This window comes from Amia ocellicauda, chromosome 4 (genome assembly GCF_036373705.1).
Source record: "Amia ocellicauda isolate fAmiCal2 chromosome 4, fAmiCal2.hap1, whole genome shotgun sequence".
In the NCBI taxonomy this organism is placed as follows: Eukaryota; Metazoa; Chordata; class Actinopteri; order Amiiformes; family Amiidae; genus Amia; species Amia ocellicauda.
This window is the reverse complement of record NC_089853.1, coordinates 17,918,596-18,027,640: the sequence shown is the minus strand read 5'-3', so window position 1 is coordinate 18,027,640 and position 109,045 is coordinate 17,918,596. Positions and strand designations below refer to the sequence as shown.

General features: G+C 38.6%; 4 protein-coding genes and 1 long non-coding RNA gene across 16 annotated transcripts; 2 read left to right on the top strand and 3 right to left on the bottom strand.

The window, feature by feature from the left end:
* Positions 1–8,072: 8,072 nt before the first annotated feature.
* On the bottom strand, positions 8,073–13,282 carry ciao2a (cytosolic iron-sulfur assembly component 2A). The gene is made up of 5 exons (XM_066701174.1): positions 13,115–13,282; positions 11,879–12,043; positions 10,938–10,987; positions 10,515–10,560; positions 8,073–9,907 (listed from the first exon to the last, which is right to left on the bottom strand). The coding sequence occupies exons 1-5, from the start codon at positions 13,236–13,238 to the stop codon at positions 9,807–9,809; spliced, it is 486 nt and encodes a 161-aa protein (XP_066557271.1). The 5' UTR covers positions 13,239–13,282; the 3' UTR covers positions 8,073–9,806.
* A 9,008-nt stretch (positions 13,283–22,290) lies between these two features.
* On the bottom strand, positions 22,291–30,607 carry gal (galanin/GMAP prepropeptide). 2 transcript variants are annotated; one of them, XM_066702900.1, is made up of 7 exons: positions 30,384–30,607; positions 29,787–29,867; positions 26,916–26,970; positions 25,517–25,588; positions 23,444–23,530; positions 22,964–23,035; positions 22,291–22,630 (listed from the first exon to the last, which is right to left on the bottom strand). In XM_066702900.1, exons 2-7 carry the CDS (start codon positions 29,865–29,867, stop codon positions 22,569–22,571), a joined length of 429 nt encoding a protein of 142 aa, XP_066558997.1. In that variant the 5' UTR covers positions 30,384–30,607; the 3' UTR covers positions 22,291–22,568. The 2 variants fall into 2 exon arrangements, with proteins under 2 accessions (XP_066558997.1, XP_066558998.1); XM_066702901.1 differs by lacking the exon at positions 25,517–25,588 and having other exon boundaries at positions 30,384–30,600.
* A 26,325-nt stretch (positions 30,608–56,932) lies between these two features.
* On the top strand, positions 56,933–68,289 carry LOC136748872 (intraflagellar transport protein 88 homolog). Its single transcript, XM_066702899.1, has 21 exons — positions 56,933–56,984; positions 58,705–58,774; positions 59,266–59,356; positions 59,614–59,718; positions 60,136–60,238; positions 60,547–60,661; positions 60,803–61,025; positions 61,248–61,318; positions 61,432–61,518; positions 61,878–61,977; positions 62,687–62,773; positions 62,896–63,082; positions 63,393–63,501; positions 63,954–64,104; positions 64,306–64,421; positions 64,655–64,707; positions 65,116–65,181; positions 65,322–65,428; positions 65,767–65,827; positions 67,440–67,553; positions 68,016–68,289. Exons 1-21 carry the CDS (start codon positions 56,948–56,950, stop codon positions 68,135–68,137), a joined length of 2,175 nt encoding a protein of 724 aa, XP_066558996.1. The 5' UTR covers positions 56,933–56,947; the 3' UTR covers positions 68,138–68,289.
* A 10,915-nt stretch (positions 68,290–79,204) lies between these two features.
* ppp6r3 (protein phosphatase 6, regulatory subunit 3) lies at positions 79,205–98,119 on the bottom strand. 11 transcript variants are annotated; one of them, XM_066701168.1, is made up of 26 exons: positions 97,328–97,526; positions 94,104–94,283; positions 92,212–92,447; positions 91,604–91,790; positions 91,017–91,154; positions 90,518–90,583; positions 90,135–90,247; positions 89,741–89,854; positions 89,460–89,589; positions 88,727–88,879; positions 88,217–88,375; positions 88,065–88,129; positions 87,666–87,781; positions 87,022–87,107; positions 86,585–86,671; positions 86,199–86,296; positions 85,427–85,481; positions 84,995–85,125; positions 84,748–84,869; positions 84,081–84,264; positions 83,897–83,994; positions 83,352–83,544; positions 82,824–82,841; positions 81,421–81,543; positions 80,905–80,994; positions 79,205–80,505 (listed from the first exon to the last, which is right to left on the bottom strand). In XM_066701168.1, the coding sequence occupies exons 3-26, from the start codon at positions 92,436–92,438 to the stop codon at positions 80,454–80,456; spliced, it is 2,805 nt and encodes a 934-aa protein (XP_066557265.1). In that variant the 5' UTR covers positions 92,439–92,447; positions 94,104–94,283; positions 97,328–97,526; the 3' UTR covers positions 79,205–80,453. The 11 variants fall into 11 exon arrangements, with proteins under 11 accessions (XP_066557265.1, XP_066557267.1, XP_066557268.1 ...); XM_066701170.1 differs by having other exon boundaries at positions 86,199–86,278; XM_066701171.1 differs by having other exon boundaries at positions 86,199–86,245.
* A 1,271-nt stretch (positions 98,120–99,390) lies between these two features.
* LOC136748870 (uncharacterized) lies at positions 99,391–102,541 on the top strand. The gene is made up of 4 exons (XR_010816639.1): positions 99,391–99,726; positions 100,049–100,179; positions 100,273–100,422; positions 100,920–102,541. It is a non-coding gene; the product is annotated as an uncharacterized LOC136748870 (long non-coding RNA).
* Positions 102,542–109,045: the final 6,504 nt, after the last annotated feature.

Genomic DNA, 109,045 nt, shown 5'->3' with positions numbered 1-109,045 from the left:
AAACATTTCTGCAAACCCATGCACAGCAGACCATTCTGAGTTTAAATGGTTTTATTCAGTGATGCATATTTTCCACCAACTGTTCCGTCACAGAACCTCTTCATTGTGGGAAAACACGGAGCTCATAACAATCCTGCTTGGAGACTTTAACTACACAGCATTGAAGTGTGTGTATGTGACAGCAGCAGCCTAATGCTGGGTTAAGGTCTCCCCAACATCTTTACACACAATATGCAGTGTCTTTTTTTCAAGGTCACACCAGCAAAGCTACGGATATAATCTTCCTATCTTCTATGCAATCTTCTTCTTGTTTTTTTATCATCATTTTAATCTGTTCTATAGTTTGCAATGTGTCTGGCCCACTGCCTTTATAAAATACTTTTTTTTATTTTTTATCTCTGAACCATTTAATTTGTTTTCCTGCCACTTGTTATTCCAAACATAAATCTTTCTTTCTCTATCTGCATGCAGTGACCGGTTTCAGAGCCAAAGGTGTGCACTGGTAGTATGCATTGGTCAAATACTTGTCTCTTGTGTATGTACATTATATATATATATATATATATATATATATATATATATATATATATATATATATATATATGTGTGTGTGTATTTATGTATATGTATGTATGTGTATGTATGGCACATAGCATTTTAATTAATCTGAATTACATTTTAATTTGTTTTTGAGAGGTAATATGGAATTAACATATAGATTAGTCACAGGAGCACTACAGCTAGAATGCAACACTATATTGTTATATCAGGCTTAGGAGGCAGCTCTGCGTTTCATTGGCAGCTCCCACCCTTCAATATACAGCAGACTTCCTGCCAAGCTGAAAGGGTTCCTCAGTGAGTGCATTTCAGCCCATTGTCACTGTATGAGCAGTGTTTCACTGACCCAGAGCTGAGCTTTGGCAGCAGTGTCACCTCAGACCCTGCAGCAGAGCTGAGACATGATGATCACTATAAACATATGGCAAAGATAGCTGATAACTGAATCTTTTCAAATGTAATTAAGCTGCTCAGACAATATTAGATTAAACAATGGAGAGCAGTACATCAGTGGTGTTTGTTATACAATAACATAGGCTGAGTTTACCATCTGTTATTCTTGTAAACATAAAGCTTTCTGAAGTCATCTGGAAGCATGATCAAGGTAAATGAATCCATATGGAGTTAGTAAGGTTTACAACTTAAAAGCTAGTCTTCGTGATAAAACAAACTTTATTCCCGGATATGCCATAGAACTCAGCAGTTCAGTCTGTGGCCAGGAGACTATAAACACAAGCTAGAAATAAGACACGTTTTCTGTAAAAACACTATCATTATGTTGTAGCACCCTGGAAAATGTATTGTTTCAGATATTTTTTAGCCATTTTTATAGTTCATTGAAAACTTTATCTAAAATATACAATCTGTCTGCAGATATTGATCTCAATGTTGGACACAATGGCAGTTGGTCACCATAGCAGAACTGCAGCTGCACCACACCAGAGGTATACATAATTATTGTGTAAAAATGCAGCATTAATGATCAAAGAAATTGGTTATACAGCTAAAATGGAACAGTAATATTCCATATAAAATGAATCTGTATCAACATTGTATTGACAATTAACCAGATGAACATTCAAAGTTTTTACAGGAGTGGATGAAGTTCAGTACAAATAAGATAAATTCACACCAAATGAATCACCCAATACAATACCACTGCACAATGCAACGCCAAACCAAAATGTAATCAACACAGGGTGAAATCCAAATAATCTGCACACAAGGATCAAAGCAATATAGACCAAAATTAAATGTGCAAATTACCACTCCATTTCCACAACCCTTCACAAATAACTCAACAGGGCTCATCATGTACATGAGCTCAATCTGGTGATGTAACCCCTCTGTGAAATTAGTAGAGTAAATAAATGTCCCACATCGAAAGACCTGGCCTCTCGGCATAGCGGTTTTATCACTCTGGGTGGAGCTGTGTGGCACGGTTCACCTGCACAATGTACACTAGTAATCACAGTGGATTGCATTAGTACTCACCCGTCAAGGACTTTTACATAATGTTATTGTGTTACAACCTGGAATCAAAGTGGATTTAACTGGGAGTTGATTGACTGATCACAAAAAAGTCCAGAATATCAAACTAAAGAATAAAATCAAGAAATTGTTCTAAATTTATTACAAATATTAAACAGAAAATAATTTGTATTTTTGTTGTTTTGAAAACACACAATGTTGTTTCTGTTATTTTGAACCACGAGTTCTGCATTCTGTACCTTCTCGGCTAATTATAACCCATGCTGCAGGAAGAAAAAACAAATCCGCTTATTGCCTGGGCTGCTGTGGAGTGGAACTGACATTGTGTTGTGCATGATAAAGGTCAGGAGAAGTCAAAGTCAGAAGCATTGTTCGAAGCTTGTACCTCACTTGTGAACATGACATCACTGTTCAGGCATCTCCTTCAGGCATGCACTTATAATCAAGGCCTTAAAATACAGCAAATAGTCTTTCCCTCTCATGTTCTCTTAACTTATCAAGAAACGTGAGCCTTAAAGGCTCTCCCAATTTAATTAGATAGTTACTTTTTCTTACAGTATCCCCGCTTCAGCATTCTTGCACAAAAGTACAGTGCTGATGATGCCAAAAATAATTCCTTTGGCAGATTTAGGTATTGCAAAATACAGGAGAGAAAGTATGAAAAGCAAAAGTGGACGAGAACGTTTAATCCATTAACAAAAAGTATTCACAGATTTCTATTTAATTTTTCATTCTAAGTGGTATATTTACATTCACATAAACACACATAATTACAGTATAAAGTATAGTTATGTTTTGTTTAAGTTATTTAAATATCTATCCTAATGAGGAGTACTGTGCTTTACATTTGAATAGACCATGTTTCATCACATCATTATTGTAAAATAATTGCTTGATATGTCCTTCTTGTGCACTTTTAAAATGTAAACCCTTAGAGCTATAATAGGTTTAGCCACCAGACTCTGATTATAATAATTATAACCAAAGGGAAAGCATTTGAAAAAACCATCTGCCTATTTTTAGAAAATTATTTTATTGATATTCACATTCTTGTTATTGTAGTTATTATGTTATGAGGAATGCACAAGAGCTAAAGCATCGGAAATTCTTTTTTGAGACGTGTTCTTTCTGGTTGAGTGCAGATAGTACGTTTGGGATGTTGGGACGTTTTCGCTTGGAAAAAATAACAGGGTGCATCTGTGTCTACAGCTCTGTGAAAAGCTGTGAACATGTTCAGCCTCTAAAGGGGCAGAGCACTGCTTGCCTCACAGACAGGTTTCGATGCCTTATTTAGAGAGAGGAGATTTGAAGTGAGCGCTCCAGTATTAGTCACTCCTGAGGAGGGGATTCTGCATGGAGGTTTACTGCCCCCTACTGTGCAGGATTTTACAGACAGAGAGCAAAATAGACAATTCAGTTTAATGTATGTGTGTATTTTTATTTGTAGTAATCTATCTCTATAAACATACATATATTTCATTTATTTCTTTATCTCTTTAGAAGACTTTTGCAGACTTTTCTACCTACAAGATGCATGCCAGCTTGATGCATAAATTGGACTGGAATTAAATGATCAACTTTATTATCAAGTATCTGTCCAATTATTTTTTTAAATAATTTGATAAAATATCCAGCTTGATGTCTATTGTATTGACAGTGCTTAGACAGCATGCATAGAGATGGGCGGTGGGGTTAGAATTCAGACTTAATACGTGACTAAAAAAAAAATGTATCGTGTCAAGCCTACCAGTACCATTATCTTGCAGTCTCATACCATAAAAGAGCTGAACTGTTCAACCGCCACACTCTGAGACCTGCCATCAGTTCAGGCCTTTCCTTTAGATAACAGCCACAGTTCTGTTTGCCTCTGCCAATCAAACCTGCCACCTGCTAGCAGCCCCACACATATCACACATCACATACAAGCACAGGCTCTCAGCCACAACTGGGTAAACCTTCCTTTACAAATACCTTTCCCACAGTATGAAAGCCAAGGTATGCATTCTAAAGGCAGCTATTCTTAACAAAAGCTTATGGAAGAGAAATGAACATTCAATTCTCTGGCAACAGCTCTGGTGGACATTCCTGCAGTCAGCAGCCAATCCCACACTCCCTCAAAACTTGACATCTGTGGCATTTTAGAGTGGCCTTCAATTGTCCCCAGCACAGGGTGCATCTAATGATCATGCTGTTTTGGCAAAGGAGAAATGTTCACTAACAGGGATGTGAACACATTTGTGCACAAAATTTGAGATAAATAAGGTTTTTGTGTGTGTGGAAAATTGATGGTATCTTTTGTTTAAGCTCATGAAAAATTGAACCAACACTTTATATGTTGCCTTAATATTTTTGTTCAGTATATATATATATATATATATATATGTACCTACATATTTGTATTATTTTATTGGACTTTCATATTTTGTGGTTTCAATTACTCATGTTTCAAAATGAAATGGAAAGCCCTATTCCCACTTTGAATAACAACTCCTCTATTACTTTGTTTTTACCTTAACCTGGTGTCCTGGCATCGGGATAGTGCTCCGATAGGGTTTTTCTCAATATAAAGTGCAAGTAAATTATGTATAAATAGAAACAGAGCCTCTGTAGCTACCTGAAAACATAAGTATATGTAGCTCACTGCTGTTTACTTTAGCTCTAAGTACAAAAATACAAGATTTAATGAACCGCAGCACAGTCAATGAATAATACCTAAAATAAGAGTGCCTTTTTTGTTCTAGGTAACCTTGTTATGCTGTGCATGGCTGCAAGAAGGCATCATACACGTTAGTTTTGTTTCCAACACTCAGACATGAGAGTGGAAAGTCAGAAGGTCTGAAGAGGAGCACCAAAGGCGCTATAACCTAGGCCAGGGATATGGGGCTGCCAAGGTCCCCTTTGGGGTCCAAAGGCGAAGCCCTGCTGGGGATTTGTTATAGTCCTTTTACACAAATAATATGTTATCTTCTATGTTCAGTATTCTAATACTGCATGTATACATGTAATTATGGTATATTCATTTTCCTAGGATCTTCCGCAGTGTTGTTGTTGTTTTGAAGGGAGAGACAAAGCGGTTACTGTGTTGAGAACGAGTAATATGTGGAGACAATAAATTGTGTTAAACTATAGTCATCTCTTGTTGATTTAACAGGTGCTTGTAATGAAATAAGAACATAAGAACATAAGAAAGTGTACAAACGAGAGGAGGTCATTCGAGCCTTCGTGCTCTTGTGACAACTCTCTGTGAGAAGCGTCTCCTGTTTTGCCCAATTTCCATTTGTGTCCCCGGGTCCGTGTGTCCCTGCTGATCTGGAAAAGCTCCTCTGATTTGATGTGGTCGATACCTTTCATGCTTTTGAAGACTTGAATCAAGTCCCCATGTAGTCTCCTCTGTTCCAGGGTGAAAAGGTTCAGTTCCTCAGTCTCTCAGTAGGACATTCCCTTCAGACCTGGAATAAGTCTGGTTGCTCTCCTCTGAACTGCCTCTAGAGCAGCGATATCTTTCTTGAAGTGTGGAGCCCAGAACTGTCCACAGTATCCAGATGAGCTCTAACTAGTGCATTGTACAGTCTGAACATCACTGCCCTTGTTCTCAATTCTACACTTTTGACAATATACTCTAACATCCGATTTGCCTTTTTTATTGCTTCCCCACACTGTTTGGATGGAGAAAGTGAGGAGTCCACATAGACTCCTAGGTCTTTCTCATGTGTTACTTCATCTAGTTCTATTCCTCCCATAGTGTAATTATAGTGGACATTTTTGTTACCTGCATGTAATACCTTGTACTTGTCCACATTGAATTTCATCTGCCAGGTGTCAGCCCTGTGTGTAGCTGAAAGAGAACAGAGACTGAACTCTATTGTCAGTCACACTCTTTTGGATTCAGTTGAGAGTTGTTCAAGTTAGCTGTGCATACACTGGACAGTGTAATTACAATGAGCTGCAGTGCAAGGACAGTATTCCATTATTAAAAACAAAACTGTATTTGTGGAGCAGCACAGATCTGTGGAAATCAGTGCTACATGTACAAGACCAGTCACTCTGTAGGGAATACAGCATGCAGTCGTAGAGCGGCCGTGCTGCAGGGCCGCGTCTGTGAACACTACATAGTCAGTACAGTAGAGTGCAGTTTGCAGCACCCTTAACATCAAGGAACCCTTAAGGGGAAAACTGAGGAGAAACTTCACTTCACTGATTTGTACAGGTGGTCACAGGACTACACTACAATACTGAAACAGTGACATGCAGAAGAATAGAGACCAATAGCAGATGTTTGTAATCTGATTTACTGCAGTGTCAAACAGACCTGTGCTGGTGATAGAAATGTATAGGTTTTAAACAATGTATAGCTGAGGGAAGGGGACATCAAGTCAGACGTCAATCAGACACAACTCTCATGCAGCAGCACAACTTGGACAAACCAGAGCCAATCCTGGAAAAGAAATGTCAAATGTGTTTCCTCATGGATCTGTTCTCTATCTCCGTCTCCGGCACTACAAGCATCGTGTTTCGTCTTTGTTTTCCTCTTATACTTATTTATTAGAGTAAGCGGTTAACAGTGTATCATTAAATAAAAACACATCTTGTTGAGGATATTTTAATTCATGGGCTGCCTACGAAATAAAAGTGCCTAGCATCAGCCCCATTCTCCTCAGCCCCCCAATATCACCACAACGTTCTGAATATTTTCCATGAATATGCCCACCCACCCTCAGCTATAACACTTTATTCTCTTTAGATCTTACCTATTGGCAAGGGCCACAGACTCGCTCTTGTCAGCTCCCTCTGTTGTTTGGGCTGCTGTCTCCACGTCCTGTGATTGCGAAGCAAGAATACTGCGTTCCAACAACAGCCAGATTCTCATAAGGAAAAGAAAAGCTTATCCTCTCCGTGTTCATTTGTTACAAGTTCTTACAGCCTGTATATACGATTATGATTAGTATCAGTATAAATATATATCAAATGACCATAAAATGAAAACTACTGAAAAGAAACTCACAAAAATTGGTATGGTGGTAGATACCTATAGGAAGTGGATGTTATACCTCATATGGTATATTGGATTAAGTCATTAGACACTATTCAAACGTCATCTTCTCTAAAACCATTTATAGGACAGATGTGAAACTTGGTGCAATCAGTTATGTTATGACCTATATTCAGATTTGCTCAAAACAAGTCAATCAGTCACATGGTTTAGTAGCAATATTGGATTGATCAAAAATATGAAATGATCCGTTGAGCGCAGTGAAGTGAAATTTTGCACACGTGACCTTGGCTAGATCCTCTATCAAGTTTGTTCAAGGCTTGGCCCCCGGTGCTTGGCCCCTGGTGCTTGGCCCCCAGTCATTGCTGCTTGCTGCTGTAATTATTATTATTCTATTAAATGAACAAGATCACCAAAGTCCTTATTTTAGTTTTTGGCAAAGGCAACAAGCGTCTGCAATATGCAGTCTTTGGTCACGTTTCTGCAGTTCTGCACAGATCTCATCCCATTGGTAAGGTAGTAGCCAGAAAAACATTTTAACCAGATATAGTTATTTTACATATACCAATGAGAGTTTTCTAGGACAGGGAATTTGTTATTGTTTGTGATAGAAGTGTTTTATGTAGATCTTCCTTAATAGCAGCAGCTATGATTTCTTTGGTTGTAGGATCTAAACCCATTATCCCTGGATGAAAACCTAGTGAATATACTTGCTTCTCTATATTCACTGAATAAGAAAAATTGTAAATACAATTTTGTATTAATTCCCTTAGGTTTCAGCTCCAGAGCTGTCAATCAGGCGAGACACATTCTTACAGGCACCTGTCAGATTATATATCTAAATGCAGAATGCATGCAGAGTGCTGGAGCCAAGTATCACACACATTATATTAAACTGCATTTCACTCTTCAGGCCAGATTCACTCGAAAACAATGTAGTTTCACGGAGATGAGTAAAAGGCTACTTTACTCATAGGGTTTGTATCAATAATTGACAGGATTAAAATAATAAAGAGTCAAATCTGATACAGAATTCAAATTTTAAATAGTCTATTTAATCCAATTCAAGCAGGAGTAAACAAATAGCAATGTGCTTGTCCTGTGTAATAATCATACCATTGTTCAATTTAAGAGATACTCCTCATTCACTAATCACTTTGATACAAGGACTTGAATCCTCACTTTGTTAATTTGCCATTTTGTGTCAGGGGTGAATAATGTACATTGTTTCCCCTTGCTGTTGACATGTGGAAATGTAAGCGGCATCAAGATATAGGATGATAAGTTAGATTGCAATGCACTGAATGCAGAAACAAAATAAGACTTTTTAAAGTACTCAAACTTGAGACTTGAACCATTCAAGTAAATTATATTTATGCAAAACTATGTGATCAATGATGCAAAAGGTGTATTTCATGCCCAGAAACAATTTTACCTCCCCAGCATATTTTTTGAAAACCATTTAATACCCCCTTATGACCAGCTGACCCAGTAAGACCTTTGCTCCTCGATGCAGTTTCATAATGGACTTTGAGCTGCACAAGAGGAAAAACAGGACAAAGAACTGAATCAAAGTAAATCCTACATGAAATTGAATTAAAACCTGCAGTGAACAAAGGTGCCCTTTGATCAGATAATGAAATTATAATAGACAATTACCTACTACTTAAAAGTTGCACCATAAAAAATCATTTTATTTTATAGTTCCTTTGTTAATTTTTTTTTTTATAAATCAGTTGAATCTGAGGTTTTAAATAAAGAAATATAGAAAGAAATTAAAAATCCACATACATGGATTGAAGACTTTGAAATCAGTTTTTAACGGACTATGGAAAATCTACAATTTGAAGAAAAATAAATTAGTAATTAATGGCTTTGAGAAAGTATGACCATATATATATATATATACTGTAGTCAGTACTGAATTTTTAATATTTTTAGTCAAAAACATTGGCAAATACTGTCCTATGTAAAAACCTCACATTATGTTGTTTAGAATATGGCAATGTAAAGGAATAACATTTTTCTGTAGATTGGCAATAGGAGCATACTCAACAAATTAAATGACCAAATCTCCTATTTTCTAGATGGGTGACTGATCGAGAGAGAGGATGAAGGGAATTGATCATTTGTTTCCCCATTACCTGGCGCATTCCTCCTTAGGTTGTGCGCAAGGCAGCACAGTTTAAAGACAGACACAGACGTCACCACGGCATCAGCGGTGGTCAGGGTTAGGCCGTGGTGACGTCTGTGGCGAGTGCGCACTCACTGGGCTCCGCACAGCTGGAGCAGCACAACTCCATTCAGAGGAGGCTAAATGGGGGCTTCATAACCTTCCACAGGAAAGAGCAGCCAATGATTTGAGATTCACAACATTTTTTTTTTTTCCTAATATACCATTTACAGTTTGCCTCAAACAGCCCTGATCTTCTTCAGTGTAGATACTGTGGCGGGTGATCCTCTTTCTACTGCAGATACCTCAGAGCAGAAAAAAACACCTTAACACATGGAGTTGTGTGGTTGTTTGCAGCTACTTCCTTCTGACAGAGCAGAGCTGGAGAACAGCTGGTCTGAGGAGGAGCTCTGCGATCCTCAGCACCGTCCTGATCTCCACACCGAAAGCAGGCTGAAGGCACTCCAGTGTGAACCTTCTCCCACTTCTGATTGGTCTACTTAGTCACAAGATAATATGTATCCGTTAACTGAACATAATGAAAAAAATGTTATTTAAGAAGAGACTGGAGCATCTCCTGGTGTGTTCCAGCGCTCAGTCGTCAGGCTCCAGGACACATTGCTCCACGATCTCACGGAGGTTCGGGTTCTCCATCGCAGCCGCCACTCTCTCCTTGTCATTGATCTGCTTATTAACTGTCAGAGAGGAAAAGCATGGGTTCAGATCCCACTTGTACAGAAACATGTTCAGTATCATTCATTCAGTTAACCATTTACGATGTTTTTTTCAGCTTTAAAACAACCCTCTGCCTTTTCTTTTTCCAGTGTCAGACAACACTGTTGTCATCTTTGTGATGAGACATAGAACCAAGCTGCTGGTTCTCTGTGCTTATTAAAGTTCCCAGAACACTTTCTAAAAGAGTTGAGGTGCTAACTGGCCCATTCTGGCTAAAGATGAAGGTTGTCTCGGTCTGGGTTGCCACAAAATTATGTCAAACAAATGTCACGCTATGAGCAGTGTGGTGAGGCACTGGTGCAAAAAGACTGCCATGCTTCCTTCAGGTGGGTGGTACAATTTCAGTGGCAGAAGAGTAACAAGTGCTACAGAAGTGCAATAAATTATCATCATCATTATAATTATGATTATTATTCTCTTCATAACTGTTATTAACCCAGCTTTGGCTGTTAAGCCAGTCTTATTCTTCTCAACAGAGTTAAACAGATACTCATTTTATTTCCCTACTGTGTACCTTGTATGTTTTTACAGCAGACACTTTTGTGATTTTAACATTTGTCTACTTACTATCTTCCTCTGTGGAATGGGTTCCTTCAGAAATGTAAACCTCCAACTGAAAAATAAAGATGATAAAAATATCACTCAGCTGTAAGAAGCTGAAGATTTGAAAGAGCAGCAATCTCAGTTTCATGGAGTCGACTGTATTAAAATAGCCTGCACAGGAAGGCTGTTCTGCTACAAAGAGACGATGGTTTTCGATGGCAGTACTCCATATGCATTGAGAGTAATCAATAAAAATAATAAAAAATGTCTGCTTTCAGTTTTTGCCAACAGTTTTTAGGAGCAATAAATCATATGTCCTGAGCATACACCCAGACTTTCCCCCTGTTCCATCATTTTTTACCAAAAAAAAAAAAAAAAACTCTGAAAGAAATAAGTATTCATCTGGTTATCAGTCAGACCAATTCAGGTACACAACACACATCTTACCTTGTGCTTGAATGGCAAACATCTCTGAAGCTTTACTTGTAAACAAAGACCTGTTTAAAATAAATAAACAAACAAACAAACAAACAATAATTGTGAATACATTTGGGACCTGAAGCTAGTTAGTTCATGGGTCCAGTTTAAAACTGACCACAGAAAAACAAATTATTGAATTGTATTGTAATATGTACTGTAGCATTTCTGTGCATTAAAGAGGGAACAAACTAACTTATTATACATGGGTCATGGTGGGGGGGGGTCTATTGTTACATTGCCCTTATTCAACATGTAAAGTATCTCCAATTAGTAGAATATAAAATATTGTTTTAGTTTTCAATTATAATGAATACAATGCTTCTACACAACTCTGATCCTGAGATAAAAGCAGAGAAGATGCGGTACAGAAAGTAACAAAGAATGAAAACACTGGAAACACCAAAAAGAATATTCAATGGTGGACAAAACCATTAATAAGTTAATAATTTAGCTTATTCAGAATTAGAGGGAACATTAAATATGATATCTAATATGTCCCTTTTCCCAGTATCAGCTAAACAGAAAACAGAAGCAGGTAAAGATAAGATTACAAGATAAAATATTCTGGCAATGTTAATGTTAGTGTAGAGCACTGCTGGCAGCACCGAAACAAGCAGTGCACACTGGGGCTGTACAATTATCCTAATATAACACTCTTTATAACCCTTCCAAAGAATCAACCCTACCCTATCTCAACCCTTTTAAAAAATACACCCAATACAATTTTAAAATTACACTTTCATTAACTTAAATTAGCACTCAGTTTCTATGTGCCTCGTGACATCTTTTTTTCTTTTGGATAAACAACTTAGCACAAGCACAAGAGTTTTAGGATTATGGCCCAGTGTATGCACGCTCCCCCCACCACAAAAAGCACAAGGCAGGTATTCTGCGTTTGAAGCACATACCGATCAGCGTCGCCAGAGAGCAGTGGGGCACTGTGGGGCAGAACTTGATGATGATGAGGTATTCATCATCCCCTACCTCCTGGACCTCAACACATTTCTCTGACACCACGTCCAGCTCCTCCAGTGTGTTGGGCTTCTCAGGGTCCCGGATTGTGCGAATCACATCTGGAGCACACACAAGAAAAGACAAGAAACCCATGAGTGTGTGTATACATACATACATACACACACACACAAGAAAAGACAAGAAACCCATGAGTGTGTGTATACATACATACATACACACACACACAAGAAAAGACAAGAAACCCATGAGTGTGTGTATACATACATACATACACACACACACACACACAAGAAAAGACAAGAAACCCATGAGTGTGTGTATACATACATACATACACACACACACACACACAAGAAAATACAAGAAACCCATGAGTGTGTGTATACATACATACATACACACATACACACACAAGAAAAGACAAGAAACCCATGAGTGTGTATACATACATACATACATACATACATACACACACACACACACAGACTGTCCTAGATCTAATCTATATATGTAGATGGTCTGGTCAATTTTAATCCGACCCTCTAAAGCGTAATAGATAACATTAACAGTATGAAAAACTAAACGTGGCTGTATCTCACAGTAACTGGACAAAATGGCGTCTAAAACCTGTTCACAACAATCAAGATCTAACATCTGACCTAGAACTTGAACACACCGTGACCTACACACCGTGGGTCCCCTAAAACAAGTGCAGCCTCCTCTTTGGGCCATGTAGTATTACTATTAGTGTAACCACTTATTACATTACTGCACAACAGCATATCAGAGGTCAGGGCTGAGTCGTGGAGCTGGGGAGACGCATTTGGGGCCATCATTGGAGCACCGCTGCGGCCACAGAAGGTATGGTGCCCCGTAAGGGACAGTTCAATGCGGATGTAGAGACGGACACACTGAAGGTGATGGAAATGATCCACTGGTTAATGACAGCTGTCCAACACAGTGTGGTCTTAGTTTGAGTAGTACGCTTCTGTAATTGATATATATTAAAATGTAAATGTATCTATATGACACACATAGTTATAATGTAAAACCAAATAACAACATCTCTGTGTTGTATCTCCGCTCAAACACAACTAAACTTTGCTAGTCTTACATGTGGCTCTCTTGTTATAAAAACAGTTCTATCTTTATGATGGCCGAATAGTTACCATAAACTTCTAAAGCCTTGTCTTCCATCTTTGTGTCTCTCTTCGCATCCCCTCCTTTAGAGAGGCCGGAAAGCAGCAGAAGTTTGGCCACAGTGTGAGACACCAGGCCGGCCACCGCCTCCATCTTCACACAGCGCCATAGTGCGCCTGTTCACCTCGACGGGCTTCCGCGTCCTGCAGGTCAGGCCTGATGCGCCGATAGCAGAGACCCGAGCTGTGACTGCGTCCTCCCAGGCCGCACAATCAATCCGTGACTGTCTAACTCTTAAGATAGCAATATGCTCCCCTCTCAAATGCAATAAGGTCAATGTCAAAAGCATTTGTATATGCGTGTAGAAAATCAAACCAAAGACTTTCAAACGTATTCGCGCAGTGGAGTGTAAGAGTACAGGTACAGTCTGACCACATTAGTGCGGGAAATATAATGTTATTGCATTTAACTATACTGTCACGGTGTTTTGATAACGTGTCAATTTACAGCAGCTTTTAAAATATGCAGTTACCCTGATAGCTCCCACTGGGTTTTTAATTTCAAGGTTACTGTTCACACCATCTCCCACTTTGCGGCATAACAACCATGTCTGCAATTCTTACTCTGTCCACATGGTGGAGATAAACACCACAAAATTAGACGTATGCTCTTCATTCTCTTTGTGTGTTACATAGTTTACTTTCCCCCAAAGTTTACATACTAAAAGTAACACATTTGCCAGAACCACGTCAAATCTGCAATACACTAAAACATTTTCGGCTTTGAACTCAGATTGCAATTGTATAACACACGTTTTGGCAAAACACAATACACAATTCTCAAGATTTGTCACAATCTTCACAACTAAAATCTCTTATGTGCAAATTAAACGCATCACCCGCCATTCAGCAAGCTAAGCTCAGTTACCTATTGACCACATTCACTCTTCACTTGTGCAACGTGTCTAACATTGTAAGAGTTAACATCGTATCCTTGCCCTGGATAAAGGTGTCTGCTAAGAAATAAATAATACATAATAAGAGTTCACTTTGCAATCAGACCTTTAGTATGGATCCAAAGGCCACAAGTGAGGACTTGTGTGTGTGGAGAACAATGGAAGCAAACTTGATAGAGAGAGGTAGAGGAAGAGTGGTGCAAACACTATTAATCTGCAGACATTCCTTGATGGTCTATGAGATGCTCTGTTCCAACAAGGGCATAGGGAGCCAGGGCAGCCAGAGCAGCCCTGTTACATGGCCATTTGGGACAATGTCAGTTTCCACTGTGCTTCTCTGGTCTGTAGCTGGTTCAATGACAACCCAACATCCCCACATCTAATCCATTTCGTCCACCCTAATCACCTTTCCTTAACCTCATAGAAGAGTTTTTCTAAGCATGGCAGTGAAGGTCTATGACCAAAATCCTTTTGAATGGGAAAACCTTCTCCAGGCTATAGAGAAGGCTTGTGGGTTCATAGCTATGGAGTCCTGCCAGGCATGGATAAAGCATATCAGGGGGAATTTCCCCTGCTGCCTTCTGGATAGAAGATAACATGTTTTTGAAGAGAGTGCCTAATTTTGTCTGAGGCTTCTGAGGTTTAGCCAATATGGTGAGGCTTTTTTGTTTTGTGCTTATAGTTTATAGAGAAAATGGAGTATAATTTCAGGAAACGTGTGAACATGGTTGTAAAAAACTGCAATGTTTGTAGCCTGGTCTGGCCCAACCAATAGTTAGTCATCTGAATGCCCATTTGTAAGACAGCGAGCACATGTCCATCAATGAGCAGCTCAGTGCGTCACTTGCTCAGTTATGATCTGAAGGACAGCTTTCAACATGTCACTTATTGCACAATTTGTCATTCCTACTTTTGTACATGAATAATCACTGCAAGTATAAGAAACAATAGAAGCTAGTTTATAGTTTAAAAATTAACTTAATTTACTTTTTTAATCTGTAGATCAGTGATTTCCAACTATAGTCCTGCAGGCATCCAGTCTTCTAGTCTTAATCGAACACTCCTCTTATCTGCTCCACCTGTTTGTGTTTAAAGCTGTATACAATGATTAAATGAGGCAGTTGTAGCGACAACAAAAATTGTTATTTTAACGAATGGACCGTCACAGGAATTTAGGACTAGAACAAATAAAACTGGTGCTGCACTCTGATCTCTGGAAACCTGGTGCTGATGGAGACTTTATGCTTGTCAGGGATGTTCCTTTTCTGTTATTCCACAACACAACTAAACATAAGACACATATTGTATTCTAGTCTATTTCATTGGGTAAAATATCAACCTAAAGCTAGTTACTTTATTTGTTTTTATTTTTGGTATGACTTTATATCTCCAGAGTAACTACCAAACACTAAATTCTAATTCTGGAATATTCCAGGAATATAAGTTTGTGCAAGGTGGCATATATGTATAAATGAAGAAGGGAGATTGTGTGGAATAAGCAGGTTGGAAGGACTGTTTTTCTCACTTTATTTCCTGAGAAAATCACCAGCCCTCTAGTATTCACTTGATATTCCAGTTGTTACAAAGCTGTGAGATTAATACAAAGCTTATTTATTTCTATGCCTTTAATAAGCATTTCAAAATGTGCAGTAATACAATTCAATACAAATTCAAATTAAGCATTAATACAATAAAGCATGTAAAAATAACACCTAGATAATAAAAAACAGGTAACTCAAAACCCTTTACATACTGAAGATATCTGTAACATTTCTGATCGGTAATAAGACTTTAGCTTAGCCCCAAGTGCAAGCTCGGATACAGAGAAAACACAGCCAACAATACAAAGGGGACATCCAAGAGAAAGGGTTTAAAGACAATCCAGGGGTCAACAGATGGGGCAAACAGGCTGAAACAGGCAAGCCAGAGGGGTGGTCAAAAAGTGAGGACAGGAGAGCAGGAAAGTCAAATGCCAGCGGTAGTGCTTAGAAATGCAACAATGAATGAGACAAGACTAAGCAGAGATTGAAGGACAAACAGGGGTTTAAGTGCAGGGCAGAGTGGAGACACTGGAGCTGATGGGGAGAAGTAGAACCAATGAGTGTAGAGGGTTATTTAGACAAGTGCACATGGTATATAGGGATGTTAATGGCATGATTGCAGGGTTAGTATTCAGGGGATGATGACCTCTGGTGGTGAACAGGGGAACTGTGGCTGACAGGTGTGACAAAATCATTGCCGGCATCTAGATGCACAAGACAACTTATAGAAAACCTGAACATGATGCATTTAAAGAAGGTGAACTGATAAACATTTCAGTTTGATAGGAGAATTAAAACCTTTGGCTAGTTGATCCAGACAGACGCTGTCCTCTTTTTGCTTTTACTAAGCTTTCATTGTTGCCACCCTGTTCTTTTAGCTTTCCTCCCCAGCTGGAGTGAACTCGTCTCCTGGAGCCAAAGTTGATCACTGGAGGCTCCAGAGTCTCACTTACCAGAGTCTTGCAAGTCCTGCATCTAAGGGCTGAATTCAGGACTGAAACAATAAGGTTTTGTCTCGAGAAAATTGCACAGACTAAATCTGAATCAAGGTTTAAATCTGAAAGCTGAAGTCTCCACTCTCCTCCTACATCACAAACCTACAACGTGTGCCCTGGACCCTCTCCCTTCTCGTCTCCTCCAAGTGACCGCTCCTGAACTTCTCCCCTTCATCTCCTCCCTCCTCAACTCCTTCCTCCTCTCTGGCTGTTTCCCCTCTGCATTTAAACAAGCTGCTGTCATCCCACTGCTCAAGAAACCAACCTGTGACGCCACCTCTCCTCAGAACTACCGCCCCGTCTCCCTACTCCCCTTCCTCTCAAAGACTCTCGAGCGGGCGGTCCACTGTCAGCTCTCTAACTTTCTGTCCCAACACTCACTCCTTGATCCTCTGCAATCCGGCTTCCGCACAGCTCACTCCACTGAGACGGCTCTCCTGGCAGTCACTGACTCCCTCAGCTGTGCTCAAGTGGCCTCCCTCTCCTCAGTCCTCATCCTCCTTGACCTCTCCGCAGCATTTGACACTGTCAATCACTCCATCCTCCTCTCCTGCCTCGCTGAACTTGGAATCTCTGGGACTGCTCTCACCTGGTTCTCCTCCTACCTCAATGACCGGACCTACCAAGTGACATGGCGAGGTTCCTCATCTATTCCACAACCTCTCCTCACAAGCGTTCCCCAAGGCTCTGTCCTGGGCCCCCTCCTGTTCTCTCTCTACACTCGCTCCCTATGCCCCCTCATTGCATCCCATGGTTTCTCCTACCACTTCTACGCAGATAATGCCCAGATTTCTGACCCTCTCATCCCCTCTCGTATCTCTTCCTGCTTTTCTGCTATCTCCGCCTGGATGCACACACACCACCTCAAGCTCAACCTCTCCAAATCGGATCTCCTGTTTTTCCCCCACTCTTCCTCACCTTCTGCTGACCTCCCCATCTCGATCCCCTTGGAATCCACCACACTCTCTCCCTCTTCTTCTGCTAAAAATCTCGGAGTCACCCACGATCCTGCGCTCTCCTACACTCAGCACATCACCACGCTGACACGCACCTGTAGATTCTTCCTGAGCAACATACACTGAATCCATCCCTTCCTCACCGATTACTTGACTCAGCTGCTCGTCCAGTCACTGGTCCTCTCCCGCCTGGACTACTGCAACTCCCTCCTGACTGGCCTGCCTGCATCCACTACCCACCGCTCCAGCTCATCCAGAGCTCTGCGGCTCGTCTGGTGTCTCTCTGCCCCGATTCGCACACGCTACTCCACTGCTCCTCTCCCTCCACTGGCTCCCGATAGCGGCACGCATTCAGTTCAAGACATTGACCCTCACCTACCGCTGTCTCACCACACTGCACCAAGCTACCTTCAGACCCTCGTCTCCCCATACATCCCCTCCAGACCACTGTGCTCTTCCAGTGCCAGAAGACTCACTCTACCTCCTCTCCACTCCCCTTCCTCCAGAGTCGCTCCTTCTCATCCCTGCCCCCAAATGGTAGAATGACTTTCCCTGAAGTCAAAACAGTCCTTGACCTCATTCCAGCGCTTACTCAAGACACATCTTTTCAGACAGTACTTGTAATATTAGTCCTTTTAATCCCCGTTAGATAGCACTTCACAGTTTTTTATGCTTCTTGCGTTTTTGATTGTTTTCCTCCTTGCTCCCTTTCCCGTAGCCCTTGACTGTGACCCTACATCTTGACAGCACTTAGCTTTTACTGTCCAGGATGTATGACCTCACTTACTGTACTTGCCTGTGTAAATTGGAAGATGTAAAATGTATTATATTTTGAATTGCTATGTTTTATGTAAATTGAATTTGTAATGATTGATGCCTTTATTTAACTGTATTTTTGCACTTTGTTTTGCACTTATGTTGCAAGTCTGCCAAGAAATAATAATTAAAAAAAAATATATATATATATAATAATAATAATAATAAATCAATTTAATAAGAAATACGGATTTGTATTCCACGCAAAGCATGATATGACTGTCAAATGTGTTTTTATACAAGACAGACTCCCTTATTTGAAATTAAATAAAAGAGGTGATGTAAAGATCAATTGTAAATGACAGCATAGTGCATTGGACTGAAATCCTTCAAAGTTGATTTAAATGTTTTTAATTTCAGCTACATAATTTAAAGTATTTTATACTAATTATCAATCAATTTCACCAATTCCTAATTTTTAAATATGGTGAATTAAAAAGTGTCTTTAATATAGTATTGAAAATGTTACTATACATATGCACTTTGTTATAGGCTAATAAGTTTTTTAAGAAACTTAAGTACAACATGCTATCTGTCATGGTCCCAGCAGAAGCCTTTCCAAAGCCAAGGGTCTAAACCCAAGTGTGGGGCGAAATATAAAACAGATAGCATAGGAGGAAGAATAAACAGGTGATAGAGTAACAGGCAAACAAGTAAAACTGGGGAATCTGGAGTTCAAAATCATATTGCAGGCAAGGTTTTAGAGATCAGGTAACCAGGACAGAGGAGGAGATCACAGAACATAGGTCGGGAGGAGTAGTCAGGTCAGCATATAAAAATAAAAACAAGGCTTGGATTTGTTACTCAAGAGCAAACAAAACTTCGCATCTGAAGTAGAGTATCACGTGATATATATATATATATATAGTCAGGTTTGGAGAGGCAAGACAGCCACTGACTGCTGTGATAAACGGCAGCTAATCACTGCTGCTCGGTGCGGGAGAGAGATTGGAGGGTCTAGCCTGGCACTAGAACTCAGGGGATGATGACCTCTGGCGGCAAGTAGGGGAAGCATGGAGTGTAGACGTGACACTATAAATACAACTATGTAGTTCCTTCAACAGATTGGATGGCCACCTTGATTACCATGGGCAGGGAAGGGTGCATTTAATCAGGGCCTCCCCCAGCCTCTCAGGGTGTGCCACCCAGGCCTCATGTCATTCACCAAATGGGCTCCATGGAGGACGTGGAGCCAAAACCATGAAATCACACACTGCAATTCAGTCCCTGTCCTCAGGTATTCATACTACACACTGTGGAAATGAGTAAACTTCCCCCTATATGAAAGTTAGCTTTTGTATGTATGCTCAATTGTAAGGTATTTCAGCAATTACCTACATATGCACACACACCATCAGTAACATTCACAGTCCATCAGTTGTCTCCATCACCAGCTGATTACAAGCTTGATACGAATAGTTTCTTATTGTGAGTATGACAGTGTTCTGGCTTAATGATTAAAAAACAAAACACTTCAGGACTATATGGAAAGTGAACATCTATCAAAATGTACCAATATGACCAGTGACCAATTCCCTATATTAAGATTGCAAGCACACACCCACCATGAACTCTACCAAGGGATTTTTAAACTGTGCATAATGCAGTGAAGGTAAATCATTATTGTTTAATCCTTTCAAGACTTCTATGTCTTGCTCATTCAAATATGTATAAGAAAACAATTTTCTTTCAAAGCACCTCAATATTTCTAGTGAGTGAAACATTAAACATTAAACATTTAGTGCATTCAAATAGCAAACAAGCCACATTTGAAAATCTAATAATTTAGTTTTTTTATACGATATTTACAAGAGGAAGCAAATATATTTACATTGATACCATTACCCATTTTGAGGAAAGCAGCGACAAAGTGATCGGGAATGGGCATCCACCAGGCTGCTGTCATCAACGTCCTCTACCCTTACAGAACATGTATATCGAGTCTGTGTCCTACCCTTTTTTCTAATTCTGTTTATTGATTTTTGATCATTAAAATTAAGACATTTCACAATTGCTATACAGATTACAGAATATATTTGTGGGAGAGAGAAAAAAAAGACAAGATAGAGAAAAAAGGATGAGAAAACAGAAAGACAGAGGTTAAGAATAAGAAACAAAGAAATATAGCAGGTCTTCTAAAGGTGAAGTGTGGAGAGCATCAGTCAACCAAGTAGGGGATTATTAGGGCAGAGATGGGAACTGGAGGCAGTTAAAATAATGTTGCTGTGTTGTATAAAATTTCTCTGTGGAAACCTGGAGAGTTAATTAAATCTCTAATTTGAGGAAGTGTAGAACATCCATAATCCAACAGATAAAGTGGGTGGGGCAGCTTTTTTCCAGTTCAGTAAAATTAAACATCTAGCCAGGAGAGTTACAAATGCCACGGTGTCCGACTGCCCCGACACTGCTGTCGACCTGGACAAGGGTGTCTGCTAAGAAATAAATAATAATAATAATAATAATAATAATAATAATAATAATAATAATAATAATAATAATAAAATAATAAATGGAGACCAAAATGTCATCTAAATTGTGTCCAGATCCTGAGGGAGGACTTGACCAGTGTATTGGTGGTATATTGGGAGTCAACTGAAGAGGTGAGAGCATATATTAAGGCAGTCAGAGAGGTAGGGCCACAGGAAATTGTCTCCATGTGTAGCCACACTGGGACAGTTTGATGGGAGGGGATGTGCAGCCAGTGTAAAATATTACGGATGTTAGCTGCCCAGTAATATGTTTGAAAAATTGGCAATGCTAAACCTCCCAAAGGCTTTGACCTCAGTAAAAAGACTTTGCAAATGCGTGGAGCCTTTTTATTTCAAATAAAGGTTGAAATAATTTGGTTGAGTCATTAAAAAGTGATTTAGGAATAAAGACCGGAATACACTGAAGAAGATAAGAAAGTGTGGATTTTTTAATTTTATTTTATTGTAAGACTGAGCAGCTTTTCCTGCATTTTAAATAATTAATTTTCCCAATTAGCACCATAATGCTCCTTTCAGAATGATTCAGTCTTGCCTTGCTGTCGAAAGTTTACTATAGGGATTCACATCCACAGTTTTTGTTTTGTTTTTTGGGGAGTACATTTAACGGGCCGAGAGAGGTGGTTAACTTAACATGTCCATAGGCAGCCCGTAGGCAGCCCTGAACCCGCTATTGCAGCTGCCATAATGGCTAAAGGGATTGTGTGTACAGCTCTGCACCCTGGCTGGGTGCGCACCGCTATGGAGGCCCACAAGTGAGTGTATTCAGAACAGAGTCTGTGAGTGTTAAATTGCAGGCACATTTTATTCTTTTTGTGCACATGCTTACTCATTTCACATGAAAATAACAACACATGTAAGGTAGCCTGTGAATAATGTTGTAAAGGTTAATAAAATGTATGATGTTAGTGCACAATTGTGATAATTCCTTTGTTAAAATACAAAGTGTCACGGTAAGTAAAGCTCACTGTATTGCTACTGTATTCATAACATTGGGGTAGACTTCTGTGAGTGTTCCATGTGTCATTGTGAATGGTAACATTTTCCATAATGTGAATGTCAAAACTGTTATTTCTTATACCTCCCAATAACCAACTCAAGCTTGCTCTTGCAGTATGAGGAACCGCAAGGTTAGCAATGCCACATGTGCTTGAAAATCATCCTTGATAAGTGTATCAAGTGATAAAGAATACAAAATAATAATAAGTCCATCTCTCTGATAGACTATTATCCAAAATAGGACTGACCTGCTATAGTAGCATCACACATCAAAATTACATGTAAATTATTCATTCTTAAGGTAGAAATGATGCCTATTTTGCCTCATACTCTATTCCTTTAAAATAACTTGTATATATGTGTTTTTGTCAAGGCTAATCTGAGTACAGTATAGAACATTGCTTGGCTAGAAACAAAGCTAAAAGAATAATCAAACAAACACTGAAAACAAATGTGACCCAATGCAGTTACCTAGTTTTATTCAGTATGGCATTTGTTTTTCAAACCAACTAATAAATAAAAATAAATAAAACAAAACATTGTTATTGTATAGTATTAAAGACAGTAGTTAACAGGTAAAATATTTACTTCTGGGTGGCATTATGAGAGTAATATCAACAACAAAAAAGTTAAAACAAAATCAGCTTTACCACCAAGACTATCTGAGCTCACTCTAAAGCATTTTAAAGGTTATGGGATTCCACAATAGCAGCTATTTACACATTAACATGTTGGCTATGGTTGAGTTACTTCTTCTGATGTGAAGGAGGAAGGCAAATTGTCGAGAGCTCCCATTTCTGAAAGACAGCCAGGGGGGAAGAAAGTGGGATTCATAATATTATTAATACAATACATTGTTTAGTAAACTAGCCATAAGAATTTAGCCACCACATTTGAAATGCTCAGATGCAGGATGAGCACGCACTTTCACAATACTTCACATCCACAGTCAAGAGCTGCACTTTAAATTGCCACATGGCAAGAACATGATCATACAAACATCTGAAATATGTCTAAAACAAAGTCAGTTAAAAGAAATGTTAGGTATTTGTATGTTCATGCCATTCTGAACTGCACTGCAGTAATTGTTTATGTCAATTTCTCAAACATATAGAGTCAAACGAGCTTACCTCTCAGTCTCAGGTATGATAAGAAGTCAATGACAGTGCGTATTATGTTTTCATCTGCTAATCTTAAAGTATCTGCAAAATCAGAATAGTTTTTTGTGAGAATTTAAATGGGAAATCTGTGTACAAAAAATATGCATTAATGGTCTTGCAAATTCATCCTTCTCTCAGGGAAGACTGAGGTGTATTTGTTCCCAATGCTGGAGGCAATATGCCAAGTCCACCACAAGAGTAGATTACGTTGCATAATACTGATTAAATGAACAAATACGACATATCAGTGTGAACACTTTATAAGCAGAAAAAAACATGCAATTTATCTGTAAACAATTTTCATCATTAATATATTTATTATTGGATAAAGGACAATGATTAGTTAAAACAATTACCAAGTTATGGTGCATGTTTTTATTTCAATAGTTTGGTAATTACATTTGTGCATACCATAGAAAGGTATCATTTTATGTATTTTATTTGTTTCACCTGTTTTAATATCATCCTCCATCTGCAGATTCCGTTTCCCAGCAAGGCCGTGTTTGTCATTGAGGGATCTGTGATTGTCGACCGCATCTATCGAAAAACAAATAAGAAAAACCAGATAGCACAGCGTCTCCTAGCAGTACGTGCTGTGTGGTTTAACACAATACAGCACAGGATGAGCCTAATTATGAGCACATAACACTGCAGTAAAGCCAAGTCTTGAAAACCGTGATGCTGCTGTGCAATTACCAGGTGGCAGAATTCACTGTGTAATGTGCAGAACCTTGTAGTTGCAGACAAATTACAATCTGTTCAGCCCATTTTGACACTTAGCAGTAATATTTCCCCCTTGAAATCAATATGTATTCTCTATTAGGGAAAGTATTGCTTAAACACATTTATTGTTTTCACTCCATATTGGAAACAGTAACAAAGCACATACAGTTACTGCAAGGCATTTACAGATTTTAAATATGCTTTTACATATTCACTTTTACACCAAGATGATAATTAGGCTTACATATAATTAAAATATAGCTTCTTGTACAGGCTGAGATGGGGGAATAGGACTTTTCAATTTTTTAAGAAGAGGCAGCAGCCTAGTAATATATTAAATAGTTTGAGTTGAATAAAAGCTAATATAATTTGGTGTGATTATTGTTTAAAGGGACAAGGAGCCAGAAACAATGAAATGGAAGAAAAAAAAGTGCCACATTAACCACAAGCCACTCGATCCTGTACATGATTGCAGCTGGAGAAAGTCAGCTACAGGGCATTAAGGAGTAGCAAGTTGATATGATCTTGCAGTATAACATTTCCAATGCTCTGCTCTTGATTATACATTATGCTCTTGACCACACTGCCATAGAGCTTTTTTGCTTTAAAGTATACCAGCCAATTAAGCATTGCCCCTATATGCCGCAGAATGTTCTTATTGCACAAATATGATAAGACTCTCTCCCTGAGTGTGCACCTCACTGACAGTCACTTAATGGTTGGGCGCTATCAGAAATGAAAGACACCATGACGAGTCTTTTAGGTCACTCAGTACACTTGGTTTTGTTTGACTGCAGAACTACAGGAAATGTAGTCAGACTGAGAAAAGAGGCACTGGCTGAAAGGGGCAATGCTTCACTACAAGTCTATGCAGTGTCCCAATCTTTAACAATCTGCTTAGATCCTGGCAATATGGGATGCAGCCACTTTTCAGAAGTAATATTAGCTGGTACAGCCAGTTAGCATGGTAAAACATGGAACACCCTTGAAATACGGGACACAGAATAAGAAATGAATGAGAAATCCAAGTAAGAATTATTCCACCTAAATTGTGTCTTTCCAAATAAGCATACCCCTTAAAAAACACTAAAATTAAAAAGCAGTGCAGATACTAAATATGCACCTCCACACCCCCACCAAAAAAAACACACACACACATAAAATGTGAATAATGGAGAAGATTATGATTTTATCTTTTGATGTCATGATGTATGAAAACACCAAAAACAATCTGTCTATCCTTCTGGAGCCTTTGAGCTTCCATTAGTATTCTCTACAAGAAATGCCTTGAAGACTAATGGTGAGTAATGAGTTTGTATTTTACTACACATGTAAAGACAAGGACTTTGAATCGCATAAGCTACTGAGCAGTTTTAGAATGCTGACATTAGTTCAAAGGAAGTCTGGTAGACCTTTTGAGCTTAAAATACTTTTACGATGCATCAGTTTCATAATAATAGTTTGCTTTAAAATGTATTTTTGAATTATTGTATCTAGCTCACTCTGGGCAGCAGTGTGGAGTAAATGGTTAGGACTCTGGACTCCTGAGCAGAGTGTTAGGAGTTCAGTTCCTAGATTGCTCCAGGAAAAGTACAGCTGTATAAATGGGTCATTGTTTGTAAAATATATTTTGTAACACTTATAAGTTGCCCAGGATAAAGGCATCCGCTAAGAAATATAATAATTCTCCTGTCATCTCATCTGGCATATTAGCAACGTACATGAAATAATATGAACACAGAAGACACCTATAAGTGTAATGCCTCGGCTGATTTTTATAACCTGCAGAAACTATCTTACATGTACCAAGCGGTTCTTCTCTCCCCCTTGCACTGGGAGTATCCTTTATCTGTATAAGGTGTTCAATACGACCTGAAACAAAGGGATGATGGAATTTTACCTGGGCTTACACAAACCGGCACCTGACGTTGAGTGTACGCTCTATACTTATTATTTTATCAACTGTGAGGCAGGAAGGATGTCAGCTCACATGACATGGCTTTTTAGGTGTTAAGAGAGAGAACGTCCTTAAAGTCAGCATCATGTATATTCATTGTTGCATCCCGGTTAGAAATCACTCTGATCTTTGTTTGCGAATAGGACTGCCAAAAATAGAAGGCAAAATAATGTCTCTTCTATTTGGCTAAGTTGTGATGTGATAACAGCATGCAAGAAAAAGATATTAGTAAAACCCAGAAAATTGAAAAGAAGAACATGAGAGAAATTTGAACAATTATCATCTGGATATAATGCCAGTTGCCAGGAAATCACACTTTGAAAAGGACCAACAGAAAGGGCTGTGTGATGCATATAGCCTGCTTTTTGTGTCTCCAGTAATAGTTTACATTGAAGTGATAAGTGATTGTAAGCCTTGACTGGCAATCCATTGTTAAGAAAACATTAGAGAAAGGGAGAGCAGTGCACACATCTTTTACAGCTTGCTTTAACATTATGGTCCTGAATCTGGCAGTCTCCCCCAGATGTATTTTTCCAAATAGTTTTTCCAATCAGAATTTCATTGAAATAGAGGATTTCCTTTTCAATCCATACATCTTTCTATTAAAATATTTACTGCAGGTTACGTTACTAGAATTGGCATTTCAGGTTCAGTCTAAAAGTTCCATTAATTATTAATTCTGTTTGTTTGTTTTCCATTGAAAAAAATATTGAATGTGAATGCAGGATAAAATAAAACCAATTTTACTAATCCCTATGCTCAAATTCACATAAACAATGAATGATAACAGATTTAGTTAGGAATTCAAGGAATTCAAGAATTCAAGAAATTCACAGCAAGCATTAATCACCGACTGGGTCCCCCATTACACAAGAAAATCACTGTGTAGATCCCAGAATATTTTTACAAGCCTTTCAGATATTAAAACTGATACAGCGAATTAAAAAGTTCAACCAAAATGTTTAAAATTATTATAGTGTATAAGCAGCAAGGGCATAGACAGTTATCTACTTACTCTGATATTTTATTTATTTATTTTTGCCAATTATTTGGAGAATAAAACTAATATTGTTTTAATGAAGGAAGACAGGCTGGATATTTAAACTTATTTCTCCCTTTAGGAAGTAATGAAGACATTATATTACTTAATCTATTCTCAATTAAGGGAAAGGTTGGCCTGCTGCTGTGATATAAACAGATTTGGTGCAAGTAATTGTAATGAATGAAAATAGCTGTACTTACGGGGCCCTAGTAAATAGCCAGCACTGTTTAGAGTCCAGCCTCTCTTTTCTTTTGCCTGGAAAGGATAGAAAAATAACTAAATGTCATTTCAGAAACATTGCCAACACTCTGCAGGTTTCATAGCTGTCTTTTAATCATGGTTTACAAAATACCTCAAATGAACAGAAATTGTGACTGATTCATCCCAAGACAACTCTGAGGTTCACATGGAATACCCCAGTGATACAGTCCATAGAACTGGTACACATAATATTAAGATCCAACAAACAAGGCATAATATTCCACAAATGTATCAACAATGGGGTATATATAGTTTGCCTCTTATTCAGCAGGACTTCTTAGCAGATATACTAATTGAATATTTAACATTCTCTGCCAAGTGGGAATGATTTAGCATTATGCCAAGCGAACATGAATGCAATGCCACCCTGGCTCACACTGCTACTCTGCCACTTACTAACACACAACCAGCTGGGCATTACATACAATCATGCATTTGATCCCAGACATAAAACAGCTTTAGTTTCATTCAATTCCCCTCAAATAAACACCCAACTATAAGACAAATCTCAGTGAACAAAGATCAAATCTAGCTGTAGAATATGTATTCACCTTTACCACCTTTATACCTTTCCATCAAAAATATCACATGACTAGACTCAGTAAACAGATGCTTACAAATGTATAATATCAGCAGTGCTAGTTTTTATACAGTTTTTATAGTGCAGTGTCAGTGCTGATAAAGTCAGAGCAGTACAGTCTCAGTGTGGGTGCGTGGTTTTATTCACCACCGCAAATTGTTTGGTAAAGTGGAAGTACATCAACTGGTGCATGAATTAAAATCACACTTTGCTGAATAAATATGGCGACTAGTTCCAAGATTATATGTATTGTGGTGGCTCCTGAAGTGCATAGAGGAGAGCACAGCCCCAACATATTCCATAGCATAAGCAGCATCTAAAACAGTTAAACATAAGGCTAGAAATAAACTAAATACACTCCACTCTTTAGCAACATGCTTTATTTCAGTTCTCCTTAAAATTTAAATTGCAATTACAATATTTTAATAACACGTAATTATTGTCTTGAATATGTTTCTACTTGCCATTTCTCATGCGATTTGTGGTCTTTGTGTCCACTAATATGTTAAATTTGGTGTCCCAACAGTCTCACTGTTTCACAATTGGCAGACTGGTTTTCAACAATGTTTATGGTGAGTCTCACCAGCATTTTTTCTTGAGTTAACTGCAGTTCGCTGAATGCCACCTGATGACATTAATTACATTTCAGTGGCTCTAGAGGCTCACCGGTGGTGCATCTGGTGAATATAACGCCCTGTTGTTAAAGTCAGCGCTGTGAAGTGTAAGTGTTGTTAGTCAACACAGTAGAGTGTCAGTGTTGTTAGTCAACACAGTAAAGTGTAAGTGTTGTTAAAGTCAGTGTAGTAGAGTGTCAGCAGGGCCAGTGTCAGCTATAAGCAGACTAAACGGTTGCTTAGGGCCCGTCTAAGATCAGCGAACAACAATTTTTGTATCAGATTTATTGTAAATAATACTTAAAAAATAATAATATGGTTAAACTGAAATTGTTTTTTCTTTTCTTTTCTTTTTTCTTGAGGTAGGGGGGCCCTAAAATGTTTTTTCACTTAGGGCCCCAAATATGGTAGCACCAGCACCAACCTCATGTGCGTTTTGCTTGACTGGTCCCTGGCACAGTTTTAAAGAGAAGCTACTTACCTGGACTCCCTCATTAAAAGCCACTGGAGTCATCTGTCTTGCACATAAAGGACAGCCGCGTTTTTGAGTGAATTTAACTTTTGCGGTGCTGTAAACGGAAGCCATGTTAGATCTTTCCATACACGGCCGCTCGTATACTTATTTCTGACTGGTTCAGTGGGGAGAATGTTTCATTTTATTGCAGATCCCTTCATCTCTTATGGTGTGGGAGTAGCGCTAAATTAAGTCGCCTTTATCAAATGACTGAATTAAAATTCTTCAGTAACTATTAATTAAAAATCTTCTAATGTGTCGCGGATTTGTATAATCGGTTCATGTCGAAATGTAATTCGGCACACGTTACCTGTCACCGCAAATTCATTCCTACCTGGCAGTGCGGACACACGGGAATAACTATAATGTACAGATAAGTGGATATTAAAGCTAATGGCAAATCCCACGTCCTGCCACTTCAATTTACAAGTCAGGGATGCTGGTGAACTTCTTCCTTTGAATAGATTGTCGGGAACCTGTTTAATTGCTTTCCAAATGCTGCTCGAAACGCTTTTAATTTACTCACAAACGGGCCCTTCACCCTCCAAGGTATAATATTCATAATTACTACAAAATGGTACTGCACATGAGTACTATTATGAACTAAGAAACATTAAGAAAAAATATATTAGTATGATACACATTCCCCATCGTGCAAATTCCCTCTATTCGTTTGTATTGCAATTCATGTGAAGAATATGTCATGCAACAATTCGACAGGGAGAATATATATATATATATATATATATATATATATATATATATATATATATATATATATATATATATATATATATATATATGCTTGTGTGGTCGTGGTGTTATTTGCTATATTTAATTTATTTATCTTAGTAGCAGGCTGCACATTATTTAGTTTATGTCAGTCTCTTTGATGTCCATTCGTGCAATTATAAACTTACAAATCAAACCGACTGCTGTCTCGATACATTTATAAAGAATCGGCCTAAAAAACAGTGCAGCAAACTGCAAAAACAGCAAACCAACTACGTTGAATAAGAACTGAGAATAGTAAGAAGTAAAACTATATTTAAAATGAATTTAAAACACAAGGACAATATCAAGAGAAAGAAGAAATAAATACCGAAAGAACTAGTCCAAAGGTCTCGGACAGGGTAGCACACAGTATTAGGGAGACGCACAGTACACCGGCACACTTCTGCATCTGTAAGGACAGTAATACATATTTTAAAAAAGCACACTTCAATAATTATTCAATTAATTAGTTCTGAACAATATCCATAAAGGGTAAAACAACACAGAAAGTCAAAGCGCAGGTGGGTTAGCCTACTTCAAGAATGTTTTGTTTGTGTGAATCTTCATCCTTTAAGCTTAGGTGACCGTTTATAGACTTGCTTGTTATAACCTATGCTAAAACCGAATTTGTGGAAAACCAGTGATGAAAACACTTTCATGTTTTCAGGTAATTAAAGTTCTTCCGTGAATTTAGCATGCATATTGCGGCTTTAAGATAATTCATTAAATTGTAACGTGATTTAATTTCCATTTCTCCAAGTTATATGTCATGCTTCAGAAAATAAATAAATATTTTAACCAACTGCGTTAAAACACAAATCCCTGTAATTAAACCAATTACAACCCTGTGCATAGCCGAAACCCCACTGCCAGGTTTGCGCTTGTTGACTCCCTGTACAATTATTTATATTCACAGTTTGCTTACCTTGAATTGTTAAAAGAGGCTTCTTCCCAAAACAAAACAAAAAATGTATTGATTTTCTTTTCTTGTTCAGTTTCAGAAGAAACTAATAAAAATAGGAAACAGACGACGGTATTACAATATGTAATCTTGGGAGAAAACGTCCATTCTGCTCATGCACCAGATTGGTAGCAGAAGTTATTGGTGGCTTTTATTTATCTCTACCCCAGACTCCCCCTACCACCAAAAATAACTGATGTTCTCCTGCAGTTGAAACGTATACGTCACCCACTAATTTCTTCCTTTTCTCCTCCCATTTGTATCTGAGGATGATAAAAAAAAAAAAAAACAATTATACACTCTTGGAAGTCATTTGCCAGACAAAGATGGATGGCAGTCAATAGGCTAATTGCGTTGGTTAACATTTGCCTGCTGCCCTTACGGTAGCATAAAGTTTACGTGTTTCATAGGCTGCCTGACGTCATAAGGCACAATGGAACAGGGAAAGTAACTAACAGAATACATGGTACCTTCTCACTTTCTTTGAAAAAACAGTGGGCGGAAAAATAAATCAACAGTGCCTGTATTTAGAGTAATTATGTCAGCTATTTTTAGATTTATTGCAAGACACGCAATGAGGTATAATATTAACGAATTGCCTTAATATAAAAGTAGGACCACTGGACATAAATCGTGACACACATCCATATCCTTTTGGAAATTATACCATTTAAACAGGAAAAAAACACCAATAACAAATTGCCTGTCCACACATACACTCTGACACACAGCATCTTGAAATTAGATTTGAAGATCTGCAGAACACCTGAAAAACTAAACATTATAGGCCAAACTATATATATATATTCTTTGGTATAAACATTACCATGTCCTCAAATTAACTGGAATGGAAATACATTAAACTGTCATTCACGTTAAAATAAAACAATTATTCACGACAAAAATAATCACTTTATATAAACAATGTGTTGCGTTAGTAAAATATAGTAGTATTCGCAATAATACTTATTTTGACATCTAATTTACTCCAATGCCAGTCATCCTAAGTAAACCGTCGGTGATAAAACATGTATCTATAAAGGCATACACGCTATTAGAAGACAAATAAATTAAATATGAAGATACTTATATAATTACACAATTTAAACGTATAGAAGTAGCAATTTTCCGTAAGCATTGCTTTATAGCGATTTAACCCATCCACCAATCCAATTTATAAACATTCGTGTCGTTCATAAAAACAAAAGCATGTTTTGGGCTCATCCTGTTTTTACTGCTTTATGTGCACCATAGTTTGTGAAACGCGCATTAAGATAAGTCCATACAAAATAACTTTCATCTTTTTTGCAAGTTAGTTTTTCTACACAGTGGTTATTGCTGAGGTTATGTGGAAAATTCGATATTGGTAATGACAGAGGACAGGCCATTCCGGGACATTTAATTGATACTGAATGCAAATAAGTTTTGTTCATAAGTAAAACTGCACTGTCAACACATCGCAGGGCTTCCTGTCAAGACTTGCCAACCGATTCGCCAAGGCTATGTTTGGGCACCAACACGGACGTGCTTACGTCAGAATAATCATGTGGAAGACTTTCTTTCCCAGGGATATACAATGAATAAGCCGGGCATATCCAGATATGTAATGTCAGAGTCTTCTCTTGTTGTGCTTTTCTAAACGTACAGGGCTTTGCAAATAACATCGGGCATGTTCTGCTTGTATTGACGAATTGGTAAAGGGAGCACAACACGTGATATGTGGAAAAGCTGACATCTGTGTGTTGCCTCACTTCCACATACATACATGCATTAACAAGCTCAATGATAATGCGCTTGTCGTTTTTGTTCAATACGATCAGATTCTTTTTCTTCCACTGAGATAATTAAACCGCTTGTGGAAGCAGGGAGTACAAAAATAACTGCGAAGGTAACCCAACAGGAAAGCAGAAAACACGAGTTAAGCATAGAGGTTTAGATGGCCTTTGGGAATTTGGATTTTGTGCTTTGTAGGATTGAAAACGGGAGTTGCCCCTGCAGCGTTGTCCTCTCTTTCATCTCTGTCATTGGTGAGATGTGAGTTTAAGTTCTCACTGGCTCTCTATGTGTCTCTGCTCACTGTCCACCATCTCCACAAGCCACTGTGGAGGTGCTGAGTGGCCACTATGTCATTCTCTGAGTGGACTGTTCCTTTTCTGTCATAAGGCTGATGTTCATTTTGATATGGGCACCTTCAGGAGAGCTGTCACACAAAACTCTGGTAAACACATGTCCATGCAACAATATAGTATTACCCATTACGGGATTTATGTTAAGTGGATTACTATGATAATGTAATAAAACATTCGATATCAGGATGAAATATGACAACTCCTAAGTGTAGCATAGGGTAGTCTACCATTGGTATTGGCTAACCCAATACACTTTTGTTCCAGTATTAATAACCTCCAATAAACTCAAATGGAAGTTACATAGCTTGATCTGTTTCAATTGTGTTTGTTAAAATTGCATTAACGTCATGCAAATTGTATTATATTCATGTCCTTTAACACATGGAAGTATAAGTATTGTAAAAGCAGTTTATAATAATTTGATACCAAATTAGTTTATTAATGGGAACTTAACATTATATAAAACATTATTATTATTATTACCTGGTTTATTGCTTTTCACATATGCTCTGTTGTTTCATGGACAATTGATAATCCACACATATTAAAGATAGGTCTGAAGGAACAGGCCTACCAAGTTCATAGTTTGTTGAAGTTTTGTATTTGAAGAACAGAGGAGTGAATCCTTCATTCTATTCCACACAAGTACGTCCTTCCAGAATTGCATGACAGTGTGTCCAGCCGCACTTGTGGACTCATATCCATGTGGCGTCAGTGGCATAGTCAGGCTGGTACTCATGGTGAACGCATATATAACACCTGTTGTGGGTCATGTGTTCAAATGATCAATACTATCATCAATTGTGTCAGCATCCCTGCCTATCCTCTCATAAATACCAGTCAACACTCTGCAAAAACAGAGAAACTCAGACAAAACAATAACAATAATCACAATTTACTCTCAAGTGAATTTCTGCATACCTGCAACATATTTGTAGCCTCTTGTAGCAATCCAGATTCAGACCTTGTCCCACTATGGGTGGTGGGGCTTCAGGACGGAACTTCACATTAGAAGAGTCCAGTCTTATTACATTTATTTGCGACTCTGAAAATGTAGGTACATATTTCAATAATTTTCCAAGTAACAAACCGTTTTATACTGAACTAGTTTCACGTCAGCATTGGTCAACGATTCTGCAATACTCATGACCATGTTTTTAGAAAAAATCTATGACGACATCACCAGTGTCGTGTTAGTGGCTCCAGGTAAATAAGCATTTCAATATTATTGGAAACACATGGTTTAAATAAACATAAAAACAAAAAATTGTTTAAAATAATCAAATTACTTGAACGTGGTGACCTTCTGATGCTACGGTTTGAGGCTTTTAATAAGAACATAAGAAAGTTTACAAACAAGAGGGGGCCATTCGATCCATCGTGCTCGTTGGTGTCCATTAATAACCAAGTGATCCAAGGATCCTATCCAGTCTGTTTTTAAATGTTCCCAACCACATCGCTGGGGAGTTTGTCCCAGATTGTGACGACTCTCTGTGTAAAGAAGCATCTCCTGTTTTCTGTCTTTAATGCCTTGAAGCCTAATTTCCATTTGTGTCCCCGGGTGCGTGTGTCCCTGCTGATCTGGAAAAGCTCCTCTGGTTTGATGTGGTCAATGCCTTTCATGATTTTGAAGACCTGAATCAAGTCCCCATGTAATCTCCTCTGTTCCAGGGTGAAAAGGTTCAGGTCCCTCAGTCTCTCAGTAGGACATTCCCTTCAGACCTGGAATAAGTCTGGTTTCTCTCCTCTGAACTGCCTCTAGAGCAGCGATATCTTTCTTGAAGTGTGGAGCCCAGAACTGTCCACAGTATCCAGATGAGCTCTAACTAGTGCATTGTACAGTCTGAACATCACTGCCCTTGTTGTAAATTCTACACTTTTGACAATATACCCTAACATCCTGTTTGCCTTTTTTATTGCTTCCCCACACTGTTTGGATGGAGAAAGTGAGGAGTCCACGTAGACTCCTAGGTCTTTCTCATGCGTTACTTCATCTAGTTCTATTCCTCCCATAGTGCAATTATAGTGGACATTTTTGTTACCTGCATGTAATACCTTGCACTTGTCCACATTGAATTTCATCTGCCAGGTGTCGGCCCACAACTGAATATTATCTAAGTCCCTTTGAATAACCTGTGCTGCCGAGATTGTACCTGCTGAGCCACCTATTTTAGTATCATCTGCGAATTTGACAAGATTGCTATCTATCCCAGAGTCCAGATCGTTAATATAGATTAGAAAAAGCAAAGGCCCTAGTACTGATCCCTGTGGAACTCCACTAACAACCTCACTCCAGTTAGAAGCAACTCCTCTAATCGAAACCCTCTGTTTCCTATGCATCAACCAGTTCATAATCCATCTACTTACATTACCCTGAATGTCTACAGCTTCCAATTTGAGGATCAGTCTTTGGTGTGGAACCTTATCAAAAGCTTTTTGGAAATCTAAGTATCTTATATCATATGCTTTCATGTGATCTACAGCTAATATTATGAAGTCAGGGAAGTTATAAGGGAAAAGTGTCCCAGTCTACAAACACTCAAGGCAACTTTACTTTCCGCTGTTGAACGTTGTCGTTATTATTAACCAGTTTGGAGCATAGATGACAGATGAGTATCGTAATAAGTAGATATAAGGTTTAAAGCTTTCCATCTATTTTCATGATAGATCTACTATTGACTACTACCCCCTGTAACACACCACGGGGCACGGGAACAGGGGACCCAGTTGTGGTACGCGGTATAGGAGGTCAGACAGGCGTGGGTCAGATACCGGCAGGACAGGGCAATCAAGGCCAAGGCAAAGATGTGGTCGTGGTCACAGGCAAGGGTAGGGCGATCAGGCAAACACAGTCAAGAGGAAAGTCCAAAGTCTTGGTCGGGAAGTCAGGCAAGGAATCGAGGGAACAAGGCAATAATAAGATACGGGGAGCAATGCTCGGAGATGTAGTACAGACTCACAAAACGTCGCAACTGCTGGGAGTTAGTGAGGGGTTTATAAGTGGAACAGAAAACCAGGTTGGGAGGTGCAGGGCGAATGGGAGAAGAGGGTGATTGTGGAAGTGCACATAGGTTTCAAGAATGTGATTGAATGATTGAATGAAGGGAACTGGGAGAGGTGACTGGGAAAGAAGTATAATGGAGAATCTAGTGGAGAGTTGGGGATGTGTTTAGAACTGTGACACCCCCACGCAAATTGTTGCATGCATTGTCTATATAATAAGTTAATACATGTTTATTAAATGGTCAATATGGTTAAACATTAAGTACGCTGTTGCTACAGTTGAGAAGTAAATGCACATCAAATAATTGTATCAATACGGGATTTACATACCATATTACAAATGTAGAGACATGCTAAGGTTTAAGAGATATTCTATAAGAAACACACCCTCCACTTTCTGTGGGGATTCTGATCGGGACTTAATTGAACAAATGGCTAATTACCAAAAGGTGGTTATAAAAAGGAACTGGCTCATTCAGAAGAGGAGGACAAATCTGGAGTCAGCAGTTTGTTACGGGGGAGAGAAAGAAGGTGCCGAGGGTTCCTGCACAGCGGAGCCAGAAGACCTCAGTCCCTGGAGGAAGCCAAGCACAAGAGGGGTTATGAGACGCTACCTGTGACGGTCTGTTCCTTTAATTCTTGAGATAAGGGAATTGGGTCCCTCCCGCTCCTCCTTGATTTCATATTCCCATATGGACCAATTCCTGATTAATTGTGCTGCTTAGTTTAACCAGGTATTGACACAATAACACCAACTCTACCCAGTATATTTTATAACATGTAATTAGACTTGTCATATTTGTAAATATATGTGAATGTTTCATTGGGGTTTTAAGTCTGTGAGAAGGATGGGACGTGGTTGATTCCAACAATATGTGTATTTGAGGACTAATTGTGTCCAGGTTATTTTGTTTGAATTTGAAGAAACTGGTGTGAATTGTTTTTTTTCTTAAGGTTGTATTTTGTTTAGTGTGGTTTCTTTTATTGATGGTTATTAGCTTGGATTTTTCTTATTCCAGTATAATTTCTTGTTTGTTTTGTTATTGGTATCGATGTTTAGGTATTTGTTGATTCTATTCTGTTTGGGTTGGGTGGTTAGCATGGCTAAAATGCCATTGGGGGTTCTATTCTAAAATCTCCCCATGATTTCCCTTCTTTCCCTCAGTCTGTCTGAATTGAACATTGTGTGTTTTTAGGAATATAAAACTGACTCTGAGAAAGGCCCCTTTGAAATTGACTCCACAACACTCTGGCTAATTAGAAATGTATTACCAGACCTCCTTGGGATAATAAAGGTGGTGGCAGCTTGGGACTGCCTGACCTGTCTTTTGGTTATTCCAATTAGTGGTGGGTGCGGTTTATTACACTTTTAAAATCCATGTTCTTTCATTTGAACACAATAAGTATATTTTTCTATCTTACCAGTTGTTATCACAGCCCTTAAAACAATATGTATACTTTAACATTCACAATTATACAAAGAGGCAGATCTCATTATCTTGTGTATTAATTCATTTAACACCTTTTCCGATTTCCATGTATCCATGTTGGGGTTACACTGTAAAACAGATACACATGTAATACAGGCATCATTTTTAAAGGCAAGTTTAATATATAGATTTATATATCACACAAAGGGTCATATTTCCAATTTGTTTTCAATTTCAGTCAGCTAAATACAGTTTGGATCAATCCTGTGTGTGCATAGATGCATAAATATTTTGAATGTGGGAGGGAATGTACATGCAAAGCCAAAATCCATAGAGGATATTATAAGAGGATAAAACATATATAAATAACTGGCATGTTAGAGTTGTAATATCTATAGCAGTTCTATAGATTTAGTTAAATTTGTTAAATTTTCCAGGTTAAAAAATATACAATTCAAATTGCAAACATCAACCCAGTCCTGTTGACCTGCACATTTATGCCAGTGTTAATATTTAGCACAGCCTTTGAAACTGAATCCCACACATTTTGGAAATGCCTAATACAGGTAAGAGCACCCATGTCCTGAAACTGGGCAAATCCAAAACAATTGTGTTGATACCAGTCAAATTGAGGTAAAGACGTTAATGGAGATGATTTAGCCACTCTGGCCTCGGAACTCGGGGATATTCTTGTGCATGATATAAGGAATATTTTTTTTTTCAAAATGTCCATGTCCCTGAGGCCCCTCCCCACTAAATAAACCAGTGTTTTTTCTCTTAGACATTATTCATTCGATTAACTGCAAATGTCTGATTGAAAAAAGGCGTAAAGATTTTGGATTGGCAACTTCAAATACAAGCTTTAAGTAAAGCCATGTAATTTATAAGAGTAAATGGTACTGAGGAGGGTCTAGGTGTCTTTAGCAACATCAATTATCAGGTTTATATGAATTCAAAAGTAGGCAATATTAGACATAATATAAAGTGTTAATTTTTAATCTTGACCTCCTGGACGGTTGTTGGCCTAGATGACCGCCTGTATAGCCTATGCCTGGAGCCAGCCCTGGGTTACACCAATCAGCCATAACATTATGACCACCTGCCTTATATTGTGTAGGTCTCCCTTTTGCCGTCAAAACCGACCTGACCCGTCGAGACATGGACTCCACTAGACCTCTGAAGGTGTGCTGTGGTATCTGGGACCAAGACGTTAGCAGCAGATCCTTTAAGTCCTGTAAGATGCGAGGTGGGGCCTCCATGGATCGGACTTGTTTGTCCAGCACATCCCACAGATGCTCAATTGGATTGAGATCTGGGGCATTTGGAGGCCAAGTCAACACCTTGAACTCGTGATTCATCAGACCAGGCCACCTTCTTCCATTGCTCCGTGGTCCAGTTCTGATGCTCATGTGCCCATTGTAAGTGCTTTCGGCAGTGGACAGGGGTCAGCATGGGCAACCTGACTGGTCTGCGGCTACGCAGCCCCATACGCAACAAACTGCGATGCACTGTGTGTTCTGACACCTTTCTATCAGAACCAGCATTCACTTTTTCAGCAATTTGAGCTACAGTAGCTCGTCTTTTGAATTGGACCACACGGGCCAGCCTTTGCTCCCCACGTGCATCAATGAGCCTTGGCCGTCCATGACCCTGTCGCCAGTTCACCGCTTTTCCTTCCTTGGATCACTTTTGATAGGTACTGACCACTGCAGACCGGGAACACCCCACAAGAGCTGCAGTTTTGGAGATGCTCTGACCCAGTCGTCTAGTCATCACAATTTGGCCCTTGTCAGAGTCGCTCAGATCCTTATGCTTGCCCATTTTTCGTGCTTCTAACACATCAACTTTGAAGACAAAATGTTCAAATGATGTATATACACACACAGATAATGATACCAAAACTTACTGAACTCCTCAACATACAAATACACAAGCAGCTGAGCTTCGGTTATGACAGTGGGAAGGGATATGTTTTAGGAGAGGACGACATAAGCAAGATTATTGATCACATTTCTAATAAACAAATTTCTCTGGTAGGAAATCAATTTAAAGAGACACTGAAACATGTAATAGTCTTCTGTAAATCTTTTGGCAATGAATAATGTATAATAATAAAGTATATTAATCTGCCTGGTGTCGACTACCCTAACTATTGGATTACAACTGCTAATGGATGCTAACCTTCCTGAGAGTTGTGCTTCATGTTCACAAACTGCAATGGTGAATGTCTCGACCTAGATTATGAATGGCTTATTTGTTTAATGCCCAGCTGTATAAATGGGTACAAATATAAGTCGCCCTGAATAAGAGCATCAGCTAAATGACAAAAATAATAATAATAATAATAATAATAATAATAATAATATGCCACCCTTCTGACCTGAATGTTTTTTAAAGATGATATCTACTTTGTGTGCCAGATTGTGTGAGATAATGAAGTACAATAATGTCTGTCTGTTCCTGATTAGATAACCATGTTAACTCTGGCTGGGCTGCCATTTTCATTACCATCAGCCAAATGTTATTTACTGTGTCTTTCTGCAATTAAAAGCAATACTGGAGAAAAACAGACAAGAAGCTGTCAAAGAGGAGAACAGTCAAAAGCAAATCCATTTCTTCTCTGAAAGTCTTTATTTTCTGCCTAGTTTAAAAGGTCTAATTACAGCTTTTATATTCCCACCACAGGTTGGATTTACATGAAGGACATTAAAAGGCAGATGACTCCCTGTACATCCTGCTGCCAAATTCATATTATTACTGGCAGAATCAAATTTTGAGAAAGTCAGTTACTTTTTAAACCCTGCAGGTCTTAGAGCCAACAAGTTGTGTGAGTGAGTGAGACTGCATGCACTGTGAGATATTTCTAGTATTTCTGGCCTCCCTAACTTGGTGAAACCAGAATTCTTTGGGTCCATCCTCCCCCAAGACTCCAAGACTTTGTCATTTTGACCTGTAGGATGCTTTTAGGGGGGCTGGAACAGCTAAGCCATTTGTCATGACATAAGAAAATCTCTATATCAATGAGGTTCAGTGTTGTGTAGTATTTTACCGAAGTCGATAATCTGTTTCTTGTGAGCAGAGTATCGGTCTGTCCCATGTCATGTCATCCTGTAATCATAGTGACTCAACCTCTTGGGTGTCCTTTGTATTCTCTGGTTCTCTCCAGACTCTCAATCTCCCACCAAGCATTTAAGAAAAAGGGGGGCTACATTTTACTGCTTTTAAAGTAATCATCACATGTGCATCCTTCAAAGAAAATAGGCCACTGATTGCAAAATGTGAACAATTAGATGTGAAAGTAAGTGAAGATAAGTCAGGAAAAAAGCCATTGGAGAATGGAAGTATTAAGCTATTGTAAACTGTTAAAGCCAGGAAAGTTAAAGCCAGAAAAAGCTTACATTTCAGCATGGGGATACGTTTCTTTTCCCCTCTGAATACAAGAGCAGAACAGTAGGATACAGTACAGTAATCATGAGAGATGTGACCATTTTGTCCGAATCCCAGTAGGTATCAGTATTTATTCTTTGAATGGACCACATTAGAGTGATCCATTTTCTTTGAAACAGTATTACACAACTGATTACCATTTAAAAAGCAGCTCTCTGATGACCTAAAAAATAAGTAAACAGGCACCAAAGCCATGTGATAAGATTATAGCTTAGCCTATGGTCTAAGCCCATGGAACCTGTGATAAAGTGTCTTTAGTTTTTATTACAACTATTGTATAAAGATTACAAACAAATGTGTGGAGATAGGACATGTATTAAGTTCACTTTGTGTATGATTATAGGATGCAAATATACACACAAAATGGAGGTAGTCATGGAAAGATTTTTTGTCCTATTGGAGCATTATGATGTGCCTAGTAAGTGCTCAAGCTCCCTGAAGGGACAATCTGTGTCTGCAGGGTGAGTTGCCATTCACATAAGTGTCGAATGCCTCGTTTTTGACAATAGTAATTGAACTAACTCGCCATTACAATAAATCTGAAGAAAGCCTTGCTACAGTATCAATATCTGAATTCTATCATTTCTCAAAGAAAGGCTTACTAGTGTTTGCATTGGATGAGCCCTTCAGTAAATGATTGGTTTATACTAGCTTATGACTCCTCGTTTCATAGGCACACAACACTTCAGTCAGCATCAGAAGCCATTGTAGCACTTCTCACATCTTAAAATGTGACAAACATTTCTGAATGATAACTGCAATCTTGGAAGGATGCTGTTCTGCCGCAAATAATTCCAGTGAAGTTCATTATGGAAAATATGCCTTACACTGACAGCCAATTGCAATTGTCACTGTCACTACAAGAACAGGGATGGACAATAATCCTGCCAGTTCATGTGAGACTATGTTGGATTTGGTTTTGTGGCTTGGATTTGAAGGCTTGTTGCAGTGAGACCATCCAGAGATTGCCTACTCAGTGAAAACCAGACAGGCCATCAGGACACAGTTCTGAACAGTGAGAAATACCATCCATGCCCTGATGTCTGGTGGTCTTCTGGATGATGTTGAAGCATCGAAACTTGAAAAGGTACAAACTTAAGCCTTTAGTTGAATAATATAGAGGCAGACAATGTCACCTCCAAGTACATTGTACAACTAAAACCGTAGGCAAACTTCAGAAGCACAGCCCAATGCATATCAGGTGCAAAGTACAAATGGGTCAATTGCAGTGATGTATAGTACAAAAGTACAAGGCACAAACAATTAGAAAATGCAAATTAGTTATCCTGTCACATTATGCATCGTGCGCTAATTGACAATTCAAGTTTTCAGGGGTTGAAGTGCTGTGGTTAAACGAGAGAAGCCAGATGCAGTTCATTAAGGTATTCGGATTGCACATTGGATTTTGCAAGTCAGTCTCAGTCCTCTTACTGAAAACTTATACCGACTGTAGAGAAACCCAAGAGGAGTTTATGGGACTAGTTGGTTCATTTTATATATGAAATCACACTTTCATCAATGATGACTATTCCAAAAGCTTGTTTTTATTCGGTTGTGAATATACAATATTAAATGTTAGCTCCAGTCCCTTCAACCAGTGATTCCCTGTCACTAAGGTCTCACATGTGTAAAACACTACAAAGTATAGTTTTCAAGGTTGCATTTTAAAATACATGAATGACAATATTGCATTTAATTCAATGAATAACATTGAAGCTTAGCCTATTTCATTAACACTTTATTTCAGAAAAAAGCAAAGCTTCTTTATTTTGATTATGGGGATACCATTATGCATGAACATGAGGAAGCCCTAGGATTACACTTGATTTGATTATGGGATGGTAAAAGTAAGTATAAATAGGCATTATTGCACATGCATTATTGCACATGCATAGGCACATGCTACCAATATTTAGCAACATTACAATAAGGACAACATAGTTTGTCATACTTTCCTTATGAACATAAATATAACCACACATCTGAGCATTGCAATTTAAAAAACCTACCCCATTTGATTACACTGCAACGTACATCTGTCACCATCATAATGCTCAAAAGTTATAGAGCTGCTGAATATAAAAATGTATTGACTAAGCAGGAGCACTACAGATGTTGAGTAACACTTTGTGTCTGACCAGTATAGGTTAGCTGTGGGTATTTATTTAATATTTTTAAGTAGAGATTCACACATGTGAAAACTACATTCTGGGTTTGTTGCCCTACTGTTAATCTGTATGTTATTTTTAATAAGAAGCAATATCGTTTTAAGTTAAGATTAGTCATTTCACCATTAAGTTTCATCAGTGTAACCTGATTGAAAGCATTCATTCCTTTATCTGTTGTACAAGTCTGGTACAAGTTTGGTACAAGTCTTACAAGAAAGCCTGCTTTCAGTGGAACAATTCTTACATATGTTCATTTGAGAATTCATACAAGATGTAGCAATAATTTTTAACAGCCTACAAATTTGTTTGATTGTCAAAGAAATTTGATAATTATTGGATAGTTTCTGATTAACACTATATATAATAAATCTGCAAATACAATTCTAGCAAATGTAAAATAATCCCTAACTTGGCACTTTCCTTTGGTTGTGTACATGTTTAATTTAATAGCATGTAAATCAGGTTATGCCTATATATAATTGAGTAAGAATACCTTCACTGAGCAATCTGTTTTTTGTCAAAGCAGATATTTAATTAATTAATCTGGACAGTAAATGATATTAGTTGTTTGTTTTTTTACTTTCTATGGTAGGCCTTGAAATGGGGGGAGAGAAAAATAAAATAATGAAAAAGGTCAAAGTCTGATACATGGCATCCTTTAGTCATCATCTAGTAAAATGGACTCCATAAAAAAAAAATCCAGGATATTGCAAAATCAATAAGGTCTGACCTTCTTGCTAGTAACTGGTCTCATTTAACGCTGATGTTTTTAGACTTCTGAGGAATATTTTACACTAAAAGGCAGCAGTTAGTTAAGTAACTCATGTAGAGTATAAATAAAAATATTATACACCGATCAGCCATAACGTTATGACCACCTGCCTAATACTGTGTAGGTCCCACTTTTGCCGCCAAAACAGCCCTGACCCGTCGTGGCATGGACTCCACTAGACCTCTGAAGGTGTGCTGTGGTATCTGGCACCAAGATGTTAGCAGCAGATCCTTTAAGTCCTGTAAGATGCGAGGTGGGGCCTCCATGGATCGGACTTGTTTGTCCAGCACATCCCACAGATGCTCGATTGGATTGAGATCTGGGGAATTTGGAGGCTAAATCAACACCTTGAACTCGTGATTCATCAGACCGGGCCACCTTCTTCCATTGCTTTGTGGTCCAGTTCTGATGCTCACTTGCCCATTGTAGGCACTTTCGACAGTAGACGGGTCAGCATGGGCACCCTGACTGGTCTGCGGCTACGCAGCCCCATACGCAACAAACTGCGATGCACTGTGTATTCTGACACCTTTCTATCAGAACCAGCATTCACTTTTTCAGCAATTTGAGCTACAGTAGCTCGTCTGTTGGATCGGACCACACGGGCCAGCCTTCGCTCCCCACGTGCATTAATGAGCCTTGGCCGCCCATGACCCTGTCACCGGTTCACCGCTTTTCCTTCCTTGGACCACTTTTGATAGGCACTGACCACTGCAGACCGGGAACACCCCACAAGAGCTGCAGTTTTGGAGATGCTCTGACCCAGTCGTCTAGCCATCACAATTTGGCCCTTGTCAAAGTCGCTCAGATCCTTACGCTTGCCCATTTTTCCTGCTTCTAACACATCAACTTTGAGGGCAAAATGTTCACTTGCTGCCTAATATATCCCACCCACTGACAGGTGCCATGATAACGAGATTATCAGTGTTATTCACTTCACCTGTCAGTGGTCATAATGTTACGGCTGATCAGTGTATGCAGTGAGTAAAGTTCTTGGAGGATATCAAGCCAAAAACACAGTGCAACAATAAGCAGTAAATGAATGTCAAATTATTTCACAGGTGACAACAAAAATAAAAACAAACCTGTTTTAACTGTCATAATGGCACTTGAAAATGTATATGGTACATACGGCTGCTGTCCATCATTTGGTCTCTTGATGTTGGATTTTCACCTGAAGGAAGGAAGGAAGGTGGGAGATTTCTAATCCTTTGCCAAGGCATGTCTAAAACCTTCGGAGACTACAGGGATCTAATGCTTTTTATGAAACTTAAAAAAAAAAAAAAAAAAAAAAAAAAAAAAAAGATTGCTGTACAGTTAGTCTGCCCCCAAAAGTGTTTCTCCCCTCAGGAGTTTTTCCTAATTGATTACTGATTCAGGAGGCAATGTAGATCATTTATTAATGGACATAGGGAATTTTGTGACGGGGGATACAGTGTCAGAGTTAGATCAACCATAGGATATAAAGTGATAAACAGTGGTCTTTTTCAGTCTAAAAGCAAGGACTTCCACAGCAATTTTCTCTCTATGGTATATCCAGAGGCCATTAGTCTTATTTTGTAGTGTTTCACCCGTGTATTACTTTGAAATTGCATGTACAGAAAGACAAATGTGCATGACTTACGGTAAACGGCAGAGAAATGTCACATCCCTGGTTTGTGCTGGCAGTATCATCACAGGGATGGAAAAACTGACATTGGACAATGGTTTGAGTTTTATCCTTCAGGATTCACTAATTATACATTTTACAACATGGACATGGAAGATGGTGTACGATTTCACAGATGAAGACTCTGATGTTCTATTTGTATTCAATATTTGATCAGTTACACAAGATGTATAATTTATTTTAGTAGAAATGTCCTTCATGTCCAGTGAAATAATGAGACTGATTGAACTTTGCTCAAGTACACACCTGTAGCTATTAAATCCTTGTTTCAGCATTAATCATGTCCTGCGTCTGCACTCCAAGACATCTCTCCAGATAATACAACACTAAGTATTTAGTCACCGTTATTAGTACGTGCAAATTACTTTTGATTAGCCACTTCAATGCACCTTATAATGGAACTTTAAAAGGCCTATTTATGCTGGAACACAGTATTAGCAATTTCAGCACATTACAATGTGACACTGTAATTATGGGTTATTTTGAAATGTAGGGGATAATAACCTCCCCTTTGTAGTGACACTTCTACTTTGTGATCTGACACTTTAATATCAGCATTATAAATTCAGTACATTTTCTTTACATTTGGGGTTTTGGCAGTGTCTGTGAAAGCACAACACTGTAGTTTTTGGCTGTCTAAAGTGCGTCAAACTCATCTCACACTGACTCTGGGGTATTCAGATTGTGTCTTAAGGAGCTTTTTGTAGAGAAACAAACCTAGTAGTTCCCCCCCCTCCCCCTGAATATGTCTCAGGATAAAATACTTAAGTACTTAAAAATCTGAAACAGCGACAAATTCACATCAGTTTTACGAAGCTTAATTGCATCTCGTCCATGACATTTAAATGGATTTCTTTCTTTCACAGTAATACCATTTGCCTCTGTAGTCCTTAGTAAATTCACTTGGGTCTCCAGAGTCCTCCATTTAATCCGTAGTATGTGCAATTGTGAATGACATACAATACACAAGTAAAAGCATACATCAAAAGAACAGAAACAGTCTCCTTCAAATACAACAGATACTGTAGTAATTTGGTGCACAAAGCAGATGAAACCTACTTTTCCAGTAATGGACAGGTTGTGGTCAAGCAACAGTCCTGACACCTGCCCTATACATGAGACTATTAGCACTCTTTTTTTGCAGCAGTAATGGTAGATGATTGGTATGAATGATGGGAAAGGTAGTAACATTTTTCTGAAATCTTTGAGTTTCTAAAGGATGAAAGTGGATTTGCTGGCTTGTTGCCAGGACGTACTTCGAAAAAGTGGCACTTGATGGCAATTAAGAAGTGAATGTGAAATTCTGGCTATATTTAAAGGGAATCAGGAGACTGTCATTGTCTTTAAAGACATGCTTAGCAAAAGACAAGGAAAGATAAGCAGTTGTATTTAGCCTTCTGCACAGGCCTGAGACACAAACTAGGCAAATGTGTATTTCACTTCAATTGTTATTCCTAATTTTGAAATAGACTGATATTTTGCAGTTGAAATATGTCTTCAGGTAATAGTCATCAGGTCTGATCTTGGGTATGCAGTGTTTTGTGGGAAGACAGTTTGTCATGTGCTGTTTAAATGTCTCTTCTTGCAGGTCCAACTGTACATTTGTAATCAAGGGGCTGACAGTTTATGCTTTTAAATTGATGGAGCTTAAACTGAATATTTTTCTGAATATAAGTGTAAAATATAAAAACCCAATATTTAACGAAGGTCAAGGCAGAATGAGCATCTTATTTTATGAACGGCTATAATGATGGGTGCTTGTTGGTAATGTTACAGCAATAAATAAATATATACAAATCCTGAGTAGTTAAGGAAAAATATGTTATGTTTACTTTATAAAAAGGGAAAGGAAATAGCATCGGTGGGAAATATTTTCCAGAAACAGCTTCTGCAAACATCAGACTCATTTTATATTGTGTAACTTTCCAAAGCTGTGTTATCGCACTCCTGGTATTGAAATGGAGATATGGTCCGTTGCACTGAAGTATTAATCAAATGACACGATTAAAATAAAGCAGAAAAGAGTCTTATTAACTCTTCAGTCTTCATTTGAGGCAGGGGATTGGGGATCTTGTGCAGTTTTTCTAGGATTTTAATAATTACTAAGCTGTTCTATAATAATTAGGTAAACTACCATTTCAGGTGTATAAATCAAAATGTGTCATTTTATATTGTTGAAGGGGGAGGGGAAGTTACTCAAGTCAATGATGAAATGCTGTTTTATGTTTCTAATTCAAAATTATAATTTTCAAATAAATGCTTTTCTTGAGGGGCACAGATGTTGGGGTTTAAAGAACACAACTGAGCACACACATGTAGTCCAGATAATGCTTTCCCAATTTAATTAACAGTTAAATTGATGGAAGGTTTGTGTCTTACAATTTCCTCGTAATTTGATGGTCTAGAAACTTTAAATATCAATTGCTAACATAGTGCTCTTAGAAAATGCAACATTTAAGTTGGTAGGCAATTCCAATACAGGTACTCAAGTACAAAGCTGAATAAAGTGCATAGCATGAAATAATCCATATTCAATCCATGATTATTAACCTGCCTTTTTTGACACTTGCACATGTAGCTCACTCCATACAAATAGTTGTCATTCCAATAGGTATTTGCATTAAATCAAAGCACAAAGAAGGAGGGGTTTGTTTTCATGTTTAAACTCTGCACAGAGTTGCAAATGAAACTTATTTATCCTGTGAAGAAGCTTCTTATATTAAGATAATACCATCTGGTACTCGGCCTATGTGAAATAATAAGGTTAATTGACAACAGTCAGCATTTACAGTGATTAGTCATAGTCTACTAATGTCATCAGAAAGGCCGATAATTATTGAGCATCATGTCTGTTTAAAATCACACTGCTTTCTTTTGGAAAATCAGCTCCCCACAGAATTCTTATTTGCTCCTAGTAAGTAAGGTTTGATTGTAAAACCTCTGTTAATATGCTTTAAACAGAATTATTCCTTTCTAAAACATAAACTAATTTAATGATATTGTAACTCGGTGGAATTTTGTCATTGTCGTTATTCACACAGATACAATAGCTTTTTAGTTCCCCTATAAAACTAGTAATCCTGCATCGCAAGATTTCAGGAGTCCCAGTTTTCCCTATTTTGTTTCCAATGCTAAACTCAGTCTGTGTCTCTGTGCCCATATTCACAAAACATCTCAGAAGTACTCCTAGGAATCATGCTAAAACGTAGTTTGGGAGTAAAAGTACTCCTCCCTCAGAGTAGGAGTTAGGAGTTAGCTTTAAAGCCTTGTACAGCTACTTTTAGCTTGGAGTAGAAATTGTCCACAGGTGGTAGGGGTACATTCATGAAGGGTTTTACACCGAATTCACTATTTCAGAAGCTTTTGTGGTATTGAATTAAATACTAATTGTTAAAATAACCCGCAAAATGAATGAAAAATTATCCACTCATACAAAGCATATTCATAATAAACTGCATGGTGACGAATGCATGCTAACTATTATTCATGGTAGAAAAATTGTCCGATATAGAATTGGTGTAATGTAAAACACTTGATGAATATAGGCTAGTCTGTTGAATATCAGTGCAACTGATATTTGTCACGCAGTGGTGGGGAAATCAATAAACTTTCGAACGATCTGGGTTGCTGTTAGTGCCATTATGGTCTGATGGGAAATTCTACTTATTGAAGGCTGTGATGATGGTCTCAAATAATCACTGCAACATTGTTGCATTTTTCCTGTTGCCAGACACCACAACATTGTCACCACCTTAATCTCTGCTGACAGTGACACATTTCTGACAGTGGTGGAAGTTACTGCATTTCTGACTGAAACAAAGTTCCATTTCTGTCCAATCTATATTGTCGCAATAACTCTTCCTCATCATAGTGCTGTAACACTTCTTTCCTTTCATGGAAGGTGTATCAACATCTTCTTATTGCTGCCATCTCCCAACTACTAACTAGTTTAGGGGACCTTGTGAGGTCTCCTAAATATTGGTTGAGTTAGGAGTACTTTTAATTCTAAACAATCTTTATGAATAACTTTTACTCCTAAGAGTAAAAATAAGACCACATTTATGAAACTCTTAGATATTTCCGGCACTTAGGAACGATTTCTCACTCTCACATGCTTTATGAATATGGGCCCTGGACTCAAACCAAGCAGTGAGGATCCTTGGATCACTTAGTTATTAATGGACACCAAACAAGCATGATGGGTCGAATGGCCTCCTCTCGTTTGTAAACTTTCTTATGTTCTTATGTTCTAAGAGGAATTGAATAGCTTCAGATTCATGCCTTTTCCTCTCCTCCCCCCAGTTAAGTGCTCACGACAGCATTCAAACAGAGACGGACAGAGCAGAATTTGGTGCCAAAGTGATAAATCACTTCTCTGGATTCAAATTGCTGATTGCACTGTCTCTATTTTACTTGATCCTCCCACCCGTATCTAATGTAATTCCTCAATTTTTTTTATTGTTTTGTGGCATGTTTTACTGTAGACTCATGGAACTCCCCCAAACCTGGGAAGCAAGAATAGCATTCAGTCTCGGTAGCTGTTATGAGGATACGGCATGGGTCACAGACTACAGGAGGTGTTGTGCCATTCTGGGAGAACTGAACTGAACTGAACACAGCACAAGATAGAAATGATTGTCAAATACAAAAGGCCCTGAAACAAACACACACCTGCTCTGTAAATGCCAGACACCAGCTAATTAAATTGAAAGTTCTACACAGACTTAAGTACTCCAACTTAACATTACACACAATCTACCCTTCAGTCTCTTCCTTGTGTGATACATGTAAAAGTGCTGAGGGTACTCTGTTTCACCAGCTTTGGACATGCTCTAGGCTTTTTGAATATATATATACACTCACCTAAAGGATTATTAGGAACACCTGTTCAATTTCTCATTAATGCAATTATCTAACCAACCAATCACATGGCAGTTGCTTCAATGCATTTAGGGGTGTGGTCCTGGTCAAGACAATCTCCTGAACTCCAAACTGATGTCTGAATGGGAAAGAAAGGTGATTTAAGCAATTTTGAGCGTGGCATGGTTGTTGGTGCCAGACGGGCCGGTCTGAGTATTTCACAATCTGCTCAGTTACTGGGATTTTCACGCACAACCATTTCTAGGGTTTACAAAGAATGGTGTGAAAAGGGAAAAACATCCAGTATGCGGCAGTCCTGTGGGCGAAAATGCCTTGTTGATGCTAGAGGTCAGAGGAGAATGGGCCGACTGATTCAAGCTGATAGAAGAGCAACTTTGACTGAAATAACCACTCGTTACAACCGAGGTATGCAGCAAAGCATTTGTGAAGCCACAACACGTTCAACCTTGAGGCGGATGGGCTACAACAGCAGAAGACCCCACCGGGTACCACTCATCTCCACTACAAATAGGAAAAAGAGGCTACAATTTGCACAAGCTCACCAAAATTGGACAGTTGAAGACTGGAAAAATGTTGCCTGGTCTGATGAGTCTCGATTTCTGTTGAGACATTTCAGATGGTAGAGTCAGAATTTGGCGTAAACAGAATGAGAACATGGATCCATCATGCCTTGTTACCACTGTGCAGGCTGGTGGTGGTGGTGTAATGGTGTGGGGGATGTTTTCTTGGCACACTTTAGGCCCCTTAGTGCCAATTGGGCATCGTTTAAATGCCACGGCCTACCTGAGCATTGTTTCTGACCATGTCCATCCCTTTATGACCACCATGTACCCATCCTCTGATGGCTACTTCCAGCAGGATAATGCACCATGTCACAAAGGTCGAATCATTTCAAATTGGTTTCTTGAACATGACAATGAGTTCACTGTACTAAACTGCCCCCCACAGTCACCAGATCTCAACCCAATAGAGCATCTTTGGGATGTGGTGGAACGGGAGCTTTGTGCCCTGGATGTGCATCCCACAAATCTCCATCAACTGCAAGATGCTATCCTATGAATATGGGCCAACATTTCTAAAGAATGCTTTCAGCACCTTGTTGAATCAATGCCACGTAGAATTAAGGCAGTTCTGAAGGCGAAAGGGGGTCAAACACAGTATTAGTATGGTGTTCCTAATAATCCTTTAGGTGAGTGTATATATCAGCAATCCCAGTCCATTGTCCATTGAGAAGGGTTGATTCCAGTGCTGTTGTCTCCTGACCAGTTCCCCTTGAGGACACCCCTGTCATCTTCAGTTTATTTGATGAGATACACATGAAAACAAAAAGAAAATTATTTCAAATCTAAAAAAAGTCCCATGTAAATATCAATGACACCTTTTCAAAATTCAGAACTGCCCCAATCCGAACAATAGAGTAAATTATTCAGAGGATGAAGTTGGGTAGGGGGACCAAATCTCGATCTGGATTAAATTAAGACTTCATGGGGATACTTCTGGGGATGAAATGGGTCATCAATAGTGGGACTGTAATTTGTAGTAAGCAAGGTATGGACCTAAACCCCTCCCCACGTGAAGTGCTTGTGGAGTGTAGAAAATGCTCCATATATATACAGTGTACATTACAGGAGTAAAAAGGTGAAAGTCAAGATTGGACTATCTTCTTACCATAGCACACACCACTCTGCAGACTTACACTCGGTCCCAACGGTTCAGATCGTCTTTTTGTTGGTTTCTCCTGTGAAGACTTAGCTGCAGCAAATTCAGACAAATCTAAAGTATCCCTTCTTCAAACTACATTAAAAAAGGAAGAAAGATGCTGGAAGCATAAAACCTCATCACTCATACCTTATGTCATGTCCTTTAAGAATTACACTCACATTCACATCTCCTTTGTCTTCTGTTCTCTCTATGGCCTTGGATGAAAATGTTTTTCTAAAAATCAGCTACACAGAACTACTGCAGCTGGCCTCTCTGGAGCAATACACAAAGCTTAAATTCATATATGGGTCACACAATCTTGCTGCAACAATGGTGCAAAAATAATATATTTGGCATTTAGACAGGGCACTGTCCCGCATCAGTAGCAAGAACCAAAAAGGTGCTAAATAGGACCCAAAAGAACCTTTATTTTTTAGAGTGTAGAATAAAACTGTTCTCTACCATATTTGTCAATGAAGTGTGATACTGTTATTTTACTGATGCATTGTATAGTGTGTGTGTATAGATTATATTAATGTGTGTATAATGCTGCAAATCCGCTTGGATAAAGGGGTAGGGCAAATGACTGATAATTATAACAATTATAACAGAGAAAGACAATTTCAATTGTGTAACCTATTCTCCTCCCAGGAAATGGATAGTCTGCACAGAAAGACACAAGGGGCTTTATCCCCAAAAGAGACCACTGTGGCAACAAACCTGTTCCCAGATGTGTCTGTGCCACAACCTGCCCCTTCAACAGTCTCTTCCCAACCAGTGCCATCAACGTCAGGACTGACTGTGTCTACTGCCATGGAGACACCAGCATCCCTCCCCAGCAAATCCCACAAAGAAGAAAAGCCAAGACACCAGGTGAAAATACAGCAGGGAAGATTGTGACTGAACAGGCAGATCAGTCTGCAAAAAGGACCAATATGCTGGAAACCCTCATAGAAACTAAGGAATGGCGACAGCAAAAGAGGGAAGAAAGCTGTCAGAAAGCCGAGCAGAGGGATAGGAAATGAGAATGCAGGGAAACTGTACTGCTAAAAGAAATTAAAGCTGTTTCTGCTAAACAGGTCAGAATTATTGAACTGTTGGCAAAGAACGTGGAAAAGCAGGATGTTATGTATTTTTATTGGCTGGGGAGGATTGTTATTTCTCTTTCTAACTCTAACTTTCTAAATTTGTCATACTTTGGTCCATGAATAAAACAATAATATTATAATGTCTTATAATTATAATGTCTGTTTTATTTATCACACAACTCTTTACAATGATTATACACAGAGAGCAGGGGATTATGTACTCTCCTACTGTACAGTCAATAAAGATGCAGCAATTGCATTTCTCTGTAATTCCATCCTGATCATGTTCCTGAGGCAGGTCCGTGATGTCATCGAGGTCCAGGTTTTCCATATTCTCCATGCAGATATTATGGTGGATGCAGCAGGTCTTGACTGCATTGCTTATATTCTTGATTGTGGACATTTGTTCAGTCTTCAGAAACCATTTTTCAGGAACCCAAAAGCTCTTTATAGTGCCATTCGAATGGATGACAACTTTCAATTGTACAGGTGTTGTAACTGTGATAAATGGCCATTGTCACGGAAGGTTGTCATCATGTATTGGGAAAGTAAGTGAGCTGCATCTCTGATTATGTCTAGGTTTGGTAAAATGGACTGTGGAATGTAGCACTGGGACTCATGAGTACTTTCCTATTGATAGAGGAAGTTTTGATAGTAATGACTTCACAACTGTAAATTATTTTAAACTTTTAATTGTTTTATGAACCCAAGACAATGATTATACTAAAGTAATGTACTACTAATAAGAAGCCAAATAATACATACTAATATGCAGGGTTCAAGTTATTGGGGGTCATTAGCATGTCCAGCACAACTGATAACATGAATGTAATGAGCCGAGGACCCAAAGACATCGGACCTCTCTATGCTGTTTGTGTTAAATGTAAACATTATCAGTATAAAGCCCATTCCTGACTACAATTAAACATTTTGTGTCTATTGGATTTTCGACCCTGCATGTTGTATTACTACTTGGATGTGCATTGTTATAATACACTCACCTAAAGGATTATTAGGAACACCTGTTCAATTTCTCACTAATGCAATTATCTAACCAACCAATCACATGGCAGTTGCTTCAATGCATTTAGGGGTGTGGTCCTGGTCAAGACAATCTCCTGAACTCCAAACTGAATGTCTGAATGGGAAAGAAAGGTGATTTAAGCAATTTTGAGCGTGGCATGGTTGTTGGTGCCAGACGGGCCGGTCTGAGTATTTCACAATCTGCTCAGTTACTGGGATTTTCACGCACAACCATTTCTAGGGTTTACAGAGAATGGTGTGAAAAGGGAAAAACATCCAGTATGCGGCAGTCCTGTGGGCGAAAATGCCTTGTTGACGCTAGAGGTCAGAGGAGAATGGGCCGACTGATTCAAGCTGATAGAAGAGCAACTTTGACTGAAATAACCACTCGTTACAACCGAGGTATGCAGCAAAGCATTTGTGAAGCCACAACACGTACAACCTTGAGGCGGATGGGCTACAACAGCAGAAGACCCCACCGGGTACCACTCATCTCCACTACAAATAGGAAAAAGAGGCTACAATTTGCACAAGCTCACCAAAATTGGACAGTTGAAGACTGGAAAAATGTTGCCTGGTCTGATGAGTCTCGATTTCTGTTGAGACATTCAGATGGTAGAGTCAGAATTTGGCGTAAACAGAATGAGAACATGGATCCCTCATGCCTTGTTACCACTGTGCAGGCTGGTGGTGGTGGTGTAATGGTGTGGGGGATGTTTTCTTGGCACACTTTAGGCCCCTTAGTGCCAATTGGGCATCGTTTAAATGCCACGGCCTACCTGAGCATTGTTTCTGACCATGTCCATCCCTTTATGACCACCATGTACCCATCCTCTGATGGCTACTTCCAGCAGGATAATGCACCATGTCACAAAGGTCGAATCATTTCAAATTGGTTTCTTGAACATGACAATGAGTTCACTGTACTAAACTGGCCCCCACAGTCACCAGATCTCAACCCAATAGAGCATCTTTGGGATGTGGTGGAACGGGAGCTTCGTGCCCTGGATGTGCATCCCACAAATCTCCATCAACTGCAAGATGCTATCCTATCAATATGGGCCAACATTTCTAAAGAATGCTTTCAGCACCTTGTTGAATCAATGCCACGTAGAATTAAGGCAGTTCTGAAGGCGAAAGGGGGTCAAACACAGTATTAGTATGGTGTTCCTAATAATCCTTTAGGTGAGTGTATAATGAAGTTGTCTTCAATCAGGTCTGCTTCTCTGAAGTAAGTGTATGTTGGTTTGTTTTGGATATTCTCATTTCAGAATTTATTGTGTAATGACCTGCATTTAGAATGTCTTATGTGTTATGTTGGATTGGCATAAAATATGAGTGCATTGATGTGTTGTGTTACCATATTTTGAAGATTGCCCTGGAGGTGCAGGGTTCAGAATTCATTGAGCAATGTTATAATGCAGGCTGAGCTCACAGTAACATAATCATGTGTTTTATTATTATCACCTTCCCTATACTCTTGCCCTAAACTTAACCTCACAGGAAGGTCCCTAAACCCAACCAGACTGAGAAAGAAAATATCAAAAAGCCAGGGAGGAAAAAAAAAAGAAAAAGAAAAAACCCTACAACCCGCAAAATAATAATAATAAAAAACTAAAACCCGCAGAACATTACGACAAAAAACGCTGGGTTTGTGGAAGGCGTTCTTCTATCGGATGCCTGTGACGTCACGCAGAACGCAGACGGAAGCGCCGAACGCCACGCGACAATTGGTCTGAGGATCCGGAGACTCCAGAGAATCTGAATCACAGTATTGCGTTTGTCTTGGACATCTCATGGCAAAAATGATGGAGCATGTTCAATTAGCGGTGGCGGAGGAGCAGGATTTGTATTATGGATACAATGACTGCAATCCGACGTCTGACCCTAAAGTAGGTTATGTGAGGTTCTTCATATGTGTTCCTACTGCGATTCTTGTTTAGTTTAATCTCGAATCTAACATGGAAGCCGAAGTGTCATAAGAAATAGTCTATGTTTGTGTATCGAAGTGAGGGGAAAGTGCTTTTGCATATGTGTATATATCAGCGTTAACCACATGAATGTGTTGGGTAGGATCTGGAAAATGACACCGGTTTTCAACAGGCAGTTAAAACAAGTCATGGAAGTGCATTTGAAACACAGTATTGATTGTTAAATAATATATTATATTTTCTCTTTATTTCTCTTTCATTATTTGTTTAAAAAAGACATTTCGCTTGGAGATGAACACATTTAGCTCAGGATCAGATCCTTATCCATTCTGAAATGCTCATATTATGATATTTCTGCATTCTGTGTCATGCAACTTCATTTCAACTCATTTTCCAGATGGAAACACCTGGCACTGCTGTAGGTGCACGGCCCGTGGGGACAACCCTTGGAGTGAGTAACGCCAATATAATCACTGAGACTGAACTTCAAATGTCACTTGTTTGGTGCGAACGAGGCACTAGATTCAGCCCATTGCGATAATGCAGCTTTTAAAAACAGTGTGTAATGTAGTCGGTGAAGATATTGATTCCTAAGACGTTATTATCAATTCTAACCTAAAGCAGGTATATCAACAACTGTTTACAGAGAAAAGGGAAACTGGCCTTAACGATTCCAGGGCCGTCGCCTCTTTGGTCATTAAACTGTGGATCTGCAGAAATGAAAGATGGTTAAAATAATTTGCAAGTTTAAAAGTAAGGTATATCAAATATTTTAGATAATTATTTTAGAAAAGTTTGATGTAGAAAGACAGGGGTAGTTTCACAGTGAAACTATACATTTTTCACTCAAATATAGTTGCTTTTATAGTGCTTGTATTAGCACACGTGAAATTGTATTCCTCTGAGAATATTCACTTTGTGTAATGTATACATCTTAAACAATATATAGTACTAGACAGAATATTCTTAATGTCAGTGTTTTTTTGTTAAATAAGAATAGTAGTGATAATAATATATTAATGAACGAATGACCCTGAGAATGTGCTGTAATAACCAGTTATGTAAAATAGAACTTGATGTATCCCATTCTTGTATTTACGCTTACTAAGGAAATCCATGTAGTTTGAATCACCAATGGGATTAGAGGTGAACATTATTGTGATGGCCTTTGCATTCATGAATAAATAACACGAATTTAATAACACATAGTTTACAAATATGGGACCTTGTGTCAGAGCATTCCTTCCTTTCTGTATTTCCCTGGGAAGGACGGAGTTTTGCGACCAATGACTGCAGGGAGAGCGGCTGGCTATTCCTCCAGAGGTAAGATTTTCTAAATGTATTTTCAATGCATAATTTAGCTACATTTCTGAATAAAATGAAATACATAATAATAATATTTTCATTCAATACATGACTTTCACCAGTTTTACATAACTTAACACTGATTGTAAATTTAGGTGTAATGTTTATAATCAATCTGGTGGACATACATCCGGCACGCATTTCACACTGACTTTTAATTGGGGGAAAATCCCACTCTATTTTGTTAACGTTCTATTGAAACAACGGAAATTGGACCATTGTAAATTGCGAACTATCTGTGATTTTTTTCACTGGAAATTAGATGTAAGGAATTTGTTTAGTGGATTCTCATTTATATGTATAACAATCTATATATATATATATATATATATATATATATATATATATATATATATATATTTATATATATTTATATATATATACACTCACCTAAAGGATTATTAGGAACACCTATTCAATTTCTCATTAATGCAATTATCTAACCAACCAATCACATGGCAGTTGCTTCAATGCATTTAGGGGCGTGGTCCTGGTCAAGACAATCTCCTGAACTCCAAACTGAATGTCTGAATGGGAAAGAAAGGTGATTTAAGCAATTTTGAGCGTGGCATGGTTGTTGGTGCCAGACGGGCCGGTCTGAGTATTTCACAATCTGCTCAGTTACTGGGATTTTCACGCACAACCATTTCTAGGGTTTACAAAGAATGGTGTGAAAAGGGAAAAACATCCAGTATGCGGCAGTCCTGTGGGCGAAAATGCCTTGTTGATGCTAGAGGTCAGAGGAGAATGGGCCGACTGATTCAAGCTGATAGAAGAGCAACTTTGACTGAAATAACCACTCGTTACAACCGAGGTATGCAGCAAAGCATTTGTGAAGCCACAACACGTACAACCTTGAGGCGGATGGGCTACAACAGCAGAAGACCCCACCGGGTACCACTCATCTCCACTACAAATAGGAAAAAGAGGCTACAATTTGCACAAGCTCACCAAAATTGGACAGTTGAAGACTGGAAAAATGTTGCCTGGTCTGATGAGTCTTGATTTCTGTTGAGACATTCAGATGGTAGAGTCAGAATTTGGCATAAACAGAATGAGAACATGGATCCATCATGCCTTGTTACCACTGTGCATGCTGGTGGTGGTGGTGTAATGGTGTGGGGGATGTTTTCTTGGCACACTTTAGGCCCCTTAGTGCCAATTGGGCATCGTTTAAATGCCACGGCCTACCTGAGCATTGTTTCTGACCATGTCCATCCCTTTATGACCACCATGTACCCATCCTCTGATGGATACTTCCAGCAGGATAATGCACCATGTCACAAAGGTCGAATCATTTCAAATTGGTTTCTTGAACATGACAATGAGTTCACTGTACTAAACTGGCCCCCACAGTCACCAGATCTCAACCCAATAGAGCATCTTTGGGATGTGGTGGAACGGGAGCTTCGTGCCCAGGATGTGCATCCCACAAATCTCCATCAACTGCAAGATGCTATCCTATCAATATGGGCCAACATTTCTAAAGAATGCTTTCAGCACCTTGTTGAATCAATGCCACGTAGAATTAAGGCAGTTCTGAAGGCGAAAGGGGGTCAAACACAGTATTAGTATGGTGTTCCTAATAATCCTTTAGGTGAGTGTATATATATATATATATATATATATATATATATATATATAATATATCAATTGTTATTGTTTCTTCTGCTTGTAGGTTCTACATTTGGTCCACTGGGTCAGTCCAAAGGACCTGCACCCCCATTAGAGACCAGAAATGAATACACGTAAGTCTTACGGCTACTTTTATTGTAGCCATGAAATGCACACGCGTTTTAGGGTATTATTCGTTTGTCAAAGATTTTATGTGCTGGAACTCAGATGCTTGTGTCTCTAAATTACACCAGGGGTTTGACAGTCCGTTCCTGCCGGGACAAAGTGTCTCATGATTTTCCCTTCAGCTGGACCTCTCAATAACTTCATGTAGTTATCAAGTAAACAAAGTGTATAATGTTGTTTTTTTTATGTATTTTAGAGTTGAATGTTTTAAATAGTCTTTTGCTTCAAGTTGTCATTACCTATAACATTAGTTGCAGTCTGTAGAGAAGTATGAAATATATCCAGCTCATTGGCCCAGTTTAATGACTCTTATGTGCTATGTGGGACAAAAGGCAGAAGTCACTATGGCCCTCTGGGTATTGTTTAAGTCCCCTGGTTTAGACCAGTCAAGTTATTGAATGGCTACCAGATCTAACTTGTATTTATCTGCTCTTTTCAGTCCCAAAGAAAAGATCAAGAGGCTGGAAAAGGAAATCAATGCCTTGATTGAGGAAAGCTGCATGGCTCACAGCCACGGGGATCATCAGCTGGTAAATCATCAGCATTGTCCCACCTCTCTCCAAACTCACTGATGAATTGTTGGTTTTAGTTTTGCATAGGGTTTGGTCAATTGTAAACGTTCATTAAGAAGCATCTGTCAACTGAAATATAATTGGAGAATGGGCTCAGAGGACATCCTAAAATCCTCTGTTCTTTGCTCCATTTGAAAATTCAATCAGAGAACACCTCCAACGCACCAGGGTTGTTCACTCTGATTAACATGTCTTGTCATGTTTTCTCAATATAGTCTCTAGAAAAGGCTAAAGAAGCTGGGAGGAAAGAGAGAGCACTGGCAAGACACCGGGAGCAGACTGGATCGTCAAAAGATGTCAATCTGGACTTGACGTATTCTGTGAGTCTTGATGTGGAGAGATGTGATGTGGAATTGAATTTAGCCGCTATTGAAGGCTCATCGTTTCTTGGTCGCTTTTGTTGTTATGATTAGTGATATCTGTATCTTTTTATCGTGGTCTGTATGCCTTAGTCTGATGCCTTTCGCAGTGTCATTATGGATCCACAATTCCTAAAAATGAATTTTAACTCCCTCCCCATACAGTCCTTCCTACTCTTGTTCACCTTCCTCATTAAAACTAACAGGCAACTAATCACCCAGTCTATACGCTAGTTCAGATGTCATGTCTCTCTTGCCTCCGTTAAGTACAGTTATCCATTCTTCGCAGTATTTCAGGTAGAGTTCAGAGAAACCCCATTACGAGGTACCGTTGTAAAGCTCAACACTGCTGATAATTATTCTGTTCTTTTTTTTCAGTTCTTGTTGAATTTGGCAATCCAGTATTCAAATAACGGCATGTATACAGAGGCTCTGAATACATACAAAGTGATTGTGGAGAGCAAAACATTCCAAAATGTCGGTAAGTAGAGTAAGCAAAGTCAAGATGGGAAATTCCAAACTCATGTAGCTGAATATGTTTAATCTGCCCATTTGCCAGTGCGCCTGTGTGTGAAACCTGGTCTTTCAATGCATAATGTTACAGAAACTGTGGATGATGCAACGAATTAAGGAAAGACTTATGCTTGGAATAACAAGAAAAGATACACAAAACTGATGTGTACCCCCAATATTCTGGGTTTTCACACTTCAAGTCCATAATGTTTGTTTAACTAGTCATTTTGTATGTAAATATGTGTTTATTTCATTGTTTTAAATCCTCTTTTACAGGGAGGATAAAAGTGAACATGGCCGACATATTCTTCAAACAGAAGAATTATCCCAAAGCACTAAAATTCTACCGCATGGCTGTGGATCACGTTTCTCACCACAACAAGGAAATGCGGTAAGAGTATTTTTTTTCCTAGGTTTTTTCCTTCAAATTTTTACTGAAGCATGTTTATTACCTTGACGTGATTCAAGTTTTTATTTTATTTCTGTAATTATGTTCATTATTGTTTTGTGTTTTCTTTTTACCTCCAAACAGTATGAGAATCATGGAGAACATCTCCGTCGTTTTGATCAAATTGGGAAAGTATACTGAAGCAATCACTTCAATGGAGGACATCATGATGGAGAGGCCAGACATAAAGACGGCATCCAATCTGATTGTCTGCTCCTATGGTGTGGGAGATTCTGAAAGAATGAAGAAAGCTTTCCAGGAACTTGTCTGTGTTCCTCTCGGTATTGACGAGTACTTGCCACCTAATGTGAGTACATAGTGTAAGAACGGCTGGGCGGGGGGGTGAGGCAATCGTGCAGCAGTGCTTGGGGAATAAAGAAAGCAGGCTGCATGAGTTTACAAATGTTGTGCACAGCCAGAAAGCAATATTAGGTTACCGTAATGATTGTCATACATTCAGTAGTTGAAACTTGCAAACCTAAGCTGGACAGTGTTTTAGTAAAATCTAACTTTCAATTTTTTTTTGCAGGATGACCCAAACGCAAAGCTCGTGTTTGAGGTCATTCAGAACGACCAGCTTCGCCAAATGGAAAGAGAGAGGTGAATATTGTTTTTCTGACAGGAACATTTAGTGCTGGGAGGAAATTGCTCCAGCTGATTGTAAGTACGAATGGTAGTTGTTTTAAACTTGTTTTCATGTCCCTCCACCACAGAAAGGCTCTGGCAGAGAAATACATCATGGCTTCTGCCAAGCTCATTGCCCCAGTGATTGAACTGTCCTCCGCAGCAGGATTTGACTGGTGAGTATCTTCACAGACTTCTTTCAAGCTGAGTAGGGTAAGCAAATTACCTATAACCACTAGTTTCATGAGGAATGGCTCTCAGGAATGTACCTGTATACTTATTTGACTTTCACAGGCTATTCAAATACATGAAGCCCTCAGGAAAATGTTACACTTCAACCTTTGTAGAGATCAAGCATAAACTTGGCAGACACCAAAGTTGAATGTCTTTTAAAAACTTGATCTGTATTTTGCTTGGAGTTTCCAATGTACACAGATACTTTGATACCCAGAATAATTTGGGAGGCATTAAAGGATTGCTTTCTTAAAAAATGCTGAACGACTGCATTGAATGACATGCCTTTTGGTTGTTGCAGGTGTGTAGAAGTGTTGAAAAGCTCCCAGTATGCAGAGCTGGCAAATGACCTGGAAATGAGCAAAGCTGTTGCATCCTTGAGGCATAAGGATTTCACTCAGGTATACATGTGGCCTACAATGTAGGAGAATGGATATTGCGCCGTAATGTTCCACTCGTGATCGCAATTGTCTTTGTATTTTGTTAATGCAATTTTGGTGTTTATTGGTTTGAAATCTGTCCAGTAGTTTTGCATTGATTGCTCTTCAGTTTCACTCATATTTCACATTAGGTTTAGGTTTTAGGCTTACTTGGCTAACTTAATTTTTTTTACCTATTCTACCCTCATTTTACAAATCATGGCAAACAATATATAATTATATTTAATGTGATGTTTCAATGTGATTTCGTTCACTTTTTGTCACCTCATACCCCAGTTATGACTTTGCCTTTGGCTGTCTTCCTCAGTATTCAAACTCAGATTGTGTTATCATCTGCTGTGCACATACAGCCAGGCGTTCATATTAAGAGTTATAGGGCTGTTTATAACATATGTGGCTCTGAGCAGATTTGGACCTATTTAAAAATGTGTGCGTCCAATCCCACATTCCTCTTAATATTGAACGTATTTGTTGTAACTTTTTATGTTCTGTTTAACTTAACTGTTAAGATTTCAGTATAACCATCTTCTGTAAGACACAGACATCGTTCTGTATCAATGGTAAATTGAGTGGTTGTGAAATACACTGAATAATAAATGCCAGGTGTAGGTACCTGTTTTACAAAGTCATGAAACCCTTGTAAGTCTTTCTTTTGCTCTTTCATCTGCAGGCCGTGGAGATGCTCAAGGTGTTTGCGAAGAAAGACAGCCGGGTGAAAAGTGAGGCTGCCAGCAATCTGTCCGCTCTTTATTTCCTGGTGAGTGCTTGCACAATCATTGCCCCAGCTTTACTTATTCACTCACTTTAAGTAATTGTTTGTGACAATTTGTGTCTTTTTATCTTCATTCTTCCCTGCAACACTGGTTTTCACTGAAACAGGATAAAGACTATGGCCAAGCAGAGAGATATGCAGACTTGGCCAGGTCTGCAGACAGATACAATCCAGCTGCCCTGGTCAGCAAGGGGAACACGCTGTTTGCAAAGAGTGACTACAAGAAGGCAGCAGGGTTTTACAAGGAAGCTCTGAGGAATGACTCCTCCTGCACTGAGGCTCTCTACAACTTAGGTCAGTCATTTGCCAGGCCGTGTACACAACTACACCTGCATTGCTCTGTTCATAACTACCAGACCGACTGACTTCCCAGGGGAAAACTCTACAAACTACAGCAATTATGTTTGTTATGGTACTTTTGAGCATTTTACGGATTACAGAGAAAATCACTAAATTCACCCTTCTACAGTTCTGATCTTAATGGCAGTCCACAAGTGGCACATTGAGGTGTAAATGAAGGCCTTACAGGTAATTTGCAAGAATTCCACATCCAATACACATGCCAAGGGTGCCACTGATACAGTGTGCTGTATGCTTGTCACAGGCCTGACCTACAAGAAGCTGAGCTTGCTGGAGGAGGCCCTCGGCTGCTTCCTGAAACTCCACACCATCCTGAGGACCAGCGCCCAGGTCATGTACCAGCTGGCCAACCTGTATCCTCGCTGACAATGTGTATACAGACTCCATTGCAGTCGCAAGCAGCCTAACAATGGCAGGATGTTTTTATTTGTTACATTGCACAAAACAGTTAATTGACGCCATTATAATAAAATGCTAACTGCCTCCACTTTCGAGATATTTACCTTGGGGATCAAGATGTCTTCAGACATTCATCGCAAGCAGCAGAATCTTAACATGAGCTCTGCTTACTGACACATGTGGTGCTAGTTCAGCAGATAATGTAATGTAAGGGAGGACTTTTCTACAGTAAAATCCTGCCACATGTGTCAGTGAAACAGGTTAAAGATGTACAGTAAGAGTTCATGATCATGCCTGTAAGAATTTCAGCGCAGTATCAGACTTTGAAACCATATTTTGTGCATTGGGGAAATCGAATCCTGATAAAGAAGGTTTGAATCATAGTTTCCTTAATGAGGACATGCAGGTATGAGATGCAGGGGGATCCACACCAGGCTATAGAGTGGCTCATGCGGCTGATCAGCCAGGTGCCCACTGACTCGCAGGTTCTGGCCAAGCTGGGTGAGCTGCACGATGATGAAGGAGACAAGTCCCAGGCCTTCCAGTACTACTACGAGGTAGGGTCCTCTGCGGCTTGTTCTGTTGGGTCAGGAATGACCTGGAATACAGATGGGGTGGGACACTGGCAATTAATCTGGATTCTTCACCTCACTAAAACTGAAAAAGAAAGTGATCCGAGTCTATTATCTTCTTAAGTATAGAGTTAAGTGTTGAAATGTGCTTTGATAGTGTAACTGACATGTTATTATTTGATCCAGTCCTTCAGATATTTCCCCTCAAACATCGATGTGATCAAGTGGCTGGGAGGCTACTACATCAGTACACAGGCCTGGGAAAAAGGAATTCAGTACCTGGAAAGAGCTGCCCTTATTCAGTAAGTATTCATTTTTCCCCAGAGGCGTTGATCTCACTAGCCATTTGAGTGTCTTGATCATTCATACAATTAGTTACTATTACACTCTCAGCTGGATTCACTGATCATTGTTCTCGAAATTCAATGTAAAAGTGCAAACTCCTTCTAGAAAACAAAAAGCAAATTCCTCAGAGTGACATGGGCAGTGGTCTGAATCCCCACCAGCATGGCTGATTGTCCACGTTGCTTTTTAGGCCGACTCAGGTGAAATGGAGATTGATGGTGGCCAGCTGCTACAGGAGAAGCGGTAAGAGTTCGTTCATTTTATGGATTTCATTACATCAGTTGTTATGTATACACAGGACATTATTACACTGATTTTCACTAGTGAAAGGCATAAATACTTCATATCATGAACAGATGTAATTTAAGCTCAAGTCTTAATTCTCCTATTATTTTAGTTGTCTGTGTGCTTAAACGTTAGTTGTGGGAGGACCAAGGACTCCTTTCCCATAGTTTCCATGTGGAAATGGCAATTGAAGGCATTTTTCCTTTATTGCAGAAAATCAGAGATGCATAAGTTTTTTTTTCTGCATCAACTGGAGTGTTTTCTGTGACCAAAATAAGTAGTGAATTTCATATGAATCATTTATTAAAGCAAAGCTGTGTGTGTGTGTGTGTATGTGTGACCGTTGATTTTCCTAATTCTTTACAGGGAACTACCAGAAGGCACTGGAGACCTACAAAGACATTCATCGCAAATTTCCTGACAATGTCAAATGTAAAGTATACCTCTTGAATTCCATACTACAGACATACTGATTGCTGGTCTAGCTCAGACATTATGAGAATACTGATCCCTGGAATTCCTAGAGCTCTTGTAACGATCCTGTGGATATATATCTCTGGGTTTCTGTGCAGGTCTGCAGTTCCTGGTTCGCTTCTGCTCCGCTCTGGGTTTGAAGGAGGGTCAGGACTATGCAACCCAGTTGAAGAAAGTAGAGAAGATGAAGGAGAGAAGAGAGCAGGTCAGACAGCAAGCTTGTGCATTTCCTCTTACTGCTAAACACTTTGGTCTTGGCCCATCATCCTCCTGTCCTCCCTGTTCATCAGTGATCTCATGTTGAGTTCTGCCAGCACTACAGGACTGCATTCACTTGAACTGCAGTCAAAAGTCATCACTCCCTTCATTTGAAAGTGATCATAGGATTAATTTACTGGAATAATCTTTGTTTATTAAAGTATATGTATTTGTTGTATACTGAATCAGCCCAGGGAAGTACATTTTTTCAATTCTGTTAGTCTAGGCCCATTGTAGAAGACCCCCTGTGATATTCATAGTCTCTGCACTTGTTTTTGGTCACAGCGTGTGAAGTCTGGCAGGCAGGGCAGTGTCCGTGGGCGCAGAGAGGGCAGTGCCAGCAGTGGTGAGTAATTACATTTTCTAATCGTAACTTAAAGCATTTCTAGATTTTCTTTAGCTATGTCAGATATCTGCTGTCAAAGTTGGATCTAGTTCCAGTGGTACTGGAGATGCTTCTACCCTGAAACAAACTGAAGCTCATCTAGATCAGCAGGGATACAAGGACCTGGATACACAAGTGGAGATTGGGCTTCAAGGCATTCAAGACAGAAAACAGGAGACACTTCTTCACACAGAGAGGCGTCACAATCTAGAACAAACTCCCCTAGACCCCTAATTTAGACAAAGGACCCTGTCTTAAAGGGTACTTATCATCTTTTCATCCCAAACTAATCTGTGACATTTCATTTCTAGGGAAGCAGATGGAGAGAGCAAATCAGTTACGTAGCTAAAATCCACGATGGGTCGAATGGCCTCCTCTCGTTTGTAAACTTTCTAAAATGATTCCAATTTTTATATTTCAATATATGCCATTTTGTAAGATGTATTTGTTTACCCTGTTTGTGGCTTCATGTCTCTTAAAACTGTACACATTCATGTTCCTGTGCCAGAATTGTGTATATTGCATATTACTATCCACTCATTGAGGTAGAATGGTTATTCAGTTACTTAAATCCACTGTATCATCACCAAGTTTGCTCAGTGATCCTGTGGAAGTGATTCAGTGTCCTTCACATGATTGTGGAAACTGGATTACTGGTCCAAGGGGGAAAAAAAAGGACTACTGAGATTAAACCCTATGCATGAGAAAAGATGAACATTCAAGGTAGCTAGCAAGGCTAAAAAAAGTGTTTCTCTGAAAGATTGGTATTGAAATCTAAGGTTATACAACACCTTGGCACAACCACGGTCAGCTTCAGCTTGCAGGGGCCTTTTTTGGCCATATACCATTTTCTCATTTGTATCGTCATTTTCTTGGAGCTCTCAGAAACCCTATATATTATACAGATTCGGTTTGCGTTTACCAACAATACCCAGTATAGTATATAAAGTAGCCAATTCATTTTACTCTGTCTGCAGTCTTTCCTGAGAGTAGACACAGCCCTGTCCTGGAGCAGGTCAGAGGTATGTACACGGTGTATTGTGGAACCAGGGAGGATTTAATGTAGAGTCCAGGGATGTGAAAGGAATACCAATCAGCAGTTAGAACCTAATTGAACTCTTCTAATTAGGATCAGAACTATGTGGTTGTCCCCACTCCTACCCCCATGCACATTCACAAGAAGCTGACTTGAAGATCAACAGCTCGGTAGTCTGTCACATGTCGATTGCTTAACAATTTCACTCTCTACAAAATATATAAAATGCATCCACATGAGTTTGTTTTTAGTGTCCTGAGATCTGTGATCTTATATACCCGCTATAGAGAGACAGGGCCTCAGTGGAATTTTTTTAAGTGTGACCACATCTTCTTGTAATTGTGCAATTTTACTAAGCACATCCAGATGGCAATGTAAACGCACGCACGCAGTGTTATAGCCCTTTCCATCTCCAAAAATGTCAAATGCTATTCAGTGATTCATGAAGCACATATTACTATAATAATAATAATAATAATAATAATAATAATAATAATAGTTGAAACCTTGATCTCTTGTGTCATTGTGTTCTCTCAGACAGTGGGCACTGCAGCTGTGGCACCAGTGCCAAGAGAGAGCGGTTGAGTGCCATGCTGAAGTCCCTGCCAGGTGCCAGCGAACCGTACGAGGCCAGCAGCAACAAAGACATAGGCAAGTGTCTCCAAGTTCTCTTAAATGTTTCCATTCCTTGAGAATGATTTATATTTGGGTTTCTGCAGAATAAGGTCAATATTTTCCCACTGTCAGTGCCACCATTTTAGGATCACTACTACCTGAGAGACAGAAAATCTTTCATAAGCAACCGTATTCCAGCACAGTTTGCATCACACACTGACCTCTGTGGAGTCTGTACTGTGCTTACGGGAATGACAAGTTGTGCCTGCTTCTCACAATAAGAATGGTTTTAATTCTTGCCCTTGTTTATTATTTGCAACAAAATGAACTTTGAAGTATTAAAATGTATTTTGACAACATTTTAAAGAGTTTTTTTTTAAGTATCCAAATGGATCATTTATTTTTTCTAATGTTAAATAAAGGTGTAAAGAATACGAAAGTTATGTATTTCAATTCAAGTGCAGTTCCTAACGGGATCTGGATCTTTTTTTCATCTAGATGCCTCGTACATCGATCCCCTTGGACCACAGATGGAAAGACCAAAGACGGCTGCCAAAAAATGGGCTGAGGAAAACTATTTTGCCAATGAAGAGCTGGGACGTGACCTTCTGCCTGAATAAACTATCCTTGCCATTCAGGAGCTGCTGTTCACTCAGCTCTTGTAAACATATACAGATTGTAGACCCTGAAGACCCTGTAGACTCTCCTAGCCTTTGTTTCTAGTTTTGAAGTTTCAAACAATGTTATCTTGCTATTATTAACTATATTCATATTTTTTAATGTATCACCACCATTATCCATGCAACTGTAAAATACATGCAATTTTTTATTCAATGCAGTAGCTCTTTAATGACTAAAACAGATTGTAGATTTTATATCAGTTTTGTCCTATAATACTTAAACTGCCATCTTAAACCCCATTCACACTGAAACAATTGCCGGCAACGAGTCTGTGTGAATGTAGCCGGAATATGATTGCCGGCAAATTCAGCGTCAAGTCCTTGCGTGTCGACGCACCAATCCTGTCAGGGGCGCATTTTTGCGACCACAACACCTTTGACAAGGAACTTGTGACCGTAACGAGAAACGCAGCGAGTTGTTAGAAATGGCGGAGGTTGAAAATAATATAGTCGCAGCAATTCTGAGTGTTACTGATGAACCAACAGATTGGCGTATGTAATGCTAACTATTGTCACACATGTCATAAGTTATGTAGCCTACCAATAAATCATACAAAATATATTATCTCTATACAGGCAAGTGTTACCACTCACACTGGGTTTGTTTCAAACGAACTCGGTTCGGTTCGTTTGCTGTGAAACAATGTATCATTGTGCTCGATGATCACTGTCTTGTGTACAAACTGCTCAGTTCGTAACTCGGGCTCGTTTTCGTGATTCACTCCGTGTTTTCTCAGGACTCCGATCATATTGCAATAATCAAGTGAGCTCGGTTGCTTTTGTATTAATAAAACACCGGGTATTTACATTTTACATGATTAATGCATATAATAAATGACAGCATAACACGTCTAATAACAAATACATAAGACTACATTGTATTGTTTACTGTATATTTCCTATACACGTGTGTAAATTTGATTTTGTAAATTGCATTATGCTTTGAACTGTACTGTAGTTTTGCACTATAATAATAAAGACGGCAATACTACATGTAGTCTAACACATTTGGCTACTTCTAATACAACCAAATAATACAGGGTGCGTTCACGTCGTGCAGGATGTGCGCAGATCTGACCAGCAGAGCGATTCATTTTCATAATGTATGACAACAGTGTGAATAGTGACGCATCATCTGTCTATTTAAACACTGTATGCAGTTATACAGACACAACAATACGCTACTATATCTGTGAATATTATAATCCGCGTTGCGCTGCCGAATGGAGATTGTTTTGCCTATATAAAAATATACAATAACACAGTAGTGTGACGTCTCCTAAATATCCATCTCGCAGTATTTTACTGATCTGCTTCTTTAAAGGGGAAATGATCGTCCACAGTGCCGGTCCGGCTCTGCTCTCCGGATCCACGGGCTTCTGTAGCGTCTGGTCCCCGTGGCCACAGCGCTCTTGCCGGCAGTCTCTGTTTCTGTGTGAATGGGTTCTTGCCAGCAATTTTCCGGCATTCAAACCCAGTGTGAATGAGGTGTGTGGGGGGCAACAGGAAAAAAACAGGCAGACATTCCCGGCAATTTGCGGCTTTTAAGGCACAAATTATTTGTTACAGGATTACAGGATTTCCCAATATTAATTTAAAATACACCATTCCAAATTGTGACTACCAAATTGATTTGATTAATATAAGCATGTTGTAGCGGTTTCTTGGATTGTGTTGTGGATGGACGGCATGTCCAGGACCACAGACAGCACCGGGAAACAGTGCGCAGAGTCAGGACCATGGACAGCTCAGGGGACAATCCCACAGTGCAGCAGAGTGGAGCCACCCGGCTGCAGGGCAATCAGGTGCTCTAATCAGCCTGGCCTGTTTTTAGCCGCACCTTGTGCTGTCTTGGACAGGAGACAGTGGACAGGGGACAGGACTGAGAAAAGGACTTGATCACCCGCCGATGAACAAGAATTGGAACTGAGCAACTTCTGCATGAGGAACCGACCTTGAAACAAAGCCCTGACTAAACTGACTTCGAGACTGAAGATTCCCAGTGTTTGGAAGCTTTCTAATGTCTAACTCCAAACCAATACATATGTTGAAATAGAAACATTATCGGGCATTACAGGATGTTGCGCATTTGTCGTGCCATAATGAAATACAATACGCACGTCATTAAATAATGCAAGCTTTTATTTTTGTTTGATCCCTGCTGAATTGCCACAATTAAGTATAATATTAATGCTTTATATTGCTTAATGCAGTGCGCTATGGAAGTATATAGAGGAATTAATTTAAATGTAAATTGCAAAATGGAACATCATTATGCAATCCCACAATTGCACAATGATGTTCCATTTATGCACGCATTATATGGGAGAAAATGAAAATGCAATAATCCCATTTCCATTTCCATATACTACTACGCAGACAAATGCATGTCATACCTCTTGTGGCGTTTTGCAGGCAAAATGTAAATGCAATGGTAAAGGCTATTGCAAATACAGTTGCTATCGACCAATAGCAGCTCTTCAGTCCTGTGGGCATGTTCAGAGGTTCAGAGGTCAAAAGTTAGAGGTCAGTAGAGCATAATCATGTATTTGCAATAGCGTTCCATTTTGTATTTACATTTTAATTAAGTCCTCTATATGCTTCCATAGCATTTAATTGTGGCAATTCATCAGGGATAAAACAATAATAAAAGCTTGCATTGCTTAACAACGTGCGTATTGTATTTCATTAAGTCAAGATAAATGTGCAACATCCTGTAATGGTATGCATTGGTTTGTATTTTGACACAAGAAAGCTTCCATACCAGTGGTTGTCTTGACTTTTAAGCCAATAAAGACACAGACTCAATTACCTTTTGGACATTATACCTCTCGTTGTCGTGGGTTGTTGTTTTTCTTTTTTTGGTCTGTATTGACTTGTGATCGAAGGCATAATGAGATCAAAGCGTATTATAGTAACATGAGTATGTTGCGGTTTGTTTCGTAATTGTGAAACAGTATAAAAATAAAACTTGTTTTCTATTTAGTTTCAATCTGATAGCCAGTAAGGACACTACATTGATTGTGATAGTAGGATTGTCATCTCTGGGGTGTTTTTATATTCAAAATTGGCAACGAACAAACTGAGTGTGACAGAATAAGTATAATGTAAATGTTTACCAGTATTTCTACAGGGGAACAAATGAACTGCTTACAGTAAGTTGTGGTACCATTGCATTGTCCTAAAAATAGTTAAAACCCCATCCCCAGTCAACACAGTCAAGATAATTTTCCTTTTTTTTTAAACACCTTTGTACAAAACTGCAGAAAATGCTAATAGAATTAATTTTAATTTAAATTCAATAGACATTGAGGTTATGTGGTTCCCAGTAGTGTCACTGGAGTGTTAGCAACTCTCTGGGTTGGTTTCACAGACTCAAATTAGCATGGACTGGAGCATGAATTTGAGGTCGAGTAGTCCTAGACTAATGTAATGCTAGTGGAGGTCTGTGGAACCAGCCACACGTCAGTCTGATTGGGGTCTTGGGGGTCGTGGGTGTGAACAGTTCTCCCTTCGTTCAACCATTGTTTTCGTAATGAGACTAATGGGAGCCTGGAAAACAGGTGACAAATACATTATTTCATCCCCAGTAGCTCAGTCTTGTAAGACAAGCTAATTGTTAACCTGTTTTATCGATCTGTGATCTCAGTTTCAGCCTGCTTGGCCTAAAGTTCTGAATGTTTATTACATGGAGGCTGGCAACCCTCCACATACCAGTCTGCTGTACAGTCACCATGCCAGGGTTGGGCCACAGCTGCCTCTTCCCTCCACCTGGGCCCCAGGGCAGGTCAGTTCCACTGCACTGTCTGTTCCATGCTAAGGAAGTCAGTTTTAATTGGCCATTGTTTGAACCTGGATTCCTCTGTTGTCTGGATGTGTAAGAGGAGAGGCTGGGTGTTTGGGTTGTTAACGATGTGCACTAATGGGAGGTGGAGCAGTGGGTCACTCACGGGTGAGACACAATGCAGCGTTTCTTGTTCTGCAGCTGCGAGAACACCTGGCTGGGCACACAGTCAAACACACACTCCTGCCAGGAGACATAAGACATGCCCAGGCCAGCGTATTGTCATTTACCAGATCGAACTGAATTCCAACAAGCTTCAGGCATTTTGTTACCAAAATAATTTCAATATAATTCACAGAAGCTGCAGTGCAACATCTGAACATACACATTGTAAAAGTGTTGCATTATTCTCCTTTCTTAGGTTTTCAAAAAACCTGTTATAAAGAGGTCTGAAAGTCCAGAATCTTGACTATCAAGATAGAAAATTGTGAAAAGAAAAAAAGATTTTAGCATTGCAACACTACCAAATTATAGTGTTGTTAAAAAAAAAAAAAAAAAAAACAAGAACGTAGCAATCTGGCACAAGAACGCATAAACAAAAATGAAGGAAAACAAGCACAAGAGACAGGTATTGTAATATTATTTGTTTATGCTTTGTTTTTATTGCTGTACATTAGTTTCTTGCATACCACCTAAAGTAACTGTTTAAATGTGTAGCTAATACAGATAGCTGGCTGGCTGTATGGGTTTTTTTCTTGTTACTTTAACTGGACAGTCCAAGTTCACCACCGGATAGTGTTTAATTTAAACATGCTGGCTGTGTATTAGCATCTGTAGCGAGTTTATCTTTGAATAGGATCTGCAAGAGGTTTGTTCAACTTTTGCCTCAGTATAAATCTCGGCTATTACACTGCTAGTTCTGCAGTGTCAATTATCAAGTTAGCTAATTAGCTAGTAAGTTAAAATCAGCAAATGGAATTTGGCAATTGTAACTTGTTCTAGATAGACTTATTTAAACCTGCAAAGTGTGTAATAAATATCAGTCAGGACTTGGGACCTACTAAACATGTCATTGTGAAAAATGGGATCGGGAAATGCAGGTCTACTTGATTATTTCACAGAATAATTAATGTAGGCTAATGAGCAGGTAGATTATTACTGTAATGTGAGAACTACAGATAGACCTAGTTATGCAAACAATTGTGTATAACTGGGTAGGTGAAAAACATGTATAATTCACAACTACACAACATCCATGAAGTTCTAAAGCATGTATAACCTCCATATAGTGCCATCTAGTGGCCAAATGTCATAATGCAATTGTGCTGTTCCAGTTGTTAGGATGATGTTGCTGCTAACAGGTCCCTCTTAAGTCTTTACCTATATATTTGTTCATTGTATGTTTCTTCGTACATATATGTGCTAATAAAATGTTTACAAGACAGTAGGCTTAAGCCTATGTTAATTTGATGTGCTAAGTGGGCTACAGTGAAGGAGGCCCCCCCAAATCAAATCCTGCTACATAATTCCATGATTACTCAATGGGAAGAGAAGACATTTGAATAACTAGAATAATATTTACTCTGAAGGAAGAGGTTATATTCATGTTTTGTTTTTGTTTTGCTTTTGTCTCTGGATCAGATATAGGTTGTGGCGGTATTGTGTTGGGGTTTGAAGACTTCACTGACACATACATTGTTTGGAAATACCTCCAAAATAAATAGTGAATGCTTTAAAGGACATTTGTAATTAATGAACATAATAACATAATGAACAATAACCATCAGCCTGAGGAGGCAGAAATTAAATGAAAAGTCAGCAATGGGGAGAAAGCAGATGGAAGTCACATCTGATCATTCATAGGGTTTGAGATAAATAAATCAGTGTTCTTCCCAGAAGGCTGTCAATGGACAGAGGTTATATACTCTTTGGCCTGGGCATTGATGTGTTCTTTAACAGTGTTGACAGTCTTCTCCTTGTTGACAATGGTCAAAGTGATGGAAATGCTTTCCCCGATTGTTGGAAGTTTGAGGATTATCATAGTAACTTCTACACTCCACTTTCAAAGCAGTTAAGTGATGCATGGCAGCAATGTAATCCCCTTTACTCAGAGTAAATCGGAGGATATCCAGGAAAATATATACATATTTAATGTACCACTATACTTGTACCTTTGCACAATGTACATTGACAGTGTAACTTAAATACTACATTATGTTTGGCCTTCAGTTCGGTTTCTGAATTGGAGTTACCTTGCACCTTGCTTGGCGAAGGATTTGAGAAGGCCAAGGAGATAAAAATAAAAATCATAGAAAAGAAACTTACTCCGGGCGAGTGCTGAATATCGTGTCATGGGATCTGGAAAAGGAAAGGAACAATGGGAATTAGCATTTTAAAAGCTGAACTTGTGCGTGTTACACATATTTGGAGGGTATATGAAGTTTCAGGTTTCTGATATGAAACCTGAAATTAGGTCTCGGGTGTAATAAGCAGCAAATCGTAAGACTTTGATTGCGTGTATAATGTGTCATTATTGTATTACCCTAAATCTGTATTCTGCTCAGGTGTGAAGGGTTCTAAAATAACGAGTCTGTGCGATGCCTGTAAACTGAATAAAGCCACAAACTAAATTCTGCTGAAACTCGTGACTCTTGAAATGTCATCTGCAAACAGGAAGCAACTGGAAGAGATTATGGCCACAGTTTCTAATGTGCATCACAAAGACTCTGCTTATTCATGGTCTGTCTACATACAATTGCATTGACTGCATTTGTCAAATCAATTGATACTACCAGCAGAGGAAGGGGGTTACCACAATGGTGATTCACATGAAATAAACAGAAACACAAACTAAATAGAAATGGTTCCTGTGTTTAAAGTGGCAAAATGGATATTGATATAGATTTAAATGAGTCAACGCCTCTGGGAATGTTCAGGAAGACCCTTGCAAAGCATTGATTTGTACGATTGCTTGCAGTTACACTGGCCAAAGCTCGCTCTGCTTTTACCTTTTGGAACCTTGGAAGTACTGGTGATATTCTCTGCCAATTCCACACGGACGCCCTTCGTGCAGATCAAAGAGCTGATCCGGCTGTCATCCACAGCACGGCTGACCTCGTGGTTGTTCTTCAGAATGACTTCATGTAAGATGTAGATGGAAAATATTCGTATTTGAGAGGCAAAAGTACGCATGTAAAGATAGTAGAGGAAGCAAAATAAAGCACAAAAATCTGTGTTCAGAAAGACGAATGCCAAAATAATAACACACATTGACACTATTTTTACATCACAAAATAATTAGAATAATCAACAGAATACTCAATTACCAAAATAGTCATCAATGACTTTACACTCAACCCCATTGTTGCTGTGCAGAGATATTGACTGTAAAGTAGGGGGCAAAAAAGGACCCTGGTTCAAGTGCTATTTTTAATGAATGACCATAACACATTCATTTTGTATCCAATTTTCACCCACTTTGTCTTAAAACTTGTCATTTGACTAGTACTTCAAGATATTTGCCAGATACAAAAAATAAGTTAATTGTTCATAAAAATCATAAATTCCATAATTTAAAATTATGCTATTCATTTGTCTTGAATGAAAGGTGGTAGTGTTGTTATATAGTGTCTTATCATGATCAACAATGCAGAAACGTATTCTGTAGTTTGTATGCTTTTATTTGAACGGTCCATATCCTTGCAGCTCTTATAATGGGAAGGGCCACACTTCTGCATGCATTTTGTGGAACAAATTCTCAAAACTTTTCTGCATAGGCTAGATTCTTTCAAATGCACATTATTTCTTATGTCATTTTATACCCCTCTATAAGACCTTCTACAAATTTCAAGTCGAGTGGTATTTCAACATAACATTCTCACATCAGAAAATTCATAGTCTTTAATGAAGGAAATTGTGAAATTTCAAAAAACATGTTCTTGTGAAAAGGAGTGTAGTAGGACATACCTGTATTCCTTATGTCTATTAAAAACTTGCATGTCTAAGAAATTGAAACTAGGCAAAAATGGGGAATGGAGTGTAAAGAGCTCAACTTCAGACATTTTCCCTGAACAGGCTACAATATATAGACTGCTTTCACCAACAGCTTAGAAATCCTGCAGCAGTGCGAGGATCAGGGCAAGAGGGACAGAAGCAGAAAACAACACGACCGTGATATTGTGAAATGTAGTGGCACCATTAAGAATCTTTTTATGAATATACAGGCTGGATGTGAAAAGCAAGTTCCATTAAATTAGTTTATATACAGACTGTCTGGTTACTTTGGTCTACATTTACCACAGCATGATTATCTGGGAATGTGGAGAGCACTATAGGAAACAATGCTTTTAAAACTGCTCCCCTGCAGCCTGTCCAAAGCTGTAATCTGTCTGTGCAAACCGTCTCAGTCTGCACTTTACTTTGGCATTGATCTTCTTGACAGCAGCCTGTTCATTATCCAGTAGTGTTGTGTCTGAAAATGTAACTGCACAAGTTATTAGCACCATCTTCTGGGTGTTTACAGTTAGTGTACTCTGTTCAACATGTAAAGAGACATTGCCATTAAAAAAAATATATAAAAATAAATAAATAAAATAAATTTGTTAATGGGACATCAAACTAAAGATTTCTTATTTTTCATATTCAGCTCCTTTACTGAAATGATTCTTTAGGCCTGAAGAATTGAGTTGTTCACTGGATTATTGTACACCTATATCACCAGTGCCACTGTTAAAAATTATACATTTTCTAAGGAGTATTTATGAAGGGTTTTTTAGAACTAATGAGATTGCATAATCTAAATTGGGTTTTTAGCAGCATTAAGTATCCAAATTAACATCCATAATACACTCACCTAAAGGATTATTAGGAACACCTGTTCAATTTCTCATTAATGCAATTATCTAACCAACCAATCACATGGCAGTTGCTTCAATGCATTTAGGGGTGTGGTCCTGGTCAAGACAATCTCCTGAACTCCAAACTGAATGTCTGAATGGGAAAGAAAGGTGATTTAAGCAATTTTGAGCGTGGCATGGTTGTTGGTGCCAGACGGGCCGGTCTGAGTATTTCACAATCTGCTCAGTTACTGGGATTTTCACGCACAACCATTTCTAGGGTTTACAAAGAATGGTGTGAAAAGGGAAAAACATCCAGTATGCGGCAGTCCTGTGGGCGAAAATGCCTTGTTGATGCTAGAGGTCAGAGGAGAATGGGCCGACTGATTCAAGCTGATAGAAGAGCAACTTTGACTGAAATAACCACTCGTTACAACCGAGGTATGCAGCAAAGCATTTGTGAAGCCACAACACGTACAACCTTGAGGCGGATGGGCTACAACAGCAGAAGACCCCACCGGGTACCACTCATCTCCACTACAAATAGGAAAAAGAGGCTACAATTTGCACAAGCTCACCAAAATTGGACAGTTGAAGACTGGAAAAATGTTGCCTGGTCTGATGAGTCTCGATTTCTGTTGAGACATTCAGATGGTAGAGTCAGAATTTGGCGTAAACAGAATGAGAACATGGATCCTTCATGCCTTGTTACCACTGTGCAGGCTGGTGGTGGTGGTGTAATGGTGTGAGGGATGTTTTCTTGGCACACTTTAGGCCCCTTAGTGCCAATTGGGCATCGTTTAAATGCCACGGCCTACCTGAGCATTGTTTCTGACCATGTCCATCCCTTTATGACCACCATGTACCCATCCTCTGATGGCTACTTCCAGCAGGATAATGCACCATGTCACAAAGGTCGAATCATTTCAAATTGGTTTCTTGAACATGACAATGAGTTCACTGTACTAAACTGGCCCCCACAGTCACCAGATCTCAACCCAATAGAGCATCTTTGGGATGTGGTGGAACGGGAGCTTCGTGCCCAGGATGTGCATCCCACAAATCTCCATCAACTGCAAGATGCTATCCTATCAATATGGGCCAACATTTCTAAAGAATGCTTTCAGCACCTTGTTGAATCAATGCCACATAGAACTAAGGCAGTTCTGAAGGCGAAAGGGGGTCAAACACAGTATTAGTATGGTGTTCCTAATAATCCTTTAGGTGAGTCTAACCAATGTATAATAAAACAGTTTTCCAATAACTGCCAATTGGAAGATACACATGTGAACAGCACCCTCTAGAGGTCACAGACAAAAACAGCTCAACCAGCTTTGGTGTATTATGACAGCAAGTGCCAAACTTGAGCTGAGGATCTCTAATTAAATAAGTAGCAGTAAAACTTACAGGACAATTTTAGTCTTTCCCCAATCATAAAGCCCAACAATTGTGTGGCAAAGGTCTCCAGTCACACAACAGGACTGGGTCATTTTAATCAACCAGACAGAGTTCGCGAACTAATACAAATATTTGTTCATATGCAATTCAAATAGTAACCATTTGTACATAAACGTGTAGTTTCCACACAGAAGTTTCCTTCAGGGAAATCTTAAGATGCATCAGTGGCTGTAAAATTAGCCTCCCATGCTGAAACCAAGTATTCAAATACCTGCGAGTCCAGTGCTGCAGCTGCAGCTCGTTGCCATGCCAGCTGCTATCTGGTCCAGGCAGGAGGGAGTGATGCAGCCGTGTGCATTTCTAGTCACCACCACAATTGCCAGTGGGGCAGCAGTGAGGGACTGGCCCAGAGTGCGAGTCACGGCATCACACAACACAGATCGATCGCACAGCTCTCGGGAGGCTGCGCACATCACAATCAAGCCTTCAGTGTGAAGAAATACTGGGCAGAGAAGCAGAAGATTCTCCTTACCCCACAAGAGCACAGTAACATCCTTTCAGAGAAGCTCTTTAGCTAACCAAACATTTGTTGGTATAGCATCTCTTTAAAAATCAATATGCAAACTACCTCCATCACATTGAGATTATCTAGATCAATCTCAATGTTTATATATACACACACACCTATCTATATGAATAGTTAAGCATATGATGCAGTTAGTGTAAAAAGGATTAAGGTATTGGCAATCAAAAGTATGGTTTGGAAATTCACGTTGCATTTCCTTTACAATAGCAGCTTAACAGCAAATACACTATATAAAATGTACATATAGAATTAAGTTAACATTGGTGGTTTTCAGCCAATGCCTGAATCTCCACACCATCTCAATGTGTGTTCAAAAGCTTTCTTAAATTTAGCTACATCCTGTGCTTCAGGTAACTTCAAATTCAAATCAAATTAAAACAGAGACCAAGCAGATATTCTTCCAGCAGTGTTCAGATATTGTAATTGTATTTGTTCATCAAATCATTATCAGTCCATAAAGAAATTAAACAAGTTACATAAGTTTGCCTGCCAGAGGCTGAGCTTTTAAAAAAAAAAAACTGCTGATGAAAAAGGAAAAAAAAAACAAAACAAAAAAACAGATTTGAATCCACCTGAATTCTAAATGCTATGAAGTGCTGGCACTTACAGCGATCTCAGTTCAAATGAATGTAAGATTGTAGCACTTCATTGCAAATATCAGGGATATATCTGTATCCTCTATAGTTTATATGGGTTCCTATGGTAAAATATAATTTCTTCCAGGTATTTTAAAAGGTAAAAATGTTGACGTCAGTGAATGAGAACAAAATCGTTCAGAGGACTCGCAATCGCAAGCCTTCAGTAAGAGTTAACATTCACTAGCTACATGCAATTTGAAAACCACCTCTAGAGTTCATCACCTGGGTCGTCTTTTCTTCTTTTAAACAGTTTAATCTAGTGAAACAGGAGAGAACAAGTGTATGGCTCTTAGTAACATAACACATCATCAACTACTTCTCAATAATAAATAAAGTTAAAAACTATACCAAAGGTTTTCAAATCTTGCTCATGTTTAAAGGATACAAGAAACATTTACAAATAATACCTGTAGCAAAAAACCCTTTGTTGAATATTTAAAATTATACTTTCCCCCCCTCTAATAATCAGCTTAATATAAGGAAACAGACCAAAATAAGTTGTAGATTAACATATTCATGGTAGCTGTCGCTTGAACTTGAAAGGAAATTAAATATCAGATTTTTGTGCAAGAGGAAACCCCATCAAAAACTGCTTAATTTGGTCACACTAGGTGTTCCAATTGGTATATTCAGTTATACATTTCCGGTTTCTGTATACATTTTTTTTTTTTTTTTTTATAAAATACTTTATTCATACAATCATTTTAACTATAGCAACATTACTATTAACTTGAGTGGCAAGATATCAGACAGATCTCATAAGAACAATAGTATATAAACAAATGCAAAAAAAAAAAAAAAAAGTTCTCTGTAACCATTAAAGTAAGTTTCATACAGTTCGAACTTTCTGTACAACTGTCTGTAAAATCTTGTATGAATATTGCTGGTCCTGATCTCGTGAAGTTAGTGCAGCAGTGGCTGGCTTTGACTGGCTCTGGCTGTGTGCCTCCAGTGATCCCTACTGGAACCCCCTGGATAAAAGCTTCAGACAGAAGCAAGCAACAGGCAACACACATCAAGCTGGGCCATTAACTGCAGCCTCTGGTGAAGGGACACGCTGATCTGTTCTGAAAAACAAAAACAGTGGTGTTTGTAAAAACTGCACTGTGCAATTCTAAAAAGTGCCAAACCATGGAAAGCTACATCACAACTTCTGAACACAGTGGCATTCATTACCAAATCAAGATTTACCGATTTTCAAGAACACATACTGGCAGTACCAGAATTGTCCATAAACATGCATCTTTTAGATATTCTGCAAGTAAAAGCCAACTGGTCTCATTTATCATGAGAACTCAAATAATAATTCAACAATCATTGCGACAATACATCGTTCTCTGTAGTACAAAGACTTATGTACTGTTCCAACTTTATTTTAAACGTTCGTACATTTGGACCGACTCCAATACAATCCACTGATTCGATGAGAACAATATTCCTCCCCACTGTCTCATGTCATGACTTACTTGGCTTCTTCCATTGCGGTTACTTCATCAAGGGGACCATTTAAAGTTTCATTTGATGGAGATTTTGTTTTCTCTTCTAAGTGCTTTAAACTGCCGAGAGAAAAAGACTCATAAGGAGATGATCTTAAAACTCTGCTGAAGGATTACACTGATGCAATGCAATATAAAAGTCACTGCATCCACTTTAAGCATGAATATTCTAATTCTAAAAGCATTATGTAAGCTTTTTGAAAACTTGTGCCTTCAGAAATGTTTTTATTCAGTTTGTGCATTTAGTTAAAAATAGGATTTCTTAAAAAGAGGGGAAACTTAAGCACAACCATGATACCAAAATGCACTGATTGTGTCCTGAATCAAAGCAGTATAAAACACAGCCAGCAGAGTGAGCAGTCTGTGCCTCTAAATCTTCACTTGATTCGGCACCTAAATGCTTTCTGTGTATGAATACTGTGCAGTTAGTGAATATTTTAAGAGTAGAGAATTAGACCATTTACTGCTTGATGGATTCTTGGATACCTTGGTTTCTGACAGTTGCTGGCAGGTTGTGGAGAAGTAGGAGAACTCTTCTCAGCCTCTGCACTGTCTGTTACTGCATATTTCACAGAGACTTCTTCAGAGGTAGACACTTTTTCTTCCTCGCTAGAAAACAATATTACAATTAGTGTTACAGTTAAGCTGAAGATTTGTTTTGGTTTAAAAGGATGTATTTTTGATACATAACAGACACATGCAAAATGGAAATCAAGGACCACATTAGTGCAACAGCATGGTATAAAAAAAAAATGTTGACTGCATTCAGAAGTGACTAGAAAGTGCTTTGACACATACAATAAATAACCAGGTGCAAATAAAAATCTGGTCAAGCTCATCTAATGAGCCAGCACATTTTGGCTTGTCACCACCCACTTCAGATTAACAAATGCTTGCTTTAAGATCAGCCTTATATAGGAGAGTTGAAAGTTTAAACTTCAACATTTGAAACTCATTTTAGTTCTAAAGTGTAATTGAAAATCTGAATACCTTCAGTCAACCAAGACTTTTCAAGTTTCCTTTCCATAACCAACAAAACTTGCATACAGCAAATGGAAAAAATAAACTGCAAAGGCTTCAGTTACAAAAACACTGAGATTGCTTGTTTTAGATGCAAACTAAAGGAAATAAGCAATACATTACATCAGTTATCCAAAACCAGACTAAGCAAAATAAAATGGGGCATAAAAACTTGCAATGTTTTATCTAAGGAATTAATTTGACGAGATAACCACTATAAAGCTAGTATTAAACATTTAGTTTAAATGTATAAAAGGTTAAAAATTTAAATTTATATTGAACCCTAAAGCCCTTATACCAAAATAGTCTGTTAAAGTGGTCCATACTCAAAAAAACATTGAATAAAAGTAGTGAAGTTCATGTGTACATTCTTTTCCCTTTGGGAGGGTACCTGTTGCCAAGTTAACCCAAGAATGAATGGGAGGGTTTATGAAATATAAATACCCTACACATTTATAGCAGGATCACATTCCTTAACAAATGCGATTCCTTTATCCATATCAACTGTAACCTGGTAACAATACTGTCCCATACCAAACTGTGGCTACAAGTAGGATAAAATGGCCACTTTCAGAGTATATTCATGGGACCATATCGATTACAGACAATAGCTCTATCTAGCCACCAGGAATAAAGAAAAAAGGGAAGGAAAAACAAATGCTGAAGGAGCAGTTGGGGTCCCACTTAGCATCACTTAACACCTCCCTTAAGTACAGGTATATTAATAGGAAAAACTCAAAAACAAAACTACCATATCCCCATCTTGACATATATAATCTGAAGTAAACATGCAAATGGTGATGACAAATCGAAGTGTCGGACATGGAAACACATACACAGCATAAGCGTCCCTTGTTTGCTGTACATACCGATAGGATTTCAACACTCTGAAGCCACACGCACGCCCAAAGAGAGAGAGGAAGCTCAGGTTGTAAGTGTTGCAGTTAAAGAACAGTTTCTGTACAAACAATGTGGAATCTGACCTCTACCAAAACCATTTTGAAAATCCTCACTACACAGTTTTACAGCAGATTTGGTCATTAAAAAAAATAAAAATAAAGACAAAACACTATTAGAACAGCACCAGAACAGGCTTGAGAGAGGTGTTAAAATGCAGACCTAACACTGAATTACAAACATTCATTCAACTTCTTCTGTTTAGATAAAGGACAAAACTAGGATTTCTTTCAAGTGTATTTTTGGTCAGTAAAGCCAAATGTATTTTTTTTTAAACTAGCTGAGCTATTCTTGATTTTAACCCAGTATATCTTGTATAAACTTTTCTAAAATCAGGACATAGAAACGTAAAGCCTGAAGTAACTAACACGAGGATCAGGAAAAGAAAACCATGCGGTGTATTTATGCAAGCGGTCTTTGTGCACAGAAAGCCTTTTCACCTTTTGAAAACAGCAGTTTCAGTTTTGGCATCTACAGTAAGGCTGACCGTCTCCTTCATCGAGCCATTGGTGACAGTCTCCGTTATTCTGTCAGCTGTGGGGTCCTCTTCCTCCTCACCCTCACAGCTTCCCTCCCCCTTCGCCCTGGGAAATACTTGAGGACTGGCGCACTCCTCCGGCCACTGCTCAGTTGCTACAAAATAGGGAATCTTGTCAGTAGGATTAGAAAACGAGCCACAACAATTAGATGAATGTGAAGCAGCATTCTACTTGCATTGCACTAGTCAATAACTTAATTGGACAGTCTTCAGCAGGTTAATGACTAGGGTGTGCTGATGCAGCACAGGGGAGCAAAGGAGTTCAGAAGGACAGAGCCACTGGTTCCTCTAAAAAATAGGGTAATTAGTTGCAGTTATGCCAGAAAATGAAACTAAGATTTAAAAACAACAATACCACATTCCCCCACCACAGAAACCTATACTTGGTTCCACTCGGTCTGAAAGTCAATAGCAAAACTGGGCAAAACAGCCTTGGCATGGACTCACCTTCAGGCTGCGTTGTTAAATTGACGCCAAGGGGATCAGCGGTCTCAGAACTGGTCTCCATGGCCACTGGAGAGCTGCTCCTTAAAGGATCTTTGGGGCTGAAATCAAATGTAATATAAACCACTGCTGTACTACAGTTGCTACACACAGAAGGACAAATGGGAGTGTCTGATGCCATCCGTACCTTGGGTCTGCAGGGAAGTCAGGGAAATTAGCCCAGCCAGTTTCTTTTCCTGGTAAGGGGGCAGATGAATTCCACCCCTCAGTGGAATCGGACGTAACCGGTGCTGCCGTAGCAGCTGGTGCTGCTGCCGTTGGGTTTCCTGTGTCCATGGGGACGTCATCAAAATTTGCTGTCCACCCAGGAGCTGGAAAAATAAAATATTAGCACCACCTTTAACACAGTAATACATAACATCTGTATTTCAAAGGGGACAACAAAACACATTTAAAAACATTTTAATCAGTGCAAATGCCAAGGATGTGCACTACTCATAAGTGTACTTACTACTCATACACAAACCGTAAGAGAGAAAGTGATCATAGAAAACCTAACAAATCTGTAGTTGCCTGACCTTTAGTGGCATGGGCTAAATGGACAAAACAAGCTGCACGAGTGGTAATACACACAGGCACCACGGGATCACCGACAGGATTGCTTTCCTTTATTGATTGACCTGCTCCATATTTTGGAATAGAAAACAAATGTGAACTAAATTACAGCAACTGCCATTACTGGCCCCACGTGCAGACGTTTTCAACAAAGTCTTTTGTTTGTTTCGACACAACCTTTCAGTGCACTGTGAATCCCCGATGTTGGCTTTTGCAGCTGTGGGAGTTTGCCAATTTACCTTCCCCAGAATCCACTTCCATTCGGTCATCTGCATTTGTGACAGGAGGTTCAAATGGGTCTCTTTTAACATCTTCCTCTTCTGAATCTGTACTCTCTTCACTGTCAGTGCTGCCAGAACTCCTAATAAAAATCACACAAATTTGACCAAGTGTATCAAAATTAATATTTGCTTTGATTCAAGACCACTCTTTGAGTACTACTAAAAACTACTACTTGGAATAGATTTCTACTAACACAATCCTTACCTGGTACGCCTTTGGGCTTCTGGTGCAAATGTCACATCCTTTTCATCCCAAATATCCTCTTCATCAGAGCCAACATCTTCAAACTGCTGAATTTTTTCCTTACAACATGCCTCAAAGAGAGCAATGTTTGCCTATGGGGAAATAAAACTAATTATACAACAACTCACGTGTTTCCATTTAATTTGCAGGTATGTATTATGGAGGCTAATGTAAGTTACAGACCCAATAGTGCTTTAATTTTAAATTAAATTTTAAATTTTAAAACTAGTACAGGCCTTTAGAAACTGAAAATTAAAACAATTACTACAGATACTCTATCAAAACAATGTTATGCTAAGAAAGGAACACTTTTTGGAAAGGTGCAGGACTAATTTTAGAATTACAAGGACTTTTTCCTTCCACTATGATTCAAATATGAATAAAAGTACTTACACTTTCATTTGTATTCAAGGAAAAATTGATGTCTGATATTCTATCAAAGGGAATACTGCAACAGAAAACAGTATTTAGGTACAATTTCAACAGTACAGGTTTTACATGAAAGAAAAGAAAAGGTATGAAAATCTGAAAAGGCTATAAATAGGAATTGCCTGAAAGCTATGTGAAAAGGACACCAGTGTCAGCCAGCCACCCACATTTTAGCAAGTGAAAATACAATCCCAGGAAACCAAATCAACCAGTGTCTTTTCCATTTAGAAGAGCACCCCACCCGCAGTGCCGCAAACTACCAGGACTTGTACAGCAATGTGTCTTCAGTCATAAATTACCTTCCCTTCTCACACACTGGACTCCTACGGCATTCCAAAATTATAATTCATATCAATGCGAAGAATGTTTACATACACCTGATCGCTACAATCTGAAACTACGCTGCTTACAATTCTATGGACAATGGCAAAAAAATATCGCACAAAAAAGAGGGTATCGTTTTGAATCAAACGTGTTGACATGCATACGGTATACATAGAGTATAAAAAAATACCTTTGCAATCATTAACATTAAATAATCAAACTTGATAAAAGGGACGGTCTACTTTGTTCATCTCACAGTAAATGGGATGCAAACTAAAATCCTTTATATTGAAAGAGACCATCGCACTTTTGTGACCGCCCCCCCCCCCCAAATACACTGCAAGCCTGTGATTAAGCCTATTTGATTCAAGGACCTTTATTTTTAAATAAAACAGCATGCATAAGTACTCACTCCACAACATCATCCTGATCTGCAAACTCCTCGTCATTGAAGCCAAACTGCTCAATAAAATTGGACGTCATTTGTTGCATCTGATAATCAGAAAAGGCCTGGCAAACCCAGGACCAACGATAATGATATAGTCTTGACACTACAAAACCTTTTATTACTCAATGAAACAGTAGTTAATATGGATGAAATGTTTTCAATCAATTAACTTATACATGAACATGACATTGCTGCTTTACTTCTACATTATTTATATTATCTGTGAAAAAACAAGGCATCAATTACAACATCCACAATGAGACATTTTGAAATACAACATAACAGCAAATCTAAAACAGTATGTTATTGGCAATATGGCAGGTTTAAGGCTGGTCCCGTTACAGACTTACTTGTTGCAAAGATGAATCCTGATGAAACCCACTTTCCTTAAAGTCAACCTCATCATCACTGGATGAGTGAATGTGGTGGGTATTTACCTGGAAAAAAACATTCAAATGTGGTTCAAACTTATACATCATAAATGCAGCATTAAAAGTAAAACAAATGACCAAGAAAATATACATTTTAATGTATGAACATTATACCAAAACAAAAAACAGGGGACTATACTACGACTGGTACTAAAACACTCATCCTGTGTATTCATGTTAATGTTGAGGTTGAGACATCTGGGATGAGAATTATAGGACTATTTAAACAGCATTCACTACCACCTGTCTGAAAGCCAGCACTGATTTACTGTTCATGTGTAAAAAAATAAAAAGGCAGAAAAGTTTGTGGAGGTGGTAGGAACGATTTCTCAGAAACTACAAAGGAGAACACTTACTAAATCTACAGTGTTCTTCTTGTTTGTTTCACTTAATTGACCAGATGTAAATGCTTCCCATCGTTCCCTGACATCCTCCTGGAGTTCTGGAATAAAGGCATTCACATTTTTACACATACATTAACCACCAAACCGGGGCATTTACATTAAGATCTAGAACACATAAATTAAGTATAGATCCTTCAGAGGAGTTCTTGAAGGCTCAGTATGAAGATGCATCAGGATTCTGAATTTGAGTGTTACCTGCAACATTAAGGGTGATCACATATTTAAAGGTCTTCTCCTCCTCTACTCTCAAACTCAAACTAGTGGTATATATTTCCACATTCTGAACATGGACAATTAATAACCAACATACACCTGATCTTTCCTTGCACATTTCCATCAACCCTATAATAAGCATGTCCTGATTAGATCTCACTGACATTGCTCATCTGGGCTGTCACCACTGACTACAATAGAATACAGTCTGCCCAAAGATCACTGGAGTACCGAGCTCAATGACATGTTCAGTGGCAAAAGCAGGAAGAAAACCCAAAACAAAGGACAACCCTTAAAATCTGCAAATCACACCACCTGGATTCCATTTATACATCTTCCCGTTTTCCACAGTCACAGGTCTGGGAGAGAAAGTAAGTACATACCTGAAATGAGCTGCTGTATTAGTGCACTATTAGGCCCTTTGTCGGTATTATGCACAATGGAATTGGCTATTCTAGTCAAGTGGCCCATGTACCCTCTTCGCCTTCCCCCTTCTGACCTGTATGGGAGAGAGAAAATTCTCATCCTTAACATTTGAAAATCTTTTTGAAATTCTCATCTTAAACTTCTACTGCCATGAAAAGAGACTCTGGAATTTAATGAAAGCAGAATGAATCCCAATGCAGACATTAGTTTTACACGCTTTGAAAGACTGGATTAAACAATCAAAAAATCCCAATCAAGCAATCTTAATTTACATTGAAACAATAGGGGGACTAACCCAATTCATTTACTCAATTTCCATGATCACATTCAAACCAGATTATGAATTTGCTACTTACTGTTCCTTCTCATTTGAATCCCATGCATCAAGTATTCTCTGAATTAACTGGCACTTCTGAAACAACTGAAAGGGAAGCGAAGAGTTAACTACTACGGATGTGTTCAAAAGCTGACTGAACAAAATGAACAATGTGTGGAAAACGCAACGTACATGTTTGACAAGATCATTTTCCCTGATTGGCTCTTGATCGTGCTCATTGTTGATCTCAGTACTGTCGTTCTGGGCTGGCGGGATGGCTAGGATCATCGCAGTGCAGATCTCTACTTGTATGTGAAGAAAGTTGTTCCATATATACTTAAAGTACATGTCCTAAAGCAGAGAGGAAAAGGAAAAAGGAAATGAGCATGCTGATGCAGGCAAACCCAACATCTGTCCTCCTTGTTTGGAACACAAACTTGCAAATTTAGGAAACGAGAAACATGATAGTGGGGTCCTTTCATTTCTCTTTAAACATGAACCATAAGGATAAAGAAACCAGAAGAGACTTCTTTGAATAAAACAAAAACAGAAACAAGCATGCAACTTCCTACTGATCTTCAGAAATGTATGACAAATGTTTTCCCCAAACAAAACCACATTATATACTAGGATTAAAGCATTACAGACAAGAGTGATGCAAGCAGAAACTTATGCCAGAGGACTCGTTGACCTCGTACTTACAAGTATGACTCCAACAGTGTTCAGATCAATCAGTTCCAGGTTAATGATATGGGTGTTTGTTTGTAGAAGGCTGGCTACTAGTCTAACCACATTCAACCGAGTGTTCCCAACTGGCGGGTCCAATACTCCCCATGTAGTTTTCATGACATTTTTCTGGAGATGAAAGATATGTATATTACATGCTACTGAAAAAAACAGCAAAACAACAAGTCTTCCCGATGTGTACCCACTTAAAAAAAAATTGGTTACACAAGGGTGGGGGGGGTTTGGGGGGTGTCATTCACTAGGAATCTTTACACAAATGTAGAGAACATAGTTACTGCATAAATAAAAGCCTTATCAAATAACACTGGAAAACAAACTGGTTCATAACAGAGAAGAATGCCCACAAAAGGACAGATTCAGTCACTTCTGCAATTGAGCAGCTGTGGTTTGAAAGAATTACATACAAAAAGTGGACATTCAGGTATAAATTAATAAATTTATGCTGAAACCAAATATGTATTGCTTTGGACGAGGAAGGGAAAGGGATTTGCAGTGAATTTATTTTTGGACATTTTAGAACAAGCTGTATTTAATGCATATTCACAATGTCAAACCACAGCTAGACTACTGGACAACTTCTAGTTAAACAAAGGGAAAGAGATTAGTAAAATAAATTGCAATAGCCTTTAAAACAACAACCTCAGAACACATAGGAAGAGTTGTCACACTGTACAGAAAAAGTTATTACCTTTGGAGGCTCAAGCAGCAGTTGGTGGAAGTGTTTAAGCCGTGGCCTGATGGCTTCTAACACACTCTGATTGACTGAAAACGAAGGGTGGTTCATTCCAGGGGGGCAAATCTCTAAATGGCCTTCAAAACTGTAGAGAAAATTAAAAGTCACTCTTTGATTTAATTTACAAAGTGTGTAATGCAGTGCAGAAAATGGTACAATCACATAGAACTTGGATCAAAAATGAGAAAAATATTGATAATAAATTAAAAGCACCAAAATATAAACTTCATACTTACGCAGGTCTACGAGTCTCAAAAAGTGTCAAAAGTATCTGGATGACACTGACGATTGCAGATTCATTTTTTTCTTTGTCAAAGATGTTGGACAGTAACTGCTCAACTGTTTCTTGTCTTTAAAGAGAGATGAAATTGGTTTTCATATAAATAGATACTTCTGTGAGAAGTAGTCAGTTTAGTGTAATTGCAATAAAATATCTAAAAGTAGAATACTAATTTATGACTAAATATACAAATACAGCAATATTTTCTATACAATAGATTAATAACACCTACACTGAGTTAAAATTTTTAGAGTTTGAATAACCTTTCAGAAAACCTGCTCTCTTTTGGGGTTTTAATTTGTAGTGTATTACAATGAGCTTATCAATAAGACTGAAACTGAAGTACATACTTTTCCAGTGTACCCAGTAAGGGATCAGGCTCTGAGCAGCCCTGTACTTGGAACATCTGGTCTCTGCTGAGGCGAATTATTTCACATAGTGACTGGGATGCATTCGAGTGTCTCTGGAAAAGCAAACCAAGAAGTATTTAGACAACAATAAATACATTTATCAAAATTCTAAATAAAATCAACTGTGTCCAATTAGGGAAACAAGAAAATGTAAAAATGCACAGCTTACAGTCATGGGAAGTATAGTACTAAGACTAGTGCCTACACCAAAACACCAAGAATTTCCATGGGAAAGATGCATAAAATGTGCATCAGCAACAATATATTGTACTGTCAAAATATAATGAGTGATGTCTACTTACAGATCATTAAATCATACTTACATCTTCATCCTGAGACGGCTGTACCATATCTACAAGTCGCTGGATAACCTTCTCCTCATTCAACCACTGTAAACAAAGCAAAAAGCAATTTACAAGAAATTAATAAGGCTTCTTCAGAGAAAAAGTCATAATTAAGATACAACATTTCTACTTCAGACACTTTAAAAACCTCAGACGTCATCTTGGAAAATGTCTGAAATGAGTCCCAACCCCAACACCCTCAAGCGTGAGATATTTACCTCATCTTTTGCAGCTCAACTGCTATACCTCTGATATACAACAGGAAAAATGCTGTAGCATGCTCTGTTGTATGAAAATTTAGTTTCATACAACAGAGGATGCTACAGCATTTTTCCTGTTGTATATCAGAGGTATACAACAAAAATTGAGGTAGGGCTCAGAGTAAAGCTATTGCACGGGAACCAATTGTATACCACTGTAAATAGAATACATTAATAAAGGGACTAAAAACATGTTTTAGAAAGGTATACACACTCACATTTAAAACATCTTGTCTAAGTTGCTGTGGTTCAATGCACGTCAGCATCCTGAGCAGCAAATCCATGATAGCTGAGGTCCCTATATGTTTAATCATTAAATCCACAAAATCTTCTCTCTTCCGAAGAAATTCTACAATCTGAAAAGCAAGAAAAACTAAATGAAAATCCAGGCGTTTATATATATATATATATATAAAAAAAAGGCTGATAAATAACCTCCTGACTGTCAAACCATTATTACTTAAAGTAGTAGGGTGCTTTATCTGAAAAACATTCATATGAAATATTAATTCAAAATATACTGGTTGTAAAACATTACAAGATGTATAAAAAATAAGTTAAATCCATACCAAAACTGACCCTTCTTATATCAGAATGGTGTTTAACTAGTTTCAGTCTTAATTTAATGCAAGTTGTCAACTGAAAAATGTGTCAAAGGCAAAAAAAAATTAAATGAAGCTGAAAAAAATATGCTAAACTGCTGCATGGATGATAAAACTCCAGAACTCAATCGCTAGGAAAGCATAATTACCTAAAAAATACATTATAATCATGTACAACTGGTGACATCCAGGGGCAAGCTTACCTGTTCTGGTTTCCTGCTGATAAGAATGCTCAGCACCTTACTAAAGAAGCTAGCCAATAAAGGGTTAAGCGGAGACTCATTTTGTAGAAACCCGTAGAGTTTCAGAAGTAAACTTTCATCTTCTCCTAGTCTGTCATTGACTTGTGCCACATCTGAAGTGAGTAGTTCACAGGATATGTTGGGGTACCTATAATAGCAAGTAAATGGATACCAAACAACATGACGGAGACCAAGTTACATTGCAAAGCTACCCTCTACTTTAAAAGAAGGATGTTATGGTTTGTAATGCACTGCATGGTAGTTTGTCAAGTGCATATATATATATAAAAAAAAAAAAGATAACTATACATACACCTATACATAGGACACACTCAAAATTACTTCAAACTTTTATCCTTTCCCCACACAGAACCTAACCAGGTCTCGACACCCTCATCAAACACGGACAAAGCCCAATATATTCTCCCTAACACACAAGGTCTGTAATAGGTGATGCACTGTAGATCACTAAAAAAAAATCGATGCTGCTTTCATTTTTATTTAACGATCCTGCTCTCCAGACATATGAAACTCTGGGTTTCAAGGAAGACAGACCACGGGAGACCCACTTGTATCTAATTTTCTCATCCATGTCCTCTGAGGGCTCCTGCGTGATGTAGGTTACCAAATCCTCCATGCACTGGGGCTTCACCAGGAACTCCACCAGCTTGCGGTTCTGAGCTTTGCACTCCTGTAGGACATCCTCCTCATCCATCACCTCGGTGAGGGTGACATCCTCCTTCTCCAGGAGAGTGTCTATGTGAGATGTCGTATGCAGATCGAACTTCCAGAACATGGTGTGCTACTGAAGAAACACAAAACAAATACATATATTTTAGAGGTGGGGGGGGAAAAAACCCACAAAACTCATGATCAACATAAGCCTATATCACTGCACTGCTGGATGAAGACCTCCCCAATTGTGTCCGTGTATAGAGAAATATATTGTGTTAAAATATGATACTGGAGGTATTTAACACATGAGGATTGTGACACCCATTATTACCTCCCAGGTGCAGGCGAGTACTATACAATTATGTCTCAAGGTAACATGAACAAAAGATGTACCACAGAAAACGTATTATAAAAAAAAAAAAAAAATTAGGACACTTTTCAAAATTAAGTATGAAAATAAAGCAGTAACATTCCTGACTGATGAGAAATATTTAGTCTAACACATACAGAAGACTACATTTGCATGTCATCTGCATAAACCAATTATATAGTTGGACAAAGGTCAATTAATCTGAAATCGGGGAAATCTGATTACAAAACTCTGGTTACATTTGTTACCCGTCATGTCTGTGCCAGTTAGGCAGATAGCGTAGTGATCACGTAATTATGAAACTGCTATTAATTCTCAGGGTCTTGGACGAAAAATAAACTACCCATTAGTAAGTTGAGTATTTTCAATCTCTGGTGATACAGCGATTTTCTAAATTTAGAAATGTATTTTGTGTCCACTTAGTTACTAATGTTACGACATCTACTAAATCAACAGAAAAGGGACCTTTGTTTAAATCACAGACATAGGGAATTCCTTAATGACGTAAGGCTACTGAGCATTGCTCTGACAAATGACACCGGTGTCCTTAACCTTATTTTTAGTGTTTTGCAAGTTTGACCCGTCATGCCGATCCAGGAAAACCAGCCCAAAACAGGCATCTAGTGGACATTTTTGTAAGGAAAAAGCTTCGGAAGATGATTTGAGATAATGCCCTGTTGATATATACTACAAGCACAACAACATTTATTGTAGTTTGAAGCCGTCAGATTTCCTTGAAAGAAGAAGTCGTGAGTCTCTCTGTTATGAACATAGTCTGCGACTGTTTTACACTGATATCATGACGATTTTTAAAGATCTGCCCAAAATTGGGGCATTTATTACTAAGCATACATTTATGGGGAAACTATTTGTAATAGACACTTTTTTTTAAGCTGCGTAGCAGAGATTCTGCTGAAAAGAAATTTGTGGTTTATTTACATTGCGTCTTTCCTTGCTTTTGCAATCCAATGCACAACAGCAGAACATTACCTGTTGCGTCTTTTGATCTGAACCTCTAATATCTACAATGTCCCTGGTCAAATTATTTTTTGGATATCAATTAATGTTTGTGACCACATAGACTTTCTAATGTGTTAACAAGTTCAGGTTAAGTTATTTCACAGTTTTGGATCCCAGTGTCATATTTTAACATATATAAGTCACACTTGAATCATGTACCCGTTAATGCATCAATGATAAAATAAAGACATGCATGCATTTTAAACCCAGCTCAGCTCTGAAGGATTTAAATAATGATTTTAACATGCCAAGAAAAATGGCAAGGGACTGGAAACTGTAAATGTTTCTCCGCTCATAAACTAGAGCCTATTTCCAGTACATTAATAATATGTTGCAAAATGAATGCATTAAATAGGATGATTATTATTCCAACAAAGATCATAAAAATAACTGTACCTGGTTGAATCAGTAACTTCAATGTAAAATACTAATCAAAAATAAAATAATGCTTGTCTTCTTTGTGAGTTCTTGCCCATTACAGGCCTTCCAAGCAGCAGCAACAGGAGAAACCCTTCTATTGACAGTACAGGACAGAAGCAGCACAATGGATGCAGTCCCAGAAAAATCAATGCACACCTGAAACAAAGCAGCACAAGTTATTTAGACAGTCTTAATATTTAACAAGCAATACATTAGACATCCATAAATATTAGGGGAAAAATGTAATATATTATTTAGGATTTGTCAAAAAAATAAAATAATAAATAAATAAAACACAGCATGTATTAAAAGTTGCTATTTTTGGAAAAACAATGGCAAAAAGGATTCATGGACTACAAGTTAAACAGATAAATCAGAGGCAAGAGATTTTGTTTTTCCCCCAAGGTAACTATGAAGTAGGCTTGGTTTCTAGGCAATATGGCCCATAGCACAGTAAACTAATAATGGTAAATCAAGCTCATTTAAATTGTTAGAATGGACATTACTTTCAGTTTTTCTATTCGTCTCACTGTGGAAATGACCATTTTACTGCCAGAAGCTTACGTCAAAAAAACACAACTACATTAAGAACTTAAATAACAAATCCATGTTATGAGGAAATATATTTAAGCACAGGGAGGTATCACAAAAATGCTGTTAGATAAACTTGAGCAAAACCTTTTCAGAGGCCAAATACCACCTATTTTCTGTATTTGTCATTCTAGAGGATTGTACTTCCTTGTTGTGACATCATAGATACATTATACTGACAGTGACACTAAAAAAGAAACAAGGCATAATTCCCAGTTCCTTAAGTGACTCACAGCAGAAAGCACACATAACCAAACTGAATGAGTTCGTTTAGCATTAAATCAGTTCTGAAAAAGCTGCTGGGATTGCAAGACATTGCTAAATACAAAGCTAATTTACCATGAAGTCTCACATGTAAAGACCTATAGTGCCCAGATAAGGAAGTACGAGACTCCCTACTCTGTTACAAAATTCCATTCTAAAAAAACAGCTCATTATACAAATACTTAATGAAAATAAAAAAAAACAATTTATTTGTAAATTGCTAGCATGAATATATAAATCAAATTATCAGAAACAAAACATACATTTCAAGGTTCATCATTGATTAATGTCACAAAGACTAAGTGTGTCTCACAATGGGAAACCATTTGGAATAATTTATACATACTACTAGAGCTTGTTTTCTTGTGGGGTAGGTGGAAAAGACAAAATCCAAAGGTATAAGGTTAGAAGAGCTATCCTATTTGTGCTAACCCAGCACTTAAGTCAGTTTTCTCATGAATGGCTGAGAGGAACGGATGCTTATTAATAGATTCAGCGAGGGGTTGAACTGTGTGTAAATGCTGGACTCAGTCCAAACCCTTACAAAAATAAGACAAGCAACTGTGCCTCTTAGCTGGTCATTAGTGACCCATTGGATGAGCTGCAACTTGTAACAGAAAAATAGAAAACTTTTTACATTCTACCTAAATCCTAGAGAGCTTTGTATATTTATTTTAAGACTATGAATCCACTTGCTTCACTTCTGAAAAAAGCACCTTATCACTAGTATCCATTCAACTATCTGCCATGATTACCATAATTTCATAGTAGTGCAATACTATGATAAGCAGGTTTTAGGATGGAAAATTAGTACCATTATATCAAAATATTTTAAGATTGAATTGCAAGCATACTTATTTAGAACTGTAATAATGTTACAGAGAAGAGAGAATGTATACTTGAATGTTTAACAAAGATTTCACATTTAATTCAAAGAAAAATGAACACAGCCTGACATTTCCATTGCATTACCTTTGTTAAATACAGAGAAGTAACCAAATGGACTTACAGATGACACAGCAAACACAGAAAATGTTATTTGAATGTGTATGAGTAAACAGAACACTTTTATAGTCCTTATCCATAGACTTGCTTATTTTTTGTGGTCACTGATGTGTAAGTGATCTTATCTCTACCTACATACTGCAGTCTGTGCAATAAGAACAATAAGTCCATTCCAGGTCGATACATAAATTTGATAAATAACACAAACATTACGCTTGGTTTAAAAACAATGTGAAGGGTAACTGCTCATTACAATTGCACTTAACACGCAATGGTGTATTTTAATATCTGTGCCTACACACCTGAGAGATCCCCTGGAGTTGTGGGGAGTTAAGCAAAGGGGGGGATTTACACACAGACACACCATCACTTGAGTACATTAAGATTAGCACTGCTGTGTTTTAGCACTTGATAGCAGCACTATTCCTGTATTAAGGGGGCACCGTTTCATATTAACAAGTTAAACATTCATTTTGCTAAACCTGCATCTACAGGATGGAATACTGAACCAATTAAAAATACAATGTATCAAATGCAGATGTTACACGTAATTTAGACTCAAGACAGGTTAGTTTCGGGGGGGGGTATCAAATGACTGCATTACTTACAACCATTCATATTTTGCAATACAAAGTGTACTATATTTGTGTCACAGCGACAGTATGTGAAAGGAAGTGCACCGCACCACTAAAGACCCACTCAAGTGTTGATGTATATCCCCATAGGCTTCAACCAGGCCCAGTCCCACAGATTGAAGTGGTCCAGTGTTATTGTATGGCGAGACGTCTCCAAGTTTTCGATTGACGATATAGTTCAAGTACATATTAGTGAAATGTTAAAATAATGCCACACAGCTAAGCAGTGACAGTTCAAGCAAGGCGACACGGGGGTGAAGTTGCTAGTGTAGCCGAGCCCGTATTTGTGCATCTATATCTATATCGATAGCCGAAGAACAGGAAATATAACGTAAAACAAAGCTGTGCAATAGTAACGCGTCTGAAAGTGAACGAGTAAATGAGAAAAACACGGGCTTGTGTGGACGGGAGACCGACCTCGCAGGGCTATTGAGATAAGCAGGAAAGACACAAAACAACAAAACAAGAACTTAACAACCGGCATCTTTCGCACAGTTAAAACACCACATAACCATCACCATGCCAAGCATACACAGGAGCAAGGGATAACCAGCAACCCCACGACCATGTGCATAGCACGTCTGTACACGTACTAAAGAAAAAAGAGGAATAAAAACAATCTTCCCAAGCACTCTGACTCTGCAAAACACGGCGGAGTTGCGAACTACTCCTCTGACCATAACAAGCACTGCGTGGACTACGTACCGATAATCAGCGGGAAATGGCGGCTGCCCGACATTCAGCTCCGGATATCTGTCGCTGAGAGCGCTTCGGACATAAACTGCGATGGAAACTGGAACCCTTACGGGCGAAATAAAGTGTTTACAGCAGATTCTGGCAGGCGGGAAAAGGCAGACCATCAAACAGGACTTTTCAAGATGGCGGATCTATCAACTTCAACGACCCCTTCCCCCCACAGAACTGCCACACCTGCCACTCAAACCAGCTGCGAGACCGCTATTGGTCAGAACCTCCATCAGTCAAGCCTAGCCCCTTTCGCTCTGGACCCGTGATTTGACACGTCGGCTGTCAATCATAACACCAACCCCCGCCCACCTCCAGGTTCTTTTAGACGTGATTGGACGCCGGGCGCACAGAGAAGTGACACGCTCGAAACTGTTAACCGGTGTTTGCCATTTTGGTGCGGTTTTACTTCACGTTTTGCGAAAGACACACGCACAGTCCCGGAGCCAAGATGGCGGCAATTTCATCCCCAATTTTGTGCAGTACAATCTGATTGGTTTGTGTTGCCATCAGTCAAACACTATCCCCTCCGGCTAAAGCAAGAAAAGTAAACCGCTCAACTTTTTAAAGCTTAAAACACTTCGCAACTTTGAACTGCTGTGTGCTCAACCGTGGCGATCACGAAGTAACGGAAAACGTACATAAATATCAGCTGTAAAGTGTTTAGGAGTGTAAAATATTGCATCAGTCGCCCTACCTTCAACGCCCCATCAGCCTCGCTTTCGGATTCGCTGCGAACGTTTTCTCCTCGGTTGTTTTCAACGCCCTAGCAACAATATGATGTCACTCAGATTGACACTCCGATTGTCCAATCACAGCCCAGGTAACGAGCCCCAGCGCCAGCTTGCACCAATGGTAGGAAGTAGAAGCGAGTTTTTTTCTGCCGCTGTGGGCCAGTCTGTGCTGCCATGCTGGTTAAACTGGGTTAAAATCAGCGATCTGTGTTATTTGACAGTTGGTCTAAGCGGGGTTTTATTGCAAGTGTAGTCTGATCGGTTACTGCATTTAGCTAGCTGCAGGATTCACTGAATTGTATTTAAAATAATAATAATACATTGAGTTGAAATACGAGTGCTTAGGACAAACTATCCAGTATAAAGAGCAACACTGAAATCAAGAGATGAATGGGAATTATTGTTTGTTTATGTATACATTGCAACGACGTTGTCATTTGTCGCAATCTCTCTCTCGTCTGTCTTTATATATGTTGGAGAGAGCTGAGCCCCCCCTGACAAAGTGAGATTTTTTACATGCATTTATAATGTATATCAAAACGTGAATTCATTGTTTAGAATCTGATTTTGCTCCCTTGACATAGACTCTTAGAAAAGGGGGTTCTTAAAGGGTTCTTTGCAGCATTCTATGGTTTCATATAGAACCGTTTTCATTCTCAAGTGTAGAAATGGTTCTTTATGGAACCCTTTCCATAAACCCAGCTACATAGGGAGCCACCTCAGCCAATCAGCTGCCAGGGCACCCTAATGTGCTCCAGACAGGTGCTTCACCTTATTGAGACAGAATACCTTCATCACAGCGAGAAGAGTCGCAACTGAGGTGCGTCCCAATTATTACTTAATAACTTTATTGGTAATATAATAATAATCTTCATCAGTTATATTTGAGTTTGTTTTACAGTTGTTAATTTAACAAACACAAACACATTAATTCCCTATTCACCGATACGACTCTTAGTAGTGTAATGCTGTGCAAACTCACAATTTGAAATTCTCTCAGTATTTTTTAATTTTAAATGTTAACAGATGTCTAGAAAATGTGTTTTGTAAAATATATCCTGTCCTTTGAAGTGATTTATAATGAACTCTATGGCTTTAATGCAATCAAGAAAAATATTGCATAGGTCTTATTTAAAGCATATATATATATATATATATATATATATATATATATATAGTATTATTTTTATTAATAATAATAATGTTATGAATACTGATATTGATGTTTTGTTAAAGGTAATGCTTAATTATGTATTTATGTATGACTTAATTTATTTATTTTACAGATTATGACTTCTTTCACACACTGGGCACCAGATTAAGTTTGCTAGTGGCTTGAAGATAAGGGACTTGGAGAGTTCAGAGATATATTTCTTGTTGAGGCACTATGAATGGCATCACATTTGTATCAATGTCCATATTATCCAGTGAAAAAATGTTCCTATGCCAAATATCTCACTCACAAGTGTACCATGAAAATGAACCCAATTTCAATGCAGCTTGTGGACTCTCTGGCATATGGATATCCTTTAAGCCAGGAGATGAAGCAGAATATCACTCACTGGACTGCTACCATGATGCAGACTAGAATCTCTTCATCACTCTTCACCACCATCCTGCCAAAAGGTATTTACACCCCTTAGTCCTCTAATAAAATTGAGTATGAATTATGTTTGTATATTTTCATTATCACCCACCGGCAGTCTGTGAAATGGCCATTGGCTTCAACACAATTACCTGCATTGGTGACACTTGACTTTAGCACAGTTAAATAATAAATAAATAAATAAATAAATAATCGATACATCCAAATGAATGTTTGTATGCAACCACTAGAAACAAGGTATTGCAGTTTAAAACCGCACCAGGTCACCAAAAAGAGGTAATTTTACAAATAATATAATATTATTTAACAAACCGTTTTAATATGCCTTGGTCTTTTATGCAGAGCATGAAATAGATGGGCCTACATTAGGAGTAATCTCACTGAGATGACAGAGCGGCTGACCGGATCAGGTTCGAAAGTGGAAATCATCCAGCTGTGAGCCAGTAACACTCAAGCGAACTGGCAGGCTAGTTGTAAGTTTTGCTATATGGCACGATTAATTAGTTGAAGGAAACTGCAGGATTGAACATATTTAAAATTGTTGTGAATAAAATTGTTTATTACAGTCTAGAGGAGAGGCCAGGGACTTGGGAGAGGATGAGAGGAGTGTTGCAGGCCATAAGAGAGCAATGGCAGCTAAGGCCCAATCCTCCATTAGAAGATGAGGAGCAGCAGCTAGCGACATCGCAGGGACTTCATAGCCAGGCACACCACCGGTGAAGTCCTTGAGAAATTCCTACACCTAAGAATTCAAAAAATTGTAATTGCTGGCATTTTATTCCATGTATGGAATGCTCTACCACATGTACACTATTGTGTGCATTGTAAGAACACTTTATATCCTTATTTATTATTATTAATATTGAGGTGGTAAAGACATATGGTGAATTCCAGATTTTTGTGTGTGTCTTGTTCAAATTAAACACTAGCTATTGTGGGAGATGAAGACTGTCTTCCCGGTGGACACTGACAGGATGGTATTAACACAGCTGGACAAGATGGCACCTCAGATTCTGCACAGAGTGCTTACATCTAAGTTGAAGGATCAGTGTCTTTACCTTCTTCAAGACTGTCTGGATGAATGCGAACAGAAACGTTAATGTTTCTGATTAGAGAGCCTTATAATCTGTCTCAAATACATTCTGAATGCGTAAAAGAATATGCAACTACAATTTCCAAGTGTTTAAAATGTATTCTGTATATTGCCTTTCAGGACTACAATTGGGGGCTGCCATTTTACTCTTGCCATCCCTCTTCAGAGAAGATGAGTCTCTGTCTACTGTTGAAGAGGTACGTATCAAACTCAAATTAGAAATAATTTTGTAGATTTGCACTGTTTAAAGGTAAGCTTGAACAAAACAAAATATCACACACACACACACACATATATATATATAATTAAAACTATTTCATATTTTAAAAGTAAATACATATAACATTTTATGACATTTGTTTCTCTAAACATGTCCAAGCTTACCTTTAAGGCACTACACCTTCTTTTCAATTACCCATCAATCTTAACTGTATTTTGGCTTGATAATGAAGTTGAACTCTGAACATGAATTCAAAATAATCAATATGCGTCTCAACGTCATTTATTGACAGTCATCACTCTTTATCACTTTCATTTGTGAAGGAACTGCTTTGTATTGTGTGTATTATTTTATTGTAGGGCTGCTGCCTTTCTTGGACAGGTTTAACTTGGAAAAGTGATTTTAATCTCAATGTGAGCTCAGAGTCAAATAGTTTGAATACAAAATCAGTGTATTGAACTGAGGACCAAAGCATGGACATCTCCTTTGCTTTTAGTGCAGACTTTGTGCTGTATTATGTGTTTGGTATTGAATGTCCAAAAGGGTTAATGAATGTATTATGCAGTTTTTGGAAACTTTCATATTTAAGTTGAATGACAGCAAAAACATTCTAGTCAATCTGAAGAGAGAATACAGTTCACTGTGTGAATAACAACCTGTATTAGATGGATTTTCCCCAGCAAAGAAGATAAAAATCAAATGCACTGTTCGTAATTATTTTAAATTTTTACTTCAAATTTCTTGTTTTTGTGTTCCAAATTGAGTAGTTGTGGCATATAATTTGTGCAAATGTGTGTTTTGTGTTCCCATGCCCCATATAATGTTTTGTTTTTTGTGTAATATTTATGTATTTGTATTGATGGTGTGTTAGTGCGTTGTCTCTTTCTCCATCTGTGATGCCTTGTACCTTGTGTTGTCTACCTTTCCCTTCCATGTTGATTATGACAAATCATTGTCTGTTGCTTGTTAAAACTTTAGGTTGTTCTTGTGGCACAGACTATTGCTATTCTGCACAAAAAAAATGTTTTTATGAATTTTATAATACATTTCACTCCAAAAAGTAAGATTCTTAAATATCTTTTATTTTTCAACTTAAAAATGTATGTGTTGGGGGGGTAGCAATATGAAAGATGGCATTTGAAATACAATATATATTTTTTAATATTGTATATAATTTTCTGTGAATATATTTATATATTATTTACTCATTGGCGTCCCCAGCGTATTGCATGGGGGTTACGAAGACCAAGCGCCAAACTTGAGGGGGGGGGTGTCTGAAAACCAAGCACCTGTCTCTATTGCATAACCCCACAGATGCGCTGCAGAAGAGAAGAGGTTATGCGGAGATCTATTCATAGGGGGGTTCTGTCAGTACCCCCGAACCCCCCCTCCGGGACACAGCTGATGCTACTTCACTAGTAGTGTGATGTTATATTCAATTGTGAGGGCATTTCTAGTGTGTTTGTATATATAAACTCATAAATATTTAAAATATTGTATTCGGAAAACAAATTAAGTTATAGCACGGGTACCCCTTTTGAAAGCGTTCTAACGAACAGTTCTTTATAGAACGCTTTGTTTAAGGATTCTTCATGTAACCCCTTTTAAGGGGTTCTACATAGAATCATAAAGGGTTCCACCAGAGCGATAACTCAAAGAACCCTTTATGGTTCTGTGTAGAACATTTTTTTCTAATAGTGTAGATATGTTACATATATGAAAATATTGGAAAACTTCTTAGACTAAATGTGGCTACAGACAGGCAGATAGATATTATAGCTTTAAAAATGTACCCACTGAGATAAATATTAGCAGGGCTATGTGGATATCCATGATAACCCTCAATCAGGATGCACTTTTCAGGTATCCTACAGTAGGATGATGTGATTAAGGAAAACAAAACCAAAAACATGGGTCTTTTGATTAATGAAGTCACTCACACAGTAACATTATTATCTTCATATACACTCACCTAAAGGATTATTAGGAACACCATACTAATACTGTGTTTGACCCCCTTTCGCCTTCAGAACTGCCTTAATTCTACGTGGCATTGATTCAACAAGGTGCTGAAAGCATTCTTTAGAAATGTTGGCCCATATTGATAGGATAGCATCTTGCAGTTGATGGAGATTTGTGGGATGCACATCCTGGGCACGAAGCTCCTGTTCCACCACATCCCAAAGATGCTCTATTGGGTTGAGATCTGGTGACTGTGGGGGCCAGTTTAGTACAGTGAACTCATTGTCATGTTCAAGAAACCAATTTGAAATGATTCGACCTTTGTGACATGGTGCATTATCCTGCTGGAAGTAGCCATCAGAGGATGGGTACATGGTGGTCATAAAGGGATGGACATGGTCAGAAACAATGCTCAGGTAGGCCGTGGCATTTAAACGATGCCCAATTGGCACTAAGGGGCCTAAAGTGTGCCAAGAAAACATCCCTCACACCATTACACCACCACCACCAGCCTGCACAGTGGTAACAAGGCATGAAGGATCCATGTTCTCATTCTGTTTACGCCAAATTCTGACTCTACCATCTGAATGTCTCAACAGAAATCGAGACTCATCAGACCAGGCAACATTTTTCCAGTCTTCAACTGTCCAATTTTGGTGAGCTTGTGCAAATTGTAGCCTCTTTTTCCTATTTGTAGTGGAGATGAGTGGTACCCGGTGGGGTCTTCTGCTGTTGTAGCCCATCCGCCTCAAGGTTGTACGTGTTGTGGCTTCACAAATGCTTTGCTGCATACCTCGGTTGTAACGAGTGGTTATTTCAGTCAAAGTTGCTCTTCTATCAGCTTGAATCAGTCGGCCCATTCTCCTCTGACCTCTAGCATCAACAAGGCATTTTCGCCCACAGGACTGCCGCATACTGGATGTTTTTCCCTTTTCACACCATTCTTTGTAAACCCTAGAAATGGTTGTGCGTGAAAATCCCAGTAACTGAGCAGATTGTGAAATACTCAGACCGGCCCGTCTGGCACCAACAACCATGCCACGCTCAAAATTGCTTAAATCACCTTTCTTTCCCATTCAGACATTCAGTTTGGAGTTCAGGAGATTGTCTTGACCAGGACCACACCCCTAAATGCATTGAAGCAACTGCCATGTGATTGGTTGGTTAGATAATTGCATTAATGAGAAATTGAACAGGTGTTCCTAATAATCCTTTAGGTGAGTGTATAGTGGTAACATCATGGCTACCTTCCTTTCATTAAATTTCAAGATCAAGATCTCCTGCACCAAAATGCACCAATGGCGATACTGCTGGGATTGTTTGTTCCTTATTATTGTTCCTGGGTCTTTTATGGAATAGTTAACCTGAGCTCAGTTACTTTCTTAGAGGCTCATACAGTCACACCCCAATGAAAGGAGGACTCACAGGTCTTTGTCACAGTATCTGACACTTATCAGCTGAACAGAGACACAAAGCTGCAATGGGCGTGTACAGTAAAGAAATATCTCTTGCCTGTAGTCTGGTACAGAGTCCAGGGTGTGATGTTATTTATTTATTTTTGCTCATACAGTTTCTGTCCCCCATTGTACGTACACAAGACTTACCCACTACAGCCAGCTAACAAAAAGGTCCAGCCTACTTACCTAGGGTTTCATATCAGGGCATAGGCAGTCTGAAACCAATGTGGGAAGTGCATGGGTGTAGCTGGAAGGCAAAATGGGCTAAGTGTTCTTCACGCCATTTACATTAATTTCATTGTTTCATGCAAAGTCGACTTTCCATTTTCTGTGGACCCTATTTCTTACAAACCAGGACCTATTATATCAATTACATTTAATCCTGCAGGATTGATATGTGGAGTGTCACAGTGGTGTGGTGGATTCCCCTGGGAGGGAATCTTTAAAGAAAAAAAAAAGTGACCTAGAAACATTTACTGGCGTAAGCTGGGACACATAAAAACATACTCTGAACAAGAACACGCCCCCATCCAAAAAAAAAAAAGAAAACATGATATGAAAACACAAAACTAGAAATATCCTTTTTGTGTGCGCGTGTGTGTGCAGGCGCGTGTGCTCAGTCATTGTTTCCTAGACCAGTCTGAACATCCTCATCTTCTCGTGTCTCTGTTGGTAGAATCGGGGTCAAACACAATGCAGTCTGCCCCAGAATTGCCAGCAAGTGTATGCCGCATATGATAATGCAGGCCAGCACGACCATCTTCAGTGGAGCGAACACAACGGGACCTGGCGTCTGACCCTTAGATTATGCTCAGATCAGAAACTGGCGAATTACAAAGCCGTAGTTATGATGTGTGTGCCAATCGCAGCTATGTTAATCATTAGAAGGCTTGTATACAACAATTGTAGTGTTGTAAACACTGATTAAAACCAGCACAGCTGTCTTGTGTTGTATTTGCAGCTTTCTTGATTTTGTTTGTCTGTTTCTTTTTCAGCAAAGAAAGCAATACAATTTGCATTCAGCCTAGCTTTAGTTCCACAAACCTTTCTTAATATTTCAACAACAAAAAGCAATATTTGAAAGAGCACAGTGTATCAAGGGTATATTGCATTTTTATTATCTTAAGGTCAGATAGGAATAAACACATTTTTGCACCTCTTTCTTTCTGTTAAAAAGAGGGAGATTGATACAGATATATATAGATATATAAATATATATTTGTACATTTGTAACCAACCCAATATCAGTATATACATTTCTCACATAAAAAGCAATATGTTCATTTTCATGTATTCCATCTTTTTAATCCCATCAGAAGATTTCATAGGTTCCATTATTTGCATAATATTAAATAAGACCATGATTGAACCCTACAGGGAGGTTTAATGTGGGAATGTGGGAATACTGATGTTCTCCGGTTATAAAGAATGGGATTTGTCAGAACCACTCGGAATACACGTATTTCATTCTTTGACTGAAGAATATATATTTCCATTATAATTAAGGACATTTCTCAAGCCTTACATAAATGTGTCAGTGTAGTAAGAAATATGGTTTGTGCGTTTTTTTTTTCCTTAACAGTTCTAAATATAGAATCATCAAGCTCCTCTGACAATTTTGAACAGTGATTTCTGCATAAACTGTAATCCTGTCCATTAGTAACAATACCTTAAAACCAAGCCTTTCACTGTGAAGTCCCTATGTTTGGTGTGGTTCACATATACACAACAGAGTTGAGATCCACAAAGGAGTCACATCTATTACCCATGCTTTCAGAGGATATAGCCCATATCAAAGAAAATGAATTTTCCACCCAGATTTTCAATTAATATATAATAACAGACTAATATAAGTGCTGAGAAAACAAAATACATTATAAACACAGAAAGCCATAGTGAACTGTATCACAGCTTTAGAATCATCAAGTAAGGCACACAATAACAATTAGTTTAGTATTTGCCAACAACTCAACGTCTATACAACCAAAAATATGCCACTTTTATGGCAAATTCCTATATAAATTGTATGAGAATTTAAGAATTGCCTTCCAACATAGAAAGCTAGCAACCTGATTGGCAGACAAGTGGCCTGTCATTCTTTGTAACCAGTTTCAATCCTGGAGCTCATGCAATGTTTGAAATGCTCCGCAAGGCTGAGAAAACAACAGGAAACCCATTTGCAAATTGCTTTGCATACTTCTTTTTACAATGGGCTATAAATACCTACTGTATTCATATATAATTAAGTTATGACTAATCAAATCAAACAAGACAAAAAGCACCAGATTGCATCAGTGCCAGTAGAACAAAATCAGCTAGAAACTGGAGCTGCAATAACTGAAAAGAGATTTTGCACAGAATTGTATGATTGTAAGCAGACCTCAATGAGAGCTTGCTGTTATTAACTGGTTTGAGTGAGTTATCTATGTTTCAATGGCAGGAGGCCAAGATTACAGAGAAAAACTAAACAAGACTCGTCTCTAATCCAAGGGTTTCCCTCAGACCAGCTGCATTGTCCTTACAGGATTGTGCTTGAAAAGTCCCCACCATTCTCACAGTGGATCTTTGCCTTTTCCATTGTATCACTTCTTCTCAAGAGTGAGCTGTAACTGGATGATATTTAAATGTAGCATCTTAAAGGCATTCTGCCTTATACACAAACATGGTACATATTCTCTGCCCTTTGGTCTGGTGGAACAATTTTGACCCAGCAATGTGCTTTCTGTGATTGTCCCCTCATTATAGCAGCTTGTCATAAGTGTAGGTAGCCTGTGGAGAATATCTTGCAGTTTCAAATATTAATCTGCTTTCATACTTTGTGTGCGATTTATGACATATTTTTAAGATTAGCTGGCTCTGTACAGCAGACCGCAAATTCACTGAGGGTTGCATTGAAATGCCAAAGCAGCTTTAATTGTTCATTCATGACCCACAGACATTTACTGAAGTGGGATACTATAGAGATCTGACAATGACCTCTTTTAAAATGACACACACACCATAAAACAAACCCCTAAACAAAACACACAAACTCTTCTGGGATGAAGATTGTTTATGTGCATGATTAAATTGGGGAACAATGTCACAATCTACTTAAGAAAACTTTTTATAACCACAAATTAACAGACATTTAAAATAATAGACATGTTAGGAGCAGATTTCCAGTCTGAGCACAGAGCAGACCGGACTGTTTACATCACAATGCATTTCTCTCCAGTGTGACAAAGCAAAAAACAAAACAAAAATACAGTCACACACTTAAATCCTCTATTTATTTATTTTTCAGGAGCATAAAACAATAACACATATCACACACTGATATGAATGCTCTGACAAAGTTCTTTGACCAAAAGGATAGCTATGAGTTTTGAATATCAGTGTGCGGGAGTTCACTCCAGCAAGACCAAAAACACTGCGGACCTTGTGCAAATTGTGACCCAGTCAGTGCTGTTTTGAGCCATCTGCATGTGTGTCTGTTTTAAGCACTGTCGTGTGGCAAATGCCATCATGAGAGCCAGCGCAGCACATGGATTGGCGTAACACTCAGACCAGAATCCTTCACTCTAGCCCTTAGGGGCCGTTTTTTTTTTAAAACAGGGTGTCTATTTTCCGAAGCACAACCCTATTACTCCTAAGCCTGCTTCAACCTGCCCTGTGTTTGGTTCCAGCTTCAAAACTAATACACGTGATAGTGATAGTGGAGATGCCAGATCGGTGTTAAACTCTCCAGAGTGCACTGACCCCGCATTCTTTTGAACCGTCGAGGAACTCCGACACCAACAGAGAGGTTAAGCTCTTTGAGAGTTGATGTAAGGTATGGAGTTTAAGGTCTTGTGATTAGTGTCATTTACAGGACAGCAGTCGTAGAACTCCACTCAGAACTGGCTCAAACTTGGCATGAATTGGACAGCAAATTAACATCCAGTATTATCCTGATGTCTCTAATTCATGCCGATTTGAACAATAATTCAGACTGGCCTTTCGTAGTGCCTTTTTACATACTAAATTACAGATTACAGACTAAAGTGCTGGTCAAACGAAAACTATGCTAGAAACAAATGTGGATTAATTCAGGAATCAACATAGAACTGACACTTCCACAAAATAAATTAATAAAAACGTCACCAGAGAGCTAATTTCTTATTTCACAGCAGATTTGAATAGAAACATAAACACAAAAGCATTTACATGAATTGTCCAGCAGAGGGAAGTACTGTATTATAAAACCTGTTGGGAGCAGCCTGTGTGGTTTGGTGTCATATTTCCTAGCTGTACAAAGGATACATTTCTCAGAACAATATAAGCAAAATCTGCACAGTTTTTCTTTTAAGATGCAAATAAATGCAAATAAAGACCAAGTGCAAACTGTATTTCAGGAGATTGATCTTCCCTCTCTTAGCTACACAAACACTCACTCTTGGTTATGAACACATTTTAGATGGGTTTGAAAAGAATGTAGGTTTGCTTGGTTGAGTTAACAAAGCATAACACAAAAGATGATAAAAGTGGTGCATTTCAGGGAAGATGAAAGATATTTATTTCAGATTGGTTTTGCTGTCTTTATCTCCTCTGTGGATCATTAAGTTTCTGAGTTCTTTAAACCAAAC

Excerpts from the sequence above, each read along its gene's own strand:
- ciao2a (XM_066701174.1), bottom strand. The coding sequence starts at position 13,238 with ATGGAGGCGGTGGCCGGCCTGGTGTCTCACACTGTGGCCAAACTTCTG. Across the intron at positions 12,044-13,114 it reads CAAGGCTTTAGAAGTTTATG|ATGTGATTCGCACAATCCGG; the intron begins GTAACTATTCGG and ends TGTGTGCTCCAG. Across the intron at positions 9,908-10,514 it reads CCATTCCACAGAGGAAGATA|TTAATAAGCAGATCAATGAC; the intron begins GTAAGTAGACAA and ends CCTCTCTGACAG.
- gal (XM_066702900.1), bottom strand. The coding sequence starts at position 29,867 with ATGCAGAAGTGTGCCGGTGTACTGTGCGTCTCCCTAATACTGTGTGCT. Across the intron at positions 26,971-29,786 it reads CCTTTGGACTAGTTCTTTCG|GCAAAAGAAAAGAGAGGCTG; the intron begins GTATTTATTTCT and ends TATCCTTTCCAG. Across the intron at positions 25,589-26,915 it reads TGGCTATTTACTAGGGCCCC|GTCGTATTGAACACCTTATA; the intron begins GTAAGTACAGCT and ends CCTTTGTTTCAG.
- LOC136748872 (XM_066702899.1), top strand. The coding sequence starts at position 56,948 with ATGACTGCAGGGAGAGCGGCTGGCTATTCCTCCAGAG. Across the intron at positions 59,357-59,613 it reads GCCACGGGGATCATCAGCTG|TCTCTAGAAAAGGCTAAAGA; the intron begins GTAAATCATCAG and ends TTCTCAATATAG. Across the intron at positions 61,026-61,247 it reads ACGAGTACTTGCCACCTAAT|GATGACCCAAACGCAAAGCT; the intron begins GTGAGTACATAG and ends TTTTTTTTGCAG.
- ppp6r3 (XM_066701164.1), bottom strand. The coding sequence starts at position 92,438 with ATGTTCTGGAAGTTCGATCTGCATACGACATCTCACATAGACACTCTC. Across the intron at positions 88,880-89,459 it reads TGCTGCTTGAGCCTCCAAAG|AAAAATGTCATGAAAACTAC; the intron begins GTAATAACTTTT and ends TTTCATCTCCAG. Across the intron at positions 85,126-85,426 it reads CCTTGAATACAAATGAAAGT|GCAAACATTGCTCTCTTTGA; the intron begins GTAAGTACTTTT and ends ATTTCCCCATAG.